General features: G+C 46.9%; 7 protein-coding genes across 7 annotated transcripts in view; 6 read left to right on the top strand and 1 right to left on the bottom strand.

The window, feature by feature from the left end:
- Positions 1-4325: 4325 nt before the first annotated feature.
- LOC137097384 (uncharacterized) lies at positions 4326-9747 on the top strand (the record flags this gene model as incomplete). Its single annotated transcript, XM_067470207.1, is given in 1 exon segment — positions 4326-9747. A coding segment is annotated over 1 exon segment (3993 nt), but the record flags the coding sequence as incomplete, so codon positions are not given.
- Positions 9748-9768: 21 nt separating this feature from the next.
- On the top strand, positions 9769-12913 carry LOC137097364 (protein NYNRIN-like). Its single transcript, XM_067470004.1, has one exon. It carries the CDS (start codon positions 9775-9777, stop codon positions 10846-10848), a length of 1074 nt encoding a protein of 357 aa, XP_067326105.1. The 5' UTR covers positions 9769-9774; the 3' UTR covers positions 10849-12913.
- A 749-nt stretch (positions 12914-13662) lies between these two features.
- PPM1G (protein phosphatase, Mg2+/Mn2+ dependent 1G) lies at positions 13663-41989 on the top strand. Its single transcript, XM_060754816.2, is given in 11 exon segments — positions 13663-13868; positions 17427-17496; positions 17646-17731; positions 17852-17987; positions 20367-20839; positions 31626-31781; positions 31940-32174; positions 38197-38326; positions 38453-38555; positions 41168-41337; positions 41339-41989. Coding segments are annotated over 11 exon segments (1740 nt in total). The 5' UTR covers positions 13663-13739; the 3' UTR covers positions 41391-41989.
- Positions 41990-44024: 2035 nt separating this feature from the next.
- Positions 44025-55851, top strand: ZNF513 (zinc finger protein 513). The gene is made up of 3 exons (XM_067469196.1): positions 44025-44647; positions 51868-52560; positions 54941-55851. The coding sequence occupies exons 1-3, from the start codon at positions 44287-44289 to the stop codon at positions 55663-55665; spliced, it is 1779 nt and encodes a 592-aa protein (XP_067325297.1). The 5' UTR covers positions 44025-44286; the 3' UTR covers positions 55666-55851.
- A 135-nt stretch (positions 55852-55986) lies between these two features.
- SNX17 (sorting nexin 17) lies at positions 55987-71861 on the bottom strand. The gene is made up of 15 exons (XM_060754817.2): positions 71598-71861; positions 71404-71478; positions 67775-67892; positions 67612-67676; positions 67416-67526; positions 62937-63027; positions 62671-62758; positions 62492-62561; positions 62277-62369; positions 59740-59943; positions 59477-59614; positions 58250-58327; positions 56647-56721; positions 56523-56564; positions 55987-56423 (listed from the first exon to the last, which is right to left on the bottom strand). The coding sequence occupies exons 1-15, from the start codon at positions 71688-71690 to the stop codon at positions 56304-56306; spliced, it is 1461 nt and encodes a 486-aa protein (XP_060610800.2). The 5' UTR covers positions 71691-71861; the 3' UTR covers positions 55987-56303.
- Positions 71862-74187: 2326 nt separating this feature from the next.
- On the top strand, positions 74188-92402 carry EIF2B4 (eukaryotic translation initiation factor 2B subunit delta). Its single transcript, XM_060754818.2, has 12 exons — positions 74188-74282; positions 74376-74538; positions 75635-75889; positions 75995-76083; positions 77109-77200; positions 80837-80951; positions 82178-82254; positions 82385-82487; positions 83805-83932; positions 89172-89349; positions 91699-91879; positions 92152-92402. The coding sequence occupies exons 1-12, from the start codon at positions 74250-74252 to the stop codon at positions 92349-92351; spliced, it is 1614 nt and encodes a 537-aa protein (XP_060610801.2). The 5' UTR covers positions 74188-74249; the 3' UTR covers positions 92352-92402.
- Positions 92403-97593: 5191 nt separating this feature from the next.
- GTF3C2 (general transcription factor IIIC subunit 2) overlaps positions 97594-119375 on the top strand; it is a 35228-nt gene continuing 13446 nt past the window's right edge. Inside the window, exons 1-13 of the mRNA XM_067468961.1 lie at positions 97594-97723; positions 100326-100632; positions 102656-103013; positions 104512-104833; positions 104946-105040; positions 105367-105444; positions 105623-105724; positions 109309-109536; positions 112003-112114; positions 112215-112332; positions 117902-117939; positions 118279-118411; positions 118494-118638. Of these exons, the coding sequence (XP_067325062.1) occupies positions 100383-100632; positions 102656-103013; positions 104512-104833; positions 104946-105040; positions 105367-105444; positions 105623-105724; positions 109309-109536; positions 112003-112114; positions 112215-112332; positions 117902-117939; positions 118279-118411; positions 118494-118638 (1979 nt within the window). The 5' untranslated portion in view covers positions 97594-97723; positions 100326-100382. The remainder of the gene's footprint in view (positions 97724-100325; positions 100633-102655; positions 103014-104511; positions 104834-104945; positions 105041-105366; positions 105445-105622; positions 105725-109308; positions 109537-112002; positions 112115-112214; positions 112333-117901; positions 117940-118278; positions 118412-118493; positions 118639-119375) is intronic.

The following is a 119375-nucleotide window of genomic DNA, read 5'->3' as shown; positions in this document are numbered from 1 at the left end:
GATCGCTGCCGGCTCATCCAGGATGCTCTTCCAGCATCCCGGGGAAGCCGAAACTGCATTCCTCTGAACTGCGGATATGGAGTCCCATTGGGCCCCCGTATCTGCGGTTCAACGGATTGCTTCCAAACCGGTGCCATTTTTCTCCTAGACTCCAAATTCTTGCTCGATATCAACATGGAGAGGGAAAGTTCATACTGGGGAATGTTAGAGGCAGTAAAAGCCTCTACTGGGCGAGCCACGGATCGCTGCCGGCTCATCCAGGATGCTCTTCCAGCATCCTGGGAAAGCCGAAACTACGTTCCTCTGAACTGCGGATACAGAAACCCATTGGGCCTCCATATCCGCGGGACAACTGATTGCTTCCAAGCTGGTGCCATTTTCCTCCTAGACTCCAAATTCTTGCTTGATATCAACAGTAGCCAATCAGAATTCCGGCTCCTGACATGCCCAGCCAATCAGCTGCCAACACATACTTTCCAGTCAACCCATTTATCTCATGGTGCCTTTTACAAATCCTCACAGAAGGGGCCTAAGGTTACCATATTATACAAATCTAATACACACTCTTTAGCCAAAAAGGCTGAACAATAGATTTTAGTAAGTATGGTATAGTTTTTGTAGATTTAGGAGGCGTGGAAGGGTGGGCAATAACCTGGAAAGAGGGAACGCACACAATGGGTCTCTCGGAAGAGCAAGACAGGTTTTCATAATATTACCTGATTTTACCCTTGGACCCCCTTTCCGTTGAGTCTGTATTGTATCCACCAACACCCTGCGCACCTTTTAAGGCACCCATTGCATTAACGAACTGAGATATCAAGACCCACTTCAGCCCATTTCCTCTCGCCCTACGGCATTCCTTTCCGATCGCGCCCCTCTCCTGAGAGGATCAATAAACAGATGCAAGCCTTCTAATTAATCTGGACAGTTTATTATATGTATTGTCAAAGGCTTTCATGGGCGGAATCACTGGGTTGTTCTAGGTTTCTCGGGCTGTATGGCCATGTTCCCGAAGCATTCGCTCCTGATGTTTTGCCTGCATCTGTGGCTAAAGGCATCCTTGGAGGTTGTGAGGTCTGTTGGAAACTAGACAAATTGGGTTTATATATCTGTGGAAAGTCCAGGGTGGGAGAACCTTAACGGCCACCTGAACAGCATCCACAATCAAAACACCTGTGGCAGATGGCCATCCAGCCTCTGTTTAAAAGCCTTCCACCGGACTCCAAGGTAGAGCGTTCCACTGCTGAACAACTCTTCTTACATAGCAGACACCATTGCACTAATCAACCAGAAGTTCCCAGAAGACATCACAGCTCTGTTTCACCATTGCCTCACCACCAGCTACTTTCAGTGGGACAATGAATTCTATGAACAGAAAGATGGAGTAGCTATGGGGAGCCCCCTCAGCCCGGTCATAGCTAACTTCTACATGGAACACTTTGAAAAACAAGCCCTGGAAACAGCAACCAAAAAGCCCACGATATGGTTCAGAGATGTGGATGACACCTTCACCATTTGGAGCCATGGAGAAGAAGAACTCAACAGGTTCCTGGACCATCTCAACAGCATCCACCCAAACATCCAGTTCACCATGGAAGAAGAAAAGGAAGGAAGGCTGCCTTTTCTAGATGTCCTAGTCATCCGCAAACCAGATCAACAATTGGGTCACACCGTTTACAGAAAACCCCCACACACACGGATAGATATCTGCATAAAAACTCCAACCATCACCCAAGTAAAGAAAGAAGCACCATTAAAGCCTTGGCAGACCGTGCAAAAAGAATCTGCGCAGCCCACCTCCTCCAAGATGGACTGAACCACCTCAACTAGGCTCTCCAGGCCATTGGATACTCCACCTCAGGCATCAGAAGAGCTGCGAGACCACCGAGAAGAAGCCACGAGAGTCAAGACGAAGATCCACCCAGAGGGAAAGGGTTCTTGCCATACGTCAAGGGAACCACTGACAGCAGAGGGAAGCTGAGGAGGAAACACAACATGCAAACTATCTACAGACCCACCAAAAAATCCAACCAATGCTCCGTTCAGCAAAGGACAAGAGGGATCCTCTCACCTCTGCAGGAGTCTACAGTGTACCATGCAGCTGTGGACAAGAAGTCTACAGAGGGACCCCCAAACGCAGCAGCATTGCCCAACCATGAATCAAGGAACATGAAAGGCACTGCAGACTCCTTCAGACTCCTTCTTATTTATTTATTTATAATTCGAACTTCTATGCCGCCACTCCCCTGGGGCTCGGAGCGGCTTACAAGAACAGGCTAAAATCAAACACAATTTAAAAACAATTTAAAATAATTTAAAAACAGCAATATCAGAGATCAAAAGCCCATCAAAACAGATATGTCTTACATGCCGTGCAGAAAGCTGATAAGTCCCGCAAGGCTCGGACTTCAGGTGGCAGAGTATTCCAGAGTGATGGTTATTTATTTGTCGTGCCACTGCTGTGAAGGCTCTGCGTCTGGTTGCTGTTAGACGCAAGGTCTTGACACTGGGGACTTCCAATAGATCTTGGTCCTCAGAACGGAGGGATCTCTGGGGTTGGGAGGGGGTGAGGCGGTCCCTCAGGTACATCAGCCCCAGACCATGCAAGGCCTTCAAGGTGAGTCCCATCACTTTGAAAGTGATCCGGTGCTCAATTGGTAACCAATGCAGCTGTAGTAAGACTGGGGTTATGTAGCAGCTTCTTGCAGAAGACGATGAGGTGCATTTCCCTTGACAAGACCTCTAATAGTAATAAGTTATTACGATTAATATAATAATAATAATAATAATAATAATAATAATATAATAATGATAAGTAGAGAACACGGTGAGGCGCCTTTCCCTTGGCAAGACCTCTAATAATAATAATAGTTATTATTATTATTAATACAATAATATAATAATAATAATATAATGATCAGTAGAGAAGACGGTGAGGCGCCTTTCCCTTGACAAGACCTCTAATAATCATTATTATTATTCTGCCTTGTATTATATTATTATATTAATAATATAATAATATAACAATAATCAGTTATGAAGACAGTGAGGCGCCTTTCCCTTGACAAAGCTTCTAATAATTATTACTATTATTAATATAATAATATAATAATAATCAGTAGAGAAGACAATGAGGTGCCTTTCCCTTGACAAGAACTCTAATAATCATTATTATTATTCTGCCTCGTATTATATTATATTAATAATTATAATAATAAATATAATAATAATAATAATAATATAACAATAATCAGTTATGAAGATGGTGAGGCGCCTTTCCCTTGACAAGACCTCTAATAATAATAATTGTTATTATTAATAATAACAATAATATAATGATATAACAATAATCATTTATGAAGACGGTGAGGTGCTTTTCCCTTGACAAGACCTCTAATTATTATTATTCATCTTCCTTGTACAATATTATTACATTAATAATAATATTATTATATTAATAACAATATTATAATATTACTATATTATTATTATTAATAATAATAATATAACAATAATCAGTTATGAAGATGGTGAGGCGCTTTTCCCTTGACAAGACCTCTAATTATTATTATTATTATTATTAGTAGTAGTAGTATTCAGCCTTGTATTATATTATAATATTAATAATAATAATAATAATAGAATAGAACAATAATCAGTTATGAAGACGGTGAGGCGCCTTTCCCTTGACAAGACCTCTAATATTAATAATAGTTATTACTATGAATACAATAATATAATGATAATAATCAGTAGAGAAGATGCTGAGGCGCCTTTCCCTTGACAAGACCTCTAATTATTATTATTATTATTATTAGTAGTAGTAGTAGTAGTAGTATTCAGCATTGTATTATATTATAATATTAATAATGATAAATAATAATAATAATAATGATAATAATATAATAATCAGTTATGAAGATGGTGAGGCGCCTTTCCCTTGACAATACCTCTAATAATAATAATAGTTATTACTATTAATACAATAATATGATAATATAATAATCAGTAGAGAAGACGGTGAGGCGCCTTTCCCTAGACAAGACCTGTAATTATTATTATTATTATTAGTAGTAGTATTCAGCCTTGTATTATATTATAATATTAATAATGATAAAAATATAATAATAATAATATAACAATAATCAGTTATGAAGACGGTGAGGCGCCTTTCCCTTGACAAAACCTCTAAATATTATTATTAATCTTCCTTGTATCATAGTTATATTAATAATAGTATTATATTATAATATTAATATAATAATAATATAACAATAATCAGTTATGAAGACGGTGAGGTGCCTTTCCCTTGACAAGACTAAGGCAGAAAGGTACAGCTATAGAAAAGGTAAAAAGCACAGCCGTAGTTTTACTAAAGCTGTCGGGGTTTGCATGTAGAAAGAGAACGGATGGACTTGACCATATATGGGAGACAAAGACAGACTAAAGATGAGTTTTTTTTTTTGTGAAAGGGTGAAAAATCGGTCATGAGACTTGCCAACTTTGCAAAAAGGAAGTAGCCAAGGCTAAAGTTAGAACTTGCCAAAATCAGCAGATGTTTTCAGCTGTATTTTGCATGTCGGCATATTGAGATGTTCCAAGAAGGGGCTTGCTTATTGCGAAGCGAAACTTAAAAATATATGAGCTAATTGCTTAATATTAATTATAATATTGACAGCTTTTTTTTAACCAATGATTTAATCTTCGGGGCGGCTCTTAAAGCCGAACCCCTTTTTGATGTATAAAAGAACACTACCTTTGATGCTCGGGGGCTTTTCCAGAGACGCCATGTTGTGTCGAAAAGCCACTAGCAGCTGCTATAAATAAACTATGATATTCTTGTTGAACCCAGTTGGCTGCCTTTCCTGACTCATCTGCGTCCGCAATTTGAACTAAAACGGAGCATTTTGGCTGAGCCTTTGAGCAATTGCTCAGGGAAGGAAAAAGCCTGCTTCATTTTTGGAGGTTCCACCGAGATTTGATTCAGACGGGCCGGAGTCGGGGGAGACGGATCTTGTTGGCAAGACGATTTTTGATCAGCATCAGGGGCGCGAGAGGCGATTGCCGTTAGCCGAGACAAAGGGGGCCCCCGACTACTAATAGCCGGCTGCGACACTCCCCTCTTCTGTCAGTGCTGCTGATCAAGGTAAATCGCAACTCTTCGGGTTCTCAAGAAATCAACTGGGAGTGGAGGAGTGATAAGAAGGATCCAAAAGGAGGAAAGTCCGGGGGACGAAGGTTGTTCCAACGTCTACAGAGACCCGGCAAGTATAAGTGGTCAAGTAAGACACTAGGTAACACACACCAGCGCTGGGGGAAGGGGGACCACTAAGTATCCCGTGGGGTAGTGGGAGGACGGGGCAAACCTTGCAGTTCCTAAAACGTGCCGTCGAGTGTCCGGGCGTCTAGGTCAAGGTTTGCTCCCCACTAGAGGCCATGGGTGGGAGGAACTCAAAGACAGTGTCTCCGCTTCAGTGTATGCTAGACAACTTTGACAAGTTTGTAGCTGCATCGAGTCAGGGAGATCCAGGAGATTTTAAGGACTACAGATTAAGGAATCTGTGCACAGGAGAATGGCCCACCTTTCCTTTTGGGTGGCCTGCAGAGGGGTCGTGGGACCTAAAGAAGATTAGGCAGGTAGAAAAATTTTGTGCTAACCATCATCCGGATCAATATATTTATATTGATGCCTGGGACAATGTGGTGACCCAAAATCCTGATTGGGTCCGAAAGTGTAAAGAAGTACAGTGTATGATGATAAGAAAAAAGGAAAAGAAAGTCAAGGTTAAAGTCCTTGCCCAGGAAGAAGAGCCGGCGGAGGGATGTAGTTACCGGGGGCCGCGATATGCAACTCCCAACGGGCCTCCGCTAGCAGCGGCTCAAGGCGCCCAGGGGCCCATGGATCAGGGACGGACATTACCATTGCCAGTAATTCCCAATGCGCCCCCACTAGCAGCAGTTCAAGGCGCCCAGAGACCAGTTGACCAGGAACGGGCGATAACACCGCCTCCATCATATGACAGCCCAGTGTCCATAGTTCTACAGCCTCCATACAGTGAAACCAATCCCTTCCGAAACCTCCGGGATGAATTAAGGGTTGCGGACACCACCACACAAACGGTGCGACGTCCCGCCCGAGAACCTAGTGATGCAAGCCCAGCCGTTACTAGAAGCAGGCAAGCTGAGCTCTCCCCTGTGGAAGGTCCGGCAGATAGCACAACGGCGAGGGAATTTCCAATAAGGGAAGTTAGTGTATTGGATCAAAATGACCGGCCTTATCAATTATATCAGGTGGTCCCATTTACCAGCAGTGACTTGCTAAATTGGAAGAGTTCTACACCTCCCTACTCCGAGCAACCCCAAGCAATGGCGACTTTATTAGAAACTATTATAGCTACCCATAATCCAACGTGGCGAGATTGCCAACAGCTCCTCCAGGTCTTGTTTACCACAGAGGAGAGAAGGCAAGTGATCAATCAAGCTACGTTACTGGCCCAAAATCAGCCACCAGCGGGTCAGGATGCGGTTGCTTGGGGGGCAGAGCGTTTCCCCGTTGGAAAGGATCCGGGTTGGAAGGCCAACGTTGCCAACGATAGGACGACCCTAACGACCTATCAGGGGATCCTGATAGATGCTGTTAAAAGGGGACCACAAAGGCCAGCTAACATCCAAAAGATCCAAGGGGTGAGACAGGAGAAGAGTGAATCTCCCTCAGCATTTTTGGAGAGACTAGAAGAGGCATATAGGAAATACAGCCCATATAATTTAGAAGATGAGAATGGGAGAAGGGCACTGCAGCAGTCTTTCATCAGCCAGGCAGCAGATGACATCCGAAGAAAAATTCAAAAACAACCGGGATTCATAGGGAAAAGTATGAATGAACTCCTAGCCATAGCAGAACAAGTGTATATGGCCAGAGATCAGAAAGAGGAAGAGAAGAAGAAGAGAGATCGTAAAGAAGGATATAAAGTATTGTTGACCATGATGGATGGAGAGACAGAAGGATCGAGAGGGAAAGGAAGGGGAAAAGGAGGAGAGCGAAAGAAGCTAGGATGGAATCAATGTGCCAGATGCAAGAAGTATGGGCACTGGAAGGGGGAATGTACAGAGAAGGTGTCTGGAGAGGAAGGAGGCGAAGGACGAGGCAGAGGAAGAGGTAGAGGACGTGGAAGAGGCCGTGGAGGTTATACTCCACACCAGAAGAGGGAAGCAGTAGTGGCTGCAATAGCAGAAGAAGAATGGGAGGATGCGGAGGAAGAGGAATGAACCGACCAGGCTCTCGTTTTGCTGGACCCCGGGGAGCCGATGGTCACTATGGAAGTAGGGGACCAGCAAGTTGACTTTTTAGTGGACACTGGGGCAGAACGATCAGTGGTGAACAAACTTATTGGTCCTACCAGCACAGAAGTCACCAAAGTGGTGGGGCTGTCAGGAAAAATTCAGAAATGCCCTTTTCTACAGGAACGGACATGTAATCTGGCAGGCCATAGTGTGAGTCATAAATTACTATATCACCCTGATTGCCCAGTGTCATTATTAGGAAGAGACATTTTGTCAAAATTAAGAGCACAGATCCAATTTTTAGACGATGGCCAAATGGAATTGACAATACCCATGGAAGAGGAATGGAGGATATACTTAGTACAACAGGAGAAGTCTACCCCGCGGCCAAAAGTTGAATGGCCCTGGGAGCAAACTCCTTTGGTGTGGGCAGAAGACAATCCTCCAGGACTGGCTAAATATGTGCCCCCAGTGGTAGTAGAGGTGAAGAAAGGAGCAGTCCCAGTCAAAAGACCACAGTACCCAGTGAGTCGGGAAGCTTCTGCAGGGATACAAGTTCACATTGACAGGTTGTTAGAACACGGAATTATTGTGCCCTGTAGTTCACCATGGAACACACCTCTGTTACCGATAAAGAAGCCAGGAACTAAAAATGAGTACCGCCCGGTGCAGGATCTTAGGGCAGTCAACCAAGCCACGGTGCTCCTCACCCCAGTAGTACCAAATCCCTACATTATGATGAGCCTAATCCCTTCGTGGACGGCATGGTTTACAGTTTTGGACTTGAAGGATGCGTTCTTTTGCATCAGGTTAGCTCCAGTCTCCCAACCCATCTTTGCTTTCCAATGGAACACCCAGCAAGCGGGCCAAAAGACTCAGTTTATGTGGAGGCGCCTTCCTCAGGGCTGGGAAAATAGCCCGACCATTTTCGGCCAGGCGCTCGCTAAGGACTTAGAGGAGTTCAAGATCCCTGAATCTGAAGGAATCTGGCTCCAATATGTAGATGATTTACTGATAGCTTGCAAGACGCAAGAGGGATGCAGACATTACACCTTGCAGATGTTAGGAACATTGGAGGAAAAAGGCTACAAGGTATCAAAGAAAAAGGCCCAGCTGTGTCAAAAGACTGTAAAATACCTGGGATTTGAAATAACTGAAGGACATAGGTCTTTGGGAACAGAAAGAAAGGAAGTAATTTGTGCAATTCCTACACCGTCTACTAGGAGACAGGTGAGGGAGTTTTTGGGTGCAACAGGATACTGTAGGCATTGGATTCCTGGGTACGCTACGTTGGCTAAACCTCTGTACCGAGCTACCCGAGGAAACAGAGAAGACCCTTTTGAATGGACAAAAGAGTGCCAAGAGGCTTTTGAGGCCCTAAAAGAAGCCTTGATGTCATCTCCGGCGCTCGGGCTCCCAGACTTGGAAAAACCGTTCGACTTGTTCGTGTCTGAAAAAGAAGGAGTGGCTATAGGGGTGCTTACCCAGACATTAGGATCATGGCAGAGACCAGTGGCTTATCTGTCAAAACAGTTAGACACGGTAGCACAGGGAATGCCGCCCTGTCTTCGTGCAGTGGCAGCAGCAGTAGATTTGATAAAAGAAGCAAGTAAATTAACCATAGGACAGCCACTGGCCGTCAAAGTACCACACCATGTAAAGGCGCTGTTAGACACCAAGGGACCGCGCTGGCTCACAAATGAGAGACTGACAAAGTATGAGGGGGTGTTGTGTGATAACCCGATGGTGACCCTAGAAACTTGTGCCACCTTAAATCCGGCCACCTTGTTGCCTGCCCCAGGAGAGGAAACAGTCCACCAGTGCATTCAGGTGATGGAACAGGTATATTCCAGCCGACCTGACTTAAAGGACGTACCAATGTCCAAGGCAGACATGACCCTGTTCACGGATGGCAGTAGCTTCATGGAGAACGGTGAGAGGCGTGCAGGATATGCGGTGGTACAGGGGGGGGGAGAGATTCTGGAAGCAGAGTCGCTCCCCCCGGGAACCTCCGCTCAACGGGCTGAATTGATCGCCCTCACCAGAGCACTGCAGTTGGCAAAGGGAAAACGGGTCAATGTCTACACGGACTCAAAGTACGCCTTTACTACGCTCCATGCCCATGGAGCTCTGTACAAGGAGCGGGGACTCCTTACGTCGGCTGGAAAGGGCGTTAAAAATGCAGCTGAGATTGTGGCCCTCCTGGAGGCGGTCTGGGACCCGGACAAAGTGGCTGTAATGCATTGCAAAGGACACCAAAGGGGAGAAGACCCAGTGACACAGGGTAATAGACTAGCTGATTTGGCCGCAAGAGAGGCAGCTAAGCACCCCCACAATAAGCAGCACCTGTTGGCTGTGACGGTAATAAGAGATCCCCCGTTAGAAAAGTTTACATACACAAAAGAAGAGGAGAATTGGGCTTTGGGGGAAAAAGGAGAATGGAAGGGAGAGGTCATTGTGATGCCAGATAACCGTGTTTATGTCCCTAAGGATATGGCGTGGCACATAGTCCGACATATGCACTCCAACACACACCTGGGTAAGACAGCCTTAGCTAAGCTGCTAGAACGGCAAATGTACATTGATGGACTCCATAGCCTGACAGCAGCCGCAGCACACCGATGCTGGACATGCGCCAAGAATAATCCTCGAGAAGGACCCTTAAAGCCACCAGGAATTCAACACATAGGCAACGTCCCATTCGAGGCAATTTTGACTGATTTTACTGAGATGCCCCCGCAAAAGGGCTACAAATATTTGCTTGTTTTTGTGGACACCTACACCGGGTGGGTAGAGGCGTACCCAACCCGAACTGAAAAGGCAGTAGAAGTTTCAAGAGCACTTTTGAAGGACATAATCCCCAGATTTGGAATACCATTAGAAATAGGGTCTGACAACGGTCCAGCTTATGTACACAAGGTGATTCAAGGACTGTGTCAAATATTGGGCACAAAATGGAAATTGCATTGCGCTTATAGGCCCCAGTCCTCAGCTAAAGTTGAGAGAATGAATCGAACTCTAAAGACTGCTATGTCAAAAATCTGTCAAGAGACAGGGCTGGGTTGGACTGTAATACTGCCCATGGTACTATTGAGAGTAAGGTGTACCCCTCACAAAAGAACAGGTCTGACCCCCTATGAGAGACTATATGGCAGACCACCATTAAATTTGAGGTCGATACTAGACAAAGGGGGAGACCAACATGTGATTGGAGATAAACAAACCATTCAACAAGTGCAAGCCCTGGCTGGACAGATAAAACAAATTGCACAATATACTTCAGAGTTAAATCCACCCTATCCTACCACACCTTTGCATTGTTTCTCGCCAGGTGACGAGGTGCTTGTGAAAGAGTGGAAGATTGACCCACTAGGACCCAAGTGGAGAGGGCCCTATACTGTGCTGATATCAACCCCTACTGCCATTAAAGTGAAGGAAGTTAAACCTTGGATACATTACACCCGTGCCAAGCTGGCACCCCCCATGTGGGAGATAAAAAAGGCAGATCAGAGTGACCTGAGACTCAGGATCGTCCGGCAACTCCCTGAGGGGTCAACAAGGCCATGAAGCTGACCTCTTCGGGAACAACAGATCGTCGCAGGTCAAGTATGACGCAGTGTGGCCCAACGAAAGCCCTATCTTGGAAGTGGTGGATAGAGATTATAATGGGGAGGAGGGAAAGATGCCCTAGAAAACCAATAGGAGTTCGAACGGTTTTTGGATATATGATGCTTATAAACATGATCACTATGATACAGGGAAATTGGCTAAAAGAGCATGCTAGATTCATGTTTGATCAGCATGGAAAAGATGTGGCACTCCTATATGAACATCCAGAGAAAGTAGGTGACTTCTCTTTCCTCCCTACCCTAATAGCTGACCCCCAGGTGGTGCTCGGGGGGTTACAAGGAACTATTCAAAATCCCACCATATTTTCTCAGGTCCCCGATGGATTAAAACACATTAAATTTAGACGAATAAGATATACTGCCACCACGAGAGGAATGTGTTTTTGTTGTGCAAACAAGGGTACATGGAATCAAAAATGGAAAGGCTGGGAGCACAGAAAAGCCTTCCTAACAAGGTTGACAAATTACACTCACTGTCAGGACAAGTTTTATTTATATGGAACCTATAACTCTACATATGTTAACAAACAAAATCTGGCCGACACGGACTGGAAGGAACTGTACCCTGAGTACCCGCTGTTTGAGTCAAATTACACATCCCTGAGAGATGGAGGCAGTATTTGTTCAGGATGGCATATTAGAGATCCCAATATGTGGTTTTTCTTTGATAAATGGGCAACCAATTTTCATCCAGGAGGAAACCAATGTGTTGGGGTAGGATACCTGACATTCCCTGTACGAGTCCTTAAACACCCTAGGAGGCTTCAGAGATCTTTGAAAGCCATAGCACCCCTAGGACCTGAGTGCTCAGACGAAGTGATTATAGACTCACAACTGTCCGAAACTGGAGGCTCAAGGATAGGAGGAGGATTAATAACAGGGCTCCTAACCCTCGGGTCCTATCCTGGAATAATGGCCCAAGAAAACAGAAAGAGTATCATGGGACTCACATGTAGATTAGAGAAAAGCATAAATGCCACAGGAAAAATAGTTAGACAATTACAATCAGAAATTGAAGAACTAAGCCAAATGGCAATGCAACACAAGCTAGCCCTAGATTATTTGTTGGCAACAAAAGGAGGATTCTGTTCTATAATAAAGGGCCGGTGCGTGGTCCAATTTCATAATCTGAACCAAACAATTGAAGATGATTTGGAAAAATTGCAAGAGTTAATAAATCATAACGTAAAGGAAGATGGATGGCAACCTTTCTCATGGTTGACGTCTCTGCTTCCTTCAGCATCATGGCTTAGAGAAATAATACTTGTGATTATGCTATGCGGTTTTGTCTTTTTGTTGCTAATGTGCTGTTTTCCAATTTTGCTTCAAGTTTGCCAGAGATATATGCATCAGGCAGCTTCGGTAGAAAAGATAGCTCTCATTAAAGGGCATAATTGGAGAGATCCGTAATATCTAACCCTTGCTGATTTGCTCTCGCTTTTGTAAACCGCTTCGCAAAACAAAAACATGAGGGAATAAGGCAGAAAGGTACAGCTATAGAAAAGGTAAAAAGCACAGCCGTAGTTTTACTAAAGCTGTCGGGGTTTGCATGTAGAAAGAGAACGGATGGACTTGACCATATATGGGAGACAAAGACAGACTAAAGATGAGTTTTTTTTTTGTGAAAGGGTGAAAAATCGGTCATGAGACTTGCCAACTTTGCAAAAAGGAAGTAGCCAAGGCTAAAGTTAGAACTTGCCAAAATCAGCAGATGTTTTCAGCTGTATTTTGCATGTCGGCATATTGAGATGTTCCAAGAAGGGGCTTGCTTATTGCGAAGCGAAACTTAAAAATATATGAGCTAATTGCTTAATATTAATTATAATATTGACAGCTTTTTTTTAACCAATGATTTAATCTTCGGGGCGGCTCTTAAAGCCGAACCCCTTTTTGATGTATAAAAGAACACTACCTTTGATGCTCGGGGGCTTTTCCAGAGACGCCATGTTGTGTCGAAAAGCCACTAGCAGCTGCTATAAATAAACTATGATATTCTTGTTGAACCCAGTTGGCTGCCTTTCCTGACTCATCTGCGTCCGCAATTTGAACTAAAACGGAGCATTTTGGCTGAGCCTTTGAGCAATTGCTCAGGGAAGGAAAAAGCCTGCTTCAAGACCTCTAATTATTATTATTATTATTATTATTATTATTATTCTGGCTTGTATAATAAGTTATGAAGAGGGTGAGGCACCTTTCCCTTGACAAGACCTCTAACTATTATTATTATTCTGGCTTGTATTATATTATTCTATTATTATTATTAATAATAATAATAATAATAATATATAATAATCAGTTATGAAGAGGGTGAATCACCTTTCCCTTGACAAGACCTCTAATAATAATAATAATAATAATAATAATAATAATAATAATTATTATTATTATTATTATTATTCTGGCTTGTATTATATTATTATACTACTAATAATATATTAATATAATAATAATAATAAAACAATAATCAGTTATGAAGACGGTGAGGCGCCCTTTCCTTGACAAGACCTCTAATAATAATTATTATTAATAATATTAATACAATAATATAATAATATTATAATAATCAGTAGAGGAGACAGTGAGGCGCCTTTCCCTTGACAAGGCCGCAAAGGAGTGAAGCGAGGTTGGCGGGTCCCCGTTGCCTGGCAACAGTGGGCGGGAAACAGCGCGCGGCCTTCCCTTCCTGCCTCGCTTTGTGGCGGACTGACTTCCGGCGGCGCCGTTCTTGCCGGCGTGTCTCTATGGTGCGTGCTTCCGCTTCCGCCTCCCGGTCTCTCTCTCTCTTTCCTCCATCTCCTCCATCTCCTGTGTGTGTGTGTCTCTCCGGCCATGGGCGCCTACCTGTCTCAGCCCAGCACCGCCAAGAGCTCCGGGGACGGGGCCGGGGAAGGCAGCGGGGCAGCGCGCCCCCTCCACTTCGGATACAGCGCCATGCAGGGATGGAGGGTCTCCATGGAGGTGAGCCGCGGGCAGGGACCCACAGGCCTCACACACCTGGGGCTTAAGCGGCTGAGGGGGGAAAGGAAGGGGCCTGAGGCTGTGAGGAATGCTGGGAGTTGGAGTCCAAAACACATAGAGGGGCTCTTTGATTGTAGGTGAACTATAAATCCCAACAACTACAACTCCCAAATGCTGGAGTCTATTTTCCCCAAACTCCACCAGTGTTCACATTTGGGCATATTGAGTGCTTGTGCCAAATTTGGTCCAGATCCATCATTGTTTGAGTCCACAGTGCTCTCTGGAGGTAGGTGAACTACAACTCCCAAATTCAAGGTCAATACCCACCAAACCCTTCCAGTATTTTCTGTTGGTCATGGGGGAAGTGTGTGCCAAGTTTGGTTCCATTCCATCATTGGTGGAGTTCAGAATGCTCTTTGATTGTAGGTGAACTATAAATCCCAGCAACTCCAACTCCCAAATGACAAAATCAAAAAAAAAATTGAGTGAATGACATAGATTGCTTTGAATGGTGTCTTGTGTCCAAATTTGGTGTCAATTCGTCCAGTGGTTTTTGAGTTCTGTTAATCCCACAAACATACGTTACATTTTTATGTATATAGATTACATTATTACAATATACTATTCTAGTAAAATATAGTTATATAGAATACTGATATTGTACTATGCTAATAATATAATATATTGTATTATATATATCTTGTAAGCCGCTCTGAGTTTCCTTCGGGGTGAGAAGGGCAGCATATAAATGTTGTAAATAAGTAAATACATAAACACTCAGTTTGTTTTGAGTGACATCATAACTCAAAATCCGCTGGATGAATCGCCGCCAAATTTGGCCACAAGACACTAACCCAAGGAGTGACCGTCACACACACACAAACAAATGATTTTGTCATTTGGGAGTTGTAGTTGCTGGGATTTATAGTTGGCCCACAAATAAAGAGCATTCTGAACTCCATCAACAATGGAATTGAAAGTTGAAGTTGAATCCAGACAAGACAGAAGTCCTCCTGGTCAGTCACAAGGCCGAACAAGGTATAAGGTCACAGCCGTGCTGGACGGGGTCACACTCCCCTTGAAGGCCCAGGTTCACAGCTTGGGGGTCTTCCTGGATTCATCACTGAGCCTGGAATCCCAGCTTGCAGTGGTGGACAGGGGAGCGTTCGCACAATTAAAACTTGTGCGCTACTTGCGCCTGTACCTTGGGAAGTCAGACTTGGCCGTGGTGGTCCACGCTCTCATTACATCCAGGATAGACTACTGCAACGCACTCTACGGGGGGTTGCCTTTGAAGACTGCTCAGAAGCTTCAAATAGTCCCAACGAGAGGCAGCCAGGTTAATAACTGGGGCAGCATACAGGGAGCATATAACTCCCATGTTATGCTAGTCCCAATGGCTGCCAGTTTGATACTGGGCACAATTCAAAGTGCTGGCTTTGGCCTAGAAAGCCCTAAACGGCCCCAACCCAAATTACCTGTCCGAACGCGTTCCTCCCGATGAACCATTGCGGAGATTAAGATTGTCCTGCATTCCGTCCCGCCATTGTCACAGGCGCAATTGGTGGGGAAGAGAGACAGGGCCTTCTCGGTGATTGCTCCCCGGCTATGGAACTCCCATCCTGGTGAGATCAGGTCGGCCCCCTCCCACCTTTACTTCAGAAGGATGGTCAAAACTTGGCTGTGGGACCAAGCTTTCAGGACAGGGCAATGAAGTAGCAATAGGAAAGATGACCAGAAAAATTACATTTGACGTGGATGACTAGGACGGTTTTAAATGGTGTATTTTAATATTGAGACAAATGTTTTTAATGTTTATGTATGTATATAAGAATTTGTGTCCCGGCATTAAATGTTTGCCGTATATATGTTGTGCTCCACCCTGAGTCCCCTAAGCTGTGGTGAGAAGGGCGGAATAGAAAGGTTTTAAATAAATAAATAACTGATAACACGGAAAGGGTTTGGTGGGCACTGGCCTTGAGTTTTGGAGTTGAAGTTCACCTACATCCAGGGAGCACTGTGGACTCAAACAATGATGGAGCTGGACCAAACTTGGCCCAAATACTTTTATGCCCAAGTATGAAGACAGATGAAGTTTGGGGAAAATAGATCTTGACATTTGGGAGTTGTAGTTCACCTAAAATCAAAAAGCATTCTGAACCCCACCAATGATAGAATTGGGTCAAATTTCCCACACAGAACCCCCATGGCCAACAGAAAATACTGTGTTTTCTGGTGGTCTTTGGCAACCCTCCTGACACCTTCTCGTGACCCCCCCCCCCCGGTCCCAACCCCCCAGGTTGAGAAACGCTGTCTTAAGGCCATCCAGTCCAACTCCCTTCTTCACCAGGGCAAGAAAACATCAAAGCCCTCCTGACAAAGAGCCATCCAGCCATAGATAGAGATAGCTGATTCACACACACACACATGTATATGACAGATATAGTAACATAGATTTGAAAGGACTTCTAAAGAAAGACAATTCTCAGCCCTAGGGCTGAGAACGGCGGTCAACAAATGCAGTAAATAAAATAAATGCAGTAAATGCAGTAAATTATATGTTACATGTTCCAGAGGAGGCACACTAGGCAATCTCTCCATCAACACTGACAAAGAAACAACAAGAAATACTGTTGACCCACAAGCATCAAGACATTACATATATTAGAAACCAACACTTTCTCATTACTTCATTTTCCAGATCACCAGACTGGGCCACAGCAACGCCTGGCAGGGGACCGCTAGTAAAATATAAAAATAAGATAAAATACAAGAAACAGTATGAATAAGCACATCAGAACAATATAGAATCACAATATTTGGACACAGAAAGTTGATCGCAGTGGCAGGGCCGGTTGCAAAGTTTAAAAGTTTAAAAACACTGAGTGAGAGAGCTTGGCACATCCTTAGGGATTCACCTCACTCAACATATTCTTTTAAAAAAAATATTACCATCTAGCAGACGGTACAGGGTGACAAAGGCAAGGACAAATAGACTGAGAGACAGCTTTTATCCTAGAGCTGTGGCTATGTTGAACTCCAAGGTTTTGCATTGATGTGGCATTGGGGGCTATGTGTTGTGGTGGTGGAAGTGTGGAGGGGTGGGTGTGTTGTTTTGTGGTGTGTACTGGGGAAGGCATGTCATTCCATTGTGCAGTAGCGCAATGACAAATAAAGCTATTGCATACTGTTCTACGGCCTCTCTGGTGTGCAGAGGGTTAAACCAATGAGCTGCTGAATTTGCTGACCGAAATGTCGGTTGTTTGAATCCGGAAAGAGAGTGAGCTCCCACTGTCAGCCCCAGCTTCTGCTACCCTAGCAGTTTGGAAACATTCAAATGTGAATAGATCAGTAGGTATCACTCCAGTGGGAAGGTAATTACACTCTATGCAGTCCACATGACCTTGGAGTTGTCTATGGACAACGCTGGCTCTTTGGCTTAGAAATGGAGATGAGCACCAGCGTCCCAGAATCAGACTCGACTAGACGTAATGTCAAGGGAAACCTTTACCTTTCATTCGATTCTCCTGACCTGCTTCTTCCCTGTCTCTCTTGCAGGACGCCCACAACTGCATCCCTGACCTGGACAGCGAGACAGCCATGTTCTCCGTCTATGACGGACACGGAGGTACTGCACCCACCCTGGTGGAAGCCCCCCCCCCTTCCTGCCCTCCTCCCACAACCCCCTCACTCCCTCCCTGCCCCTCAGGCTTGTTTTCCCTTTGAAAGGGGGGGGGGCGCACAGGGAGTCCCTAAAGCACCTCCCTTTATTTCCAGGGGAAGAGGTTGCGCTCTACTGCGCCAAGTATCTCCCGAACATCATCAAGGAGCAGAAGGCCTACAAGGAGGGCAAGCTGCAGAAGGTGAGTCCCTTCACAGCTCGCCCATTGGGTTTCTGCCTGGCCAAGGGGAGGGGATGCAGAGGCCAAGCTGGACACAGCCTCCTCTAAGGGGCCCTCCCTGCTACTACTCCTCCTTCGCAGGCCTTGGAGGACGCCTTCCTGGCCATCGATGCCCAGCTGACCACTGAGGAGGTGATCCGGGAGCTGGCCCTGCTGGCCGGGCGCTCCAGGGAGGACGGGGACGAGAAGGAGGAGAAGGTGGCCGACGAAGACGACGGTCAGTGGGGTTCCTGTCTCTCTCCAGGAGGGAAGGGGATGTGGGGCTGGTCTGGGGCAGGGAGTGGCCCTCTGGCGTTGTGGGACTCCGGCTCCAGGTGCTCATTACGCAGCTCACTAGTAGAACATCCAGGGAGTTGCAGTTTGCTTGGACCTGGGGTTAGTGTCCTACTGCGAAAACAAAGGAGCACCTGCAAGCCAAGGCTCAGCTATGCTTCCTGTCTGCTTGACATGGCTCTGCATGTTCTGCGTCATCAGGGGGCTTCCTGCTTTTGTTGTTTATATTTTATGTTGCTGTAATGTATCACTGGACTTGGCCCCATGTAAGCCACTCCGAGTCCCCTTTGGAGAGATGGTGGCAGGTGTTGCACTCCAGAACAGGAAGTAGCCCCTCTGACTAAAAACACACCACACGTTGAGTGAACAATCTTTTTTTATTAAAAACTTATCAAAAAGCCAGTAGAAATAAATGCTTGTAAAGGTAGAGACAATTCCAATAAGCAATAAGGCATTCAAAGGCAGCAAGATAAAAAAGTGTCCAAACGGAGCAATCAAAAGCAATGTCCAAAAAGCATGAATGGCAATTATTATCCAGACAGGAATCAAACACAAAGCAAGAACAGACCAGACGCTGCTAGTCTACTTGAAAGGCTAGAAAAATCCATGAAGACAAGACCACTTAAACAGGAATTCCATGAGGCTTGTAGATGGTTTCCAAACAATGCCTGATCTGACAAGATTTTCTAAAGGCAAACCTTAAATCCCAAAAACTGGTTTCGTTTTCCTCCAGTCTTTGACTTTAATTGACAAATTCTTTCAGATGCACGTAAACATTGGGCCTCTTGTCGATTCTGGCTAATCTCCAGCCGCCGACTCTGCTTATCTGACGCCTCATTAACTTTTCCAGGTGTCAGACTGTTTTCCAAACTAGAATCTGGAGAGCTCCCAGGTGGAGGGAGTAAACCTTTCTCCCAAGGCTGGACAGAAGCATTCTCATGAGAATCTGCCCTTTGCACCGAAGCCTCTCTGTCATTGTCTGCATGAAACTCATTGACCAAAGTGTCTCTATCTTGCACCTCAGAGTCAGTCCCAGTATCTCCCACATCAGAAGCAACAAGAGACTGACTTCTTTCCTCATTACCCACATCAGTCACAGAAACATCAGGAGACTGAAACACAATCACAGGTTCAAGCACAGGCTCAGGTTCAATCACAGGCTGAGACCCAACAGCAGAGTATAAATAAAGTTTATTATTATTATTATTATTGTTATTATTATTATTATTATTATGGCTCCCTTTCCTGCCCTTGCCCCCTCATAGGTGTGTTGGGGCAATATAAATAAATTATATTATTTATTAATTTATATAATAATAATAATAATAATAACAACAACAACAACAACAATAATAATAACTTTATTTTTATATCCTGCTGCCACATCTGGGTGTTCCCTGGGCAATGTCCTTGCAGACGGCCAATTCTCTCACACCAGAAGCAACTTGCAGTCTCTCAAGTTCCTCCTAACATAAGCTTTTCCTTAATTCCTCCTTATTGTTGCAACTCGCAGTAAGCTTCACCTTGCTTCCAAACACCACCACACAAGAGCTGTAGTTTTATAGTTTATTGAGGAAAAAATCCAAGTCAAAATAAGGAATAAGCATTGCAAAGTTCCAAAGATTAAGGTTAAATGCAGAATATAATTCCAAAGATCTCAGGTAAAAGCAGGAGACACAATCCTATTGGCAAAGTTCAAACCAGAGTCCCAAGTACAAGCAAGGAAACATTTGCCCCATGAATCACAATGCAAGAAATCCCAAGCATACTGCTTTCCAGGCTAAGATTATTCCATGAAGCTTTCAGGCTAATAAGCTACGTTGAACTGACGCTTTCCCTTGGTTTGCAAGAAGCCTAAATACCTTTCTAACATGAAAACATTACATGAAATCATTGCGATGACCTTTCACCGAGCTGGCCTCTCGTCTGCCGGCCAGGTGAGAACTCTGCCTGACCCAGAGATCGAGACGAGCTTGCCGGGTCAGGTCACTGTCAAGGCTTTCAGTACTTTCAGTATCAGCGTGGGAAGGAGGCCAATGCCTCCCCACCTGTTCACTATCTCCTTCGTTAAAATTCCTTTCACTTATGTTGATGTTGACTCTGCACTGTCTGTGCTGTCTGTGGGAGCCGTAGGCCCAGAGATCTGAGGCACAGAAAAAGAGCCAGGAATCTGAATCCCATCATCCTCATCATCACAGAACATCTCAGCCACAACACTGGTGGCTGGTTGGTTATGGGCCAACCAGGGAAGTGCTTGTGGGGTGGCTGCTGTGACTCTGGTTCCCCGAATGAAAGGTCCCTCTCCCGCATGCCTTTCTTTCAGTGGACAAGGAGGAGGCAGCCCTGCTGCACGAGGAGGCCACCATGACCATTGAAGAGCTGCTCACTCGCTACGGCCAGAACTGCGTCAAGGGCAAGCTGGGCCCCCCAGGAAAGGAGCCGCCCCAGGAGGAGGCCGGTCGCGGGCCCAGCCTGAACGGGGAAGTGGACGCCGGAGAGACCGTGAGGCGCCGCGAGGGGGAGGAGGAGGAGACGGAGGAGGCGACGGACAGTGGCCGACCGGGCCCCGGCTCTGCCCCCCCTGGACCTGGACCGGACATGGCCGGCGGAGGGGACGCGGGGAGCGCAGCACCAAAGGCGGCCGCCGAGGGAGGGGCTCCGGCCGGGGCAGAGGCTCAGCCGTCCTGCTCCTCGTCCAGCAAGGCCCAGCGGACCACCAAGTCCCGGTTCTTTGAGGACAGCGAGGACGAGTCGGAGGATGCTGAGGAGGAGGAAGAGGAGGAGGAGGACAGCGAGGTACACTTTTGGAGTGGGAGGGGGGCACCTGGCAAGGCAACACATTGCAGGGATTGTCGTTCGAGCCCTGCCTATCTTTGTGAACCTCTATTTTATTTATTTTATTTATTTCTTGGTGACCACATCCCCCTCTATTTATTTTATTTATTTGTTTACGACATTTATATGACGCCCTTTTCACCCCGAAGGGGACCCAGAGCGACTTACAAGATATATATACATACAATATATTATATTGTAATATTATTCATAATATTACATACAATATAAAATATATAATTATAACATTGTATTATTATTATTAGTATTATGTTGTATTACATTATATTATAAATATTATATGTATATACAATATATTATATTATTAGCATAGCCCAGTATATCAGTATTATATATTATTATATTGTACTATACCATTATATTGTAATATTATTCATATAATATAAAACATATAATTATAACATTTTATTATTATTATCATATTGTATTACATTATAACATTATAAATATTATATATATGTACAATATATATATTATTCGTAATATTACATATACAATATATAATTTTAACATTGTATTATTATTAGTATTATATTATATTACATTATAATATTATAAATATTATATGTATGTACAATATATTATATTATTAGCATAGCCCAGAATATCAGTATTATATATTATTATATTGTACTATACCATTACATTGTAACAATATTCGTAATATTACATATACAATATATAATTATAACATTGTATTATTATTAGTATTATATTATATTACATTATAATATTATAAATATTATATGTATATACAATATATTATATTATTAGCATAGCCCAGAATATCAGTATTATATATTATTATATTGTACTATACCATTATATTGTAATATTATTCGTAATATTACATACAATATAAAATATATAATTATAACATTGTATTATTATTAGCATTATATTGTATTATATCATAATATTATAAATATTATATGTATATACAATATATTATATCATTTGCATAGCCCAGAATATCAGTATTATATATTATTACATTGTACTATACCATTCTATTGTAATATTATTCGTAATATTAAATATATAATATATAATTATAACATTGTATTATTATTAGTATTATGTTGTATTACATTAAAATAGTATAAATATTATATGTATATACAATATATTATATTATAATCATAGTCCAGAATATCAGTATATTTTATTATATTGTACTATACCACTATATTGTAACATTATTCGTAATATTCGTAAAAATATATAATTATAACATTGTATTATTATTAATATTATGTTGTATTACAATAAAATAGTATAAATATTATATGTATATACAATATATTATATTATTAGTATAGCCCAGTATATCAGTATTATATATTATTATATTGTACTATACCATTATATTGTGTTATTATTTGTAATATTACATATAATATAAAATATATAATTATAACATTGTATTATTATTATTAGTATGATATTGTATTACATTATAATATTATAAAAATTATATGTATATACAATATATTATATTATAGAATCATAGAATCATAGAATCAAAGAGTTGGAAGAGACCTCATGGGCCATCCAGTCCAACCCCCTGCCAAGAAGCAGGAATATTGCATTCAAATCACCCCTGACAGATGGCCATCCAGCCTCTGTTTAAAAGCTTCCAAAGAAGGAGCCTCCACCACACTCCGGGGCAGAGAGTTCCACTGCTGAACGGCTCTCACAGTCAGGAAGTTCTTCCTAATGTTCAGATGGAATCTCCTTTCTTGTAGTTTGAAGCCATTGTTCCGTGTCCTAGTCTCCAAGGAAGCAGAAAACAAGTTAGCTCCCTCCTCCCTGTGGCTTCCTCTCACATATTTATACATGGCTATCATATCTCCTCTCAGCCTTCTCTTCTTCAGGCTAAACATGCCCAGTTCCCTAAGCCGCTCCTCATAGGGCTTGTTCTCCAGACCCTTGATCATTTTAGTCGCCCTCCTCTGGACACTTTCCAGCTTGTCAATATCTCTCTTGAATTGTGGTGCCCAGAATTGGACACAATATTCCAGATGTGGTCTAACCAAAGCAGAATAGAGGGGTAGCATTACTTCCTTAGATCTAGACACTATGCTCCTATTGATGCAGGCCAAAATCCCATTGGCTTTTTTTGCCGCCACATCACATTGTTGGCTCATGTTTAACTTGTTGTCCACGAGGACTCCAAGATCTTTTTCACACGTACTGCTCTCGAGCCAGGCGTCCCCCATTCTGTATCTTTGCATCTCATTTTTTCTGCCAAAGTGGAGTATCTTGCATTTGTCACTGTTGAACTTCATTTTGTTAGTTTTGGCCCATCTCTCTAATCTGTCAAGATCGTTTTGAATTCTGCTCCTGTCCTCTGGACTATTGGCTATCCCTCCCAATTTGGTGTCGTCTGCAAACTTGATGATCATGCCTTCTAGCCCTTCATCTAAGTCATTAATAAAGATGTTGAACAGGACCGGGCCCAGGACGGAACCCTGCGGCACTCCACTTGTCACTTCTTTCCAAGATGAAGAGGAAGCATTAGTGAGCACTCTCTGTGTTCGTCCACTTAACCAATTACAGATCCACCTCACCGTAGTTTTGCCTAGCCCACATTGGACTAGTTTCCTTGCCAGAAGGTCATGGGGGACCTTGTCGAAGGCCTTACTGAAATCCAGGTACGCTCCATCCACGGCATTCCCCGCATCTACCCAGCTTGTAGCTCTATCGAAGAAAGAGATCAGATTAGTCTGGCATGACTTGTTTTTGATAAATCCATGTTGACTATTAGCGATGACTGCATTTGTTTCTAAGTGTTTGCAGACCACTTCCTTAACAATCTTTTCCAGAATCTTGCCCGGTATCGACGTGAGGCTGACCGGACGGTAGTTGTTTGGGTCGTCCTTTTTTCCCTTCTTGAAGATTGGGACCACATTGGCCCTCCTCCAATCTGCTGGAACTTCTCCCGTTCTCCAAGAACTCTCAAAGATGGTTGCCAATGGTTCCGAAATGACTTCCGCTAGTTCCTTCAATACTCTTGGGTGTAGTTGATCTGGTCCTGGGGACTTGAACTCATTAAGAGCGGCCAGGTATTCCTGGACGACTTCTTTCCCAATTTGGGGTTGGATGTCCTCCAATCCCTCATCCACTCCATCTTGCTGAGGTTGAAGACTCTCTTTTTGTGAGAAGACCGAGGCAAAGAAGGCATTAAGTAGTTCTGCCTTTTCCCTATCCCCTGTCAGCATTGCCCCATCTTCTCCTCGAAGAGGTCCTATCGCCTCCTTGTTTTTCCTTTTTCTACTGACATAAGAATAGAAGCCCTTTTTATTGTTTTTAATGTCCCTGGCAAGTCTGAGCTCGTTTTTTGCTTTAGCTTTGCGGACCTTTTCCCTACAGGTGTTGGCCATTTGTTTGAATTCTTCTTTGGTGATTTCTCCCTTTTTCCACTTCTTGTGCATGTCTCTTTTGTGTCTTAGCACAGTTAGAAGTTCTTTGGACATCCATTCTGGCTTCTTTGCACTTGTCCTATTTTTTCTCTTTGTTGGCACGGTTTGCAATTGCGCCTTGAGTATTTCACTCTTGAGAAGTTCCCATCCATCCGTAGCTCCCTTGTCTTTTAGTATCTGTGTCCACGGAATGCTGCTCAGCGTTTCCTTCATTTTTTGGAAATCAGCTCTCCTAAAGTCCAAAATGCGGGTTTGACTTGTCTTAGTTTCGGCCTTCCTTTGTACCTCAAATTGCAGGAGCACATGGTCACTTGCCCCTAAGGATCCTACCACTTCGACCGCATCGATCAGGTCCTCCGCATTTGTTAGGATGAGATCAAGAGTAGCCAATCCCCTTGTTCCCTCTTCTACCTTCTGGACCATGAAATTGTCTGCAAGGCAAGCGAGGAATTTGTTGGACCTTGTACTCTTGGCCGAGTTTGTTTTCCAGCAAATATCGGGATAGTTGAAATCGCCCATGACTACTACATCTCTTTTCTGTGCCTGTTTGGTCAACTGTTGGCAGAAGACTTCATCAAGATCTTCCTCCTGGCTTGGGGGTCTGTAGTAGACGCCTACAACGACATCTTTTTGAGTCCCAGTTCCCTTGATTCTTATCCAGATGATTTCAAGCTGGTTTCCCAGATTGCTGTCTTGAATTTCTTCTGCAGCATAAGAGTTTTTGACATATAAGGCTACTCCGCCTCCTCTCCCCTTTGTTCGGTTTCTGTGAAAGAGGTTATACCCCTCGATATCTACATTCCAGCGATAGGAGTCATCCCACCAGGTTTCAGTGATGGCTATGATATCATATTTGTGGTGTTGTGCTAGAAGTTGGAGTTCGTCTTGTTTATTTCCCATGCTCTGTGCATTAGTGTAAAGACATGTGAGCCCCTGGAATCTTCCCTTGAGCTGTTTAATTGGGATTATTGTGCTTTTGGTACGTGGTCCTTGTTGTGTTTGTGCAGCCCTCTGTTTAGCCTTCTGGCGATTCCCAGACATTATGGGTAAAGTAGCGTTCGCAAGGCTGTTGTCCCCCTCCCCCGGTGGACCTAGTTTAAAGTGCGTCTAATGAGGTTTGCGAGTCTGTGAGCAAAAAAGTGTTTTCCTACTTGTGTGAGATGCACCCCATCCCTTGCCAGTAGGCCATCCTCCTGGAATAGCAGGCCATGGTCGAGGAAGCCAAAGCGTTCCTCCTGACACCATTTTCTAAGCCAGTCATTGACCTGTACTATTTTTCTGGCTCTTGTGGGTCCGTGTCTTACAACAGGGAGGAGGGATGAAAAGACCACCTGTACATTACATTCTTTTAGCATTGCTCCTATGCTTATTAGCATAGCCCAGAATATCAGTATTATATATTATTATCTTGTACTATACCATTATATTGTAATATTATTCGTAATATTACATATACAATATATAATTATAACATTGTATTATTATTATTAGTATGATATTGTATTACATTATAATATTATAAATATTATATGTATGTACAATATATTATATTATTAATATAGGCCAGAATGTCAGTATTATATATTATTATATTGTATTATTATTATTATTAAACTTTATTTGTACTGTGCTAGCAGGACTCGATGCGGCTTACAAAGGCCAAGGCCTCAACACAACAACAGCAAAACGATACCAATACAATTTAAAGCAAATTGAAAACATAAGCAATAACAAAACATTACATCATTACGCAATAAAAACAATACCATTCTATTGTAATATTATTTGTAATATTACATATAATATAAAATATATAATTATAACATTGTATTGTTATTAGTATTATATTATATTACATTATAATATTATAAATATTATATGTATGTACAATATATTATATTATTAGCATAGCCCAGAATATCAGTATTATATATTATTATATTGTACTATACCATTATATTGTAATAGTATTTGTAATACTACATATAATATAAAATAGATAATTATAACATTGTATTATTATTAGTATTATATTGTATTACATTATAATATTATAAATATTATATGTATGTACAATATATATATTATTTGTAATATCACATATCTATATATATAAATTTGTTAGGGGCATGCAACGAGGAAACAAAACTCAAAAACCCCCCAACGAAACTTAACCAAAATCCCCATGCCCATAACACACCCCACAAGGTACAAACATATCTACTCAAAATGAAAAACAACACAACAACACACTCACAAAACGGCAAAACAACAAAACTCAAAAATCCCCCAACGAAACTTAACCAAAATTCCCATGCTCATAACACAACCCACAAGGTACAAACATATCTACTCAAAATGAAAAACAACACAACAACACACTCAAAACGGCAAAAAAACAAAACTCAAAAACCCCCCAACGAAACTTAACCAAAATTCCCATGCCCATAACACACCCCACAAGGTACAAACATATCTACTCAAAATGAAAAACAACACAACAACACACTCACAAAACGGCAAAACAACAAAACTCAAAAATCCCCCAACGAAACTTAACCAAAATTCCCATGCTCATAACACAACCCACAAGGTACAAACATATCTACTCAAAATGAAAAACAACACAACAACACACTCAAAACGGCAAAAAAACAAAACTCAAAAACCCCCCAACGAAACTTAACCAAAATTCCCATGCCCATAACACACCCCACAAGGTACAAACATATCTACTCAAAATGAAAAACAACACAACAACACACTCACAAAACGGCAAAACAACAAAACTCAAAAATCCCCCAACGAAACTTAACCAAAATTCCCATGCTCATAACACAACCCACAAGGTACAAACATATCTACTCAAAATGAAAAACAACACAACAACACACTCAAAACGGCAAAAAAACAAAACTCAAAAACCCCCCAACGAAACTTAACCAAAATTCCCATGCCCATAACACAACCCACAAGGTACAAACATATCTACTCAAAATGAAAAACAACACAACAACACACTCAAAACGGCAAAAAAACAAAACTCAAAAACCCCCCAACGAAACTTAACCAAAATTCCCATGCCCATAACACAACCCACAAGGTACAAACATATCTACTCAAAATGAAAAACAACACAACAACACACTCACAAAACGGCAAAACAACAAAACTCAAAAATCCTCCAACGAAACTTAACCAAAATTCCCATGCCCATAACACAACCCACAAGGTACAAACATATCTACTCAAAATGAAAAACAACACAACAACACACTCAAAACGGCAAAAAAACAAAACTCAAAAACCCCCCAACGAAACTTAACCAAAATTCCCATGCCCATAACACAACCCACAAGGTACAAACATATCTACTCAAAATGAAAAACAACACAACAACACACTCACAAAACGGCAAAACAACAAAACTCAAAAATCCCCCAACGAAACTTAACCAAAATTCCCATGCCCATAACACACCCCACAAGGTACAAACATATCTACTCAAAATGAAAAACAACACAACAACACACTCACAAAACGGCAAAACAACAAAACTCAAAAATCCCCCAACGAAACTTAACCAAAATTCCCATGCTCATAACACAACCCACAAGGTACAAATATATCTACTCAAAATGAAAAACAACACAACAACACACTCAAAACGGCAAAAAAACAAAACTCAAAAACCCCCCAACGAAACTTAACCAAAATTCCCATGCCCATAACACAACCCACAAGGTACAAACATATCTACTCAAAATGAAAAACAACACAACAACACACTCACAAAACGGCAAAACAACAAAACTCAAAAATCCCCCAACGAAACTTAACCAAAATTCCCATGCCCATAACACACCCCACAAGGTACAAACATATCTACTCAAAATGAAAAACAACACAACAACACACTCACAAAACGGCAAAACAACAAAACTCAAAAATCCTCCAACGAAACTTAACCAAAATTCCCATGCCCATAACACAACCCACAAGGTACAAACATATCTACTCAAAATGAAAAACAACACAACAACACACTCACAAAACGGCAAAACAACAAAACTCAAAAATCCCCCAACGAAACTTAACCAAAATTCCCATGCCCATAACACAACCCACAAGGTACAAACATATCTACTCAGAATGAAAAACAACACAACAACACACTCACAAAACGGCAAAAGGAAAAAACTCAAAAATCCCCCAACGAAACTTAACCAAAATTCCCATGCTCATAACACAACCCACAAGGTACAAACATATTACTCAAAATGAAAAACAACACAACAACACACTCACAAAACGGCAAAAAAACAAAACTCAAAAAAACCCCAACGAAACTTAACCAAAATTCCCATGCCCATAACACAACCCACAAGGTATAAACGTATCTACTCAAAATGAAAAACAACACAACAACACACTCACAAAACGGCAAAACAACTGAGCATGCGCATTGGCGCCCAGCCGCAAGTTCCCTGGCGTGCGCACATGCCCTTCCGGCCAACGTTCCCTCTGCGGAAACCATGCCCACTCCAAGCCCCGCCGCGCCCCTTCCCGCACACACACACACCCCTGCCGCACACACACACACAACCCCACACTCCATCACTCCCCCCGCCGCCGCACGCACACACGCAACCCCACTCCCCCCGCCGCCGCACACACACACGCAACCCCACGCTCCATCACTCCCCTCGCCGCCGCACGCACACACGCAACCCCACTCCCCCCGCCGCCGCACACACACACACAACCCCATGCTCCATCACTCCCCCCGCCGCTGCACACACACACACAACCCCACGCTCCATCACTCCCCTGCCCCAATCTTACCTCCTTTTACTTCACGCCCCCTCCAAACCCCACCCCGCCCCTTCCCGCCCTGTCAAAATCTAGGAAAGACAGGAAGGAAGGAAAGAAGGAAGAAAGAGAAAGGGAGGTAAAGAAAAAGGGGGAAGGAAGGAAAGTTAGAGAAAGAAGGAAGAAGAAAAGGAAAGAAAAGGAAAGATGGAAGGAAAGAAAAGAGAGACAGCAGAAAAGAAAGAAAAAGGGGGAAATATATCTTGTAAGCCGCTCTGATGGCCCCTGGTGGCGCAGTGGGTTACAGCGCTGAGCTGCTGAGCTTGTTGACCAAAAGGTTACAGGTTTGAATCAGGGGAGCGGCGTAAGCTTCCGCTATTAGCCCCAGCTCCTGCCAACCTAGCAGTTTGAAAACATGCAAATGTGAGTAGATCAATAGGTACCATTCTGGTGGGAAGGTAACAGTGCTCCATGCAGTCATGCTGGCCACATGACCTTGGAGGTGTCTATGGACAATGATGGCTCTTCAGTTTAGAAATGGAGATGAGCACCACACCCCAGAGTCGGACATGACTGGTCTTAATGTCAGGGGAAAACCTTTACCTTTACCTAAGCTGCTCTGAGTCCCCTTCGGGGTGATAAGGGCGGCATATATGTGATTTTAATGCTTTTGTATGTGTATGGTATAATATGTTTCGGCATTGAATGTTTCCGTTTATATGATGTGCTCCGCCCTGAGTCCCCTTCAGCATGAGAAGGGCAGAATATAAATGCTTTAAATAAATAAATAAAATATAAATGCTGTAAATAAATAAATAGGAACATGGTCATACAGCCCGAAAAACTTACAGCAACCCAGTGATTTCAGCAATGAAAGCCTTCAACAACACAAGATAGGTTCTGTAGGTTTGTTCTGAACTTTAACTTGTACAATATATAATTATAACATTGTATTATTATTAGTATTATATTGTATTACATTATAATATTATAAATATTATATGTATATACAATATATTCTATTATATTATTAGCATAGCCCAGAATATCAGTATTATATAGTATTATATTGTACTATACCATTACATTGTAATATTATTCGCAGTATTACATATAAATATAAAATATATGATTATAACATTGTATTATTATTAGTATTATATTGTATTATAATATTATAAATACTATATTTATGTACAATGTATTATATTATTAGCATAGCCCAGTATATCAGTATTATATATTATTATATTGAACTATACCATTATATTGTAATATTATTCATATAATATAAAACATATATTTATAACATTTTATTATTATTAGTATTATATTACATTATAACATTATAAATATTATATGTATGTACAATATATATATTATTTGTAATATCACATATACAATATATAATTATAACATTGTATTATTATTAATATTATGTTGTATTACATTATAATATTATAAATATTATATGTATGTACAATATATTATATTATATTATTAGCATAGCCCAGAATATCAGTATTATATAATATTATATTGTACTATACCATTACATTGTAACATTATTTATAATGTTACATATAAATATAAATGATTATAACATTGTATTATTATTAGTATTATATTGTATTACATTATGATATTATAAATATTATATGTATGTACAATATATTATTATTAGCGTAGCCCAGAATATCAGTATTATATATTATTATATTGTACTATACCATTATATTGTAATATTATTCGTAATATTACATATAATATAAAATATATAATTATAAAATTGTATTATTAGTATTATATTGTATTACATTATAATATTATAAATATTAAATGTATGTACAATATATTATATTATTAGCATAGCCCAGAATATCAGTATTATATATTATTATATTATTCATAATATTACATATAATATAAAATATATAATTATAACATTGTATTATTAGTAGTATTCTATTACATTATAATATTATAAATACTATATGTATATACAATATGTTATATTATATTATTAGCATAGCCCTGAATATCAGTATTATATATTATTATATTGTACTATACCGTTATATTTCAATATTATTCGTAATACTACATATAATATAAAATAGATAATTATAACATTGTATTATTATTAGCATTATATTGTATTACATTATAATATTATAAATATTATATGTATATACAATATATTATATTATATTTTTAGCATAGCACAGGGGACAAGGTGGAACTGTCTTCCTGGCGCCCTCTGTCTTCACTCTGGCCCAGAGCAGCAGCTGTTGTTGTTGTTGTTGTTGTTGTTGTTGCGCTCAGTCCCTTCCTTGGAAGCCTTTAAGCAGAGGCTGGATGGCCATCTGTCAGGGGTGATTTGAATGCAATATTCCTGCTTCTTGGCAGAATGGGGTTGGACTGGATGGCCCAGGAGGTCTCTTCCAACTCTTTGATTCTAGGATTCTATGATTCTGTTTCTTGCCCAGGAGTGCAGTGAAGATGAGGATGGCTATAGTAGCGAGGAAGCAGAGAACGAGGAGGAGGAGGAAGAGGAAGACGACACAGAAGAAGCGGAGGAGGAGGAGGACGACGAAGAGGAGGATGAAGACATGATGCTTCCTGGCATGGATGGAAAGGAGAAGGTCAGCGCCTGGAGCGAGTGGGATGAGGGCTGGCAGAGAGGTGGCATCCCCCCCGCCCCCCAGACCCACAAATCTCCCTTGTTTAGCAGCTGTGGGGTGGACTCTGTTCCAGAGGGACCCCTGACAGGCCTCTTCCTCTTCCTCCTCTTGCTCTATAGCCTGGTGCGGACAGCGGCACGACGGCGGTGGTGGCCCTGATCCGGGGCAAGCAACTGATCGTGGCGAATGCGGGGGACTCCCGCTGCGTAGTCTCGGAGGGCGGCAAAGCCCTGGACATGTCATACGACCACAAGCCGGAAGACGAGGTGGAGCTGGCCAGGATTAAGAACGCCGGCGGGAAAGTGACCATGGACGGCCGGGTCAACGGGGGGCTCAACCTCTCCAGAGCCATCGGTGAGCAGTGCGGAGCCGCCTCGGCCTGACCCCGGGTTTCCCCTCTTGGCATCCAGCTGACCCCCCCTCCCCTGGGGGCTGCCTCAAATAGGGGGTGGGTGGGTGGGTGGGTGGCAGGCCAGGGGAAAAAGGCAGAGGCCTGTTTCCTGCATATTGATTGATTGATTGATTGATTGATTGATTTGCTATACTTGTATACCGCCATTTCTCAGCCTAGCCGGCGACTCAACGCGGTTTACAACAACTTATAACAAACAACAGTATACAGTTTAAAAGCATAAAAACACAACCCACAATACATATATCAATAAACAATCCAATTAATCTCTTGACTAAAATCGCGATCCAGTTTCGTTGTCCAAATTGCCAGTCCTTCAATCATTGCACTTATTGCACTGAGTTAACCGAACGCCTGCTCGAACATCCAGGTTTTTAGTCTTTCCCGGAATACCATCAATGAGGGGGCTGATCTTACCTCCATGGGGAGGGCGTTCCATAGCCGCGGGGCCACCACAGAAAAGGCCCTGTCTCTCGTCCCCGCCAGCCGCACCTGTGAAGCAGGCGGGATAGAGAGCAGGGCCCCCCCAGAAGATCTTAGGGACCTGGTGGGCTGATAGGCTGAGATACGTTCGGATTGATTGATTTAGAACTTTTATATACCACTCTTCTCACCTCCAGCGAGGGACTCAGGCCGGTTTACAACAAAGGAATTCATACACAATAGTTCAAAAACATCACATCCAATAATACACTAATATAAACACATTGAAGTACTATCATATAATTATATAAGGCTACGTCGTTAGTTAGCATAAAATCACTATTCATCCCCATCCGTTCGTGTGGTCAAGAGTTATTGCCTCACTCAGGCATGGGGAACCTTCGGCCCTCCAGGTGTGGTGGACTTCAACTCCCACAATTCCTTGAGGCTCGGCATTCGCCCCAAAGGCTTACCTTGGCCCAAGGAATTGTGGGAGTTGAAGTCCACCACACCTGGAGGGCCGAAGGTTCCTGACCCCTGGCCTCACTGATCAAATGCCAGGTTCCAGAGCCTGGCTTTCACCAACTTTCTAAAGAATCATAGAATCATAGAATCAAAGAGTTGGAAGAGACCTCCTGGGCCATCCAGTCCAACCCCATTCTGCCAAGAAGCAGGAATATTGCATTCAAATCACCCCTGACAGATGGCCATCCAGCCTCTGTTTAAAAGCTTCCAAAGAAGGAGCCTCCACCACAATCCGGAGCAGAGAGTTCCACTGCTGAACGGCTCTCACAGTCAGGAAGTTCTTCCTAATGTTCAGATGGAATCTCCTCTCTTGTAGTTTGAAGCCATTGCTCCATTGCGTCCTAGTCTCCAAGGAAGCAGAAAACAAGCTTGCTCCCTCCTCCTCCCTGTGGCTTCCTCTCACATATTTATACATGGCTATCATCATATCTCCTCTCAGCCTTCTCTTCTTCAGGCTAAACATGCCCAGTTCCCTAAGCCGCTCCTCGTAGGGCTTGTTCTCCAGACCCTTGATCATTTTAGTCGCCCTCCTCTGGACACATTCCAGCTTGTCCATATCTCTCTTGAATTGTGGTGCCCAGAATTGGACACAATATTCCAGATGGTCAGAAGGGAAGGGGCAGTTCGAATCTCCAGTGGGAGAGAGTTCCAGAGCCGAGGGGCTACCACCGAGAAGGCCCTGCCCCTCATCCCCACCAAATGCGATTGTGAAGGTGGTGGGACCGAGAGCAGGACCCCTCCCGAAGATCTTAACAACCTTGATGGTTCATAGGGGAGAATCCGTTTGGACAGATAAACTGGGCCGGAGTCGTTTAGGGCTTTATAGGTCAACACCAGCACTTTGAATTGTGCTCAGAAGCTAATTGGCAGCCAGTGGAGCTGGCGTAACAGAGGAGTAGTATCCCGCTCCTGTTAGTAATCTGGCTGCCGCTCGTTGGACTAGTTGGAGCTTCCGGGCAGTCTTCAAGGGCAACCCCCACGTAGAGAGCATTGCAGTAGTCTATACGGGATTTAACCAGAGCGTGGACCACCGTGGCCAAATCAGACTTCCCAGGGTACGGGCGCAGCTGGCGCACAAGTTTTAATTCTGCAAAAGCTCTCCCGGCCACCACTGAGACCAGGATCACTCCCAAGCTGGGAACCTGCGCCTTCAGGGGGAGTGGAACCCATATGGCTGCTGTGAGGCCGCAGTCGTGCCCCCTGTGCCGACCTTCTCAGCTACTTCAAACAGAAGTCGGGTAACCTTCTCTGCAGCCGAACCCAACGACTGGCAGATGCATTGGCTTCCCTGTGAATGGAAGCATCATTTAAGCAGGCACTCCTTGATCGTGGTTCTGCTGTGATCCTCTGCTCTTGATTCTCCGTAGAGTTAGCTGGGCTTTGGAGTCCACTTTAGTATCATGTCCAGTCTTTAACCTCTGACATTACCCATATTTTTGACCGTGTGGCCTACTTGTGCATCCAACCTTTCAGTCTGAGAAAAAGATATGAAAATAAAGCTAGTCTGTTTTCATATCTTAGATTAGAGAGATGGGCCAAAACTAACAAAATGAAGTTCAACAGTGACAAATGCAAGATACTCCACTTTGGCAGAAAAAATGAAATGCAAAGATACAGAATGGGGGACAATGCCTGGCTCGAGAGCAGGACGTGTGAAAAAGATCTTGGAGTCCTCGTGGACAGGAAGTTAAACATGAGCCAACAATGTGATGTGGCGGCAAAAAAAGCCAATGGGATTTTGGCCTGCATCAATAGGAGCCTAGTGTCTAGATCTAAGGAAGTAATGCTACCCCTCTATTCTGCTTTGGTTAGACCACATCTGGAATATTGTGTCCAATTCTGGGCACCACAATTCAAGAGAGATATTGACAAGCTGGAATGTGTCCAGAGGAGGGCGACTAAAATGATCAAGGGTCTGGAGAACAAGCCCTATGAGGAGCGGCTTAGGGAACTGGGCATGTTTAGCCTGAAGAAGAGAAGGCTGAGAGGAGATATGATAGCCATGTATAAATATGTGAGAGGAAGCCACAGGGAGGAGGAGGGAGCAAGCTTGTTTTCTGCTTCCTTGGAGACTAGGACGCAAGGGAACAATGGCTTCAAACTACAAGAGAGGAGATTCCATCTGAACATGAGGAAGAACTTCCTGTCTGTGAGAGCTGTTCAGCAGTGGAACTCTCTGCCCCAGAGTGTGGTGGAGGCTCCTTCTTTGGAAGCTTTTAAGCAGAGGCTGGATGGCCATTTGTCAGGGGTGATTTGAATGCAATATTCCTGCTTCTTGGCAGAATGGGGTTGGACTGGATGATGGCCCACCAGGTCTCTTCCAACTCGATTCTAGGATTCTATGAGAGGACCTTGCAGTCTGAGGAAAAAAAATATGAAGATACAGCTGGGCTTTAGAGTCCGTTTCAGTATCTGGGAAAGGAAACTTTTTTTTCTGTTGCCAAATGGCTTGTCATAGTTGAAATGGGGATGGGGAGGAGAGGAGTCCAGCTGGTGCTCCAAGCTTCTCTGGTTTGTTTCTGGCTTCGAGGAGCCCGTCTTCCCCTGTCAGACTGTAGGATCTATATCGCAATATTAAATAACCACTCACAAGCCGGTTTTGCTTTGAAATGGATATATTAGGTTCTTGTGGGGTTTTTTCGGGCTATATGGCCATGTTCTAGAGGCATTTCTCCTGACGTTTCGCCTGCATCTATGGCAAGCATCCTCTGAGGTTGTGAGGTCTGTTGGAAGTAGGAAAAATGGGTTTATATATCTGTGGAAAGACCAGGGTGGGACAAAGGACTCTTGTCTGCTGGAGCTAGGTGTGAATGTTTCAGCTGATCACCTTCATTAGCATTTGAAGGCCTGCCTGAGCCTGGGAAAATCTGTTGCTGGGAGGTGTTAATCTGTGCCTGGTTTTTTCCTCTCTGTTGTTTTGCTGTTGTAATTTTAGAGTTTTTTAATACTGGTAGCCAGATTGTGTTCATTTTCATGGTCTCTTCCTTTCTGTTGAAATTGTCCACATGCTTGTGTATTTCAATGGCTTCTCTGTGTAGCCTGACATGGTGGTTGTTTTTTGTGGTCCAGCATTTCTGTGTTCTCCAATAATATGCTGTGTCCAGGCTGGTTCATCAGGTGCTCTGCTATGGTTGACTTCTCTGGTTGAAGGAGTCTGCAGTGCCTTTCATGTTCCTTGATGCGTGTCTGGGCAATGCTGCGTTTGGGGGTCCCTATGGAGACGTGTCCACAGCTGCATGGGATACGGTAGACTCCTGCAGAGGTGAGAGGATCCCTCTTGTCCTTTGCTGAACGTAGCATTTGTTGGATTTTCTTGGTGAGTTTGTAGATTGTTTGTAAGTTGTGTTTCCTCCTCAGCTTCCCTTTGCGGTCAGTGGTTCCCTTGATGTCTGGCAGGAACACTTTCCCTCTGGGTGGATCTTCATCTTGACTCTCGTGGCTTGTTCTTGGTCTTGCAGCTCTTCTGATGTCTGGATATATTGCTTGTATCTCTGCAGCAAAGGAAGACACTACTGACTTTTCCCCACCACCACTTCCTTTTATACACCTTTCCTGCCCATCTCCCCTTCTTCTCAGTTTCCTTATTAAAGCTTGTTGCTTCACAAGTTCCAATACAAGGTTTCCAGAGCCCTCTCCCTGCTTCAAAATGTCACAGAGAGAGAATTGATTCAGTCCGGATGTCACGGAAGGAATTTGTGATGTCTTCATGCCGTCAGAAATTGACTCCTGACATCCCGGGAGAGGGCCTGGGTTGGGAGGCTTTCCCACTGCTTCCAGCTACTTGTTGCATCCTGTGTGGCCACCAATTAGAATCATAGAATCCAAGAGTTGGAAGAGACCTCATGGGCCATCCAGTCCAACCCCATTCTGCCAAGAAGCAGGAATATTGCATTCAAAGCACCCCTGACAGATGGCCATCCAGCCTCTGCTTCAAAGCTTCCAAAGAAGGAGCCTCCACCACACTCCCTCCGGGGCAGAGAGTTCCACTGCTGAACGGCTCTCACACTCATGTTCAGATGGAATCTCCTCTCTTGTAGTTGGAAGCCATTGTCCCATTGCGTCCTAGTCTCCAGGGAAGCAGAAAACAAGCTTGCTCCCTCCTCCCTGTGGCTTCCTCTCACATATTTATACATGGCTATCATGTCTCCTCTCAGCCTTCTCTTCTTCAGGCTAAACATGCCCAGTTCCCTAAGCCGCTCCTCATAGGGCTTGTTCTCCAGACCCTTTATCATTTTAGTCGCCCTTCTCTGGACACATTCCAGCTTAGAGTCATTATCTCTCTTGAATTGTGGTGCCCAGAATTGGACACAATATTCCAGGTAAAGTGGTCTAACCAAAGCAGAATAGAGCATGGGGAGCATTACTTCCTTAGATCTAGACACTAGGCTCCTATAATGTATTTGTTGTGAACCGCTGTGAGTCGCCTTCGGGCTGAGAACAGCGATATATAAGTAAGGTAAATAAATAATAATAAATAATAATAATATAATATTTATTTATACCCCGCTACCATCTCCCAAGGGACTCGGTGCGGCTTACATGAGGCTGCGCCGACAATACAACAATACATGCAATAACAACCACAATACAAAGCAAAATACACATACTAATACAAATAAAACTCATACACAAATAGCATAAACATTGAACAATAGCACAAAACACATTTAAAATCTTTGATAGAACACAGATTGATAGAACACAGATATCTATTACTATTTGAACTCTCAACAACAATAACATTGGCCACCAATGGAGCCGATGGCATTGCAGAATAAGTCTGGCACAAAAGGGATGCTGACAAAGCCATACTATTCCAGAGCAAGGCTTGTTCTGGAGGTGGATTTGGGGGTGGAGAAGTGGCCAGATTGCAGCACCACGAAGGAGGCTGAAGGACGGCCGATCTGCCTCGGGCCGGGTCTCAGCAGCAGAGCTGACCTTCCTCCCTGCAAAGGCCTAGGGTGTTCCCATTTTCCCCAGCCAGCACCCGTTTTGACCCCTGCCCTTTGCCCCCAGGGGATCACTTCTACAAGCGCAACAAGAACCTTCCTCCAGAGGAGCAGATGATCTCAGCACTGCCGGACATCAAGGTGTTGACCATCAACGAGGACCACGATTTCATGGTCATTGCTTGTGACGGCATCTGGTAGGTCAAGCGGGGTGGGGTGGGGGATGCAACTGACCTCCCTTGGAATGGGACCAAAATCAGAGTTGGGGCAATGCAGTCTCGCCCCCCCATTTTTGGTGACCCTTTTTCCTCCCCCAAATCAAGGAACGTCATGAGCAGCCAGGAGGTGGTGGACTTTGTCCAGTCCAAGATCACTCAGAAGGGGGAGAACGGGGAACTCCGGCCTCTTTCGTCCATCGTAGAGGAGGTGAGTACTGGTGGGGGCGCCTCTCTCAGATGGGGGCTGCTCTGAGCTCTTGGTCCCAGGGAATGGGGGGGGGGGTCTGTGAAGGAGAGCTCTTGGACAGACGCGTCTGAGACGTGCCCTGGATCAGAGCCCCCTTTCTCCAGCCACCCTTACTCCTGCTGGGGATTGGCCAGTAAAGGTCATTTGGACTCTTCAATCAAGCCTTGAACAATATTTAGCCCCTAGTTGTCCTACGTAGGAGTCACACGCCTTGCACTTTATCCCATGCTCTCTGGGTGCAGTGCCTCAAGACCTTGGCCTGCACTAAAACACAATTGGCGCTGACAAAATTAATAATAATAATAATAGGGTTGTTGTAGGTTTTTTCAGGCTATATGACCATGTTCTAGAGGCATTCTCTACCTCTACCTCTGAGGATGCTTGCCACCTCACCTCACAGTTTCTGAGGATACTTGCCACAGATGCAGGCAAAACGTCAGGAGAGAATGCCTCTAGAACATGGCCATATAGCCCCAAAAAACCTACAACCCAGTGATTCCAGCCATGAAAGCCTTCGACAATACAATAATAATAATAGTAAGAAGAAGACATACTAATAAAATTTATACAATCTCACATATAAACACGAATTATAACTTAACAAACCAAAATTAAATAAAAAGCACAGCCTGTTATAACAGACATAAGACAAAACATCAAATGGAAACAATAATTTCCCATTTCTTTGGGGCAAACTACCACCTGCCAGCTGCAAAAGGCCACTCTACTGGGATCTGTACGCGTTATTTGCTGATACATCACACAGTCCTAGACACTTGGGATGTGTGATCCAATACAACAGCCAGCAGAATGTCTACTGTGGACTCAGCTTGTTGTGTTTCAGATAATAATAATAATAATAATAATAATAATAATAATAATAATAATGTGTTTTGTGTCAGTAAACATAATAATAATAATAATAATAATAATAATAATAATAATGTTTATTTACCGTATATACTTGAGTATAAGCCAACCCGGATATCAGCCAAGCCACCAAATTTTACCACAAAAAACTGGGTAGACGTTTTGACTTGCGTATAAGCCGAGGTTGGGAAATGCAGCCGCTACGGGTAAATTTCAAAATAAAAATAGATACCAATACAGTTACATTAATTGAGACATTAGCTGGCTAAATGTTTTTGACTATTTACATAAAACTGTAATTTAAGATAAGGCTGCCCAACTCTGATTAAACCATTATAATAACCTTCAGTGTAAATTTGCTTGCATATCCTTCTAATAAAAATAGAATAAAATAATGGAAATGTAATAATAATAACAGTAATAATAGAGGAAAATAATAAATCTAATAATAACAATAATAAATAGAATGAAATAATACATATAATAATGACAAATAATAAAGTAAAATGATCAATGTAATAATAATAATAATGCTATATTTATTATGTATTTCTAACAGGGTAGAATAATAAATAACTTTGACTCGAGTATAAGCCAAGGGGGACTTTTTTTAGACTTAAAAAAGTGCTGAAAAACGAGGCTTATACTCGAGTATATACAGTATATCCAGCCACCAGGTTCACAAAGCACTCAAGGTATGACATGCAAAATACAACAAGTGCAAAAGAAAGCGTACAAGTAGACAATAAACAATCCACACAACATCATAAATTCACAGTACTCCCTGGTAAAAACAATAAAATACAGCAATTGCTGTGGATTAAACAGCAGTATTTGATCTCAGAAGCATAAAGTGCTCATAAAGAATCTAAAGGTCCTTTTATATTATTAGAGAGTCTAAACATGGTGGAAGGATTGTCGGAAAAGCCAGGTCTTTAATTGTGTGTGGAAGGTTTGAAGGGCGGGGGCTTGCCTGATCTCCCTTGGGAGGGCATTCCAAAGCTGGGGGGCCGCCACCAATAAGGCCCTCTCTCTCGTCCCTACCAACAGCTCCATTACTGCAGCTGACACCTATTTTATTCCAGTGTTTACAGCCCAGCTATGATGCCAGTTATTTATTTAGTTAGTTAGTTAGTTAGTTATTTACCACCACGGTTAGAGGATCACAGCTTGATTGAGTCAGAGTTGATGTTTTTATGTGTCCACGTGTCTTATTGTATGGTATTTGATATTGTGTTCACTTTTGTGTTTGTTTTTAGGCACTTTGTGCCATCTGTAAGCCTCTCTGAGTCCCTTTGGGGAGATGGTGGTGGGAGAGAAGAATAAAGGTGTTGTTAGGTTCTTGTGGGTTTTTTCGGGCTATATGGCCATGTTCTAGAGGCATTTCTCCTGACGTTTCGCCTGCATCTATGGCAAGCATCCTCAGCGGTAGTGAGGTCTGTTGGAATTAGGACAATGGGTTTATATATCTGTGGAATGGCTGGGGTGGGGCAAAGAGCTCTTCTCTGCTGGATCTAGGTGTGAATGTTTCAGATGACCATCTTCATTAGCATTTGAAGGCCTGGCTGAGCCTGGGAAAATCCTTTGTTGAGAGGTGTTAAGATGTGCCTGGTTGTTGTTGGTGGTGTTGTTGTTGGTGTTGTTGTTGTTTTGCTGATGCCCTTCTTCTGCCTGCCCCCCCCCCTTCTCCTCCTCCTCTTCAGCTCCTTGACCGCTGCTTGGCTCCGGACACCTCTGGCGACGGGACCGGCTGCGACAACATGACCTGCATCCTCATCTCCTTCAAGGCCCGGCCAGGCGGGGGTCCGGCGGGAGCCGAGGGGGTCAAGCGGAAACTGGAGGAGAGCAGTGCGGCCCTCTCCCCCTCCCCCTCGCCCCCCTCCCCCCACGGAAGAGAGCTGCAACAAGAAGGCCCGGCAGGACTAGCGGCCGGCCAAGGCGGCGGGAGGGCGGGCGGCCCCCTCGCTCTCCCTCTCTCTCTCTGGACTCCTGTTTTCTAAGCGAGGGGCAAGCGCCGGACGACTGACCGACCGTCCGACCGACCAACCATGGACTCTGGGGCGACGCTCAGCCCGGCCTTTTTTAGCCTTAGGGAGCCCCTCCTGCCCACTGTCCACATCATTGGAGGGGGGGGCTCTCAGGTGGGGAGGGGGCCCCACAGCCTCACTGTTCTTTGAAACCATTCCAGACGGAGAACGGTGGGGAGGGCCCCCACAACAGCCACCCCCCCACCCACCCCACCCCTTGCAGCCCCCTCCCAATGTCTCCCTGTGGTTGTTGCCATTTCTGTGCCCGTGATGTTTCTGTTGGTGGGACGTTCCCCACTGCGGGGTGGGGGGGGGGGTGGGGGGGGGGCCGTCAGCTGCGCCTCCGTTGAAGGCCTTCCTTCTGTTTTTTATTTGTGGGCCTGGGCGCCCCTCCCCTCCCCTCCCCCCCCCCCCCTCCCCACATTCGGCAGCCAAGCCTCGTCCTGTATTGTTCACTTTTAACTGAGATTTTTTAAAAGTAAAAGCTGGAAAAATCAACCGTGGCTCCGGCTCTTCTTTCCGTGGCAGGAAGGCAGGCAGGCAGGGCAACCAATCTGGACACTGCAGAGTATTATTGGAGAACACAGAAATGCTGGACCACGCTCACAACCACCAGGTCAGGCTACACACAGAAATCCACAAGATGCATTTGCACAACGTCAACAGAAAGAAGGAAACCATGAAAATGAACACAATCTGGATACCAGTATTAAAAAATCTCTAAAATTATAACACTAAATAAAGAACAAAACTCAAACAGGGGAACTCCAGACAAGAAACAGGGCCAGCTAATCACCTCCCAATAAAGGATCCCCCCGGGCAGTAAGAAACCAGACCTTGAAACTGCGAGGCCATTAAATGCTAATCAAGGTGACCAATTGAAACATTCACACCTCGCTTCTTTCTCCCACCCTGGACATCATTTCACAGATATATAAACCCAATTTTCCTAGTTTCCAAGACACCACAACCTCTGAGGGTGCCTGCCAAGGATGCAGGTGGAACATCAGGAGAGCATGCCTCTAGAACAGTGGTTCTCAACCTGGGGTCCCCAGATGTTTTTGGCCTTCAGCTCCCAGAAATCCTAACAGCTGGTAAACTGGCTGGGATTTCTGGGAGTTGTAGGCCAAAAACATCTGGGGACCCCAGGTTGAAAACCACTGCTCTAGAACATGGCCAGACAGCCTGGAAAACCTACATCAACCCAGTTCTGCAGACTGTCTGGCCCATGTGTTCTGGCAGTATTTCTTCCTGACGTTTTGCCTGCATGTGTGGGATGATCCACTGAAGATGTTCCCCTTGAGATGCAGCAGAGGGGGGAAAGGAAAGGACATGAGGCCGCAAGGAATGCTGGGACAAGTCTCCATGGGGACCCCCAAACGCAGCATTGCCCAAGCACGAATCAAGAAACATGACAGGCCCTGCAAACTACTTCAACCAGAGAAGTCAGCCATAGCAGAGCACTTGAGGAACCAACCTAGACACTGCGTATTATTGGAGAAGACAGAAATGCTGGACCACTCTCACCACCACCATGTCAGGCTGCACAGAGAAGCCATCGAAATACACAAGAAGCAGGTGGACAATTTCAACAGAAAGGAAGAGACCATGAAAATGAACACAATCTGGCTGCCAGTATTAAAAAGCTCTAAAATTAAAACAGCAAAACAACAGAGAGGAAACAACCAGGGACATCTAATCACCTCTCAACAAAAGATTGCCCCAGGCACTGTCAGGCCATTATATGCTAATCAAGGTCATCAGTTGAAACATTCCCACCTAGCTCCAGTAGACAAGAGTCCTTTGCCCCACCCTGGTCTTTCCACAGATATATAAACCCAATTTCTCCTACTTCCAACAGACCTCACTACCTCTGAGGATGCTTGCCATAAATGCAGGCGAAACGTCAGGAGAGAATGCCTCTAGACCATGGTCATATATGACCTATGGCAAGCATCCTCAGAGGTAGTGAGGTCTGTTGGAACTAGGGAAAAAGGGTTTATGTATATGTGAAATGACCAGGGTGGGACAAAGGACTCTTGTCTGCTGGAGCTAGGTGGGAATGTTTCAACTGACCACCTTTATTAGCATTTGATGGCTTGGCAGTGCCTGGGGCAATCTTTTGTTGAGAGGTGATTAGATGTCCTTGTGTGTTTCCTCTCTGATGTTTTGCTGTTGTAATTTTAGAGTTTTTTTTAATACTGGGAGCCAGATTGTGTTTATTTTCATGGTTTCTTCCTTTCTGTTGAAATTTTCCACATGCTTCTTGTGGGTTTCAATGGCTTCTCTGTGTAGGCCTAGGTCTGCCCTCGAAGACGGGAAAAGGAAGGGGGCTGAGGCTGCGAGGAATGCTGGGAGTTGCAGTCCAAAACAACCTGAGGGAAGGCTGAGGTTGGCCTAGGCCTCTGCGTCGCGAACCCGGAAGGCCTACTTGTTCTACAATTCGTAGCTCTATCTTTCCTGAGGGCACTTCCGGCCCCGCCCCCTTCCTTTGTGCCTGGCGGTGCCTGCACTCCAGTTCCCGTCGTGCCTTGCGAGAGAGCGAGCGAGCGGGGCCGGAAGCGGAAGTGCCCTCCTGTGGTGGTGGTGGTGCTCTGTCCGTCCCGCCCCGCGGATGGGCGGGAGCGGTGGCGGCGAAGAAGGAGAAGAAGAAGGAGAAGGAGGCGAAGGCGGAGAGGAAGACGGAGGCGGCTGGGCGGAGGCGGCGGCGGGGCCTTGAGGCGGGGGCCTCCTTCCCGCTTCCTCCTCTTCCCCTTCCTCTTCCCCTTCCCCCTCCCGGGCGGCCCCCCCTCAAGATGCCCCGCCGGAAGCAGCGGCACCCGCAGCCCGTCAAAGTGGAGCCCCCCGGGGCAGGGAGCGGGGCAGGGGCCGCAGAAGCCCCCTCCCAGGAAGGCCCGCATCAACGGGGGCGCCCCCTCCTCCTCCTCAAGGACGAAGAGGAAGAAGAAGGGGGAGGGGAGGAGGAGGAGGAGGAGGAAGACGACGAAGAGGAGGAGGAGGAAGAAGATGGCGGCGTAGGCGAGGAGGAAGGAGACGAAGAAGAAGTATCAGGAGGAGGAGGAGGAGGAGGGGGCGCGGCCCCGATCCAGGCTTTCCACAAGCAGGAAGAGGTCGAGGAGGAAGAGGATGAAGAGGAAGATGATGAAGAAGGAGAAGGTGGGACTCCTTGCGCCAGAAGGAAAAACAAGGCTGTCAGGCTCTCTGTCGGGAGGGTTTGAGTGTTGCCTTCCTCAGGCAGAAAGGGGTTGCGCTGGATGGCCTCAGGAGCCCCTGCCAACTCTGTGATGAGTCCTTGCGCCAGGAGGGAAAACAAGGCTGTCAAGGCTCTCTGTCGGGAGGGTTTGGGTCCTGCCTTCCTGAAGCAGAAAGGGGTTGGGCTGGATGGCCTCAGGGGTCACTTCCAACTCAGTGATGAGTCTCATAGTAATAATACTATAATGGGGATGATGGATAATAGTTCTGTCTTCCTGCCTGGCAGAAAGGGGTTGGCCTGGGTGACCTTTGGGGTCCCTTCCAACTCTATTGTTTTGAGTCTGATAGTAATAATAAGATAATGATGATAGTAGTAGTAGTAATAGTAATAATAATAATAATATGATGATGATGATGATAATCGATAATGGTATTGGATGGCCTTTGGGGTCCCTTCCAAATCTATTATTGAGTCTGATAGTAATAATAAAATAATAATAATAATAAGAAGTCTTGTAATAATAATAATGATGATGATGATAATGATGGATAATGGTATTGGGTGGCTTTTGGTGGGTTTGTGTGCTGCCTTCCTGAGGCAGAAAGGGGTTGGGCTGGATGGCCTCAAGAGTCCCTGCCAACTCTATTCTGATGAGTCTCATAGTAATAATAGTATAATGGGGATGATGATGGATAATCGTTCTGTCTTCCTGCCTGGCAGAAAGGGGTTGGCCTGGGTGACCTTTGGGGTCCCTTCCAACTCTATTGTTTTGAGTCTGATAGTAATAATAATAATAATAATAATATCATGATAATGATGATGATCGATAATGGTATTGGATGGTCTTTGGGGTCCCTTCCAAATCTATTATTATGAGTCTGATAGTAATAATAAAAAAATAATAATAAGAAGAAGTCTTGTAATAATAATGATGATGATGATGATAATGATGGATAATGGTATTGGGTGGCTTTTGGTGGGTTTGAGTGCTGCCTCTGTTGGGAGGGTTTGAGTGCTGCCTTCCTGAGGCAGAAAGGGGTTGGACTGGATGGCCTCAGGGGTCCCTGCCAACTCTATTCTGATGAGTCTCATAGTAATAATAGTATAATGGGGATGATGATGGATGATCATTCTGTCTTCCTGCCCAGCTGAAAGGCTTGGGATGGGTGGCCTTTCAACTCTATGATGAGTCTAATAATAATAAGAAGTATAATAATAATAATATGATGATGGATAATGGTATTCGGTGGCTTTTGGCGTCCCTTCCAAATCTATTATTTGAGTCCCTGCCAACTCTATTCTGATGAGTCTCATAGTAATAATAGTATAATGGGGGTGATGATGGATAATCGTTCTGTCTTCCTGCCCAGCAAAAAGGGGTTGGGCTGCGTGGCCCCTGGAGTCCCCTCCAACTCTATTGTTTTGAGTCTAATAGTAGTAATAATAATAATAAAATGATGATGATAGTAATAATAATAATAATAATAATAATAATAATATCATGATAATGATGATGGATAATGGTATTGGATGGCCTTTGGGGTCCTTTCCAACTCTATTATTATGAGTCTGATACCAAGAAGAAGAAGAAGAAGTCTCATAATAATAATAATAATAATAATAATAATAATAATAATAATAATGGTGGATAATGGTATCGGGTGGCCTTTGGGATCACTTCCAACTCTATTATTATGAATCTGATAGTAAGAAGTCTCATAATAATAATAATAATAATAATAATAATAATAATAATAATATAATAATGATGGATAATGGTAGTTGGTGACCTTTGGGGTCCCTTCCAAATCTAATATTATGGGTCTGATAGCAAGAAGAAGAAGAAGTCTCATAATAATAATAATAAGATAATGATGATGGATATTATGAATCTGATAGTAAGAAGTCTCATAATAATAATGATAATAATATGATAATAATGATGGATAATGGTAGTGGGTGGCCTTTGGGGTTCCTTCCAACTCTAATATAATGAGTCTGATAGTAATAATAAGAATAATAATAAGTCTCATAATAATAATATGATGATGGATAATGGTGATGGGTGGCCTTTGGGGTCCCTTCCAAATCTATTATTATGAGTCTGATAGTAATAATAAGAAGAAGTCTAATAATAATAATATGATGATGATGATGATGATGATGATGTTTAATGGTATTGGATGGCCTTTGGGGTCCCTTCCAAATCTATTATTGAGTCTGATAGTAATAATAATAAAAATAATAATAATAAGAAGAAGTCTCGTAATAATAATAATGATGATGATAATGATGGATAATGGTATTGGGTGGCTTTTGGAGGGTTTGAGTGCTGCCTCTGTCGGGAGGGTTTGAGTGCTGCCTTCCTGAGGCAGAAAGGGGTTGGGCTGGATGGCCTCAGGGGTCCCTGCCAACTCTATTCTGATGAGTCTCATAGTAATAATAGTATAATGGGGATGATGATGGATAATCGTTCTGTCTTCCTGCCCAGCTGAAAGGGGTTGGGATGGGTGGCCTTTCAACTCTATGATGAGTCTAATAATAATAATAATATGATGATGATGGATAATGGTACTGGGTGGCCATTGGGGTCCTTTCCGACTCTATTATGAGACTGATAGTAATAATAAGAAGTCTCATAATAATGATGATGATGATGATGGATAGTGGTGATGGGTGGCTTTTGGTGTCCCTTCCAACTCTATTATTATGAGTCTGATAGCAACAACAACAACAATAATAATAATAAGTATAATAATAAGTATAATAATAATATGATGATGATGGTGGATAATGGTGATGGGTGGCCTTTGGGGTCCCTTCCAACTCTAATATTATGAGTCTGATAGCAATAATAATAATAGTAAGAAGAAGTCTCATAATAATGATAATAATAATATGATAATAATGATGGATAATGGTAATGGGTGGCCTTTGGGGTCCCTTCTGAATCTATTATTATGAGTCTGATAGCAATAATAATAATAACAATAATAATAATAAGTCTCATAGTAATCATAATAATAAGATAATAATGAATGAGTCTGATAGCAAGAAGAAGAAGTCTCATAATAATAATGATGATGATGATGATTATGGATAATGGTAGTGGGTGGCCTTTGGGGTCCCATCCAAATCTATTATTATGAGTCTGATAGCAATAATAATAATAATAAGTCTCATAATAATCATAATATGATGATGATGGATAATGGTAATTGTTGGCCTTTGGGGTCCCAACTCTAATATTATGAGTCTGATAGTAACAAGAAGATGAAGAAGTCTAATAATAATATGATGATGATGATGGATAATGGTATTGGATGGTCTTTGGGGTCCCTTCCAACTCTATTATTATGAGTCTGATAGCAATAATAATAATAATAATAAGTCTCATAATAATATGATGATGATAATGGATAATGGGGATGGGTGGCCTTTGGGGTCCCTTCCAACTCTATTATTATGAGTCTGATAGCAATAATAATAATAACTCTCATAATAATAATATGATGGTGATGGATAATAGTAGTAGTAATAATAATAATAATATGGTGGTGGTGGTGGTGGTGGAGGATTCTGGTACTTCTGTCTTCCTGCCAAGCAGAAGGGGGCTGGACTGAATGGCCCCTGGGGTTCCTTCTAACTCTATTATTATGAGTCTGATAGTAGTAGTAGTAATAATAATAATAATAAGTCTAATAATAATAATGAGATGATGATGATGGATAATGGTAGTGGGTGGCCTTTGGGCTCCCTTCCAACTCTATGATGAGTCTAATAATAATAATAATAATAATAATAATAATAATATGATGGTGGAGGATTCTGGTACTTCTGTCTTCCTGCCCAGCAGAAGGGAGCTGGACTGAATGACCCTGGGGTCCCTTCTAACTCTATTATTATTAGTCTGATAGTAATAATAATGACAATAATAATAATAATATGATGATGATGGATAATGGTAGTTCTGTCTACTTATCTGGCAGAAGGGGGTTGGACTGGGTGGCTTTTGAGGTCCCTTCCAACTCCTATTATGCGTCTAGTAGTAATAGTAGTAGTAGTAGTAGTAATAATAATAATAATAATATGATGATGATGATGGAGGATTCTGGTACTTCTGTCTTCCTGCCCAGCAGAAGGGGGCTGGACTGAATGGCCCCTGCGGTCCCTTCTAACTCTATTATTATTAGTCTGATAGTAATAATAATGACAACAACAACAATAATTAGATGATGATGATGATGATGATGGATAATGGTAGTTCTGTCTACTTATCTGGCAGAAGGGGGTTGGACTGGGTGGCTTTTGAGGTCCCTTCTAACTCCTATTATGAGGCTAGTAGTAGTAGTAGTAGTAGTAGTAATAATAATAATAATAATAATAATAATAATATGATGATGATGATGATGGAGGATTCTGGTACTTCTGTCTTCCTGCCCAGCAGAAGGGGGCTGGACTGAATGGCCCCTGGGGTTCCTTCCAATTCTATTATTATGAGTCTGATAGTAATGACGATGATGATGATGATGATGATGGATAATGGTAGTTCTGTCTTCCAGCCCAGCAGAAGGAGACTTAATTGGGTGGCCTTTGAGGTCCCTTACAACTCTTATTATGAGTCTGTATTTATATCCAGGTCTATCTCCCAGTGTGGGACAGGGTAGTTATATAGTATTATAATAATATGATGATGGATAATAATGTAACTGTAGTACTGTCTTCCTGCCTGACAGAGGGGAGTTGCACTGGATGGCCCCTGGAGTCCCTTCCAACTCTATTAATTTAATAATAATAATAATAATATGATGATGATGATGATGGAGGATAATAGTACTGTCTTCCTGCCTAGCAAAAAGGGTTGGACTGGGTGACCATTGGGCTTCCTTCCAACTCTATGAGTGTAATCGGAGTAGTATTAGTAATAATGATAAGAAAAAGAAGCTTGGAAGGAAAGCATTAGAGGACATCAGCATAGAATGACTATAATAATAATCTTGTAACATTGGGAATAAGCCACAAAAATATAGACATAGGAGTTGTGAATTGGAAATGATGATGGATAATGGTAGTTCTGTCTTCCTGCCTGGCAGAAGGGGCTGGACTTGATGGCCTTTGGAGGTCCCTTCCAACTCTATGAATATAATAACAATATATCCGGCACTATCTCTCCATGAGGACTCAGGGTGGTTATATTATATTATAAAAATATAATGATGATGGATAAAAATGTAATCGTAGTTCTGTCTTGCTCCCTGGCAGAAGTGGGCTAGACTGGATGACCCCTGGAGTCCCTTCCAACTCTATTGGAGGTGCCCAGGAATGAGGTCGCCTCTCTGTCTCCAGGGGCCTCTCAGTAGAGGCTGGGTGACTGTCCATCCATTCAGAGGTCTTCCTGGCATTCCTGCTCATTGATATAATATGTCGTTGTGTATTGTCTGAAAGAATTTGGACCAAATGTCCCTTCAAGGGAGGGTTCGGAGGTGCTAGAGGCTTTCTCGATCACCAATAGTTCAAGAAAGTCAATGAGATGGGAGGCTTCCATCCTGGACCATAAAACTTAAACCATAATAATAATAATAATAATAATAATAATAATAATAATAATAATAATTTATTTATATATATACCGCTCTATCTCCCTGAAGATGGCCTCTGGGGGAGTCTTCTAGCATCTGATGGAAAGGAGGGACATCCCCCCACACACACCCACTCATATCCCCCCTCCCAAGAGGTCATTGGCCAGCCCAAAGGGGCCCAAGGAAGGGCCATCAAAAGGACCCAAGGTCTAGAAAGAATGAGCTGCAGAAGGTGGACCCCAGAGGGGGCTTCATTTTGGGGGGGGGGGGTTGTGCCAGTAGGAAAAGCAGGGCTGTGCAGATGTCTGTTGGGAGGGTTTGGGTGGTGCCTTTCTTCCTAGCAGAAAGGGCTTAGGCTGCAAGGGTGAAGGTTGGACTGGATGGCCCCAGGAGAGCCCAGGAGTGAGAGAGCCACTCTGTCTCTGGAGGCTTCTCAGCAGAGGCTGGGTGGCCGTCCCTCCAAATAGCTCCTGTGGGGTCTTCTTCACAGTAGAAGGCAGTGGGGCTGGATGACCTTTGGATGGCCCTCCTAGGATCTGATGGGAAGGGGAATCCCACTGGCTTCCACCCCCTGCCACATCTCCCCCTTTCTCAAGATGTCATTGACCGGCTGGAAGAGGGGCTCAAGGTCTGGAAATGTTGAGTCCCTCTGAGGCTGGATCTACACTGCCCTGCATCCCAGGATCCGATCCCAGATTATCTTCTTTGAAGTGGATTATATGAGTCTACACTGCCAGATAATCTGGTGTGTAAGGCTGTGCAAAGCACCTGAGGAGTTGCAGGAGATGTTTCTACTGGAGAAAGTATAATAGGATAAGGAGAGCCAGGTTGGAAAAGAGGAGGAGGAGGAGAAGTCAGGCTCCTCTTCTGCTGTCGTGGACAATGGGACCTTGGATTCAAATTGCAGGGAAGAGCTTCCACCTCCGCACCAGGAAGAACGTTCTGATGGTTAGACCTGTTTGACCGACGCTTCCTGGGAGCCTGGTCTCCTCCTCCATCTAAAGCAGAGAGGTTGGTGGGCTCAAATGGGGACTTCCTGCTTGGCCCCAGGTCCTCTTTTAATTCTCGCTCATTCCCTGTCAGGAGTCAATTTCTGACGGCGTGAAGACTCCACAAATTCCCTCCGTGACATCCTGACTAACTCAATTCTCTCTGTGACATTCTGAAGCCAGCAGAGGATGCTGGAAACCATGTTATGGAACTTGGGAAGCAATGAGTTCTAATAAGGAAACTGAGAAGAGGGGGAGATAGGCAGGAAAGGTGTATAAAAGGAAGTGGTGGTGGGAAAAAGTCAGTAGTGTCTTTCTTTGCTGCAGAGATGCAATATATCCATTTCAAATCAAAACCGGCTTGTGAGTGGTTATTTAATATTGCTATTTTGATCCTACGGTCTGACATTCCTGTGTAATAAGGAAACTGAGAAGAGGGGTGAGATGGGCAGGAAAGGTGTATAAAAGGAAGTGGTGGTGGGAAAAAGGTCAGGAGTGTCTTTCTTCACTGAAGAGATACAAACAATATATCCATTTCAAAGCAAAACCGGCTTGTGAGTGGTTATTTAATATTGCTATTTTGATCCTACAGTCTGACCTTCCCGTGTTTTGCAGACTCCTTTGGGGGGGCGCCCAGGCTCGCTGCCCACTACGCTAGTGCCCTGAGTGAGGAGGACGAAGAGGAGGAGGAGGCGGCGCTGGCGTTCCGCGCACTGTGCCAGGCCCAGCAGGAGCAGGAGGAGGCAGAGGCGGAGGAGGGGTCGGGCGGAGGAGGGGTGCGGCGCCCGGGGGGCCCTCCTTGCCAACACTGCGGGCTCTCCCCATCAGGGCCGGGCCCCTGCTGCCCCTCGGCGGACCTGCGCAGCGGCGGTGGGGAGGGGGCGCTGCTGCTGCCGGGGGGCCGGGTGGTCTTCTCCTGCCAGCTGTGCCCCTTCGCCTCGCACTACTCCAGCCACCTGAAGCGGCACATGAAGACCCACAACGGGGAGAAGCCCTTCCGCTGCCCGCACTGCCCCTACGCCTCGGCCCAGCTGGTCAACCTGACTCGGCACCTGCGCACCCACACCGGGGAGAAGCCCTACCGCTGCCCCTCCTGCCCCTTCGCCTGCAGCAGCCTGGGCAACCTCAAGCGCCACCAGCGCGTCCACGGCGGGCAGGAGACACGCGGGCCCCTGCGCTGCACCGTCTGCAACTGCCGATGCCTCCAGGGCGGGACCCTCCCGGCCACCGGCATCCTGGCCGCCCCAGGACAAGGGCAGGGGGCCGGCGGGGAGGGGGCGCCCCTCGCAGGGGAGCAGCAGGAAACAGGTACGTCCCTCCTTTGGGCCACATGGGGGGGGGAATTGAGGGAGGAGGGCGCTTCCTGTTGCCTTTTACGAAAGACAGGGTGTGCGTCCTCCGCCCACTGCTTCCCCTCCGTCCACCAAGGACACCGCAACAATGGAGACCTAGTTTCCCAGCAGAAAAGGGGCTGTGCCTTTGGATTGGCTGCTCCCCCTTGCTCTGGTAGGCAGGAATCTATATACAGTGTTCCCTCACTTATCGTGGGTGATACATTCCAGGACCACCCGCGAAAAGTGAAAATCCGCAAAGTACAGACGCTATATCTGTATATCCCTTTCCGACGGTGAGGCAAAAGCGAGGAGAGATTTAAAGGCACCACACACCTTTACTTTTTTCTTTTGCTAGCTATCTCTGCTTTGCAACCTCTCTTGATTGGCTGCCTCTCTCCCGAGGGGGAGGGTGAAACCCGCTTCCACACCCCTTCATTGCCAGGATGTGGGATTTGAACACCACTCAGGGCAACGGCAACTATTCATAAACTGGGAGGCAAAAACCCACGAAACAGTGAGTCCGCAAAAAGCGAAGCGCAAACTAGCGAGGGAACACTGTATATATAAATGTAAAACCACCTTGAGTTGCCGATAGGCTGAGAAAGGCGGTATACAAATACAGTAAATAAATAATAAACAAATAAATATATAGTTTCTTGTGGTTTTTTTCGGGCTATATGGCCCAAAAAAACCCACAAGAACCTAGTGATTCCAGCCATGAAAGCCTTCGACAAATATATAAATGTAATGTTTGTTTGTGGGACGCACATGGAATCCTAGAATCAAAGAGTTGGAAGAGACCTCCTGGGCCATCCAGTCCAACCCCATTCTGCCAAGAAGCAGGAATATTGCATTCAAATCATCCCTGAAAGATGGCTATCCAGCCTCTGCTTAAAAGCCTCCAAAGAAGGAGCCTCCACCACACTCCGGGGAAAGCAGAGAGTTCCACTACTGAACGGCTCTCACAGTCAGGAAGTTCTTCCTCATGTTCAGGTGGAATCTCATAACTCAAAAACCACTGGACGAAATGACACCAAATTTGGCCACAAGACACCTCCTAACCTAAGGAGTGACCATCACTCAAAAAATCACCCCCCCCCAAAAAAACAGTGAAAAGAACTTTAAAATCCAAAAAAGGTAGAAAACTACACAGCGCATCCACGCAAATGAATTCCATGCTGCGCGAGGACACAGCAAGCGCAAAAGGCACTGCTGACCATCCTCCCTCACTATGGTGGGTCCGGCGAGGGGGGGGGGGGTCTCATCCACTCCCAGAGAAGTAAGGAGAGAAAGAGAGAAGGAAGGATGGAAGCAAACAATAAAGGAAGGAAGGGGAAAAAGAGGTAGTGAAGGAAGAAAGGAGAGAAAGAAAGGGGGAAGAAAAAGGGAGAGGACAGAAGGAAAGAGGGAGAGAAGGAAGAAAGGAAGGGAAGAGGGAGAGAAAGAGGGAGGGAAAGTTGGCCACAGCAACATGTGGTGGGTACAGCTAGTATCTATATAAATAAAAATGTCATGTTCGTTTGTGGGATTAACAAAACTCCAAAACTACTGGATGAATTGACACCAAATTTGGACACAAGACACCTCTCAGGCCAATGTATGTCCTTCACTAAAAAAATGATTTTGTCATTTGGGAGTTGTAGTTGCTGGGATTTATAGTTCACCTACAATCAAAAGAGCATTCTGAACTCCACCAACGATGGAATTAAACCAAACTTGGCACACAGATCTCCCATGACCAACAGAAAATACTGGAAGGGTTTGGTGGGCAGTGTCCTTTGGTTTTGGAGTTGTAGTTCACCTACATCCAGATCACTGTGGACTCAAATAATGATGGATCTGGACTAAACTCTACACAAATACTCAATATGCCCAAATGTGAACACTGGTGGAATTTGGGGGAAATAGAATCTTGACATTTGGGAGTTGAAGTTGCTGGGATTTGTAGTTCACCTACAGTCACAGAGCATTCTGAACCCCACCAACAATAAAATTGAACCAAACCTCCCACACAGAACCCCTATGACCAACAGAAAATGTGGGCCACAGCAACACATGGCAGGGGACAGCTAGTGCTAAATAAAGACCTTCTGTTGCCCGGGGAGGGGGGGGGGCTGAAGAGGACCCCCGCACTAGTAAGCTCTCTTGTTGTTGCCAAAGCACTGGAGAGGTGGACTTGAAGGGAGACTGGAGGGAGGGATGCCCTGGGGAGGCAGACTTGTATGGCCTGCAGCTCTGCTTCACTACCTCTGCCATAATGGGTTGGGGGGGGGGGGGTCAGGGGTGCATGTTGCTCCTAAACCACCTCTCTCCAGCGGTATTTCTCCTGACACGGATTTGCCTTTCCTCCACAGAGCCCTCGCTGCTGCCACCCCCACAACCCCCGGTGCTGCCCCAGCCGCTGCCCCAGGTGCTGCTGCCCGGCTCGGCCGTCTTCCTGCGCCCGGAGGATGCTGCGGCGGCCGCGGCGGTGCTGCCGGAGCTGCTCTTCCCGTTCACGTGCCGCATGTGCGGCCTGGCGCTGGAGGCGGACGACGGCCTGGTGGGGCCGGTGTGCGGGCGCTGCAGCCTGGCGGTGCTGGGGGCCTCGGAGCCGGGCTCCCCGCCGGCCAGCAAGGGCTTCTCCTGCCAGCTGTGCCCCTTTGTGACCACCTACCCCAACCACCTGGCGCGGCACATGAAGACGCACAGCGGGGAGAAGCCCTTTGCCTGCGCCCTCTGCCCGTACGCCTCGGCCCACCTGGACAACCTCAAGCGCCACCAGCGGGTCCACACCGGGGAGAAGCCCTACAAGTGCCCGCTCTGCCCTTACGCCTGCGGGAACCTGGCCAACCTCAAGCGCCACGGCCGCATCCACTCGGGGGACAAGCCCTTCCGCTGCCGCCTCTGCGCCTACTCCTGCAACCAGAGCATGAACCTCAAGCGCCACATGCTGCGCCACACCGGCGAGAAGCCCTTCCAGTGCCGCATCTGCCCCTACACCACCGGGCACTGGGACAACTACAAGCGGCACCAGAAGGTGCACGGACAGGGCGGGCCCCCCGAGGAGCGGCCCCGAGCAGACCGCAGCCGGCCCTGACCGCCCCGGGGCCCCAGACCTTTTGGGGGGGGGAGGCAGGAGAGCGGGCTGGACTTCAGGGGAAGGGGCGGCTCCTTTGCGGACACTCTCCTGCCTCCTCCCCCGTCCTTAACTGTGGTTGCTGCTTCGGTCTGTGTAATTTATATGGTGTACTCATGCATTAAACTGTTTTCTTATCTTGCTTTATTTTGGCTGGGGGGGAGCCCTTTGACCTGGATGTGACACAGCCGGAGAGATCTACTTGGGGGGGGGGGGGGGAGCCAGGATAAAGCAAAAGATACATATGGGGAAGGGAGGGGGGGTGAGACTAGGACACGTCCATTTCCAATCACGATCTATTTAATCATGGTCAGTCACAAACATTGTTATTGTTTATCTGTAAACAGCAGAGAGAGAGAGAGAGAGAGAGATAAAACGCGATTACAAGCCTAGCCGTTATGCTGGAGGAGTCTGTGGGGGGCGCCGGGCCCCGGGGTCCGCTCTACCCTAATTTGGCATGAACGCAGGGGGGCCCCGCCGGCTGCCTCTTTCTTGCGGGGAGGGGGGCGCGGCGGGGGGGCTGCTGAGGCACATGGAGATCACCAACCCGGAGCAGGTTGTACATTCCACAGAGGGAGGAGCGAGCGAGCGAGCGGCCCTCACAGGTCCTCGTCGCCGATGCCCTCGAAGGCGTAGTTGCCATGGAAGTCGTTGGCCCCAATGTCCGCGGAAGAGCTGGAATGGCTGATGGCCCGCAGGCTGACCGAGCCCAGCTTGCTCTGGGGAAGAACAGAGGGGTCAGGCCGGGCCTCTGCCCTGAGACCCCCCCCCCCTTTGCCTGAGGAGGGAGGGAGCAGAGGGTGGGGGGGCTCACTCACCGAGACCTTGGCCATGGCGTCCCAACCGGCGTCTGGAGAATCCTGGCAGAACACACGGACAGGAAGGTCAAGGGGAGAAGCCGCCCCATTGGCCGCTGTGGGATTTGGGGAGGGGGCCACTTACCAGGAGAGGGGGGGACTTGGCCGCTTGCTGACTGTTGGAGCGCTGCATGGACCCGTTGGCCCGCCTGCGGAAGACCTGGAAAAGGAAAGAAGGGGTGTCATAGAAGGCAAATACTGCTCCCCACTCCCCATGCAGCTGCCAGTGGGCCTCATAATATATATTTTTCATGTCGGGAGCGACTTGAGAAACTGCAAGTCGCTTCTAGTCTGTAGGGACGTTGCCCAGGGGACACCATCCTGTGGGAGGCTTCTCTCACGTCCCTGCATGAGAAGCTAGAGCTGACAGGAGCTCACCCCACTCCCTGGATTCAAATTGTTGATCCTTCAGTCAGCAGTCCTTCCGGCACAAAGATTTAACCCATTGTATCACCGGATACAATTTTGATTGCATCTGGATATAATAATAATAAAACTTTATTTATATACCGCTCCATCTCCCCGAAGGGACTCAGAGCGGTTCCCAGGTTACATCACAAAACATACAAAGTAAAACAACATAACCATAAGATTAACAAAACAATATAAGCATAAAAATAAAAGCATATTATTATATAAACACAATAATGTCACCTGGATGTTTTCATGTTTTCTCATTCTTGTGGGAGGCTTCTCTCATGTCCCCGCAGGAGCTGGAGCTGACAGAGGGAGCTCAACCCTCAAAACTGATGTTTTACCATCCTCTGGGAGGCTTCTCTCACAGCCCCGCATGAGAAGCTAGAGCTGACAGGAGCTCACCCCACTCCCTGGATTCAAATTACTGATCTTTCGGTCAGCAGTCCTTTCGGCACAAAGGTTTAACCCATTGTACCACCGGATACAATTTTATGATTGCATCTGGATATAATAATAATAAAACTTTATTTATATACCGCTCTATCTCCCCGAGGGGACTCAGAGCGATTCCCAGGTAACATCACAAAACATACAAAGTAAAACAACATAACCATAAGATTAACAAAACAATATAAGCATAAAAATAAAAGCATATTATAATATAAACACAATTATGTCACCCGGATGTTTTCATGTTTTTTTATTCTTGTGGGAGGCTTCTCTCATGTCCCTGCATGAGGAGCTGGAGCTGACAGAAAGAGCACAACCCTCAAAACTGATGTTTTACCATCCTCTGGGAGGCTTCTCTCACAGCCCTGCATGAGAAGCTAGAGCTGACAGGAGCTCACCCCACTCCCTGGATTCAAATTGCTGATCTTTCGGTCATATAAACATAATAATGACACCCAGATGTTTTCATGTTTTATCCTTCTTGTGGGAGGCTTCTCTCATGTCCCTGCATGAGCTGGAGCTGACAAAGGGAGCTCAACCCTCAAAACCGCTCTCACATTTGAACCGTTGACCTATCAGTCAGTGGTCCTGCTGGCACAAGGGTTTAACACATTGGGCCACCAGGGCTCCCATAATAACAATAACAATAATAATACCTTTATTTATATCTCACTTTTCTCCCTCACGGGACCCAAAATAGATAACATCTTGAAATAATGTAAACAACCATCCAAATACATCAACAATAAGTATAAAGCATCATAACATAAACAGCTTAAAACACCAGCAATAAACATTCCTATTCTTGTGATTCTGCTTACCTTCCGGATGTTGCCCCCAGACTTCTTCACCATCAGCTCATCCACCATGGACTGCAGGCAGATGCTCAGCATTATAGCCTGGAGCAGAAGGAGGGCGGAGGGGAGAGGCTCTGAGGCATCAGCAAGGACAGAGGCCCCAGCCCAATCTTTGTCTTTCCCCACAAGGCTTCCTTTCTGTTGCAGCCGAAATCAGCCTCAATTGTCTGCTGAATGGGAGTGCCAGGCTCTTCCAAAAGAGAATTGGACTGGGCCTCTCTCAACAAAAACACTTGGGACCAGAAGCATTGGGGGATTTTGGAACAGACACACAATGTGAGATCACTTGGAGAAGGGACCCAAGTCTAAACATGGAATTCACTTATGTTTCATGCACACCTTAGACCAGGCATAGGCCAACTTGGGCCCTCCATGTGTTTTGGACTTCAGCTCCCACAATTCCAGACAGCCTCAGGTCCTTTCCTTTCCCCCCTCAGCCGCTTAGGCGTTGCATCTATATATCTATTGGGACCTGAAGGTAAGCCTCTCTTAGGTCTATCACTCTATCATCTATTTATCGCAACCTGGAGGTAAGCTTCTCTTAGGTCTATCACTCTATCATCTATTTATCACAAGCTGGAGGTAAGCCTCTCTTAGGTCTATCACACTAGCATCTATTTATCGCAAGCTGGAGGTAAGCCTCTCTTACGTCTATCACTCTATCATCTATTTATTGCAAGCTGGAGGTAAGCCTCTCTTACGTCTATCACTCTATCATCTATTTATCGCAAGCTGGAGGTAAGCCTCTTTTACGTCTACCACACTAGCATCTATTTATCGCAAGCTGGAGGTAAGCCTCTCTTACGTCTATCACTCTATCATCTATTTATCGCAAGCTGGAGGTAAGCCTCTCTTACGTCTATCACTCTATCATCTATTTATCGCAAGCTGGAGGTAAGCCTCTCTTACGTCTATCACTCTATCATCTATTTATCGCAAGCTGGAGGTAAGCCTCTCTTACATCTATCACTCTATCATCTATTTATCGCAAGCTGGAGGTAAGCCTCTTTTACGTCTATCACTCTATCATCTAGCTTAAGTGGCTGAGGGGGAAAAGGAAAGGGCCTGAGGCTGTTAGGAATTGTGGGAGTTGGCCCATGCTTGCCTTAGAAACATCCAAGAGCAAAGGAGTCACTGCCTCAGGTACCCAAATGGACAGCGCTGGACTTCCGGGTCTGTGGGGGGACCTACCTGGGGGCTGGTGATGGTGACCCACTGCAGGCGGTCCTTGCTCATCAGGTACTCAAAGGCCAGTTCCAGCTTGACCTCCGGCTTCCCTCCTGCGGGGGGGCCTTGTGGCGTCGAAGAGGTGCCGTTGTGCACAGGGACCTAGGGCAGAGGTGGAGGGGTCAAGCAGAAGCCCCTCCTCGCACGACTCTGCTCTGGATCCCAACCCCCAGGGACCAAGCCCCCCCCACCACCACCACCACTCCAGGACATCCCCTCTGACTCACTGAGGAGGTGACTCTCCAGCAGCGCATGCGCGTGACCTTGAAGCTGCCCTCCTTGATCTGGTCATTGGGCAGCTTGACCTGGAAGTTGAGCTCGCTGTTCCCGGCCCCGACAATCACGTGGCAGCCCTTCTCGGGGAAGTCGGTGATGCAGGGGTCGAACTTCAGGTAGCCGTAGTACTTGAGGGTCTGCGCCAGGCGGATGAACTGCGAGGGAGGAGGGAGGGAGGGGCTGATGTCATGAATACTTTTTAAACAAAGGTTCTTTTTCCTGCAATTCCAGCCTGAGAGGATACGCCAGAACTTTTACACAAAGAACAACATTGATATCCAAATTCTATGGAACTACAAACAACTTACAGTTACATTGGCAAACAAACAAGGGGAAATTACATTTATTTATTTGCTATATTTATATACAGTAGAGTCTGGCTTATCCAACATAAATGGGCCGGCAGAACGTTGGAGAAGCGGCAATGTTGGATAATCAGGAGGGATTAAGGAAAAGCCTATTGTGAATTTGTGAAGATTTTACAAATTGAGCACCGAAACATGTTTTACAACAAATAGAAAGAAAGCCATTCAATACATGGTAACGTTATGTACTAATGTCTGTATGTACAAATTTAGAACCAAAACATCGCAATTTTTGAGCAGCTGTGGATCTGGGCGGGAGGCAGACTGCGTTGGATAATACAGGGCGTTGGATGAGCGAAGGTTGGATAAGTGAGACTCTACTGTACTGTCTTTCACACCACTGGGGGGACTCAAGGTGGTTTACAACAGTGGTTCCCAACCTTTTTTTGACCAGGGACCACTTGACGAGAGACCACTTGACCAGGGATCACTGTCCAACATTAGTACCAAAAGGGTTCGAAGTTGTTTTTGGTCAACTTTAGATTCGGTTTGGTTATTTGGGGTGCTGATTCAGAAAACTGCATTGGATAGACCACATCAGCTCTAGTGTCCGATACAGAACACAGAAAATCATATTTAATAATTTCGAGTCATGGGCCTTATTTTAAGTATCATGGCCCACCAGTGGGCCACGGCCTTGAGGTTTACAAAAATACTATTGGAAAAAATTCAATGCCAACATACAGTACAAAGAAATTATAGCTAATTACGACATGTAACTATGAACTTAAAATCAATTCAAACCATTAAAACATTCATACAAGCATAATATCATCCTAGTATAGTAGTAGTAGTAATAGTAGTAGTAGTAATAATAATAATTAACTTTATTTGGGACCTAAAGGTAGTCCTCTCTTAGGTCTATCACTCTATCATCTATTTATTGCGACCTGAAGGAGAAGAGGCGGGTGGACGGTCCCACTGTCTGTCACACTTTTTGGATTGTAATAAGGTCTCTTATATAGCAATATTTCACTGATGTTGTCCCAAAGTTGTAAATGAATGATAAACTTCCTCCATCCTGAAACATCCTGGCTCCATCTCAGTTTCCTGGCAGATGTTGACTCTGCTTGATTGGCGTTGGTAACGCAAGCAGCTTTGTCTTGACATAAGGAATCTTGTAAACATTTCCTTATCTTAAAGAGCTATTGTCACTGATAATGTAAACAAGTTGTCGAAGGCTTTCATCACAGGGTTGTTGTAGGTTTTTTGGGCTATATGGCCATGTTCTAGAAGCATTCTCTCCTGACGTTTCGCCTGCATCTATGGCAAGCATCCTCAGAGGTTGTGAGGTCTAGAACATGGCCATATAGCCCGAAAAAACCTACAATGTAAACACGTTGTCGAAGGCTTTCATGGCTGGAATCACTGGGTTGTTGTAGGTTTTTGGGCTATATGGCCATGTTCTAGAAGCATTCTCTCCTGATGTTTTGCCTGCATCTATGGCAAGCATCTTCAGAGGTTGTGAGGTCTCTAGAACATGGCCATATAGCCTGAAAAAACCTACAATGTAAACACGTTGTCGAAGGCTTTCATGGCTGGAATCACTGGGTTGTTGTAGGTTTTTGGGCTATATGGCCATGTTCTAGAAGCATTCTCTCCTGATGTTTTGCCTGCATCTATGGCAAGCATCTTCAGAGGTTGTGAGGTCTCTAGAACATGGCCATATAGCCCGAAAAAACCTACAATGTAAACACGTTGTCGAAGGCTTTCATGGCTGGAATCACAGGGTTGTTGTAGGTTTTTTGGGTTATATAGGCATGTTCTAGAAGCATTCTCTCCTGATGTTTGCCTGCATCTATGGCAAGCATCTTCAGAGGTTGTGAGGTCTAGAACATGGCCATATAGCTCGAAAAACATACAAAAACAACCCAATGTAAACATGTTGTTTTTCACCAAAAGTTCATCAGGTTGGCAATGTCAACAGTTAACTATTTGTCACAGCTCATCAATGTCAACAGTTCTGCAACTTTTAATTACAATCCATGAATGTAGTTGTATTTTAGAGTGATCTCTCTAAAATTATGAGCTCTCATTCATTCATCTTTCAGACAATTCATTCACAGATAAAATCCACATTTATGAAATCTAGACATTGTTTTCATGGTCCTCAAGGTCCTCACCTCCTTCTTGGAGACCTTCTCCTGCAGGGACTTCAGCTGCCGGTGCTGCTCCTTGTTGGCCAGGATCCAGCCTCGCTCAATGTCTGCCACGGTCTGCGGAGGGTGGAGAGGACAGTGCTGCATTGGAGGTGGGAGGGGGTGCCACGGCCCCCTCCTCAAAAGCCCATTCTCCATTCAGCAAGGGCCCTCCCCCACTTGGGCCCCTCCCCACTCACTTGGGCATACAGCAGGTTGAGCCCCACACGCTGCTCCATCACGTCGTCATCGTAGGCCGAGTCCCAGTAGCTGGACAGAGAGACCCAGAGGAAAGGAAGGGAGGTGTTGGGTGAGTTGGGCCTCCCAAGGGGGTCCCATTCCTCCTCCCCCTCCCCCCCCCTTGCAGCCCCCTCCCCACCTCTTGCGCAGAAGGATCTTGAACTCAGGGCTGCGAAGGCTGCTGACCGACACAAAAGGCAGCTCGAACTCTTGCAGCTTCCGGATGACTGGAAGAGAAAGCGGCTCAGAGGTAGTCCTATGTTGGCTTCACACCCCCACACCCTTGTAGACCCCCGCCTCAAACCAAAAATCCGACCAACGCTCCTGGGTCATTGAGGTTTCCTTCCTGTGCGTCCCCAGAGGAGCCTGGCTAAAAGGGAGGGGTCCAGAGAAGGGGAGACTCACAGGAAAAAGCCCCGTCCTTGGCCTCTCGCACCAGAAAGAGGTGGAAGTAGCCAATCAGGTCCTCTGGCAAGTCCAGCTTTGCGGCCACAGCCTGCAAGGAAGGCAGAAGGGAGAGGGTCACTCCCACCGTCCCTCCCTCCTCTTCCTCTTCTCCGAGGGGAAGGAGCCCGTTTCCTAAACGAATGTGGCTCGAGGGGCTTTGCTTCTGACCTGCCTGGAAAGGCCACTTCACCCTCCTTCTACCCCAAATCATAGAATCATAGAATCCAAGAGTTGGAAGAGACCTCCTGGGCATCATCCAGTCCAACCCCATTCTGCCAAGAAGCAGGAATATTGCCTTCAAATCACCCCTGACAGATGGCCATCCAGCCTCTGCTTCAAAGCTTCCCAAGAAGGAGCCTCCACCACACTCCCTCCGGGGCAGAGAGTTCCACTGCTGAACGGCTCTCACAGTCAGGAAGTTCTTCCTCGTGTTCAGGTGGAATCTCCTCTCTTGTAGTTTGAAGCCATTGTTCCATTGCGTCCTAGTCTCCAAGGAAGCAGAAAACAAGCTTGCTCCCTCCTCCTCCCTGTGGCTTCCTCTCACATATTTATACATGGCTATCATCATATCCCCTCTCAGCCTTCTCTTCTTCAGGCTAAACATGCCCAGCTCCTTAAGCCGCTCCTCATAGGGCTTGTTCTCCAGACCCTTGATCATTTTAGTCTCCCTCCTCTGGACACATTCCAGCTTGTCAATATCTCTCTTGAATTGTGGTGCCCAGAATTGGACACAATATTCCAGGTGTGGTCTAACCAAAGCAGAATAGAGCATGGGGAGCATGACTTCCTTAGATCTAGACACTATGCTCCTCTTGATGCAGGCCAAAATCCCACTGGCTTTTTTTGCCGCCACATCACATTCCTGGCTCATGTTTAACTTCCTGTCCATGAGGACTCCAAGATCTTTTTCACACGAACTGCTCTCGAGCCAGGCATTGTCCCCCATTCTGTATCTTTGCATTTCATTTTTTCTGCCAAAGGTTCTCTTTAGTGCATTCTTTCTCAACCTGGGAGTCGGGACCCCTGGAGGGGTCATGAAGGGGTGTCAGAGGGGTCACCAAAGACCATCAGGAAACTCAGCCTTTTCTAATCACCTCTCAAAGTTTGCTCTAGGCACTGTCACGCCATTATACGCTAATCAAGGTGGTCAGTTGAAACATTCACACCTAGCTGCAGCAGACAAGAGTTCTTTGTCCCACCCTGGACATCATTCCACAGATATATAAAGCCATTTTCCTAGTTCCAACAGACCTCTCAACCTCTGAGGATGCTTGCCATAGATGAAGGCGAAATGTCAGGAAAGAATGCCTCTAGAACATGGCCATAGAACCCGAAAAAAAATCACCTCTAATCACCTCTCAACAAAAGTTTGCTTCAGGCACTGCCAGGCCATCAAATGCTAATCAAGGTGGTCAGTTGAAACCTTCACACCTAGCTCCAGCAGACAAGAGTCCTTTGTCCCACCCTGGTCATTCCACAGATATATAAACCCTTTTTCCTAGTTCCAACAGACCTCACAACCTCTGAGGATGCTTGCCATAGATGCAGGTGAAATGTCAGGAGAGAATGCCTCTAGACCACGGCCATATAGCCCGAAAAAAAACTACAACAACCTCAGCCTTTTCTGTTGGTCATGGGGGTTTTATGTGGGAAGTTTGGCCCAATTCTGTCACTGATGGGGTTCAGAATGCTCTTTGATTGTAGGTGAACTATACATCCCAGTAACTATAACTCGCAAGTGTCAATGTCTGTCTTCCCCAAAGTTCACCCGTGTCCACATTTGGGCACATTAAGTATCCATGCCAAGTCTGGTCCAGATCCATCATTGTTTGAGTCCACAGTGCTCTACCTGGATGTAGGTGAACTACAACTCCTAAACTCAAGGTCCCACCAAACCCATCTAGTATTTTCTGTTGGTCTTGGGAGAACTGTGTGCCAAGTTTGGTTCAATTCCATCGTTGGTGGAGTCCAGAATGCTCTTTGATTGTAGGTGAACTATAAATCCCAGCAACTACAACTCCCAAGTGACAAAATCAATCCTCCTCCAACCCCACCAGTATTCAAACTTGGGTATATTGAGTAATTGTGCCAAATTTGGTCCAGTGAATGAAAATACATCCGATTTTTTTCCCAAGCATACCAGAGCATTGTCCTGTGTCTTCCTGTTTCCTATCATGGAAACACTGTACGCGTGTGTATGAATGTATGTATGGCCTATGTTTTCAGATTCTGTGATCTTGCTGTATATGCTGCTTTTAGGTTGATGTGTGTTCAAGGCATCGAATTGTGCCTTTGTTGTGAGTTGCCTTGAGTCCCCTTTATATATATATATATATATATATATATATATATATATATGTGTGTGTGTGTGTGTGTGTGTGTGTGCGTATATGTATATACACACACACATACACAGGTGTGCATATGTGTGTGTGTGTATGAGTGTGCATGTACATGTGTGCATGTACATGTGTGTGTGTGTGTGTGTATATATATATATATATATTCACGCACTCACACACAATTACTGGTTACGATATACTCATTTACTAATTATGATATATTCTACTCTGCTAAAGAGACCCAAATCTTCCTACCACGGACTCATACACACACACACACACACACACATGTATATGTATAACTGTGCATATATATATACTAGATGTCCCCTGCCACGCCTTGTTGTGGCCCACTCTGTATATATATGTGTGTATATATGTGGTTTTGTGCATGCGTTGTAATGTATTTTTATATTTTTTGGCTTTTTAAGTCTCTTTTGCTGTGTTTTTCGGTGTTTTTATGAGTGATGGTCACTCATTGGCCTGAGAGGTGTCTTGTGTCCAAATTTGGGGTCAATTCGTCCAGTAGTTTTTGAGTTATGTTAATCCCACGAACGATCACAGCATTTTTATTTATATATATATGTACTCATATATTTGTATGAGTGTATGTGTAAATGTATGTGTACATATGCATGTGTGTGTGTGTGTGTGTGTGTGTGTGTGTATATATATATATATATATATATATATATAAAAAATGTTGGATAATAAGGAGGGATTAAGGAAAAGCCTATTAAATGCCAAATTACTATGATTTTACAAGTTAAGCACCAAAACATTATGTTTTACACCAAATCGACAGAAAAAGCCGTTCAATACACGGTAACGTTATGTGGTAATTACTGTATTTACGAATTTATCACCAAAATATTGCAATGTATTGAAACAGCTGTGGATTCGGGTGAGAGGCAGACTGCGTTGGATAATACAGAACGTTGGATGAGCGAAGGTTGGATAAGCGAAATTCTACTGTGTATATATATCTATATAAATAAAAATGTCATGTTAGTTCGTGCTACCATCAGAACTCAAAAACCACTGGGGGAATTGACACCCAATTTGGACACAAGACACCTAACAGTCCAATGTATGTCCTCCACCCAAAAAAATTGATTTTGTCATTTGGGAATTGTCGTAGCTGGGATTTATAGTTCACCTACAATCACAGAGCATTCTGAACCCCACCAATGATGGAATTGGGCCAAACTTAGCACACAGGGCTCCCATGACCAACGGAAAAAACTGGAAAGGTTTGGTGGACATCGACCTTGAGTTTGGGAATTATAGTTCACCCAAATCCAGAGAGCACTGTGGACTCAATGATGGATCTGGACCAAACTTGGCACGAATATTTCATATGCCCAAATATGAACACAGATGGAGTTTAAGGGAAACAGACCTTGACATTTGGGAGTTGTAGTTGCTGGGATTTATAGTTCACCTACAATCAAAGAGCATTCTGAACTCCACCAATGATGGAATTGAACCAAACATGGCATACAGTTCTTCCATGACCAACAGAAAACACTGGAAGGGTTTGGTGGGCATTGACCTTGAGTTTGGGAGTTGTAGTTCACCTACATCCAGAGAGCACTGTGGACTCTTCACCAGGGCAAGAAAATGGAATCAGAACCCTCCTGGCAAAGAGCCATCCAGTCATAAATATAGATAGATAGATAGGATTCTCACAAACACAGATATAGTATCTTAGATTTGAAAGAGATCCTTAAAAAAGGACTATGATATGTTGCAGATTCCAGAGTAGGCAAACCAATACTTTCTCATTACTTTATTTTCCAGATCACCAGACTGGGCCACAGCAACGCCTGGCAGGGGACAGCTAGTATATATATACACACACGCATGCACGCACACAATAACACTGGTTGGAATATGCTGTGCTAGAGACTGAATCTTCCGGCGTTTTGTCTCCTTGGGAAGGGCTCTCTGGCCAAAGCTAAGCCCCCTGCCCCAGTTTGGGAGGGGAAGGAGGTCCATCACCTGGGGTCCCTCTCAAAACAATATTTACCCCAGAAACATGGGTGTGCCCTCTCCTCTTCCATCCCTTCCCACCCCCTCGGGAGAGGCTGACCTCCAGGACGTCCTCGGTCTGGTCCGAGGTGAGGACGTTGACCTTGACCTTCTGCCCGTTGGAGAGGACCACCTCCAGCTGGACCTCCTCCGTGGGGATCTGCTGCGTCTCCTACAAAGACAGGCGTGGAGGTAGCTTAGCATGACCTCCCCAGTTGGTTTCCCACCCCACACCTCCGTCGCCCCCCTTTCCTAACCTGCTGGGCTTTGCGCAGGAAGCTGTTGAAGATCTCGCTGGATCCAAGCAGGGGGTCCTGGCGCACTGCGGAGGGAAGGGACGGTCAGAGGCGCAAGGGGCATCCAGGTGGGCCCCCTCCTCCCTCTGCCATAAAGGGAGGCAATGCCCTTGCGTGCACTCACCGGCCTGCATGTACTTCTCCAGCTGCTCCCTGCGCTGCTCCACTTCGGCCGGGGTCAGCGCAAAGATCTTCTTCGGGGGGAAAGCGGGCACCACGTTGGCCCCGTACTCCTTGCGCAGCTGTGTGGACACGGAAGAGAAACATGGGAACAATGGAGCCTAGAACGGGGTGTGGTTGGCAGGCTGTTTGGACAACATGTTCTGGCACCATTTTCTTCTGAAGTTTCACCTGCATTATCATATGAAAGCTGACTGGCACAACCTGGGGATCACAACCAGATACAGTGAAGACATCTGCCCTTGCGCTGTGCTACTCCGCTGCTGAGTATGCATGCCCAGTGTGGAACACATCTCACCACGTTAAAACAGTGGATGTGGCTCTTAATGAGACATGCCGCATTATCACGGGGTGTCTGCGCCCCACACCACTGGAGAAATTACACTGCTTAGCCAGTCTTGCACCACCTGACATCCGCCGGGAAGTAGCAGCCAATAGTGAAAGGACCAAGGCAGTGACATCTCCAGCTCATCCCCTGTTTGGGTATCAGCCAGCACGTCAACGACTTAAATCAAGACATAGTTTTCTTAGATCTACAGAGACACTCGCTGGAACACCCCAGCAAGCGAGAGTCCAAAAGTGGCAGGCTCAAACCCAGAACGGCTGATGCCAAATGAGAGATTCCCCCCTGGGCACACAGAGGACTGGGTGACTTGGAAGGCGCTGAACAGACTGTGCTCTGGCACCACGAGATGCAGAGCCAACCTCAAGAAATGGGACCACAAAGTGGAATCCTCGGCATGCGAGTGCGGAGAAGAGCAAACCACTGACCACCTGCTGCAATGCAACCTGAGCCCTGCCACATGATGCACAATGGAGGACCTCCTTGCGGCAACACCAGAGGCACTCCAAGGGGACAGAGACTGCTCAAAGGACATTTAACCAAATACCAAACTCACAAATTTTGTATTTTGTCTGTTTGTTTGCTTTGTTCCTTTAGAAATGTAATATAACTTGACTGGTTGTGCTGACACGACAGATATAAATACCTGCACCTCACAGCCCTTCCTCTTCCCCCTCAGCCCCTTGTAGTTGCACATAAGAGAACACAGAATATTAAAGACATGTTGGTACACTTGGATATAGATCATTAGCCTCTCTCTGGACCATCCTTCAAAAAATCGGGTGCCCAAATTGGTGAACATCCTGCAGCTCCTCCATGATGACATGATGGCAACAGTCCTGGACAGCCATGGCTCCCAAAGTGACCCATTTAAGGTGGAATCAGGAGTCAAACAGGGATGCGTTATTGCCCCAACTCTATTCTCCATCTTCATCGCTATGAGACTTCACCTTGTTGATGGGAAGCTTCCCACCGGAGTGGAAATCATCTCTCGGACAGATGGCAAGCTATTCAACCTCAGCAGACTGAAAGCCAAAACCAAGGTCACAACAACAGCTGTTATAGAACTCCAGTATGCTGATGACAACGTCGTCTGTGCGCATTCAGAAGACCTACAAGCCACTCTAAACACCTTCGCAGAAGAATACAAGAAGCTCTGCCTGACACTGAACATCGAGAAAACCAAAGTGCTCTTCCAGCAGTCAACGTCAGGAGAAAGTGCTGCCATACAACCCTCAAAATCACACTCCATTTCTTCCAACCACTGATAACAGAATGACCCTAGAGTCAGAAGACACCACTTGATCCCTCCCGGCTGAGGCACAACAGGGCCTCCCCTTAAGCAGGAGAGGGGAGCATGATGGGGAAGGCGAAACGTCAGGAGAAAATGCTGCCAGAACACACTGATCATACAATCTTTACAATACTATGACCCTAGAGTCAGAAGACACCACTTGATCCCTCCCGGCTGACGCACATCAGGCCTCCCCTTAAGCAGCTGAGGGGGCATGATGGGGAAGGCGAAAGGTCAGGAGGAAATGCTGCCAGAACACATTGGCCATACAATCCTTACTGTATAATCACCTTAGAGTCAGAAGACACCCCCCGATCCCTCCCGGCAGAGGCACATCAGGCCTCCACTTAAGCGGCTGAGGGGGCATGATGGGGAAGGCGAAACGTCAGGAGGAAATGCTGCCAGAACACACTGGCCATACAATCCTTACAAGACAATGACCCTAGACTCAGAGGACACCACCTGATCCCTCCTGGCAGAGGCACATCAGGCCTCCCCTTAAGCGGCTGAGGGGGCATGATGGGGAAGGCGAAACGTCAGGAGGAAATGCTGCCAGAACACATTGATCATACAGTCCTTACTATACAATGACCTTAGAGTCAGAAGACACCACTTGATCCCTCCCGGCAGAGGCACATCAGGCCTCCACTTAAGTGGCTAAGGGGGCATGATGGGGAAGGCGAAAGGTTAGGAGAAAATGCTGCCAGAACACACTGGCCATACAATCCTTACTGTACAATGACCTTAGAGTCAGAAGACACCACTTGATCCCTCCCGGCTGAGGCACATCAGGCCTCCATTTAAGTGGCTGAGGGGGCATGATGGGAAAGGCGAAAGGTCAGGAGAAAATGCTGCCAGAACACATTGGCCATACAGTCCTTTCTGTATAATGACCTTAGAGTCAGAAGACACCATTTGATCCCTCCCGGCAGAGGCACATCAGGCCTCCACTTAAGCGGCTGAGGGGGCATGATGGGGAAGGCGAAACGTCAGGAGGAAATGCTGCCAGAACACATTGATCATACAGTCCTTACTATACAATGACCTTAGAGTCAGAAGACACCACTTGATCCCTCCTGGCAGAGGCACATCAGGCCTCCCCTTAAGCAGCTGAGGGGGCATGATGGGGAAGGCGAAAGGTCAGGAGAAAATGCTGCCAGAACACACTGGCCATACAATCCTTACTGTACAATGACCTTAGAGTCAGAAGACACCACTTGATCCCTCCCGGCTGAGGCACATCAGGCCTCCCCTTAAGCAGCTGAGGGGGCATGATGGGGAAGGCGAAAGGTCAGGAGGAAATGCTGCCAGAACACATTGGCCATACAATCCTTACTGTATAATCACCTTAGAGTCAGAAGACACCCCCCGATCCCTCCCGGCTGAGGCACAGCAGGCCTCCATTTAAGCGGCTGAGGGGGCATGATGGGGAAGGTGAAACGTCAGGAGAAAATGCTGCCAGAACACACTAGCCATACAATCCTTACAAGACAATGACCCTAAAGTCAACCATTGATAACAGAATGACCCTAGACTCAGAGGACACCACCTGATCCCTCCCAGCAGAGGCACATCAGGCCTCCACTTAAGCAGCTGAGGGGGCATGATGGGGAAGGCGAAACGTCAGGAGGAAATGCTGCCAGAACACACTGGCCATACAATCCTTACAAGACAATGACCCTAAAGTCAACCATTGATAACAGAATGACCCTAGAGTCAGAAGACACCACTTGATCCCTCCCGGCTGAAGCACAGCAGGCCTCCATTTAAGAGGCTGAGGGGGCATGATGGGGAAGGCGAAAGGTCAGGAGAAAGTGCTGCCAGAACACATTGGCCATACAATCCTTACTGTATAATGACCTTAGAGTCAGAAGACACCCCCTGATCCCTCCCGGCAGAGGCACATCAGGCTTCCCCACACCCAGCACTGACCTACCTGTTCATGGAGGCCCAGCAGCTGGCTGTAGCGCACCTGGCAGTGGAGGACCCCGTTGACGTGGATGTTGTAGGCCTGCAAGGGAGGAAGGGGTCACTTCCGGTGCCCGGCGCTTTGTTTTGATTCCCTCCCTGCCTCCCTTCCGCCCCCACCCGATCCCTCCCGACAGAGGGCCAGGGCCTACCACTACGCACCACGTAGGCCGAGCTGCCGCCGTCCCCGCCCCCTCCTCCGCCGCCTCCTCCTCCTCCTCCGCGGGTCTCGGTCTCCGGGATGGAGAAGTGCATCCTTCCTTCTTTCCTCTCAAGCCGCCTCCTCTTCTTCCCGCTACCTGCGTTCCTCTTCTCCGGAAGCTGCCTCCCGGGCCGCCGCCGCCATCTTGCGAATTGGAGGGCGGAGCCACTGAGAGGGAGGGAAATAAGAAGGAGGCGCCCCTCCCCCTGGAAATGGTCTCGCCCGCCTCCGCCGCCGGCCAATGGGCGCGGAGCAGACCAAAATACTTGCGAGGGGAGGCAGGGAGAAGGGAAGGAGGAAGTGGAGCGCCCCCTAGCGGCCAACAGGGGGATTACCATTGTTGTGAATGGTTGGACCACCCCACTTTGAATCCCCGCCCACCCCCGCGGAGGCGGGGTTTGTGGTTCAGTCCTTAAAGGGCCAGTACCTCTGAAGGCGCCTTTAGTCAAACACAGAAGGGAACATGACAGTCTACAGAAGGGGGCGTGGCCTGGATTGAGGGGGCGTGGCCAGGATTGAGGTGGTTCAGTCCTTAAAGGGCCAGTACCTCTAAAGGCACCTTTACTCCAACACAGAAGGGGACGTGAGAGTCTACGACAGGGGGCGTGGCCGGGATTGAGGGGGCGTGGCCAGGATTGAGGTGGTTCAGTCCTTAAAGGGCCAGTACCTCTAAAGGCACCCTTAGTCCAACACAGAAGGGGACATGAGAGTCTACAGAAGGGGGCGTGGCCAATATTCAGGAGGCGTGTCCAGGATTGAGAAGCGTCTGATTGGACACCGGGAGGGAGGGGGCGTGATCTGGAGGGTAGGGAATTTGATTGGAAGCCTGGAAGGGGCGTGTCCTCCCACTGCGGCCTGTGAAGTTGAGGCTGAAAGCCGAGAGGGAGGGGGCGTGGGAGGAGCATCCGATTGGAGGCCGGGAAGGAGGGGGCGGGGCCTGAAAAGTGGAGCATCTGATTGGAGGCCGGCAACGAGGGGGTGTGGCCGCCCATTCCGCCTAAAGGTGGAGAAGAGAAGAGGGGGCGTGGTTTGGAAGGTGGGCCATCCGATTGGAGGCTGGAATCGAGGGGGCGTGGCCTCCCACCCCGACCTGAAGGTGGCGCTAAAGGAGAGGAAAACATGAGAGGTGCGGGAGAGGGCGTGGTTTGGAAGGAGGGCCATCCGATTGGAGGCTGGGATCGAGGGGGCGTGTCCTCCCACTCCAGCCTGAAGTTTGGACTGATAAAAATGAATAGGGGGCGGGGCCTGAAAAGAGGAGCATCTGATTGGAGGCCGGCAGGGAGGGGGTGTGGCCTCCCACTCCGGCCTGATGGTAGAGAAGGGAGGATGAGAGGTGCGGGAGGGGGCGTGGTTTGGAAGCAGGGCCATCCGATTGGAGGCCGGGATAGAGGGGGCGTGGCCTACCCCTCCGACCTGAAGGTGGCGCTAAAGGAGAAGGGAACATGAGAGCTGCGGGAGAGGCGTGGTTTGGAAGGAGGGCCATCCGATTGGAGGATGGGATAGAGGGGGCGTGGCTTCCCCCTTCGGCTTGAAGGTGGCGCTAATGGAGAAGGGAACATATGAACCGCGGGAGGGGGCGTGGCCTGGAAGGAGGGCCATCCGATTGGAGGCCAGGATCGAGAGGGCGTGGCCTCCCACTCCGGCTTGAAGTTTGGACTGTTGGAAAAAGGAACATGAGAGCTGCGGGAGGGGGCGTGGCCTGGGAGGAGGGCCACCCGATTGGATGACGGGGAGTGAGGGGGCGTGGCTTGAAGGCGCCGCTGAGGGGGCGTGGCCTGAAGGGAGCTGCATCTGATTGGAGGCCGCAATCGAGGAGGCGTGGCCTCCCACCCCGACCTGAAGGGGGCGCTAATGGAGAAGGGAATTTGAGAACCTCTAAAGGGGGCGTGGCCTGAAGGGAGCTACATCCTATTGGATGCCGCGATCGAGGAGGCGTGGCCTCCCACCCCGACCTAAAGGGGGCGCTGGTGGAGAAGGGACCATGAGAGCTGCGAGTGGAGGCGTGGCCTGGGAGGAGGGCAATAGGATTGGATGGCGGGATTGAACGGGCGTGGCCTCCTAATCCGGCCTGTAGAAAACATGAGAGCTACGGAGTGGGCGTGGCCTGGAATGAGAGCCACCTTATTGGAGGCTGGGATTAAGGGGGCGTGTCCTGATGAAGAAGGCAATATGAGATTCGCGAGAGGGGGCGTGGTTTAGAAGAAGGAGCATCCGATTGGAGGCTGGAATCGAGGAGGCGGGGCTTCCCAATCCAGACTAGTGGAGAAGGGAATCTGACAGAGGCGGGAGGGAGCGTGGTTTGGAAGGAGGGCCATCCGATTGGAGGCTGGGATCGAAGGGGCGTGGCTTCCCAATCCAGCCTGAAGGTGGCGCTAGTGGAGAAGGGAATTTGAGAGCTGCGGGTGGGGGCGTGGCTTGGAAGTAGGGCCATCCCATTGGAGGCTGGGATCAAGGGGGCGTGGCTTCCCAATCCAGCGCTGATGGAGAAGGGAATCTGACAGCGGCGAGAGGGGGCGTGGCTTGGAAATAGGGCCATTCCATTGGAGGCTGGGATCGAGGAGGCGTGGCTTCGCACTCCGTCCTGCAGGGGGCGCTGTTTTGCTAGAGGCGCCATGGCGGAGCAGCGAGGCGGAAGCGGCGTGCAGGTGAGCCCGGGAAAAACACGACTAGGCCGCGAATGGTAATCTAGTCATGTTTCTGAGGGTGACTGATTGGGAACTCCTCCTCCTCCCCCGCAGGCGGACCCGGCCCCGCTCTCCCGCGAGGAGAAGCTCCAGCTGCGGAAGGAGAAGAAGCAGCAGAAGAAGAAGGAGCAGCAGCGCCGACAGAAGCAGGAGGGAGAGGGAGAGGGGCAAGCCGCGCATGCGCAGGAGCCCGGAGCCCAAGCCAGGAGCCCCCCAGGTCAGCGGAAGGGAAGCCAATCTTGGGTACTCTACCGGAAGTGGAATTCTTGGACAGTCCCAGGCCTATTTGGGCCCTCAATCCTTCTGGATGTTTTGGACTCCAACTCCCAGCATTCCTCACAGCCTCAGGCCCCTTCCTTTTCCCCCTCAGCCGCTTAAGCTCTGGGGCATGTATGTGTACTATGTAATCTAAAGGGCAAATATAACTATTCTATGAGGCAAATATGTGCTAAGGATGGCTTGTCTCTTCTTAAGGTGAAAAGCACATCATAGTTTTAAATGGATGAGGAGTCAACTAGTTTCCCTTGTAATGGGCAGTAAGAGCACCTAAGCCAGAGGTCCTCAAACTAAGGCCCAGGGGCCAAATACGGCCCTCCAAGGTCATTTACCCGGCCCTTGCTTAGGGTCAACCTAAGTCTGAAATGACTTGAGAGCACACAACAACAACAACAATCCTATCTCATCAGCCAAAAGCAGGCCCACACTTCCCACTGAAATAGTTTATATTTGTTAAAATTGTTCTTCATTTTAATTATTGTATTGTTTTAAGTAGTTTTTTGCACTACAAATAAGATATTTTCAGTGTGTAGAGGAATTCGTTCCTGTTTTTTTGCAAATTATAACCTGGCCCTCCGGTTTGAGGGACTGTGACCTGGCCCTCTGTTTAAAAAGTTTGAGGACCCCTGACCTAGAGCTTCGGAGAGCTCCTGTTCAACATCTCAAAGCTCCCTGCTTGGGCAGTGATGGCACGATCATCAGCATAGATGAAACTTTCTGTCCTTTTTGGCAGTGGCTGGTCATTTGTGTAAATCTTGAACATGGATGGAGCAAGCACGCTCCCCCGAGGCAGGCCGTACTTCTCTTTCCGCCATCCTCTTCTCTGGCCCTGGAAGTCAACAAAGGAGGAGCTTGTTAACATCGTGGCACCCCTTCATGTGATTCTGCAGATTAAACTATTGTACTTTAAGCTCCCCATTTCTAGTGTCTGGTTCGAAATAGATACTAGAGATTTGGGCTCTGAGCCTTAGCACCCGGGCCCCCTCCCGCTGACCTGCTTCTTTCCTCCCTCCCTCCCTCCCTCCCTTGTGGTGCAGGTCCCAAGGATGAGCAGAGCGGGGCCAGGCCTCCCGGCGAAGACCCTCCTGGGGGCAAGAGCAAGGCGGAGCTGCGGGCCGAGCGCCGGGCCAAGCAGGAGGCGGAGCGGGCCCTGAAGCAGGCCAGGAAGCAGGCAGAGGGCCCCGGGGCCCCCCTCCCGCAGTCACAACAACAGCAGACCCAGCCCCAGAGCCCCTCCACGGGAGCCTCGGCCCCCAAGCCTCTGCGCCCGGCCACCGGAGAGGCCCAAACAGGTCAGGAGGAGAGGGAGGGGGAGTTTGGGGCTCTTGGTAGCCATGGCAGGGGGGCTTCTGGCCCTTTTCTCCATGACCACATCCACTCCTTTGCTTCTCCCACAGCTCCAGTGGTCAAGCGGGTCCCGGAGCATGTGCAGGCCGATGACCCCGCAGCCCAGAGGAGGCTGGCCAAGAAGCTGGAGCGCCAACAGGTCGGTGGCATGAGGGTCAAGCAGGGAGGGGAGGGGTCACACAAGGAGTCCTGGCTTTGCAGCTTTGGGTTGGAGGGCAGCCCATGAAAAGAGCCTCTGAGCCTGTGCAGAGGGTCACTCCTTCACAGCTTTGGGAAGCATTATTATTATTATTATTTCTTGCATTTATGACTATATTTATTTATTTATCATGTCAGGAGCAAACCAAACAGTTGTATTGCATTTTTTAACAAACAAACAAACAAAACACAACGTTTGCAAGCTTGGTAGTTGATTAAATGTCCTTTGACCAGTATCTGGCCACTTGGAGTGCCTCTTCGAGTGCATTTATGACTTATTGAGACTTAAAGTGGCTCATGACATCATTTTATTTATTTATTTATGCTTTTATGCTTTTATGGTTTTAAATTGTATATCGTTGATTGATTCTTATCCTTGTTGTAAACCGCGTTGAGTCGCCTGTTGGGCTGAGAAACTGCGGTATACAAGTAAAGTAAATAAATAAATAAATATTTATTTATTTACTGCATTTCTATGCCGTCTTTCTCAGCCCGGGGGCAACTCAAGGCGGCTTACACTGGCACAATTTGATGCCACAACAATCATTAAAAAAATTATAAACATTTAAACACACATTATAAAAATCATATAAAAAGCATTTTAAAACATTTGTATTAACAACAACATCAAAAGGAAGAATTTTCTAATGGTGAGAGAGAGAGCCGTTCAACAGTGGAACTCTCTGCCCCGGAGTGTGGTGGAGGCTCCTTCTTTGGAGGCTTTTAAACAGGCACTGGATGGCTATCTGTCGGGGGTGCTTTGAATGTGATTTTCCTGTTTCTTGGCAGAATAGGGTTGGACTGGATGGCCCATGAGGTCTCTTCCAATTCTAGGATTTTATGAATACTTTATTTAAACCCTGCCCTATCTCCCTGGGTCATCTACTCCTGCCTGGTCTTTTTGGAGAGAAACGATGCTCAGGGGTGCGCTCTTCATGTTCCTTTCCCTCTCGGTTCCCTCTTCAGGTGCCTCTGCGGCCAGATTACGGCACCAAAGTCAGCCTCTTCTCCCACTTGCACCAGTACAGCCGGAAGGAGCTCCTGACGCAGCAGATGAGGTGGGTGCCCTTTGCCATCACAAGGGGAAAGTATTGTTATGTATTCACATGTTTTATGTCATTATGATGTTGTTGTTATTGTTCGCCTTTTCGGTTTGCGTTTTCGGTTTTTCTTTATTGTAATTGTTGTTCGGGCTTGGCCTCATGTAAGCCGCTCCGAGTCATAGAATCATAGAATCAAAGAGTTGGAAGAGACCTCCTGGGCCATCCAGTCCAACCCCATTCTGCCAAGAAGCAGGAATATTGCATTCAAAGCACCCCTGACAGATGGCCATCCAGCCTCTGTTCAAAACCTTCCAAAGAAGGAGCCTCCACCACACTCCAAGGCAGAGAGTTCCACTGCTGAACAGCTCTCACAGTCAGGAAGTTCTTCCTCATGTTCAGATGGAATCTCCTCCCTTGTAGTTTGAAGCCATTGTTCCCTTGCGTCCTAGTCTCCAAGGAAGCAGAGAACAAGCTGGCTCCCTCCTCCTCCCTGTGGCTTCCTCTCACATATTTATACATGGCTATCATATCTCCTCTCAGCCTTCTCTTCTTCAGGCTAAACATGCCCAGCTCCTTAAGCCGCTCCTCATAGGGCTTGTTCTCCAGACCCTTCATTCATTTTAGTCGCTCTCCTCTGGACACATTCCAGCTTGTCAATATCTCTCTTGAATTGAGTCCCCATTGGGGAGTTGGTGGCAGGGTATAAATAAAGATTATTATTATTATTATTATTATTGGGTTCCACACTGGGCTCCGTGTGTGTGTGACTTGATCACTGCTCCCTTGGCCGGCCCTCTCTGGCAGCAGGTGACACACCGGTCAGGGAAGCCTTGCCCTTGGTGCTGGAGGCACCTAACAAGCTGGTACATGTAAACGAGTCATGAGCTAATTAACTCGCTTTAACAACTGTGTTGTCTGGGAAGCTTTGGGCACCTGGCTGACGTGGCTTTGCAGATCTGGCACGAACAGGCACACCTCTTGAGTCTTATTATGACTGCTTTCCCATGGGCTGAACATTCTTTTCAGTGTAGTGTATTGCTCTGGCTTGAACACTGGGCTGCTGCTCTGCAGAACAGAGTTGACATAGGGTCTGGAGAACAAGCCCTATGAGGAGCGGCTTAGGGAACTGGGCATGTTTAGCTTGAAGAAGAGAAGGCTGAGAGGAGATATGATAGCCATGTATAAATATGTGAGAGGAAGCCACAGGGAGGAGGAGGAGGGAGCAAGCTTGTTTTCTGCTTCCCTGGAGACTAGGACGCAATGGAACAATGGCTTCAAACTACAAGAGAGGAGATTCCATCTGAACATGAGGAAGAACTTCCTGACTGGGAGAGCCGTTCAGCAGTGGAACTCTCTGCCCCGGAGTGTGGTGGAGGCTCCTTCTTTGGAAGCTTTTAAGCAGAGGCTGGATGGCCATCTGTCAGGGGTGATTTGAATGCAATATTCCTGCTTCTTGGCAGAATGGGGTTGGACTGGATGGCCCATGAGGTCTCTTCCAACTCTTTGATTCTATGATTCTATGACAAGCTCACTTGGGCAAGTCATACTCAGAGGAGGCCAATGGCAAACCCTCCCAGAGCCAATCTTGCCCTGAAAATATGTGGCTGCCAGGACGTCTGGTAAAGTTATGACACAGCCGCAACATAGATGTCTGTCTTGTCTGTTGAGAGGGTTTGGTTGTACCTGCCTTCCTTCCTGGCAGAAGGGGGCTGGACTATGTGGCCTCTGGGGGACTCTTGATTCCTTTCGACACTGGCTCTTCTTCTCATCAGGGAAGGAGGCATCACATTATTTTGTATTATCCTCGGTCTTGAGACCCTCTGATCAAGGTCAGGATTTTAAGAATTTTAGTACATAAATGGAATGCAAGGCCTTTCTTTACTCACTAGTTACCGTTTAGTTGTTTCGATGGCATAAGCAAGTTCAAAAGAGGGGACCACAAAGGGGTCGGGGTCAGCCTGTGCCTCAAGCTGCTAGCGAGGATTCAGGGGATGAGTTGCCTCTGGAGACTTTTTAGAACCACGAGCAGGAGGGAATTCCGGACCCCAATCTGGATATAGACAGACCCCCGGCTCACCTGAGTCACCAAAAAAGTAGCGGCAACAGAGCCTAAGGTTTTCCTTAAAGCAGTGGTTCTCAACCTGTGGGTCCCCGGGTGTTTTGGCCTACAAATCCCAGAAATCCCGCCCAGTGTACCAGCTGTTATGATTTCTGGCTTTGAAGGCCAAAATACCTGGGGACCCACAGGTTGAGAACCATTACCTTAAAGGAAAGGCGTAGAAGGGTGGGGATTTAGCACCAGCAACTATAAGATCTGTCAACCTAAAGGTTGCAAGTTCGAAACCCCGGGTCGGCATGAGCTGCCGACTGTCAGCCCTGCTCACTGTTTACCTAAGCAGCCAAAAACAGCTTTAGATGTAATTAGAGAAATTAGGTACCGCTAAAAGTGGGGGAGGTGTTTTATGACGCCATAAAGAAAGAAGATCAGAAAATGCCTGGTGACCAAAAGGAAGGAGGAAGTCCTGATGGCTCTTCGTCATGGAGGATGGAGCGACAGCACCCCCTCCCCCCTGTGGTTGGACTCAAGACCAACCTTCCATGGTACCAAAACAGCTGACGCTGAGTCGAAACAGTGCACCTCCTTTCTGTTCTGCTCTGTCTGATTGTATATTGTCTATACAAAGTGGCATTGAATATTTGCTGTGTATGTGTACTGTGATCCGCCCTGAGTCCCCAGTGAGAAGGGTGGAATATAAATATAAACTGTTTTTATTTATTTACTTACTTACTTACTGTATTTGTATACCGCCTTTCTCAGCCAATTGGCGACTCAAGGCTGTTTCCAACAAATCAGTATACATAAAACATAATATAGATAAAAAACATTAAACAGTATAAGACATCACAACAGCAATAAAAGCAACATCATCAGCGTCTCATTATTCTCAAGCATTGTCCAATTCCATTCGATTTCCTATATTAGCTACTCTGTATTTGTAAACGCTTGCTCGAATAGCCATGTTTTAACTTGCCTCTGAAACGTCAAGAGGGAGGGAGCAGATCTGATTTCCCTAGGGAGGGTGTTCCATGGCCGAGGGGCCACCACTAAGAAGGCCCTGTCTCTCGTCCCCGCCAAACGTGCTTGTGATGACGCTGGGACTGAGAGCAGGGCCTCCCTAAATGATCTTAAAGTCCTCAGTGGCTCGTAATAATAGTTATTGTTATTATTATTATTATTATTTACCTGGAAGGGAGCAGCAGAAGTGCAGTCAGGATCCAGCCCATAGCTTTCTGGCTTACTATAGAGCACCAATGAAGCTATGGGCCAGTGGTGGGAGCAACCTGCATTTGTGCTGTACCCACTATTTGTCTTTCGCTGAGAATTTCCAGACCGTGGCCTCTGCTTTGGGGTATCGTTGACCTGTTTGCTCCAGCCTTGACCTGTGCATTGGAACTTTAGAATTCTCTCTCTGGATTATCCTTGGATTTGGCATAGCGGCTTTGGTGGCTATTATTCCCCATTGTGTTCCTTTATGTTGGTGTGGCTGCTGATTGACTTCTGGTCTTTGGGACACCTGACATCTGGGGTGAGCCAGCACACTCTGTACCCTGTAATCAGCCCCCCCCCCTTTTCCTCCCTCCCCTCCCCAGCATCCCTGCCTCCGCCATCCACCCGGCGGTGGTGCGCCTCGGCCTGCAGTACTCCCAGGGCACCATCAACGGCTCCAACGCCCGGTGCATCGCCCTCCTGAGGGTCTTCAAACAGGTAGGTTTTCAAGGACAGGGGATGGGGAGGGGGGGGGGTCACCAAAGTGCCTTTGACAGGAAAACAGCAGAAAATGACACTGAGCTTAGGGCCATATGCTGTTTAATGGATGAGTCTCCACAATCATTGTAATTGGTTTTAAATGTTTTTAATGCCTAATATTTATTTATATCTAGTTTCTGGATGTTGTTCTGCTTTGCATGATTTTTGTCTTGTATTTTATGTTAAACTATCTGTCCCCTGCCACGCGTTGCTGTGGCCCAGTCTGTGTATATGTGTATATGTGTGTATATATATATTTGTATATATGTATGTGTTTGTTTATTTGTGTATAATGTGGTTTTGAGCATGCGTTGTAATTTTTTTGTTTTGTTTTTGGGCTTTTTAAGTCTCTTCTGCTGATTTTTCCAGTGTTTTCTGAGTGATGGACACTCGTTGGCCTGAGAGGTGTCTTGTGTCCAAATTTGATGTCAATATGTCCGGTAGTTTTTGAGTTGTGCTAGTCTCACAAACGAACATTACATTTTTACTTATATAGATGTGCTTTGATTTATATTGTATTATGTTGTGATCCACTTTGGGCAACTACAACTCCCAAATGACTGGGTCTATTTTCCCCAAACTCCTCCAGTGTTCACATTTGTGCATATTGAGTATTTGTGCCAAGTTTGGTCCAGATCTATCCTTGTTTGAGTCCACAGTGCTCTCTGGATGTAGGTGAACTACAACTCCCAAACTCAAGGTCAACGCCCACCAAATGCTTCCAGTATTTTCTGTTGATCTTGGGAGAACTATGTGCCAAGTTTGGATCAATTCCATCATTGTTGGGATTCAGAATTCTCTTTGATTGTTGGTGAACTATAAATCCCAGCAACTACAATTCTCAAATGACAAAATCAATTGGGTATTTGTGGCCAGTTTGGTCCAGTGAATAGAAATACATCCCTGCATATCAGATATTTACATTATAATTCATAACAGTTCTGAAGTAGCAACTAACATAATTTTAGGGTTGAGTGTCACCAGAACATAAGGAACTGTATTAAGAGGTCACGGCATTAGAAAAGCGTGATATAAATAATAATAATTGTTGTTGTTGTTCAGTTTCCCAATGCTCTGTAGTCTTTTAAAGAGAGTGAAAGGGGGCCCTTGGAGCAAGCCTCCTCGTGCTAAACCAGGACTTTTCCTATGCTCCATCTCCCCCCCCCCCCAATTGTCTCCACCAGGTGATCAAGGACTACTCCACGCCCCCCAAGGAGGAGATCTCCAGGGACCTGGTGAACCGGCTGAAGCCCTACATCAGGTGGGTGGTCCTTCCACACCATCCCCACTTGGGAAACGGGGAGTGGGGAGCGGAGTGAGCCCAGTGCCGGCCTCTGAGCATGTTGGCCCTTCTCTCTCCCCCCCCCCCCCCCCCAACAAACCCCCTGTAGCTTCTTGAACCAGTGCCGGCCCCTCTCGGCCAGCATGGGCAACGCCATCAAGTTCCTCAAGAAGGAGATCTCGTCCCTTCCGGGGTCCCTGAGGGAGGAAGAGGTGAGTGAGGAAGTGGGGAAGGGGGTGCGCTGGGCCCCCTCAGTCCTGCTCAGTGGGGCCCTTGGGCTGGGAAAAGGCCATGGGTGGACATAAATGTACCTTTTCATTGCTGTCTCATCCAGTATTTTATCATTTTATGCTGTGCATTTGTGTTTTATTTTCCATTATGTTATTTTGCACTGTTTATATTACTTGATTGGTTTATTTATTTTATTGTGATGTTATTTTGTTGTTTATATTTTATTTTGCTGTAATGTATCGCTAGCCTTAGCCTCGTATAAGCCGCTCCGAGTCCCCTTTGGGGAGATGGTGGCGAGGTATAAATAAAGATTATTATTATTATTACTAGCCGTCCCCTGCCACGCGTTGCTGTGGCCCACATGGGGGTTCTGTGTGGGAGGTTCGGCCCAATTCTATCGTCGGTGGGGTTCAGAATGCTCTGCGATTGTAGGCGAACTATAAATCCCAGCAACTACAACTCCCAAGTGTCAAGATTCTATTTTCCCCAAACTCCACCAGTGTTCACATTTGGGCATATTGAGTATTCATGTAGACTTTGTAGAATCTGGTCCAGATCCATTATTGTTTGAGTCCACAGTTGTCTCTGGATGTAGGTGAACTACAACTCCAAAGCCAAAGGACACTGCCCACCAAACCCTTCCAGTATTTTCTGTTGATTATGAGAGAACTGTGTGCCAAGTTTGCCCCAATTCTGTCATTGGTGGAGTTCAGAATGCTCTTTGATTGTAGGTGAACTATAAATCCCAGCAACTACAACTCCCAAATGTCAAGATTCTATTTTCCCCAAACTCCACCAGTGTTCACATTTGGGCATATTGAGTATTCATGTAGACTTTGTAGAATTTGGTCCAGATCCATTATTGTTTGAGTCCACAGTTGTCTCTGGATGTAGGTGAACTACAACTCCAAAGCCAAAGGACACTGCCCACCAAACCCTTCCAGTATTCTCTGTTGGTCATGGGAGAATTGTGTGCCAAGTTTGGTTCAATTCCATCATTGGTGGAGTTCAGAATGCTCTTTGATTGTAAGCGAACTATAAATCCCAGCAACTACAACTCCCAAATGACAAAGTCATTTTTTTGAGTGAAGGACATACATTGGGTTGTTAGGTGTCTTGTGTCCAAATTTGGTGTCAATTCGTCCAGTGGTTTTTGAGTTCTGTGAATATCACAAACGAACATTACATTTTTATTTATATAGATTATTATTATTGTTGTTGTTGTTGTTGTTTGAATGGCCCTGTGAGGGACTGGGGGGACGGTCAAAGCCAATGCCTTTCCCATCTTGTGACGGCAGCAAAAGGCGCTTCTGCTGGAGGCCGTGGAGAAGTTCGAGCGTGAGAAGATCATCCTGGCTGCCCAGGCCATCTGCAAGTCTGCCTTTGAGAAGATCCACGACGGGGACGTCATCCTGGTCTACGGCTGGTAGGCGGCGGCATTAGAGCAGAATTCAAAACGATCTTGACAGATTAGAGAGATGGGCCAAAACTAACAAAATGAAGTTCAACAGTGACAAATGCAAGATACTCCACTTTGGCAGAAAAAATGAGATGCAAAGATACAGAATGGGGGACAAGGCCTGGCTCGAGAGCAGGACGTGTGGAAAAGATCTTGGAGTCCTCGTGGACAACAAGTTAAACATGAGCCAACAATGTGATGTGGCGGCAAAAAAAGCCAATGGGATGTTGGCCTGCATCAAGAGGAGCCTAGTGTCTAGATCTAAGGAAGTCATGCTACCCCTCTATTCTGCTTTAGTTAGACCACATCTGGAATATTGTGTCCAATTCTGGGCACCACAATTCAAGAGAGATATTGACAAGCTGGAAAGTGTCCAGAGGAGGGCGACTAAAATGATCAAGGGTCTGGAGAACAAGCCCTATGAGGAGCGGCTTAGGGAACTGGGCATGTTTAGCCTGAAGAAGAGAAGGCTGAGAGGAGATATGATAGCCATGTATAAATATGTGAGAGGAAGCCACAGGGAGGAGGAGGGAGCAAGCTTGTTTACTGCTGCCTTGGAGACTAGGACACGGAACAATGGCTTCAAACTACAAGAGAGGAGATTCCACTTGAACATTAGGAAGAACTTCCTGACTGTGAGAGCCGTTCAGCAGTGGAACTCTCTGCCCCGGAGTGTGGTGGAGGCTCCTTCCTTGGAAGCTTTTAAACAGAGGCTGGATGGCCATCTGTCAGGGGTGATTTGAATGCAATATTCCTGCTTCTTGGCAGGGGGTTGGACTGGATGGCCCATGAGGTCTCTTCCAACTCTTTGATTCTATGATTCTATGATTCTATGTGAAGGGGGCATCATCGGCCGGCTGGAGGAAAGGCCTCTCTGGGCTGCAAAGGGGAGGCAAGGAGAAGCAAGCCGGGTCCCAGGGCATTCGCAGTGGGCTGGGGCTCATGGTGGACTCTCCTTCTATCGAAACTAGTAGGGCTGGTCAGTTCGTTTCGTTAATTCGTAATTCGTTAAAAAATTCGTTAATTTTTGAATTACGAAACGATTACAAAACATTTTTTTTAACCTAGAAGTGTTTTTAAATATCGAAACGACAGGCGCCAAAAAATTTTGTATTTCCGTCCATTTCGGAAATACGTAAGATGGCCGCCTGCCGATGCTTGCTGAGAGGGGCGAGCGAGAGGGGCGAGCGAGCGGCGAGCGAGCGGCGAGCGAGAGGGGCGGAAGCACTCCCTCCTGACATTTCACCCACATCTATGGCAGGCATCCTCAGAGGTTGTGAGGTCTGTTGGAAACTAGGCAAGTGGGGTTGATATATCTGTGGAATAATGTTCAGGGTGGGAGGAAGAACTCTTGTCTGCTGGAGGCAAGCGTGAATGTTGCAGCTGGCCAGCTTGATGAGCATCGAATGGCCTTGCAGCTTCATGGTCTGGCTGCTTCCTGCCTGAATGTTGCAATTGGCCAGCTTGCTTAGCATTGCCTATTAATAATAATAGCGAGCGGCGAGCGAGAGGGGCGAGCGAGCGGCGAGCGAGAGGGGCGGAAGCACTCCCTCCTGACATTTCACCCACATCTATGGCAGGCATCCTCAGAGGTTGTGAGGTCTGTTGGAAACTAGGCAAGTGGGGTTGATATATCTGTGGAATAATGTTCAGGATGGGAGGAAGAACTCTTGTCTGCTGGAGGCAAGCGTGAATGTTGCAGCTGGCCAGCTTGATGAGCATCGAATGGCCTTGCAGCTTCATGGTCTGGCTGCTTCCTGCCTGAATGTTGCAATTGGCCAGCTCGCTTAGGATTGCCAATGCCTATTAATAATAATAGCGAGCGGCGAGCGAGAGGGGTGAGCGAGCAGCGAGCGAGAGGGGCGGAAGCACTCCCTCCTGACATTTCACCCACATCTATGGCAGGCATCCTCAGAGGTTGTGAGGTCTGTTGGAAACTAGGCAAGTGGGGTTGATATATCTGTGGAATAATGTTCAGGGTGGGAGGAAGAACTCTTGTCTGCTGGAGGCAAGCGTGAATGTTGCAGCTGGCCAGCTTGATGAGCATCGAATGGCCTTGCAGCTTCATGGTCTGGCTGCTTCCTGCCTGAATGTTGCAATTGGCCAGCTTGCTTAGGATTGCCAATGCCTATTAATAATAATAGCGAGCGGCGAGCGAGAGGGGTGAGCGAGCAGCGAGCGAGAGGGGCGGAAGCACTCCCTCCTGACATTTCACCCACATCTATGGCAGGCATCCTCAGAGGTTGTGAGGTCTGTTGGAAACTAGGCAAGTGGGGTTGATATATCTGTGGAATAATGTTCAGGGTGGGAGGAAGAACTCTTGTCTGCTGGAGGCAAGCGTGAATGTTGCAGCTGGCCAGCTTGATGAGCATCGAATGGCCTTGCAGCTTCATGGTCTGGCTGCTTCCTGCCTGAATGTTGCAATTGGCCAGCTTGCTTAGGATTGCCAATGCCTATTAATAATAATAGCGAGCGGCGAGCGAGAGGGGTGAGCGAGCAGCGAGCGAGAGGGGCGGAAGCACTCCCTCCTGACATTTCACCCACATCTATGGCAGGCATCCTCAGAGGTTGTGAGGTCTGTTGGAAACTAGGCAAGTGGGGTTGATATATCTGTGGAATAATGTTCAGGGTGGGAGGAAGAACTCTTGTCTGCTGGAGGCAAGCGTGAATGTTGCAGCTGGCCAGCTTGATGAGCATCGAATGGCCTTGCAGCTTCATGGTCTGGCTGCTTCCTGCCTGAATGTTGCAATTGGCCAGCTTGCTTAGGATTGCCAATGCCTATTAATAATAATAGCGAGCGGCGAGCGAGAGGGGTGAGCGAGCAGCGAGCGAGAGGGGCGGAAGCACTCCCTCCTGACATTTCACCCACATCTATGGCAGGCATCCTCAGAGGTTGTGAGGTCTGTTGGAAACTAGGCAAGTGGGGTTGATATATCTGTGGAATAATGTTCAGGGTGGGAGGAAGAACTCTTGTCTGCTGGAGGCAAGCGTGAATGTTGCAGCTGGCCAGCTTGATGAGCATCGAATGGCCTTGCAGCTTCATGGTCTGGCTGCTTCCTGCCTGAATGTTGCAATTGGCCAGCTTGCTTAGCATTGCCTATTAATAATAATAGCGAGCGGCGAGCGAGAGGGGCGAGCGAGCGGCGAGCGAGAGGGGCGGAAGCACTCCCTCCTGACATTTCACCCACATCTATGGCAGGCATCCTCAGAGGTTGTGAGGTCTGTTGGAAACTAGGCAAGTGGGGTTGATATATCTGTGGAATAATGTTCAGGGTGGGAGGAAAAACTCTTGTCTGCTGGAGGCAAGCGTGAATGTTGCAGCTGGCCAGCTTGATGAGCATCGAATGGCCTTGCAGCTTCATGGTCTGGCTGCTTCCTGCCTGAATGTTGCAATTGGCCAGCTTGCTTAGGATTGCCAATGCCTATTAATAATAATAGCGAGCGGCGAGCGAGAGGGGTGAGCGAGCAGCGAGCGAGAGGGGCGGAAGCACTCCCTCCTGACATTTCACCCACATCTATGGCAGGCATCCTCAGAGGTTGTGAGGTCTGTTGGAAACTAGGCAAGTGGGGTTGATATATCTGTGGAATAATGTTCAGGGTGGGAGGAAGAACTCTTGTCTGCTGGAGCGAGAGGGGCGAGCGAGCGGCGAGCGAGAGGGCCCGCCAGAGTGAGTGCCTGCCTTCCCTCCTTAATAATAATTAATAATAATTAATCCCTATTCTACTAAATTAATAATTAAATTTAAAAAATATTTAAAAAATATTGAAAAAAAAAGGGCGCCATCTTTACAAAATGTTTTGTAAATATTTACGAAATTTCGTAAATACCGAAACTTTTTTTTGGGAAAGTTTTGTAATTATTTTAAATATCGAAACAAAAAAAACCCCCAATTACAAATCGATTTTAGAAACAAATTTTTGCGTTGTTACCCAGGCCTAGAAACTAGGCATGTGCAATCCATGGTTCTAAAGTACTTACAAAACTAAAGTTCTGGTGGTGAAAACTAGGGGGCGCTGCTGCTTTGCTTCTACAGTGTTGCTCGTTCTGGTGGTGAAAATTTCAGAACTCTAACAAAACATGGAAGGCACTGCAGACTACTTCAGCCAGAGAAGTCAGCCATAGCAGAGCACCTGATGAACCAGCCTGGACACAGCATATTATTTGAGAACACAGAAATACTGGACCACACCAACAACCACCATGTCGGACTACACAGAGAAGCCCTTGAAATACACAAGCATGTGGACAATTTCAACAGAAAGGAAGAGACCATGAAAATGAACAAAATCTGGCTGCCAGTATTAAAAAAAACTCTAAAATTGCAACACAAAACAACAGAGAGGAAGCAGGCAGGGACATCTAATCACCTCTCAAGATAAGTTTGCCCCAGGCACAGTCAGGCCATTGTATGCTAATCAAGGTGGTCAGTTGAAACATTCACACCTGGTATTGTTGAAGGCTTTCATGGCTGGAATCACTAGGTTCTTGTGGGTTTTTTCGGGCTATAGAGCCATGTTCTAGAGGCATTTCTCCTGACGTTTCGCCTGCATCTATGGCAAGCATCCTCAGAGGTAGTGAGGTCTGTTGGAAAAAGGAAAATGGGTTTATATATCTGTGGAATGGCTGGGGTGGGGCAAGGAGCTCTTCCCTGCTGCAGTTAGGTGTGAATGTTTAGCTGATCACCTTCAATATTCACACCTGGCTCCAGCAGACAAGAGTCCTTTGTCCCACCCTGGTCATTCCACAGATATATAAACCCATTTTCCTAGTTCCAACAGACCTCACTACCTCTGAGGATGCTTGCCATAGATGCAGGCGAAACGTCAGGAGAGAATGCCTCTAGAACATGGCCATATAGCCCGAAAACACCTACAACAACACAGTGATTCCGGCCACGAAAGCCTTCGACAATACACTTTCCAAATTTCATTATAAACGGCAGTTCCTAATTGTTCTGTCATGAAAATCATCAATAATGAAATAATAATGAAATTTGGAAAGTTTTGTTAGAGTTCTGAAATTTTCACCACCAGAACTTTAGTTTTGTAAGTACTTTAGAACCATTTAGAGCCATGGATTGTACATGCCTACTAGAAACTCTTCAGCAGAGGTCTGGCATAAACGGGTTGGGCTAAATGGCCTTACGGGTACTCCTTCTAACTGTGTTTCTGTGACCCTTCTCCAATGGGTCCCTCTCCCCTGCAGCTCCTCCCTGGTGAGCCGGACGCTGAGCCACGCATGGGCCGAGGGCCGGGCCTTCCGTGTGGTGGTGGTGGACAGCCGGCCGCGGCTGGAGGGGCGGGAGACGCTGCGCCGCCTGGTCCGGCAGGGGGTCCGCTGCAGCTACGTCCTCATCAACGCCATCTCCTACGTCTTGCCTGAGGTGCGGGCCGGGCAATGGAGGGGGGGGGGGTTGGGATGGTGGTCAGCTGTCCTCTTCCAATCGCCACCCCTTTCAGCCTGAGAATTTTTTACGTTGCCCTAGAAATCAAGCATTTACTGGGAACCAATCAGCACTGCCAAGGCTTGCTAAACAGGCTGAATTTCCTTTTTTATGAAGTACAGCTGAAGCATTGTAAACGCTGCACAACCAAATAGTGTAAATGTCTAAAACAGGCACTAGGGAGCCTTCAGGAAACCTTTTGGGACCCCTACATGGAGCTAAAGGGACCCCATTTTGCATTGGGACCCACAGTTTAGGAAGCAGTGTTGCAGTAGGAGAGAAAATAGGTGAGGTTTAAAAAAAGAGGTAAAAACTTACATTTATTGTAGTAGGCAATAAATCCCAGGGAGAAGAGTAGATGAAAGTGACTTAAGTGAAAGGCATTCTGAGGCTCTCTTCTCAAACAGAGCGCCTTAATACTAATTATTATTATTATTATTATTATTATTATTATTATTATTATTTATACTTCACTTTATCTCTCCTGCAAGAGACTCAAAGTGGCTTAACGTAAAAGCATCCGCATATATATATATATATATATATATATATATATACACACACACACACACACACACACACACACTCAACCTTCGGGGTGAGAGGGGCAGCATATAAATGTCGTAAATAAATAAATATTTATACCCTGCATTGTTGTTGTTGTTCATTCGTTCAGTCGTCTCCGACTCTTCGTGACCTCATGGACCAGCCCACGCCAGAGCTCCCTGTCGGCCGTCACCACCCCCAATACCCTGCATTATCTCTCCCAAAATGGACTCAAAGCAGCTGAACATAAAATCATCAGCATACTAATATATATATTGATTTATATATATTATATTTATTTATACCCTTCTTTATCTCTCCCAAAATGGACTCAAAGCCGCTGAACATAAAAGCATCAGCATACTAATAAATATATGTGTGTGTATATATAATATTTATTTATACCCTTCTTTATACCCTTTATGGACTCAAAACAGCTTAACATAAAAGCATCAGCATACTAATATATCTATCTGTCTGTCTGTCTGTCTATCTATCTATCTATCTATCTATCTATAATTATAATTATTTTTATCCTGCTTTATCTCTCCCAAAATGGACCCAAAGCAGCTGAACATAAAAGCACCAGCATACTAATAAATATATATGTGTGTGTATATATAATATTTATTTATACCCCAAAATGGACTCAAAACAGCTTAACATAAAAGCATCAGCATACTAATATATCTGTCTGTCTGTCTGTCTATCTATCTATCTATCTATCTATCTATCTATCTATAATTGTAATTATAATTATTTTTACCCTGCTTTATCTCTCCCAAAATGGACCCAAAGCAGCTGAACATAAAAGCACCAGCATACTAACATATATGTATATATATTCTCAACCTTCGAGGTGAGAAGGGCGGCATATAAATGTCGTAAATAAATAAATAAATAAATATTTATACCCTGCATTATCTCTCCCGAAATGGACCCAAAGCACCAGCATACTGATATATGTATGTGTGTGTGTGTGTATACATATATATTTATACCCTATATTTATATATTATTATTATATCTATTTATACCCTTCTTTGCCTCTCAGAAAATGGACTCAAAGCAGCTTAATATAAAAGCACCACCAGCATACTAATATATATGCATATATATTCTCAACCTTTGGGGTGAGAAGGGCAGCATATAAATGTCATAAATAAATAAATATTTATACCCTTCTTTATCTCTCCCAAAATGGACTCAAAGAAGCTTAACATAAAAGCATCAGCATGCATACAATTTAAAATATGCAAGTATGCAAACACCAAAACAGGATTGAATGGAAACAGTATTTTAAAATTCCCAGTTAAAAACCATTACAGCTTCTCCCTGTAGGCAGGAGTGGCAGAGATGTAGGAAGCAGCAGAGGTTTTTATTTTATTTTTATTTTTTTGTCGTATCAGGAGCGATTTGAGAAACTGCAAGTCGCTACTGGTGTGAGAGAATTGGCCGTCTGCAAGGACGTTGCCCAGGGGACATTGCCCAGATGATTTGATGTTTTTATCATCCTTGTGGGAGGCTTCTCTCATGTCTCCGCATGAGGAGCTGGAGCTGACAGAGGGAGCTCATCCGCCTCTCCCCAGATTCGAACCTGCGACCTGTCGGTCTTCAGTCCTGCCGGCACAGGGGTTGAACCCACTGCGCCACCGGGGGCTCCAGCAGCAGGGGTGAAACCAGGCCAGCCCCGAATTCCTCTCTGTACACAAGGCCCAACCCCGCTTCCTCCCTCGCTTGCAGGTCTCCAAGGTGCTTCTGGGGGCGCACGCGCTGCTGGCCAACGGCTCCGTGATGTCGCGGATGGGCACCTCCCAGATCGCCCTGCTCTCCAAGGCCCACAACGTCCCGGTCCTGGTCTGCTGCGAGACCTACAAGTTCTGCGACCGCGTCCAGACCGACTCCTTCGTCTCCAACGAACTCGGTAGGCTGCAGGGAGGGCCGGAAAGGGTGGTACTTCACACAGGGAACCCCTCCCAGGGTTAGGGACATATTGGCTCATTGCACAACATCCCTGCGAGGTGGGGGCCATGAGGGGCTCTTTTTGAGGCTCCCCTTTGGGTTGCCCAATGGCTGGCCAGGTTGAGACCTCCAAGGAGGAGTGGGGTCTTCTGGCTAATGTGCCCAAGGGTCGAGGTGGGGCCACACAATGCCATGTTGTCCTGGTCGGCCAAACTGACCCCTGCCCCTCCGCAGACGACCCCGATGACCTGATTGAGACGCCCCGAGGGAGGGGCCCGCTGTGCGGCTGGAAGGAGAGCCCCGCCCTGCGCCTCCTGAACCTGGTCTACGACGTGACTCCGCTGGAGCTGGTGGACCTGGTCATCACCGACCTGGGGGTCATCCCCTGCACCTCCGTCCCGGTCGTGCTGCGCGTCAAGAACGTGGAGCAGTAGTCAGGTGGGGGGGGGGGGGGAGGGGAATAAACATGCCTTTACTCACCACCACTCGCTTGTGTCACTGCTTCTAGTCCAACCCCCTCCCAAGCAGAAAGGCACAGCTAAGGCAGGCATGATCCAACTTCTCCCCAAAGAAGGAGAGTTCTGTCCCTTGCGGAGGGACGGTGGCCAGGACGGCGCCTGAATAGAAGCACCTTCAGGGACAAGCTAGAAGGGACCCCAAGGGTCATCCCATCCAGCCCCATTCTGCCTTAAAGGAATTATTTATTTTATTGGTTTGTTGTAGGTTTTTTCGGGCCATATGGCCATGTTCTAGAGGCATTCTCTCCTGACGTTTCGCCTGCATCTCTGGCAAGCATCCTCAGAGGTAGTGAAGTCTATTGAAAGTAGGAAAATAAGTTTATATATCTGTGGAATGACCAGGGTGGGACAAAGAACTATTGTCTGCTGGAGCTAGGTGGGAATGTTTCAACTGACCACCTTGATTAGCATTTAATGGCTTGGAAGTGCCTGGGGGAATCTTTTGTTGAGAGGTGATTAGATGTTCTAAAATTAGAACAGCTCAGCAACAGAGAGGAAACAAACAAAGACATCTAATCACCTCTCAACAAAAGATTGCTCCATTTTCCTACTTCCAACAGACCTCACTACCTCTGAGGATGCTTGCCATAGATGTATATAGCCCGGAAAAACCTACAACAACCCAGTGATTCCAGCCATGAAAGCCTTCAACAATATATTTATTTATTTATTTAAAACATTGATATTCCGCCCTTCTTCTCACCCTGACTCAGGGAACTCAGGGCGGAGCACAGGGCAAACACTCAATGCCAGAATACAAATTCTTATATACAGACACATTAAAAACTTTTATCAAAATATTAAAATACACCATTTAAAACCGTCCTAGTCATCCACATCAAATCTAATTGGCCTGGTGATCTTTCTTATTGCTGCCTTATTGCCCTGTCCTGAAAGCTTGGTCCCAAAACCAAGTTTTTAGCATCCTTCTAAAGGACAGGAGGGAGGGGCCGACCTAATCTCACAAGGAAGGGAGTTCCATAGCTGGGGGGCAATCACCGAGAAGGCCCTATCTCTCATCCCCACCAATCGTGCCTGTGACAATGGCGGGACGGAAAGTAGGGCCTCCCCGGAGGATCTTAATATCTGCGATGGTAAATAGGGGGAGATGCGTTCGGACAGGTAAATCGAGCCGGGGCCATTTAGGGCTTTCTAAGCCAAAGCCAGCACTTTGAATTGTGCCTGGTAGCAAACGGGCAGCCAGTGGAACTGGCATAACATGGGAGTGGTGTGCTCCCTGTATCCCACCCCAGTTATTCACGTGGCTTCCTCTTGTTGGACTATTTGAAGCTTCCAAACCGTCTTCAAAGGCAGCCCCACATAGAGTGCGTTGCCATAGTCTATCCTAGATGTAACGAGAGCGTGGACCACTGTGGCCAAGTCTGACTTCCGAAGGTACGGGCACAACTGGTGCACAAGTTTTAATTGTGCGAAAACTCCCCTGGCCACCGCTGCAACCTGGGATTCCAGGTTCAGTGATGAATCCAGGAGACCTCCCAGGCTGCGAACCTGTGCCTTCAAGGTGAGTATGACCCCATCCAGCACAGGTTGCGACCCTATACCCTGTTCGGCCTTGCAATTGACCAGGAGGACCTCTGCCTTGTCTGGATTCAATTTCAGTTTGCTCGCCCTCATCCAGACCGTCACAGCGGCCAAGCACCAGTTCAGGACTTGGCCAGCCTCCTTAGCATCTGGTGGAAAGGAGTGATAGACTTGGGTGTCATCTGCGTACAGATGGCATCAGACTCCAAAAGTCCGGATGATCTCACTCAACAGCTTCATGTAGATGTTAAACAACATGGGGGACAATACTGAGCCCTGCGGGACCCCACAGGATAATGGTTGTGGAACCGAGCAGGAGTCCCCCAGCAACACCTTCTGGGAACGACCCTCCAGGAAGGACTGGAACCACTGCAGACCAGTCCCTCCAAGACCCATCCCTGCAAGGCACCCCAGAAGGATACTGTGGTTTACAGTATCGAAGGCCGCTGAGTATATATTTGTCGTGTCAGAACAACCAGTCCATTATATATTACATTTCTAACAGAAACAAAGCAAACAGACAGAAAAATACACAACTTGTGAGTTTGGTAGTTGGTTAAATGTCCTTTGACCAGTGTCTGGCCACTTGGAGTGCTTCTGGTGTTGCTGCAAGAAGGTCCTCCCTTGTGCATGTGGCAGGGCTCAGGTTGCATTGCAGCAGGTGGTCAGTGGTTTGCTCCTCTCCACACTCGCATGCCGAGGATTCCACTTTGTAGCCCCATTTCTGAAGGTTGGCTCTGCATCTCGTGGTGCCAGAGCGCAGTCTGTTCAGTGCCTTCCAAGTCGCCCAGTCTTCTGTGTGCCCAGCGGGGAGTCTCTCATTTGGTATCAGCCATTGGTTGAGGTGCTGGGTTTGGGCCTGCCACTTTTGGACTCTCGCTTGCTGGGGTGTTCCAGCGAGTGTCTCTGTAGATCTTAGAAAACTATGTCTAGATTTAAGTCGTTGGCGTGCTGGCTGATACCCAAACAGGGGATGAGCTGGAGATGTCTCTGCCTTGGTCCTTGGGTGACAGAAGAACGGCCTGCCTCAGGGGAGTGTGCTTGCTCCATCCATGTTCAACATCTACACAAATGACCAGCCACTGCCAGAAGGGACAGAGAGTTTCATCTATGCTGATGACTGTGCCATTACTGCTCAAGCAAGGAGCTTTGAGTTGGTAGAACAGAAGCTTTCCGAAGCTCTAGGTGCTCTTACTGCCTATTATAGGGAAAACCAGCTGATCCCCAACCCATCTAAAACACAGACATGTGCCTTTCATCTCAAGAACAGACAAGCATCCCGAGCTCTGAGGATCATTACCTGGGAAGGAAGGAATCCCACAGGAGCTTTGCAGCACACCCAAGTACCTGGGAGGAGTCACTCTGGACCGTGCTCTGACCTACAAGAAGCACTGCCTGAACATCAAGCAAAAAGTGGGTGCTAGAAACAATATCATACGAAAGCTGACTGGCACAACCTGGGGATCACAACCAGATACAGTGAAGACATCTGCCCTTGCGCTGTGCTACTCTGCTGCTGAGTACGCATGCCCAGTATGGAACACATCTCACCACGCTAAAACAGTGGATGTGGCTCTTAATGAGACATGCCGCATTATCACGGGGTGCCTGCGACCCACACCACTGGAGACATTACACTGCTTAGCCGGTATGGCACCACCTGACATCCGCCAGGAAGTAGCAGCCAATAGTGGAAGGGCCGCTGAGTGGTCCAAGAGAACCAACAGGAACACACTCCCCCTGTCCAGCTCTCTGCGGAGATCATCCACTGAGCAGAGGCCTTCCAGCCTTGTGGCTAGATCCAGGGAAGTCCTGCTCTTCCTCTATTCTCTTCTGCCTTGGTCAGAGCACTTTACCTGGAATCACACTGTGTCCAATTCTGGGAAGGAGTCCAGAGGAAGAGGGTGTCTCAAAGGATTCAGGGTCTGGAGAACAAGCCCTATGAGGAGCACCTGGAATTCTGCCCGGTCAGACTACGTTGCTTGCAACGCCCAATTGAAGGAAGGGGTTGACTTCAAGCTGGAATTTGTCCAGAGAAAGTGGGTGACTAACATGATCAAGGGCCATGAGAACAACCCCCATGAGGAGCAGATGGAAGAGCTGGACGTGCTTAGCCAGCAGAAGAGAATCATAGAATCATAGAGTTGGAAGAGACCTCCTGGGCCATCCAGTCCAACCCCATTCTGCCAAGAAGCAGGAATATTGCATTCAAATCACCCCTGACAGATGGCCATCCAGCCTCTGCTTAAAAGCTTCCAAAGAAGGAGCCTCCACCACACTCCCTCCGGGGCAGAGAGTTCCACTGCTGAACATAGAATCCTAGAGTTGGAAGAGACCTCCTGGGCCATCCTCCAGTCCAACCCCATTCTGCCAAGAAGCAGGAATATTGCTTTCAAATCACCCCTGACAGATGGCCATCCAGCCTCTGTTTCAAAGCTTCCAAAGAAGGAGCCTCCACCACACTCCGGGGCAGAGAGTTCCACTGCTGAACGGCTCTCACAGTCAGAAAGTTCTTCCTCATGTTCAGGTGGAATCTCCTCTCTTGTAGTTTGAAGCCATTCTTCCATTGCGTCCTAGTCTCCAGGGAAGCAGAAAGGAAGCTTGCTCCCTCCGCCCTATGACTTCTTCTCACATATTTATACATGGCTCTCATCATGTCTCCTCTCAGCCTTCTCTTCTTCAGGCTAAACATGCCCAGCTCCTTAAGCCGCTCCTCATAGGGCTTGTTCTCCAGACTCTTGATCTACTCCCTCCTCCCTGTGGCTTCCTCTCACATATTTATACATGGTTATCATGTCTCCTCTCAGCCTTTTCTTCTTCAGGCTAAACATGCCCAGCTCCTTAAGCCGCTCCTCATAGGGCTTGTTCTCCAGACTCTTGATCTACTCCCTCCTCCCTATGGCTTCCTCTCACATATTTATACATGGCTCTCATCATGTCTCCTCTCAGCCTTCTCTTCTTCAGGCTAAACATGCCCAGCTCCTTAAGCCGCTCCTCATAGGGCTTGTTCTCCAGACCCTTGATCATTTTAGTCGCCCTCTTTCTCTGGACACATTCCAGCTTGTCAATATCTCTCTTGAATTGTGGTGCCCAGAATTGTGAGTGCCCAGAAGGCTGAGAGAGAGGAGACAGGATGACAGCCATGGATCAAGATGTATCCTAGGGAGAAGGGACCAAGCTTGTTTTCGGCTGCCTTGGAGAGTATGGCGCAATGGAACAATGGCTTTAAACTACAGGGAAGGAGATCCCACCTGAACATTAGGAAGAACTTCCTGATTGTGAAAGCTGTTCAGCAGTGGAACTCTCTGCTGCTTCTTTGGCAGAAGGGGCTTGGACTGGAGGATGGCCCACCAGGTGTTTTCCAACTCTAGGATTCCTCAAAGGGAGTTATAGTTTGCTTGAATTTAGACCAGGCCTCTACCATTCCAAAACACAGGCCTCTCCCACAGAGGCCTCCCTCATTCAAAAGGAACCGCCCCCTTCCTCCTGCCCTCCCATTGGAGGAGAGCGTGATTGGCAGCTCACTCCCTCGAAGCCGATTGGAGAGAAACCTCGGAGCACCGCCCCCTGTCATGTGCGGAGGGAAATGCAGGCGCCGGAAGTGACGCTAAAGCGGCGGCGCCTCTCCCTATCGCCCGCCATCTTGGCTGCCCAGCCCCCGGAAGGGACGGAGAAGGCGGCGGACGGAGAGAGAGAGAGAGGGAAGGAGGCCGGGGAAGGCGCCGGCCCTGAGGGCGAGGAAGGAGGTAGGGACACAAGGCAACACTCAAGCCCTCCCGACAGATGGCCAGTCAGAGAAGGAAGGAAGGACGCCCCTCCAGACTAGTAAATAGGAAATAGTCCATAGAAGGGTCCCCCAAAGGCCATCCAGCCCGACCCACTCCTCTCTAGAAAGAAGGCACCACTCGATCCCTCCCCACAGATGGCCAGCCAGAGAAGGAAGGACGATCCCCCAGGGTCCCAGGGAGTCTGTATTCCATAGATGGGTCCCCCAAAGGCCATCCAGTCCAACCCACTCCTCTCTAGAAAGAAGGCACCACTCGATCCCTCCCCACAGATGGCCAGCCAGAGAAGGAAGGACGATCCCCCAGGGTCCCAGGGAGTCTGTATTCCATAGAAGGGTCTCCCAATGGCCATCCAGCCCAACCCACGCCTCTCTGGAAGGAAGGCAGGAAGGCTCCACTTTGATCCCTCCCGACAGATGGCCAGGCAGAGAAGGAAGGCTCTTAGGCAGTCTATATTACGTAGAAGAGGCCTCAATGGCCATCCAGCCCAACCCACTCCTGTCTGGAAGGGAGGCAGGAAGGCTGCACTTGATCCCTCCTGACAGATGGCCATCTAGAGAAGGAAGGACTCTCTTCCAGGCTCCCAGGGAGCCTGTATTCCATAAAAGGGTCCCCCAAAGGCCATCCAGTCCAACCCACTCCTCTCATGAAGGCAGGAAGGCTCCACTTGATCCCTCCCAACAGATGGCCATCCAGATTAGGAAGGAGACTGCATCAGGCTCCCAGACAGTCTATAGTCCATAGAAGAAGCCCCCAATGGCCATTCAGTCCAACCCACTCATCTCTAGAAAGATGGCAGGAAGGAAGGAAGGCACCACTCGATCCCTCCCAACAGATGGCCATCCAGAGAAGGAAGGACTCTCTTCCAGGGTCCCAGGGAGTCTGTATTCCATAGATGGGTCCCCCAAAGGCCATTCAGTCCAACCTACTCCTCTCCACTTGAAGGCAGGAAGGCTCCACTCGATCCCTCCTGATAGATGGCCAGCCAGAGAACAAAGGACTCTCCTCCAGAGTATTCTAGTAAATAATCAATAGAAGGGTCCCCCAAAGGCCATCCAGCCCAACCACTCCTCTCTGGAAGGAAGGCAGGAAGGCTCCACTTTGACCCCTCCCGACAGATGGCCAGCCAGAGAAGGAAGGGCTCTCCTCCAGGCTCCCAGGCAGTCCATATTCCATAGGAGGGTCCCCCAAAGGCCATCCAGTCCAACCTACTCCTTCTCTAGAAAGAAGGAAGGAAGTAAGGAAGGCACCACTCGATCCCTCCTGACTGATGGCCAGCCAGAGAACGAAGGACTCTCCTCCAGTCTATTCTAGTAAATAATCAATAGAAGGGTCCCCCAAAGGCCATCCAGCCCAACCCACTCCTCTCTGGAAGGAAGGCAGGAAGGCTCCACTCGATCCCTCCCAACAGATGGCCATCCAGAGAAGAAAGAACTCTCTTCCAGGCTCCCAGGGAGTCTGTATTCCATAGAAAGCTCCCCCAAAGGCCATCCAGCCCAACCCACTCCTCTCTGGAAGGAAGATAGGAAGGAAGGAAGTCAACCACTCAATCCTTCCCAATAGATGGCCAGCCAGAGAACGAAGGAGGATGCCCCAGGCTCCCAGGCAGTCCATATTCCATAGAAGAACCCCCCAAAGGCCATCCAGCCTAACCCACTCCTCTCTGGAAGGAAAATAGGAAGGAAGTCACCATTCAATCCTTCCCAACAGATGGCCAGCCAGAGAAGGAAGGGGGCTGCCCCAGGCTCTCAGACAGTCTGCATTCCATAGAAGGGTCCCCCAAAGGCCATCCAGCCCAACCCACTCCTCTCTGGAAGGCAGGAAGGCACCACTCGATCCCTCCAAACAGATGGGCATCCAGAGAAGGAAGGCGTCTCCTCCAGGCTCCTAAGCTTCAGAAGCAGCTTTGCTTATTATGAAGAGGTTATTCCTCTGTTTACGGGCCTCAAGAGAGGGACCCCATGGTGGAATTGTCCTGCCTGTGTAAATAAATAAACAAACATAATAATAATAATAATAATAATAATAATAATAATAATAAGCCCTTCTTCAGGCAGACTCTCTTGTCCTGCCATTTAAGCCCACGGCTGCATTGTGATATGTGATATATTGTCATATGTTCTGTGTTTTACTGCGGTGTTGTTTACTTTATTGTAACTCGTATCTTATTTTACTGTAATTTGTTGTTTGGGCTTGGCCTCATGGAAACCGCCCCGAATCCCTGTTGGGGAGATGGTGGCGGGGTATAAATAAAGATTATTATTATTATTATTATTATTGTATTGTCGAAGGTTTTCATGGCTGGAATCGCTAGGTTCTTGTGGGGTTTTTCGGGCTATTATTATTATTATGGTTATTATTATGTTTATTTACACAGGCAGGATGATTTATTATTTATTTTATTATTAATTATTATTATTAATTATAATAATCAATTATTCTTCTTCGTTTATTATTATTATTGTGCCCCACGCTTGGCCTCTCCCTCTTCCGTGGGGCCTCCTTTCGGGCCTCTCCTCCCAGCTCAGCCTCTCACCTTCCTCTGCCATTCTTGCCTTTGCAGGTGGGCCCAGCGGAAGATGGGGGGAGCAGCCCCTTCCTGACCCACCTCGGGGCCTCCATGGACCCTCGCCCCCCGGCGCCCGGTTGTGCCATGGGGGTCGCAGTCAGGGGGGCCACCCCACCCGTGGACACTGGAGGGGCCAGCCCCGGGTGCCCCTGTGCGCAGGACCCCACTGAGCCCTCAACAGGGAGCCCCCCCAAGAAGACAGGGGGCCCTGAGGAGGAGGAGGCACTGCCACATGGAGCCCTGCCTTCGCAGCCAGAGGAGGAGGAAGAAGAGGTGACACCACAGCAGCAGCAGCAGCCAGGTATGTTTCAGGTGGTTCCCAGGCCACCATGGAGTCATAGTGCCATGGATCTGGAAGACCCCCCAGGGACCCTCCAGTCCAACACTTTTCTGTCATCAAGGAAAACCAGTCAGTTTACTAAATGCTTAAACTATAGTTCTTTCACATATACCGTAGGTGGAAGGCACAAACGTGTGTCTTGGCAGGGTTAGGCTTCAGGTGGTTATTTTTGAAGTAGCTGGAGAGATCTTTCAAGGCATTAGTAAGTTGGATTTTGCCTATTTCAAGGTCTTTTGCTTATGTTGTTAGGCCACTCTTTGTGAGTGGTGACTGGCTGATCATGAAGATATGATCAGCTGTGGATGTGGCGTACCTGGATTTCAAGAAGGCCTTCTTTGACAAGGTCCCCCATGACCTTCTGGCAAAGAAACTAGTCCAAGGTGGGCGAGGCAAAACTACGGTGAGGTGGATCTGGAATTGGTTAAATGGACGAACCCAGAGGGTGATTCTCCCCAAGGCTTCCTCCTCTTCATCCTGGAAAGAAGTGACGAGTGGAGTGCCATCCACAGGGTTCCGTCCTGGGCCCGGTCCTGTTCAGGATCTTCATCAATGGCTTAGATGAAAGGTTAGAAGGCAGGATCATCACGTTTGCAGACGGGACCAAATTGGGAGGGAGAGCCAAGACTCCAGAGGAAAGGAGCAGCATTCGAAGGGATCTTGACAGATTAGAGAGATGAATGGCCAAAACTAACAAAATGAAGTTCAACAGGGACACATGCAAGATACTCCACTTTGGCAGGAAAAACGAAATGCAAAGATACAGAATGGGGGACGATGAGGCCTGGCTCGAGAGCAGTACGTGTGAAAAAGATCTTGGAGTCCTCGTGGACAACAAGTTAAACATGAGCCAACAATGTGATGTGGCGGCAAAAAAAAACACCAATAGGATGTTGTCCTGCATCAAAAGGAGCATAGTGCCTAGATCCAGGGAAGTCATGCTCCCCATGCTCTATTCTGCTTTGGTTAGACCACATCTGGAATATTGTGTCCAATTCTGGGCACCACAATTGAAGAGAGATATTGACTCTAAGCTGGAATGTGTCCAGAGGAGGGCGACTCAAAGGATCAAGGGTCTGGAGAACAAGCCCTATGAGGAGCGGCTTAAGGAGCTGGGCATGTTTAGCCTGAAGAAGAGAAGGCTGAGAGGGGATATGATAGCCATGTATCAATATGTGAGAGGAAGCCACAGGGAGGAGGAGGAGGGAGCAAGCTTCCTTTCTGCTTCCTTGGAGACTAGGACGCAAGGAAACAATGGCTTCAAACTACAAGAAAGGAGATTCCACCTGAACACGAGGAAGAACTTCCTGACTGTGAGATCCGTTTAGCAGTGGAACTCTCTGCCCCGGAGGGAATGTGGTGGAGACTCCTTCTTTGGAAGCTTTTAAACAGGGGCTGGATGGCCATCTGTCGGGGGTGCTTTGAATGCAATATTCCTGCTTCTTGGCAGAATGGGGTTGGACTGGATGATGGCCCACCAGGTCTCTTCCAACTCTTTGATTCTAGGATTCTATATTAAACAAGGTCCTCTTCCCCCATAAATGCACCTTTTCATTGCCATCTCATCCAGGGTTTTATCATTTTATGTTGTGCGTTTGGCCCGCCCACTGTGTCCTATTTTCCATTATGTTATTTTGCACTGTTTATTTTACTTGATTGGTTTATTTATTTTATTGTGATGTTATTTTGTTGTTTATATTTTATGTTGCTGTAATGTATCGCTGGGCTTGGCCTCATGTAAGCTGCTCTGAGTACCCTTTGGGGAGATGGTGGCAGGGTATAAATAAAGATGATGATGATGATGATGATGATTATTATTATTATTAATAATAATAATATTATTAAGGTCTGTGCAAGAAGGCTGTCTTGGGTTAAACCATTCTTTTGCCTCCTCCTCCCAAACCCAAAAGCTTTGCTTTTTAAACGTATTTGCACATGAGATCTGTAGTTTCCCCCTTGACCTGGTCTTTTTCTTGTTCTGCAGCAGATGATGAGCTCCATGGTGCAGCAGCCCCCATCCTGGGCAACCCTGAAGAGGCACCAGCCACTATCACCCCTCCTCGGCCAAAGGGCACCCGCGGGAGGAAGCCCAAAAAAAGAGGCTTTGGCCAGAGGGGGGGCCGCCCCAAGAGCTCCGGAGTGGTGGTGACCGACAGCCCCGGCCCTTCCCCAAACGGCCCCTCCCTCCCGGCCAAGGTGCCCAAAAAGCGTGGGCGCAAATCCAAGGCGGAGCTGCTCCTGCTGAAGCTGTCGCAAGGGCCTTCTCCCGAGGAGGAGAAGAAGGGCCTGGAGGACGGCCTGGAGACCACGCCTGGGGGGCGCCCGAAGCGGAGAGCGGCCAAAGCGTGAGTGGTGCAAGGGGACATAGGTTGAGGAGGGAGAATGGTGGGAGTTGAAGTCCAAAACACCTGGAGGAAGGGTCCAAGTTTGCTCATGCCTGTTCTAGTGCCAGCAGGAGAGTGAATGTGCTTCACCAATGACAGTTGTTGCTGGCCAAAGTACCTAACTTGGCCGTCAAAACAAACACAAATAGGGGGAGAAAGGAAAGGGCCCGAGGCTGTGAGGAATGGTGGGAGTTGGAGTCCAAAACACCTGGAGGGAGGGCCCAAGTTTGCTTAGGCCTGTTCTAGTGCCAACAGTAGAGTGAATGAGTTTCAGTAATTGCAGTTCCTGCTGGCTGAAGTACCTAGCCTCGCCTTCAAAACAAACACACAGGAGGAGAAAGGAAAGAGCCCCAGGCTGTGAGGAATGCTGGGAGTTAAAGTCCAAAACACTTGGAGGGCCCAAATTTGCTCAGGCCTGAGAGGCAGCAGTAGAGTGAATGAGCTTCAGCAATTACAGTTGCTGCTGGCTGAAGTACATAGCCTCGCCTTCTAAATAAACACAGGGGGAGAAAGGAAAGGGCCTGAGGCTGTTAGGAATGCTGGGAGTTGGAGTCCAAAACACTTGGAGGACCCAAGTTTGCTCATGCCTGTTCTAGTGCCAGCAGTAGAGTGAATGAGTTTCAGTAATTGCAGTTCCTGCTGGCTGAAGTACGTAGCCTCACCTTCAAAACAAACACACAGGAGGAGAAAGGAAAGAGCCCCAGGCTGTTAGGAACGGTGGGAATTGAAGTCCAAAGCAGAGGACTGAGGCTGTGAGGAATGGTGGGAGTTGAAGTCCAAAACACTTGGAGGTAGGGCCCAAGTTTGCTCATGCCTGTTCTAGTGCCAGCAGTAGAGGGAATGAGCTTCAGCAATGACAGTTGCTGCTGGCTAAAGTACTTAGCCTGGCCTCCAAAACAAACACATAGGAGGAGAAAGGAAAGGGCCTGAGGCTGTGAGGAATGGTGGGAGTTGGAGTCCAAAACCCTTGGAGAAAGGGCTCAAGCTTGCTCAGGCCTGTTCTAGTGCCAGCCGTAGAGTGAATGAGCTTCAGCAATTACAGTTGCTTCTGGCTGAAGTACTTAGCCTGGGCTTCAAAACAAACACATAGGAGGAGAAAGGAAAGGGCCTGAGGCTGTGAGGAATGGTGGGAGTTGGAGTCCAAAACACCTGGAGGGAGGGCCCAAGTTTGCTCATGCCTGTTCTAGTGCCAGCAGTCGAGTGAATGAGCTTCAGCAATGACAGTTGCTGCTGGCTGAAGTACCTAACCTGGCCTTCAAAACAAACACAAATAGGGGGAGAAAGGAAAGAGCCTGAGGCTGTGAGGAATGCTGGGAGTTGGAGTCCAAAACACCTAGAGGGTCCTACAGGGCTCTAAAGGCTCAACAGATGCAAGGGCTGGTGCCTCCTCCCTCCCAGGAGTCCCCTGCTCTTGTCGCACTGACCCCCCCCCCCCACCTCTCTCGGGCGCTTCCCCCAGGGCCCTTCTCTACCTGCAGGAACTGGCCGAGGAGCTGAGCTCCGTGTGCCACGCCCCGCTGTGCAGTGAGGCCTCCGAGGACGCCCCGAAGCCCGAGGAACCCGGCCGGAAGCCGCGGGGACGGAAGCCGCGGCGGGACACGTTGGAGGAGGACGCAGACTTTGTTCCCCCGGAAGAGGGGCTCTTGCAGGAGGAGGAGGAGGAGGACGAGGAGGAAGAGTACGAGGAGGACGAAGACGAGGAGAGCGACTTCCTCCTGAGCGAGGCCTCGGAGTCTGAGCTGGAGCCTGGCTCGCAGAGAGCCGTCACGGCAACACCAGTGGTAACGCAGGCCTCTCCAGCCTTTGCCCTCTCCCAGGGTGTTGGGGTGGGGGGCAACGCAGGGCCCCCCAAGGGAGCGGTTCTGTGGGCCTTGACCCCTTTCTCTTCCGCAGAGGCCAAAGACCCATTGCCGAGGCTTCGCTCCCAACGGCCTGCACAACTCCATCATGCTTCCGGTGTGGAAATCCCTCTCCGTCACTCATCGCTTGTGAGTCGCTGGGTATTTAGGCCTCTGGGATGGCAGGATAATGCGGTGGGCAGCCTGGGGACAAGGGGAGGAGGGCCTGGTTCCAGGGAGCCTGCCTTTGGCCGGCCTTGGAGGCAAGGGGAGGGGGATCTAAGGGACTTCTGGCTTCCCTGGCAAGAGACCTCTCAGATCTGGAAGCAGCAGCCCCCAAGGGCACCCTCTTGTTTCCCCTTTTCCCACCAAATGGGCCTGAGAGGGTGGTGGAACCGAGAGAGAGGCCTCTCCAGGGGGTCTCAGAGCTCCAGCGGACCCCTCCAAGAGCTAAGGCGTGCTTTCTTGTCCCACAGCCGAGAGCAGTTCCACTCTCCCTGGGAGTTTCCGGAGTGGGTGCCCTCTGCCCGGAAGTGGGCCTGCCTCTCGGAGAGGTGAGTGGCTCCGGTGGGAGGGGAGGGGGAGCTCCCTGGGGGAGGCGTGCGTGGCTTTTCCCCCTTCTTGAGGGAGGCCACGGGGTCCATGGGGGGCTGAGGGAAGGAGCCAGGGCGCTGGGTGGGGTGGGGGGCATCCTTCTCCTGCCCACTCTGCCCTCCTCCTTCCTTTCCAAAGGGAAGCAGAGGAGTACCTCCCGAGGGAGGCCAAGTCCCCGCTCTTCTCCATCCAGCGAGAGGGTCTCCAGGAAGAGAGCAGCGTCCTCTACCGGGTCAACAGGTGGGTGTAGGGCAGGGGGGCTCCTGCAGGGGGCAGGGGTGGGCCCCCACCCAGGCTGTGCAGTCTTCCCTTGGGCCAAACACTGTGTGTGTGTCAGCTGTCAAGGGGGTTGCGCTGCCAAGACTCCCCTCCTGAGGAGATGGAGAGGGGAATGTCCAGGGATGGCCTTGTATTATGGGCCATCACTTCAGAGGCACTGGGAGAACTTGGACAAGCCCCCTCACACTCTTGGCCTTGGGGGAAGGGGGCAAGGGCAAGGCCCCTCTGGGCAGGTCTAGCCAAGAAAGCCCTGCCAGTCAGGAATGCCTTGTAGGGGCACAACTGTTGCACTCCAGGACAGGAAAAAACTTTAAACACCACACGCTGAATAGGAAAATAATTATTTTATTGGAGATAATTAAAAAGCAGCAAAGTAAAAAAAAAACACTTTAAAGAAGTAGGTAAATCCAATTAGGTAAGAAGATAAGCAGGAACAAAATAGTTCAGGATAAAGTTCAGCAAACTCCATGAAAACAAAGTCCACACTTCTCTAATATAATTCAGGAAACATTAATCCAAGGCGTGAGTCTGTAGTCATAGAATCAAAGAGTTGGAAGAGACCTCCTCGGCCATCATCCTGTCCAACCCCATTCTGCCAAGAAGCAGGAATATTGCATTCAAATCACCCCTGACAGATGGCCATCCAGCCCCTGTTTAAAAGCTTCCAAAGAAGGAGTCATAAAATCCAAGAATCAAAACCATGAAACAAGAAATACTTAAGCATGAATCTTCTAAGCTAGATTTCCATGAACAATGACGAGAACTTAACTTGATACCAAATGATGCTTCATCTGGCTACATTTCCCATACTTGAGACTTTTATCCCCTCGTTAAGCTATCCCAAGCACTCAGAAATTAGTTTCACTTTAATTGAGATTCCCTTATCTTTTTCTGTTGGATCCTGGCAGACCGCCAAAGCACTGTTTGGCTTGTCTGTTTTGACTAATCTCCTGCTGCCTATCTATTTGCTCATTAACTTCTGCAGGTGCCGAGTTGTTTTCAAGCCCCAAATCCTGGGAACCCCCTGGAAACAATTCAGGGAGTACACTATCATTCCCACACCCTTCAGGGACATTCTCATGGGAAAATACACTTTGAACAGGGGTCTCCTGGTCATTCTCTGCATCAGCATAATTGACCAGACCATTGCCATCTTGAAACTTATTGACATCACTCCCCACATCCAAAGCAACCTGATCCTGAAACACAATCACAGGCTGAGCTCCAACAACAACAACTATCACCCCGAGGCTGGCACGTCGGGCTTCCAGCTCGTGGCTCCAGCGGCACAGAGCTTCTTGCCAAAGAGGCATTGAGTGCCAGGGCCCAGGCTCCATCCTCCCTGTTTGTCAGTCCCAGATTGTTGCACACCAAGGCTGAGGTTGGCACCTTTGAACCCGTAAACACACCAAAGTCCTTTATTTATTTACTGTATTTGTATACTGCCTTTCTCAGCCTTTCTTAATAAACTGCTTTACTTAAAAAGCAAAGCAGTTTATTAAAGATTAATATAGCAATAGCCAAAAAGGTTAAAAGCATTCAAACAGGTAATAAGAAAAGATCCACAAAATAGTCAGTTGATCAATGTAATATTGTTGTTGTTGTTGATTCGTTCAGTCGTCTCCGACTCTTCGTGACCTCATGGACCAGCCCACGCCAGAGCTCCCTGTCGGCCGTCACCACCCCCAGCTCCTTCAAGGTCAGTCCAGTCACTTCAAGGATACCATCCATCCACCTTGCCCTTGGTCGGCCCCTCTTCCTTTTGCCTTCCACTTTCCCCAGCATCATTCCCTTCTCTAGGCTTTGCTGTCTCCTCATGATGTGGCCAAAGTAAAATGTAATATTACCCAGTCAAAATCTGTCGGAAAACAGGAAGGTCCCAAAATCCTATAAACAAATCCACAGGAGTAAAGTATTTCAGCTCCAAGTGGTTGCAAAACCAAAGTCCCTTTGAAGAAACAGAAGCAAATTTGAAACAATAAATCCAGATGCAGGACCTTGAAACTAAAACACCTTACAAAAATCTTAGCATGAACATGAATCCAAGGCAGCAGTACACAGGAATCTCAGCATGAACAGGAAGGCATGGTTATCAGGCATGAAGCAAAAGATAGCATTATACTTGAAAACCAAACGTTGGAAGACTATAGATTCACAGGCCCTATATTTATTCAGAAAGCCATCGCAAAAGCATTCCGTTTCCCTTGGGAAGCCTCTCCTTGTCCCTTCTTCTCTCTCAATCTTGTGGAGCGCCTCCTCCCTAATTCCAGGTGGTGATCCTGAGAAATCTGGCTGTTTCGGTCAAAGCTTACTCCCTTGGTTTGCCAATTAGTACATTCCTTTTGCTATCACTATTTGGTCTTGATAATAATAATAATAATAATAATAATAGTAATAACTTTATTTATATACCGCTCCATCTCCCCGAGGGGACTCAGAGCAGTTCCCAAGTAATATCACAAAACATACAGAGTAAAAACAACATAACCATAAGATTAACAAAATATAAACATAAAAATTGTCACCATAACACACATATATTAAAAGTAATCCTGCCTGTTCAAGGCAATTAAAAAATTTAAAAGGCCGGGCCAAGATTTGTGCAAGCCCAAAAATTCTAGGGGGCCCAGGAATTAAATGCAATGCTATGGCAGGCAACAATAATATTAGGTGTGGGTCTGTGGCTATTCATTCCGGGGCCGATTAGAGGAAGTGATCTGGGCAATTGGTAGGAAGAAGAAGGCCGTATTCGAGAATGTGTAGGGCTGAGTTAGAACTGGTCATTTTCAAAGGCTTATTGAAACCACCAGGTCTTCAAGCTCTCACAAAAGCAGGGGAGGGATGGGGCCTGTCTTATTTCCCTTGGAAGGGCGTTCCAGAGGCAGGGGGCCACCACTGAGAAGGCCCTCTCTCTTGTCCCCACCAACCGCGCTTGAGACGGAGGTGGGACCGAGAGGAGGGCCTCCCCAGAAGATCTTAGAGCTCGCGCCGGTCCATAGAAGGAGGTGCGATTGCGGAGATAAGTGGGGCCCCAATCGTTTAGGGCTTTATGACCTGCACCTTGAATTTGGCTCAGCAACTTATGTTCAACCCTGGCCTCTTTCTCTGCCTGCACTGAAGAGAGTTTCTGTTCAACCATCTCAAAGCACTCCCTGCTTGAGCGGTGATGGCACAATCATCAGCATAGATGAAACGTATCAGCATAGATAGCTAGCTTAGACACAGAGATAAAAGTGAAAGACTTGCATGATGCACTCTCGTGCAGGTAACAAATCCGTGGTTACAGTCAGAGTAATGAATCAGGGCTTAAGGTAGTGAGCAGGCCTTCTTCCCTCCAAATAGTTGCATCTCAGCCAAAAACAAAGAACCAAAAAAGGTAGCAGAGGGAGAAATAGTCCTCCAAACATCTGCCCAGAGGTTTAAGTGACCTAATACACATCCCAAATGGTGGTCAAGTCATTAACTTGCATGCATATGCATAGCCAGGCATTGCTGCTGCTTCTCCCCCTCCAAAGCCTTTCTCCCTTCTCTGCCTTCCCTCCCAGGTTCAGCGCCCTGCCGCCCCACCCGGAGCGCCTGGACACGACCTTCTTTGTGGGGGGGCCGGTCTGGGCGCTGGAGTGGTGCCCCACCCCGGAGGGCGCCCCGGCCGCCCAGCACCTGGCCCTCTACTGCCACCCCGGCATGGACGACCGGCACCACCTCTCGGGGACCCACCTGGGACCGGCCCTGCTCCAGCTCTGGGAACTTGGCACCCTCCAGCAAGACGCAGGGTGAGCGCAGAATGCGGGTGGGGGGAGGGGAGTCGGCAGGAGGCACTTCCCCACTTCCACCTCAGTCCCTGTCTCTGGGCAAGAAGCAGCCTTGGCATCCTCTTGGGTGTAGGTGTTCAAAATAGCTCTCAGTTGGGGTGATTCCACTATAAATCTAGCAGAGTACCAGAAGTACGTGTATTGTTTTATGCTGTATTGTGTTGTTGTTTTTACTGTTATTGCTTTAATGTTTTTGATTTGCTTTGAATTGTATTGTTATGCTATTGTGTTGCTGGGGCCTCAGCCTTTGTAAGCCGCATCGAGTCCTTCGGGAGATGCTAGCGGGGTACAAATAAAGTTTAATAATAATAATAATGTATTGTCGAAGGCTTTCATGGCCAGAATCACTGGGTTGTTGTAGGTTTTTCCGGGCTTTAGGGCCATGTTCTGGGGGCAATTTTTCTCCTGACGTTTCGCCTGCATCTATGGCAAGCATCCTCAGAAGTAGTGAGGTCTGTTGGAACTAGGAAAAATGGGTTTATATATCCGTGGAATGACCAGGGTGGGGCAAAGGACTCTTGTCTGCTAGAGCTAGGTGGGAATGTTTCAAATGAGCACCTTGATTTGCATTCAATGGCTTGGTAGCGCCTGGGGGGAATCTTTTGTTGAGGGTGATTTCATGTGCCTGTTTGTTTCCCCTCTGTTGTTTTTCTGCTGTAATTTTTGAGTTTTTTAATACTGGTAGCCAGATTTTGTTCATTTTCATGGTTTCTTCCTTTCTGTTGAACAAAAGATTCCCCTCAGGCACTACCAAGCCATTGAATGCAAATCAAGGTGATCAGCTGAAACATTCACAGCTAGCCCCAGCAAACAAAAGTCCTTTGTCCCACCCTGGTCATTCCACAGATATATAAACCAATTTTTCCTAGTTCCAACAGACCTCATTACCTCTGAGGATGCTTGCCATAGATGCAGGCGAAACGTCAGGAGAAAAATTGCCTCCAGAACAATGCCATATAGCCCGGAAAAACCTACAACAACCCAATAATAATAATAATAATAATTAATAATAATAATTAATAATAATAATTAATAATAATAATAATAACAAGCCGAAACGTTGGCCATATTGCCCGGAAAAACCTACAACAACACAATATTATTATTATTATTATTATTATTATTATTATTAATAATAATAATAATAAAAAATAACAAGCCGAAACGTATGTGTAGCAAGCTAGGATAGCCTTCTGTATCTTAGGATAGATCAGGGTTGCAGAGTCAGAACTTCAAGAGCTGAGCATATAATCCTAGAATCCTAGAGTTGGAAGAGACCTCCTGGGCCCTCATCCAGTCCAACCCCATTCTGCCAAGAAGCAAGAATATTGCATTCAAACACCCCTGACAGATGGCCATCCAGGCTCTGTTTAAAAGCTTCCAAAGAAGGAGCCTTCACCACACTCCCCCTGGGGCAGAGAGTTCCACTACTGAACGGCTCTCACAGTCAGGAAGTTCTTCCTCGTGTTCAGGTGGAATCTCCTTTCCTGTAGTTTGAAGCCATGGTTCCCTTGCATCCTAGTTTCCAAGGAAGCAGAAAACAAGCTTGCTCCCTCCTCCTCCTCCCTGTGGCTTCCTCTCACATATTTATACATGGCTATCATGTCTCCTCTCAGCCTTCTTCTTCAGGCTAAACATGCCCAGCTCCTTAAGCCGCTCCTCATAGGGCTTGTTCTCCAGACCCTTGATCATTTTAGTCGCCCTCCTCTGGACACATTCCAGCTTGTCAATATCTCTCTTGAATTGTGGTGCCCAGAATTGGACACAGTATTCCAGGTAAAGTGGTCAAACCAAAGCGGAATAGAGCATGGGGAGCAGGACTTCCTTAGATCTAGACACTAGGCTCCTCTTGATGCAGGCCAAAATCCCATTGGCTTTTTTTGCCGCCACATCACATTGTTGGCTCATGTTCACCTTCCTCCCCACGAGGACTCCAAGATCTTTTTCACACGTCCTGCTCTCGAGCCAGGCATTGTCCCCCATTCTGTCTCTTTGCATTTCGTTTTTCCTGCCAAAGTGGAGTATCTTGCATTTGTCCCTGTTGAACTTCATTTTGTTAGTTTTGGCCCATCATCTCTCTAATCTGTCAAGATCGTTTTGAATCCTGCTCCTGTCCTCTGGACTATTGGCTCTCCCTCCCAATTTGGTGTCGTCTGCGAACTTGATGATCATGCCTTCTAGCCCTTCATCTAATTATAGTTTGAATTATAGTTTGGAGAGGAAGAAAGGGGGGGAGGGTCTTCTCCATGCAGGCAGGAAGCAAAACGCCTTGAATGACACAGATCTGGGAAACAGAGGTAGGAAACAAGGTAGCAGGAATGCCCCACAGACGGGCCCCTCCACCTACGCTCAGGGCTCCCTACACACCTGGGGCAAGGCCTCTTCCCTCCCAACTTGCCATTCCCTCCCTCTTTCCCTCCATCTCAGGTCAGCCACCAAGCCAAGCCTGGCCTTTGCCATTGCCACCGACCACGGCTGCATCTGGGACCTGAAGTTCTGCCCCAGCGGCGCCTGGGAGCCCCCTTCCGTCCAGCGCAAGGTCAGTGACGCTCTGTGGGCAGTGCAGGGGGGGCACTCAGGGGGAGGGGGCTTGTGCCCATGGAGGGGTGGGTGACCTGGCTCTCCCGCCCTCTTTGCAGGCCCCCCAGATGAGCCGCCTGGGCCTGCTGGCCGCGGCCTTCTCGGACGGGCAGGTGCTGCTCTACAGCCTTCCTCACCCGGAGGCCCTGAGGGCCCAACAGACAGCCCAGGTAACAGGTAGGAAGAGCTGACAGGAGAGGACCCCAGGGAGGGAGGGAAGGACGGAAGGAAGGAAGGAAGGATCTCCCTCTCACCCAAGTGAGAGTGTGTTGTCGGGCTTGGCCTCATGTTAACCGCTCTGAGTCCCCTTGGGGAGATGGTGGCGGGGTATAAATAAAATATTATTATTATTATTATTATTATTATTATTATATTACTAGCCATCCCCTGCCAGGCGTTGCTGCAGCCCAGTCTGTTGATCTGGAAAATAAAGTAATAAGAAAGTGTTGGTTTCTAATATATGTAATGTCTTTTCCGCTTGTGGGTAAACAGTATTCCTTGTTGTTTCTTTGTCAGTGTTGATGTGGAGAGTGCCTGGTTTGCCCATCCTGGAATATGCAACATATTATTGTCCTTCTTTAGGGGTCCCTTTCAAATCTATGATACTATATCTCTTTGTGTGTGAATCATATCTATCTCTATCTATGGCTGGGTGGCTCTTTGTCAGGAGGGCTTTGTTGACGTTTTCTTGCCCTGGTGAAGGGAGTTGGACTGGATGGTAGGCCTGTTCAATGCATGATTCTAAATGGTTCTAAAGTACTTACAAAACTAAAGTTCTGGTGGTGAAAATTTCAGAACTCTAACAAAACTTTCAAAATTTAATTATTATTTCATTAATGGTGATTTTAATGACAGAACCAATTAGGAACTGCCATTTATTATGAAATTTTGAGAGTTTTGTTAGAGTTCTGAAATTTTCACCACCAGAACTTTAGTTTTGTAAGTACTTTAGAACCATTTAGAACCATGGATTGCCCAGGCCTACTGGATGGCCTTAAGTATTTTCTGTTGGTCATGGGGGTTCTGGGTGGGAAGTTTGCCCCGATCCTGTCATTTGTGGGGTTCAGAATGCTCTGTGATTGTAGGTGAACTATAAATCCCAGTAAGTACAACTCCCAAATGTCAAGGTCCAATTCTCCCAAACTCCACCTGTGTTCATATTTGGACATATGGAATATTCGTGCCCAGTTTGGTCCAGATCCATCATTGTTTGAGTCCACAGTGATCTCTGGATGTAGGTGAACTACAACTCCAAAAACAAAGGACACTGCCCACCAAACCCTTCCAGTATTTTCTGTCGGTCATGGGAGAACTGTGTGCCAAGTTTGGCTCAATTCCATCGTTGGTGGGGTTCAGAATGTTCTTTGATTGTAGGGGAACTATAAATCCCAGCAACTACAACTCCCAAATGACAAAATCTATTTTATGAGTGAAGGACATACATTGTGTTGTTAGGTGTCGTGTCCAAATTGGGTGTCAATTTGTTCAGTAGTTTTTGAATTCTATTAATCCCACAAACTAACACTACATTTTTATTTATATAGATGATTATGATGATCATGATCATTATTATTATTATTATTATTAGTGGGCAGGAAGGGAGCATGTGGGAGCCATTGGCAGGAAGGGGCCCAGGGGTGCACAAGGGAGAGGCAGGTGCAGCTGGCAGGCCCTTTTCCTTGCCTTGGCCCTTCTCACTGTGGGGCAAAAGGACCCTTCCAGAACAGAACTGAAGTTGTATTCTGGCCATTCTTGCTGTGCCAGTGGTCATTTGGGCCCAAAGGGTTTCCCTTGTCCCTCAGGACATCCAGGAAAGATCCTTGGGGGTCTCTTTTCCTCAGGAATGGCCCCCCTGAGCACCTGGGGCAGATTCTGCTCTGTGTGTGGAAAGAAAAGGAAGGTGGGGATGTTTGCCATAGATGCAGGTGAAACATCAGGAGAGAATGCTTCTAGAACATGGCCATATAGCCCCAAAAAACCTACAACAACCCAGTCTGCTGACTGTTAGGAATTGTGGGAGTCCAAAAGCACCCAGAGGGCTGATGTTGGCCCACACCTGGGATCGACCAGCTTTGTTTTGACTGTGTTTTCCTTTCTGGCAGAAAAGGGGGTTGGACTGGATGGCCCCCAGGGGTCTCTTCTAACTCGACAATTCCGTGACTATAAACTGTCATCTGCCACCCCCTCTGCCCCTTCCTCCCCTTGCTCCTCCCTTGCCACACATGTGCCCCCTTGTTCCGCCCCACTTCCTCCTCCCCGTCTGCCCCCCCCCCCCCACTCCTCCTCCTCCTCCTGGGAAGCGGCCTGTGTGCCCAGCCAGGCTTATCAGTTAATGAGGCCTGTAATTGCATCTGTCTGCAGGAATGAGTGATGGGGAGGAGAACGGTGCTGCTGATAAGGCTGGGTGCTCACCCTCCCTCCCCACTTCAGTTGGTGATAATGGGGAATCTCTCTCTGGGGAGCCTGGCCTGGAGTTGGGGGGGGGGCAGGCTGCCAAGGCCCCTCCCTTTCTGCTTTCCTTCCCTTCGCTTTCCTGTCTTGCTGGGCATCTCTGCAAAGCCAGCCCCACTCCTGCATCCCTGGGAGTAAATTTTAATATTTATTACTTACTAGCTGTGCCCTGTCACGCGTTGCTGTGGCCTATAGTAAGAATTTCCGAAGTAGAGGTAGATATCTGGACTATTATGAAAGAGAGGTACCTACTGCTGAACTTCCTGACTGTGAGAGCCGTTCAGCAGTGGAACTCTCTGCCCCGGAGGGAGTGTGGTGGAGGCTCCTTCTTTGGAAGCTTTGAATCAGAGGCTGGATGGTCATCTGCCAGAGGTGATTTGAATGCAATATTCCTGCTTCTTGGCAGAATGGAGTTGGAATGGATGGCCCAGGAGGTCTCTCACAACTCTAGGATTCTAGGATTCTACCTATTCCTTCCCCCCTTTTTCTTCCCCTTCCTCTTTCTCTCCTTTCTTCCTTCTCTACCTCTTTCTTTCATTCCTTCTCTTGCTCTTTGGTTTCATCCTTCCTTCTCTCTTTTCTTCCTTCACTCCTCCTTTCTCTACTTCTTCCTTTGTCTCCTTTCTTCCCTCCCTGTTTCCTTCCTTCTTTCCCTTTTTATTTCCTTTTCTCCTTCCTTCCTTCTTTACCTCTTTCCTGCCTTTCCTCCCCTTTTTCTTTCCTTTCTACTTTCTCTTCTTCCTTCCTTCGGTACCTCTCTTTCTTTCCTTCCTTTGCTCCCTACCTTCCCTCTTTCCTTCCTTCCTTCCTTCTTTCCCCTTTTCCTCCTTTTTTTCTTTCCTTTCTACTTTTTCTTCTTCCTTCCTTTGGTACCTCTTTCTTTCCTTCCTTTGCTCCCTACCTTCCCTCTTTCCTTCCTTCCTTCCTTCTTTCCCCTTTTCCTCCTTTTTTTCTTTCCTTTCTACTTTTTCTTCTTCCTTCCTTTGGTACCTCTTTCTTTCCTTCCTTTGCTCCCTACCTTCCCTCTTTCCTTCCCTCCTTCCTTCCTTCCCCCTTTCCCTGCTACATTCCTTCCCTTTTCCCCCTCCCTCCCTTTCTTCTCTCCTTCCTTCCTCTCTGTTCTCCCACAATACTATGGTAGTGTCCCTTCTAATTCTATTCTATGAGTCTATTTAATATAGTAATATTTTGAATTTAAAAGTATTTTTGTGGAGTTTTGTTCAGTGATGGTCACTCCTTGGATTGTGAGGAGTTTTGTTGCCAAATTTCAGATAATTTGGCCCAGTAGTTTTTTTGCTTTTAAGGTACTCATTATGCACAGAGCAATTTTTTATATATAGATTTATTTATTTATCATATTTATATATCGCCCTTCTCAGCCCACAGGTGACTCAGAGCGGTTCTATTTATGTATTTACCATATTTATATACCTTGGAAAGGGCTTATTATATGTACTTTTAGAGGTGGTACATGATTTGATGCCGTGGCCTGTGGCTGGGGCAATAAACCATCCATTCATTCATCCCTTCACTTCTGCACCAAGGATTGCAGGACATTCTTTTTCTGCAAGCCTTGGACAGCGTGTATGGGTTCTGCGGCACTTCCAGTCCATCCGGACATACAGAGCTCTGTCCCAGGAGAAGTCTGCGCCTCCCTCAACCCTGGCCCCCTCCAAGGCAGGGGTCTTGTGAGGTCCAGTTCATTATTCTGCCCCAAGGATGTCTGTCTCTGAATGTTTATGATCTGCTTTGAAGCCCAGCTCACCTCCTTAGCGCTGCACTTGTCTCTGTGCCAAGGTGGGCTGGTGGGTCTTTCCATCCACCTGAGTTCATTGGAAGGGTCCCAATGTTGTTGAGTTTGGTCTGCTGCCTCTGCCATATTATTCACAACAACCAGAGCGTGGTGGTCCAGAGTGTCTAAAGAGGAGGTTGAGGAGGGAGGGGAAGGGGACCTGGGTTATACAGAAGTGTAGACTCATATAATCCAGTTCAAAGCAGGAATGTGGATTATCAGCTCTGGCCCCTTCCTCACCGCTGACATAGAGACTTGTAAAGGAGCAGGTGGTAAAACTTACTGCCACCTAATCTGTGAGGGAAGCCGGGCAACGATCAATATCAGCTTAAGAGCTATTTTATAAAGGAATTATTAATTACAGAAGGCTTTATTCATTTGATAGCGTAGCATTTACTGTCTCTGGCTTGACTTTACTTATGCAGGCTGTTCACTTAGGAGAAACTGTATCAGGCAAGGCTTGAGGAAAACAGTAACAAGTTTATTTTAACAGGAGTATAACATGTTTAACTGTTTCCTCACAAGAGGCACAAATCTTGATTGGTTACAATAGTAATGTTTCATGAGTAATCTCAGGCACAGTCTTCAAGAAGTTTCTATAAGCAGACGTAACCCTTCTGGACAACTATCCTAATATAACAAATAAGCTAAAAGGCTTATTTAACAGAATTCCCTATAGCACACTGGCTACAGACACATTCCCTGAATCTCCACCCAGAGACTCAGTCTTCCCAGTAGCTCACCGGCTTACTGACTGACTTTTCAAAAACAGCTGCCCCATGAAGAGGCAGTTGGCTCCGCCCCTGTTGCCATGGCAACTCAGCTAACGCCAAGCCACCATCTCCAACAAAACACAATCCTACATACTTACCATCCCTAAACTACTGTTTAAATTACACATAACCAAAGGAATAAAATTTACACATCGTCACAAGACATATACAGACTTACACTTTTTCTGGCCGCCAGGGGAGCTGTCGCTTTCATTGTCCACCTGCGACACTGATGAAGTACCTCTGCATTCCTCGCATGCTTCCCCGCTGGAGTGCTTCTTTATGGCCCCATAAATTAATTAATTTTAGCCTCCCCACACTTTTAAGGTGGTACCTTATTTTCCTACTTGACAGATGCAGCTGTCTTTCAAGTTGCAAAGGTCGACAACGGGCTACACAATGGTTGGAAACCCACTCCAACCCGGGCTGGCTTCGAACTCATGTCCTTTTGGTCAGAGTGATCTTAATGCAGCTGACACTCAGTCAGCTGCGCCACAATAATATTATATATTGTAATTGTAATATATAATATTATATTATATACCCTTCCAGACATGTGCTCAGATGGCTTACGTGACCTAAAACACATTTCAAATGGTGGTCAAGTCATTAGCTGACATGCATATTTAAATCAGGTGCAGGGACAAACTGGAAATGTGTGTGAGATTGCCTTTACTCCCAACAAGGACGGGGTACCAAGGCTGGAAATTAACATAAATCATTCTCCTAGGCAGCGGAGGCCTCTCCCCTCGGCAGGCCATCTACAAGGTGGGTGACCCTTCTCTTTCAATCCTGGACCACCATCGGGAGGGGAGGGGGGGGGTACGGAGCTTTGAGGGAGGGAGGGAGGGAGGGAGGGAGGGAGGGGGCCCTCGAGATCATCAGGCCACCTCCCTGGGCCCCTCCAGGCTGCGCCATTCCTTCCATTCCAGCCTGCTGCCCACTTCTTGTAGAGCAGGGAGTCAAGGCCAGGGAGGAAGGGTCAGCAAGGTGTCCACAACCAGGGGCTGGGCCTGCTCCTTAGTCCCCCTCCCCACCCATCTTGCAGGTTGGAGGCCTTCCTGCCCTCCACAGGGTCCGCTCACGTCCACCTGCTCCTTCCTTCAGGTCCAGTGCGTGGCCTCCTTGCAGGTCAGCTCCATCCAGGCCGAGGGTTCCTCTGCTGAGTGTGGTCAGTGCTTCAGTGTGGCATGGCTGCCCTCCAGGCCTCACGCGCACCTGGCCGCCGGCTTCTATGATGGTAAGAGAGCGCTCTGCCCATGCTCCTGGCCTCAGGGCTATGCCAGCCGGCCCTCACCTACACCTTTGTCCCTCCTGCCCAGGCACTGTGGCTCTCTGGGACCTGACCACCACCTCTTTGCTGCTGCGGGTGCGCCAGGCGGACGGCTCCCTCCGGCTCTTCCCCTTCCACTCCTTCCTGGCCCATGACCAGGCCGTGCGCAGCATCCAGTGGTGCAAGGCTGACAGGTGGGACCCTGGCGGGGTGTGGCGGGGGGGGGGAGAGGCTGGCTAAGGGGAGGGGGCTGCATGTGGGAGTGTTGGGAATTGCAGCTGTTAGGCTCAAAACAATCCACACTTGGGGTGATTCCACAAAAAATATATAGCTGCAATGTGCCAAAATCACCGTTCATAACCAGCAGAAACTAATCTTCAGGTGAATTAGGATTAGCTTCCATTCAACAGGATGGATCAAGATTGCTGTTTCACATCTTTAGGTTTGGAAATATATATACTGAAGTAGAAAGAAATCCATTCTAGATAGAAAGGGGTCTTGGAGCTCACTAACTTACTAAGCTCATCTTCTTAGGAAGGTAAAACAATAAAATATCAAAAGTATCAGTGCAGCTACATTTTGCCTGGAGAAAGGCAAAATGCGTCCTCACTGGAAGGAAGACAAAGGCAGAAGAAGAAAGGGGAATGAATGGAGAATGCCCACATGGCCAAAAAGCCAAGGCAAAAAAAAAAATACCGTTAAAGAAAAAAATACAGCAGAGTACCAAAATCACTGTTCATAACCAGCAGAAACTTACGTGAGGTGAATTAGGATTAGCTTCCATTCAATAGGATAGATCAGGATTGCAGAGGCAACTTTAGGTTTGGAAGTATATATATAAAAGTAGTAAGAAATCAATTCTAGATAGAAAGGGGTCTTGGAGCTCACTAGCTTACTAAGCTCATCTTCTTAGGAAGGTAAAACAATAAAA

Source organism: Anolis sagrei, chromosome 1 (genome assembly GCF_037176765.1).
Source record: "Anolis sagrei isolate rAnoSag1 chromosome 1, rAnoSag1.mat, whole genome shotgun sequence".
Taxonomy (NCBI): domain Eukaryota; kingdom Metazoa; phylum Chordata; class Lepidosauria; order Squamata; family Dactyloidae; genus Anolis; species Anolis sagrei.
Note: the sequence above shows the minus strand (reverse complement) of the source record. Positions and strands in the feature narration are given on the sequence as shown.

Bases quoted from the DNA above. Each gene is read 5' to 3' on its own strand.
- SNX17 (XM_060754817.2), bottom strand. From the start codon at position 71,690: ATGCACTTCTCCATCCCGGAGACCGAGACCCGCGGAGGAGGAGGAGGA. The intron at 62,370-62,491 runs GTGAGTGGGGAG...CACCCTCCGCAG, and splicing joins TCAACCTGCTGTATGCCCAA to ACCGTGGCAGACATTGAGCG. The intron at 58,328-59,476 runs GTAGGTCCCCCC...CTTCTGCTCCAG, and splicing joins TCACCATCACCAGCCCCCAG to GCTATAATGCTGAGCATCTG.
- ZNF513 (XM_067469196.1), top strand. From the start codon at position 44,287: ATGCCCCGCCGGAAGCAGCGGCACCCGCAGCCCGTCAAAGTGGAGCCC. The intron at 44,648-51,867 runs GTGGGACTCCTT...CGTGTTTTGCAG, and splicing joins AGATGATGAAGAAGGAGAAG to ACTCCTTTGGGGGGGCGCCC. The intron at 52,561-54,940 runs GTACGTCCCTCC...TTTCCTCCACAG, and splicing joins AGGGGAGCAGCAGGAAACAG to AGCCCTCGCTGCTGCCACCC.
- LOC137097364 (XM_067470004.1), top strand. From the start codon at position 9,775: ATGGCGTGGCACATAGTCCGACATATGCACTCCAACACACACCTGGGT.
- EIF2B4 (XM_060754818.2), top strand. From the start codon at position 74,250: ATGGCGGAGCAGCGAGGCGGAAGCGGCGTGCAG. The intron at 74,283-74,375 runs GTGAGCCCGGGA...CCTCCCCCGCAG, and splicing joins GAGGCGGAAGCGGCGTGCAG to GCGGACCCGGCCCCGCTCTC. The intron at 91,880-92,151 runs GTAGGCTGCAGG...GCCCCTCCGCAG, and splicing joins CTTCGTCTCCAACGAACTCG to ACGACCCCGATGACCTGATT.